This window comes from Mustela lutreola, chromosome 16, assembly GCF_030435805.1.
Source record: "Mustela lutreola isolate mMusLut2 chromosome 16, mMusLut2.pri, whole genome shotgun sequence".
Taxonomy (NCBI): Eukaryota; Metazoa; Chordata; class Mammalia; order Carnivora; family Mustelidae; genus Mustela; species Mustela lutreola.
This window is the reverse complement of record NC_081305.1, coordinates 37,795,296-37,939,055: the sequence shown is the minus strand read 5'-3', so window position 1 is coordinate 37,939,055 and position 143,760 is coordinate 37,795,296. Positions and strand designations below refer to the sequence as shown.

The window sequence follows — 143,760 nt, the reverse complement described above, 5'->3', positions numbered from 1 at the left end:
TCTATCTGGAGATGAAGGAAAGAATGATACAAACTATAAGAGTTTTAAGCCCATACTAAAAACATTAGATGACAAAATCAAGCACCTATGACTGAAGCATAGACTCTGCACCTCCTCTTGTTTCCCCACCAGTGTTTTGGAACTATTCTTGCCTTGTACTCTAATCTGGAGAGGCCTAATATAATGAAAATGGGTTTGTTTGTTTGTTTGTTTCTTGAAATACTTGAAAGAAATTCCAAAAGACTAAAATCAAACTTGTTTTTTCTAACAGCACATGACTGGCATGACAGTTAAGTGCTAATAACAGTAACAAAAACAAGTTTTTTAAAAAATAAAATATAATTCACAAGTAATTAGTTCTAAAAACTCATTTACTTAAAAAATATACCTTTGGCTATAAACAAACTTATAACCCTGCCTTTCTTAGAAGTGGAAAAAAAAAAAGCGGGGAGAGAGAGAACCTCAACATTAGAAAGATCAAACACAGTCTTCAATAAGTTACCTATAAAACTCAATTTAGAAATAGCATTCTCGGGAGGCGCCTGGGTGGCTCAGTGGGTTAAGCCGCTGCCTTCGGCTCAGGTCATGATCTCAGGGTTCTGGGATCAAGTCCCACATCCGGCTCTCTGCTCAACGAGGAGCCTGCTTCCCCTTTCTCTCTCCCTCTGCCTGCCTCTCTGCCTATTTGTGATTTCTCTCTGTCAAATAAATAAATAAAATAAAATAAAATAAAATAAAATAAAATAAATAGCATTCTCGGGCGTCTAGATGGCTCAGACGGTTAAGCAACTGTCTTCAGGTCAGGTCATGATCCCGGAGTCCTGGGATCAAGTCCCACATCGGGCTCCCAACTCCACAGGGAGTCTGCTTCTCCCTCTCACCTTCTCCTCGCTCATGCTCTCTCTCACTGTCTCTCTCTCAAATAAGTAAATAAAATCTAAAAAAAAAAAGAAAGAAAGAAAGAAAAATAGCATTCTCTAGGGGCGGCTGCATGGCTCAGTATGTTAAGCATCTGACTCTTGATTTCCACTTAGGTCATGATTTCAGGGTCATGGGACTGAGCCCTGCCAGCTCTGTGCTCAGCATGGAGTCTACTTGAAATTCTCCCTCCTCCCCCTCCCTCTTTTTATTAAAAGAAAGAAAAAAAGAAAGAAGAAAAAGCATTTCCTAAAATTCAAAACCCATTCAGAAAAACTCTTAGCTAACTCGGAATATAGGGAAATTTCCTTAACCTGATGAAAGGTAAATACTAAAAATATCCACAGTAAACATCACATTGACTGGAAATTTTGAAGGTTTACCCCTAACACCTACCACCATCATCACCATTTTTATTCAACCTTACACTAGAAATTCTAGCCAGTGCAAAAGGCAAGAAAAATAAGAAGCATAACAACTGGAAGGCTAAAATAAGGCAATCCTGAGGAATCACAACAGCACTTAAACTACCAGGTATCAAGATGACTTATAAAGCTATAATAATTAGTGTAGGTTTGCAAGAAAAGACAAACAGGCCCTTGGAACAGAGTCAAGAAATGGACCCGCACATATAGTTACCTTCTTTATGACAAAAACAATGATGCAATGGAAAAAGGACAATCTTTCCAATAAATAGTGATGGGGCAACTAGGAATGGTAAAAATGAAACCTGACCTCAATCCCCCATTATACACAAAATCAATTTCAGGTAGACTGTAGATCTAAACATGAAAGGCAAAACAATAAAGCTAGAAGATAAGAGCTTATCTTTAGAATATTAGGTAGGAAAGATTTCCTAAAAACAAGACCAAACACACACACACACACACACACACACACACACACCAATCATAAAGGATGGTTAAAATGCAGAATTTCTTCTCTTCATCAAAAGACAGCATTACAGACTGTTAGTCAAGCCACAGACTACAGCAGAAATTTACAAAGCATTCCTTAAAAAGTACTCATATCAAAAGTACATAAAGAACTGGTATGCACCAATTAGAATATGGTGAACATCCCAACTGAAAATGGAGAAGAGATGAGCAAGTTATTTCACCAGAAACAAACAAACAAAACAAAACAAAAAAAGGCCAATAACTATTTGAAAAGGTGACCAACCCTATTAGTCAATATTAAAATGTCTAGCATTTAGACTATCGAAGGTCTCTGAGAATGCGCAACAGCTGGAGCCTTCACCCTGCTTACAAGGAGTGTAAGTTGGTATAACCACTTTGGAAAACAAGCATCATAGGTAGAACTGAAAACAAAAACCCCACTAGAAGTTCAGGGCAAAAAGTACTAACCACCCAAATTGTTCACCTGAAAAACTGAGTCAAGGAAGATTCTAGTATCAGCCTAGTGCACACAGAATTTTCATGATATATGATACAACTTGCCGATCTCATTATCCCTTTCTACACACCTGAGAAATGGATGCTTATAATTTAAGATTAGTATGATTCTCAAAACACATTCCAATGGCTTCTCATCTTATAAAAATAAAAACCAAAATCCTTACAATGGCCTGGCACAGCTCTCACCATGATTCATTCTGAGCTGGCTGCCCTGACTAGAAAGCTCTTTTCAAAAATACACTCCTTTACCAAAACTTTCTTTTCTATCTAGCTTTACCTATCACAAACCACCTGACATTTTAAACGCGCCTATTCCATGCCTTTACCACCAGAATGTAATTTCCATAAAAGCAAGGACTTTGTTTTGTTCATTACTGTGTCCTTAGCAGAGGAATGTAGTAGACATGTGCCTGCGTGTGGCAGATACAAGCCTGACATGCAGCAGTGCTCAGTATTGGTTGAAAAGTTACATGCTTGGATTCTGGGTTTAGAGAGAAGAGCTGTTGTATTGGGGACAAGGCTGACAGTTTCTTAAACTATGTGCAGTTCAGTTTATCAGAAGAAATATGAAAACCCTCCATTAAGTTAAATTAGTTGTTCTGCTTTATAAAAAAAAATTTGAAATATTTAGTGTGAATCCAAGTTCTATATCAGGAAAGCAAAAATTATTCCAAATTCCAATGGACAAGTATAAGACCACTCAGCAGTAATCATAATAATATTATACTCATGAATTCTCCAAAGTTACTATCATCCTACAAATAAACCTATGAAAACAATTCTATACACCACTTTTTTCATATTAAAATAAAATGTCAATAATTCTGCTAATAAAGGTAATAGTATCTGGAAATATAAATTGCAAATATCATAGAAATATTACCCTGGCCAAGAAACCAAAATTTCAACATAATGTAACTCGAAGATAGAATTAAATTTAACAAGATCCAAGCATGAGGAAACTTCCCTAGAACAGCCCACTACAGTCCTAGATCATAACTTATATGGCACACAGGTCAGTCTAAAGAGGCTCCAAAGTAGCTCACATTTTTTCACCAAATATTTTACTGTCATTGGTAAAACTGTATTTAGTTAAAAGAAGGGGGTAAAAAAAATGAGCCAAGTTCTTGTCCCTGTAATCTCCTGACAAGAATTAAGAGCAAATAAAACCTCCAAGGAATAAAGAAAAAAGAAAATCAACTGGGGAATGGATGTTTGAATAAATTATACCTATCAATTCTGGAATAACCAAGAATTGGTGTTCCAACTAGCCAAGAGCCATTTCTCAGGCCCAGAATGTACTTAGCATTTAAAGATACAACATTCCAGTTTTCATTACAATTAATTTAAATAAGTTTTACCAACAGCCTTTATTGAAAGAGCTAAAATCCCACCCAATTGCATTCACTTTTAGCTAAAATAAGAAATGAAATTGTGTGCTTTAGGAACATGTAATGGTGTTTACCTATATAAACTGTGAATACTTACATATAAATGTAACTGTAACCACCCTACACATACTGCTCTACAGTTTTAAATGCCTGCATAAAAGCTCCTCATACTGTCATGTTCTAATCAATACCCTAATATTGGATTTTTAATTTTTCATTGTTGAATTTTTAATTTTTCATTATTATAAACAAAGCTGCAGGGAACCTTTCTGTACATGTCCTTTTGTTACATCAAAAAGGAACAAAAAGACGCTTTAACTAAAAAAAAAAAGTTTTTGAAAATGTTTCAGCTTTGATGCTATATATGAAAACAATGTTAAAATATTTGATCCTGTCCATTTAGTACAGATGTCATTTGTCAGGGCAGTGGCTCGTTTATTCCCCTCCTTTTGTCTTTTTTTTCCCTCAGTCAGTAATTTTTTGTCTTATTAATCAGTGCTTCAAACATAAACAAGGGAAAAACAGAGGAACCAACTTGTCATACTTCTTAGCTGAATTTGAAGAAAAACGAAACAAAAACAAACAAACAAACAAACAAAAAACCCTAGTGATGAGCCAACTTTTAAACCACAGTACCTGGCAGCCTTTCTCACACAAGGCTCCCAGTGAAAAATAATGCCCTAAATCTGATGTATCCATTATATGTAATGAATTAATTTCTCTCCTCTGCATCTAAAGCCTACTAGCTACGTGTACACACACACACACACACACAGTCATTCATATCATTCATACACTATCTTCAGGTGTTAATTCTCTCTCACACTGGAAAAACCACTGGAAAAACGGAAGTCCTAAAGCACATTTAACTGGATTTATATTAAAAAAACACTAAGTGTCACACAAATACAAAGCTACAATGACATTTTTCCTTTTTTCATTCTAAGAATGTCCCAACACTTCTTTTATTACTGTACTATGGCCAGGTTGGTTTCAAAGCCTAAATAAAATCCCTCACAAAAATTTTTAATTGAGTATTTACTAGGTAAAGTTTTCCTATGCTAAAAGATAATTAAAGTATAGCTATCTAACCAGTATATTTTGTGGCATTATGGGTCTCCTGTTCACAGAAACAGATCCTTTAAAATACAGTGCAGTCTATTTAGGGAAGGGCTTTATCATCAACTGGGAATGATTTACATACCCATGACACACATGCACTTGCTTACTTTATGTGCCAAAACATTAACACAACACAGAAAAGTAATTTGGTAACATAGTCAATGTCTACTGAAAATAATTATATAACTGAAAAGGCCGTCTTCAAATATAACTGAATACTATACCGGAAAGCTGTTCAGAGCACCCCAAAATGTATCCTTTGTATTTCAGCCACACTAACATCGGAATAAAACTAAGGATGTCTCTTTTTACCATGACAAACAGAAGAAAACATATCAAGTCAGCATTATGCACATTATACTATGAGACAGACAAGAGTAATCTCTCTACAGAATACACTACAGGCAATGGGAACAGCACCTTCTAAGACTCTATTTCACACTTCCTAAAAGAACAAAAAATGTAAATCGTTTTGACAAAAAAATGAATAAATTCTTCTCAGGAAGAGCGGTCTTTTTTCTCTTCCAAAAAAGAAAAATGATAATAATAAGATCCAGTAATGTCTACTAATTTAAATACAAAACACTTGTTGGATTAAAAAAAAAAAAAAAAAGCCAAGTTTAAAACCCAGCAGTTGTACAAGGCACTGGTAGGGGTGGTGGCTGTCAGAAAAGGAAATACAATGTATAAAATAATTTAGAACTAGAACAAATTAGGAAAGATTCCCACAGTCATCCTGACAGGTAGCTTCCAAGCAAGCCAGGATTTTTCAGGTTGTATCAGAAGTCCCTCATCTAGCGGAACTGAGTATATTTATATACCTATGTAAATAGTTATTTTTATACAGGAGTGTTCAACAGAAAAAGTTAGGGATTCCCACTGTTAAACTTTTGAAACAACTTCCTAAGGCTTTTAACCAAGATACTCCCAAAACGGCCTAGGGCCTTTTTAAGTAAATTAATGCTGCTTGTCAAAGAATTTCAAATTTTAAGCAAATCACCTGGACCTGAAATGCTACAGAATCCAAAGGGGGGGGGGGATCTCAAATTAAACATTAACACTGTATATCTTAAATTGGGCCAACTTTTTCATATACAATCCCATTAGCTAAATGCAAAACTTTCTTCTCTCTACACTGGCAGCTCAAAACTCACATATGATACGACTGGAGTTAAAATGTAATAAAACAGCGTCCTATTTTGACGAAAACTAAACAACAAAGCTGGAATTGCACATGAAGGGTATCCTTACAAAGCTAATAAAACTTCTAAAAGCGATCAGATAAAGAGTAACAGAGTCTACATTTTAGCAACAGTTTTTTTTTTTTTCCCAAGCTGATAAGGTGAGCACTTCCATTAACCGCCTCCCCCACCCCACAAAATTCCCACGCACTTTTGCATTCCTAACGTCTACAACCTCACTTAGATAAGCCAGTTAAACAGATTGTCACTTCCCTCTCCCCCATCCCTCCCCTCCCCTCGAAGGTCAAAGGGCTCCAGACAAAAGACAACAAAAGCACGTGACAAAAGTTTCTCCCAACAGTTTCTCTCTCCAGGCCCAAAGGCTGTGCTCCCCCGCGGCACCGGGTCAGGCTCGAGCTGCGCCCCACACCAGAGGGCTGCGGCCCACAGACGGCAGGAGGGGCCCGCCGGGGCGGGCGAGAGGGAGGGGGATCGGACCCCCGAGGAGGGTCCCAGCCCCGGGAAAGGGGTCGCGGGCGCCTCCCGAGACCACCGGCGGAAGCGCGGGGCCCGGAGCGCGGCCTGTTACCTTTTCCTGCTCCTCGCGGAGCCGCGCCACCTCCGGGGCACGCAGCGGCGCCGCGGCCGAGGCTGAGGCTGAGGCTGAGGCCGAGGCCGAGGCCTGGGGCCCGGGGTCGGACGGGGCCTCCATGGCGGGGCCGCCGGGGCCTCAGCGGGGCGAACGAGTCCTAAACAAATGTTTATGGAGGCGGCGTGGCCGGCGGCTGCCCAGAGCCCGCGTGCTCGCCCTCATGCACTGCGCGCCCGGCGCTGAGGAGGCCGCGCCCGCCTTCTCCGCTACCGCGGCTGCCGCTGCTCGCGTCCGGGCTGCCCGCGGCCGCATCTCACACGCGCATGCCGCCCGCCGCCGCCGCCGCCGCCGCCGCCGCCGCGGGCTGAAAGCAGCAGGCGGACCGGTGAGAGCAGGAGGCGCCTGTCCGGTGGCCCGGCCGAGACAGGCGTCCTGTGGCGGCCGCGCCTCCTCCGCGCCTCCCCCGTAAGCTCCGCCCCTATCCCCGCCCCGCGCGGCACGTCGGGAAGCGCGTGCGTAGCCTCCTCCCTTGGCCCCGCCCCCCGGGGCGAGTCACGTGGTGAGGGAACCTAGCGGCTGGAGTAGGCTTAGCCTGGGCTGCGCCGGGTTGCAGCCCTCTGGAAGCTTTCATTCTAGCGGCATTAAGGCTCAGAGAGTACTCCTGGAGATGAGCACTGCGCCCTCTGGAAGCTTTCATTCTAGCGGCATTAAGGCTCAGAGAGTACTCCTGGAGATGAGCACTGTCTTATTCTTGTGCCCTTTCATCCTCCATGCTCCAGTCGCTTAGCGCTGCGTCTGGAGGTAGGGACTCAGTTTATGCACCAAAGCAGTTTCGTTAGGACATTTAATTTTAGCAAAGTCAACTCTTCCCTGTGCCTGTTTAATGAATTAAAATATGCAATTATATTTTGCCGTGTATTAATTACTGTGTTTGTATTAATATAGTGCTATGTTTGCACTATTTAAGAGATTTTTCAAGGATAACTCTGCCCATTCTTTTTCTCTTATTTCAGAACTATGCCCCTTTTCTCCTAGGACCTCTGTACACAGTAGGCACCCAATTAATGCTTACTAGCTGGAACCGGCCTTGGCCTAACAACCACCTCTGCTCCAATTCCTAACAGGAATGGAGAGACCCTGTTCCTTCGGCATTGTACAGATGGGAATGGGCTTGGAGTTACCTGCAGTTTACACCTTCGTGTGCCCGCTTGCTCTATTTCTCTTCCCTCCTGGCCTGCTCCCCAGTCCAGATAGAGACCCTTTTCCCATTTGCTTCAAAGGAAGAGAGAAGGAAAACTTGGACAAATGGTCAATGTTAATTCCTCTTTTCCTCACTGCATATCCAACATCAACACCTTTGAAAGAGCCAGAATCTGACTGCTCCTATCACCTCCTTCAGCTCCACCATCATGTCTCTGTCCTCAGCCAGCACTGTAGAGTTTTCTCTGGCCTCCTCGTTTCCACTCTTGTCCCCTGAAATGGACATGGTCAGCTGCCCACCCGATCTCCCCTCCTTCAGATGTTCAGCCCCAGACCACATGACTCCTATTCCTGTGGAAAGCTGACCCTCCCCCAGCTCCAGTCTAAAGACAATGCATTTTCCCAATAAGTGGCTGATTCAGGAATGGGCATGTGACACTTCAAAAACAGAGGTTTTCTGGAGGTTTCTGAAAAAGTTCTCCCTCATTCTTTGGAAGTATTTCCATTTAGGAAAAAGAAAAATTACCCATCCCTTGGTGGGGAAGTACAAAGCATATGGCCGTGAGTATTTCAGGTCTAGTAAGAGAGCCTGGACACCTCCCAGACTCAGAATGAAGTTGAGTCTGTGGTCAGCAGAGCCAAGAGACAGAAGTTGAGTTCTCCTATGTCACAGCACTTAACTCAGGGCCGAATCTGCCAATTCTGAAATCTGCATTACTTTGGACTTCTGGTTAAAGAGACCAGTAAATTTCCTGACTGATTAAGGCAGTTTGCATCAGGTTTTCTATCACTAGCAGCCAATGTCTCTGATTCATGCGCCCCCAATCTGTTCTCAGCTCAGCAGCCTGAGGGAGCTTTTAAAAATAACCAGATCATGTCATTCTCCCTGTTTGAGCCCTCCATAACTTCCCCTGCAACCAGAATAAAATCCAGACATCCTACTAGAATTCTAGACTGCTTGACCCACCTCTCCCACTTCCTCGCCAGCCCCCTGCCCACTCATACCCACACCGTTAGTTTCCCCCTTTTCCTGACTCCAAGTCTTGGCACTGGCTGAGCTTTCTGCCCGCTGTACTCCAGATCTTTGCATGTCTACTCCTTTGTATTACACAGGCCTCAATTCAAATCAAGAGGCTTTTCTGACATCCTGTCCATAGAAGCCCCTCCCCTCTCCTCCAAGCATCCCCCAGCACCTTACTTTTTAAATTTTCATAGCACTTACCACTTTTTAGGATTCTCACTTGTATCTGATCTGCTTCCATACTGGTCACTTTCTCTTCACACTAGAACACCATCTCCATGAGAGCAGAGAGTTGGTAGACATTCTGTGAAATTTGCTGCTTCCTTCTACTAGGTCCTAGAGCCCAGAAGCGACAGCAGAAGAACTTGAACTATAAACCCAGACAGACCCAACTTGTGATCCCAGCTCTGCCACTAGTGTGCTGATAAGTGTTAGGCAAGACACTTAACCTCCTTCTGAACTTCCTTAATTTGTACAACAAGTCTTAGAGTGATACCTGCTTCAGGGTTGGCTTGAAGAATAATGGTGGTCACAATTATAAAACTTCCTGCACCCACCTAAAACCCTTCACATTATAATCACTCATCCAGGTGAATATCAGCCACCCCAAAATACCTTCAATAAAAGAAAATGAAATTTCTGCAAATATTGCTGACCCTCTTCCCTCTTCCATGTACCAGGCCCTCCACTGAGCATGGGGAAATGAGGTAAGCAAGGGCCCAGAACAGTCCATGGATCTTGGAGTCAGTGGAGGGCTGCAGACGTTGAATGAGGTTCTTACAATTCTGTGGGAAGTTTGTCCCTAACCCGCAGGTCAAAAGATCATCCCCTCCAAGAAGCTCCCCTAGTACTTCATCTGCTTATCCTTCGAGTTGATGCTGATCACTTTAATCCTTGTAGTAGGTGGAGATTTTTGTACATTTCAGCCTCCCCTCCATGGAGAGGATGAAATCTTCCTTAAATCTGAAAAATACATAGCAACAAGCATGGCAGTTGCTGCAGTTTGCTGCCATCTCTCAGCTGCCAGTGACAGAAATTCAACTTAAAGTGACTTATGAAAAAAAAAAAAAAGTGGCATTCGGGAAGACATCTGGCAAAATGGTGGAGTAGAAGGCCCAGGGAACAGTTCCTTCATCAAAACAACATCTAGTTTCTATAACTCAAAACAGGAAACAGTTCAGAGTCAACTATTTGGCAACTCTGGAACCTGAACAGATAAAAAAAAAAAAAAAAATGGGAGAGTGCATAATGTGCATAATGAAGGAAGATGTCACTAACTGTTGGTAAGAGGCTAGTGGGGGGAGGGGGCTGTGAGAGCCAGCTGCCATGCCCCGTTCCTCAGCCCCCACCCCACCATGCAGCTGTGGGATTGGCAGCCAGCATTCCCGGAATGGTCGGCTGATGCCAGGATGAGCAGTAAGATCCTTGTTATGTGTGTTATGGGGTTATGCATTTCAGTCAGTCTACCAGCTCCCTGAGAGACTGTTGGAGACAGCACCAAGGCTAGTCTGGGTTTTAGCCTTCTGGAATTGTAGCAGTCTCCCCTACCAGCATCTATGGGAAGATTTAAAGAGAAAGAACACTTTTTTTTTTTTTTTTTAAGGAAATCTTTGTCAAATCACTGAATGGCTGCAGAGCTAACAGAACAGAAATTTCAATGACGATACATACCCAGGTATACACTTCGAAAAAAAAAAAAAAAAAGTTGGAAAATCACTAAACAAATGGTGGCAAACTCCAGCAAGAAAAACTCAGCAATCCCTAGAGCAGGAAAATTGGATTTCCAGAATTACTGCATAATAATACTCAAAATGCCCAGTCCTCAACAAACATCATAAGGCATACCAAAAAATAAAGATGTAAAGCCAATTCACAGAAGAAACAATAATTAGAAACCATCCCTAAGAAAACTCAAACCTTAGAAATTTAGTCAAAGACATTAAATCAACTGTCTTAAATATACTTAATAAGCTGAAGGAAATCATAAACAAAGAACTAAAGGAAACCCGAAGAAAGGAACAAAATAGAAACACTAGAGCTGAAAAATACAATAAGTAAAAAATAAAATAATGAAATCACTAAAGGAGCCAAAAAGCAGGTTTGAGCAGACAGAAGAAATAATCAACAAACTTATCCAGTCAGGTACAGAAAGAAAAAAAAGTGAAGAGATAGGAAGAGAGCCTATGAGCCCAAGGGATACCACTGATCATACCAACATTTGTACAACAGGAGTTCCAGGAGAAGAAAGAGAAAAAGTCACCAAAAATGTTTGAAAAAATAATAGCAGAAAACTTACCCAATTTGATGACAGACTGAATACACACATCCAAAAAGACTAAGCAACTCCAAGCGGGATGAACTCTAAGAGATGTGTATAACTGAGATATATTATAGTCAGATTGTCAAAACACAAAACAAAAAGACAATCTTAAATACAACAAGTAACAAGCAACTTGTCCCTATACAAGGAATCCTCTATAAGAATAACAGCCAATTTCTAATCAGCAATCAAGGAGGCCAAAGGGCATATTCATTTCTGAAAGGGAAAAACAAACTCTCCACAACAAATTCTATATTAGACAAACTCTCTTTCAAGAATGAAAGAGAATTGGGGCACCTGGGTGGCTCAATGGGTTAAGCCTCTGCCTTCAGCTCAGGTCATGATCTCAGTGTCCTAAGATCAAGCCCCGCATGGGGCTCTCTGCCCATTGGGGATCCTGCTTCCCCCTCTCTCTCTGACTGCCTCTCTGTCTACTTGTGACTTCTCTCTCTGTCAAATAAATAAATAAAATCTTTAAAAAATAAAAGAATATAAGAGAATTAAAACATTTCCAGGTAAATAAGAACCAAAGGAGTTCATTACTAGTAGACCTGCTTCACAAAATTTGCTAACGGAAGTCTGCTGAAATAAAAGAACACTAGACAATAACAACTCAGTCATATGAGAAATAGAGAACACTAGAAAAGTAGTAGCTACATAGGTAAATATAAAAACCAGTATTATTGTAGGTTTGGTTTGTAAGGCTTTTTACACCTAGAATTTAAAAGATAAGTACATAGAACAATCATTATAAATCTATGTTCATTGGGCACACTGTGTATAGAAATGTGATCTGGGACAATAACAATGTAAAGGGAGAAGGGCAAAAACTGTAGAGGATCCCAGTGTATACCATTGAAACTAAGTTGGTTTTATTCAAACCAAGGTGTTACTAGTTTAAGATGTTAATTGTAGTTCACAAGGCAAGTACTATGACAATTACTAAAAATATATACAAGACAAGGAAAGAAGGGAATAAAAATGATATACTACAAAATAATAAATACAAAAATGTACGAAGTGAGGAACAAAAAACATAAAAGGTACACAAAAACAAATTGCTACTTGGCAGAATTAAGAATTAAGTCACACCTTATCAATAATTTCTTTAAATGTAAATGGAGAGGTTCCTGGGTAATGCAGTCACTTAAGCATCCAACTCTTTGTTTCAGCTCAGGTTGGGCTCTCAGGGTCATGAGAATTGTTATGCTCTGAATGTTTCTCCAAAACTCTTACATTGAAGTCCTAACCCTCAATGTACTGAATTTGGAGATAGATCTTTTATGAAAGTAATTAATTTTAAGTAAGATCATAAGAATGGGGCCTGATCCAATAGTATTAGTATCCTTACAAGTTGTACACCAGAAAGCTCATTCTTGCCACATACATGCTGAGGAAAGGCCATGTTAGGACACAGTGAAAAACGGTCATCTCTAAGTTAGGAAAGATCTGTCACTAGAAACTGAACTTGCTTGATCGGGAACTTCTTGCTTCCCAAATTATGAGAAAACAAATTCCTGTTGTAAAGCACCCAATCTATAGTATTATTATTATTATTTTATGTTAGTCACCATACAGTATGTCATTAATTGTTGATTTGGTGTTCCAAGATTCATCATTTATGTGTAACACCCAGTGCTCCATGCAATACGTGCCCTCAATATCCATCACCAGGCCAACCCATCCCCCCACCCCTACTCCCCTCTAAAACGCTCCATTTGTTTCTCAGAATCCACAGTCTCTCATCATTCTTCTCTCCCTCTGATTCCCCCCCTTCATTTTTCTTTTCCTTCTCCCAATGTCCTCTGTGTTATTCCTTATGCTCCACAAGTAAGTGAAACCATTTGATAATTGACTTTCTCTGCTTGACTTATTTCACTCAGCATAATCTCCTCCAGTCCATCCATATTGATGTAAAAGATGAGTATTTGTCTTTCCAATTCTACCAAACATTCAAAGAAGAAATAATATCTATTCTCCTGAAGTTCTTTAAAAAAAAATAGAAACAGAAGAAAAACTTCCAGACTCTTTCTATGAGGCCAGCATGACCTTGATCCCCAAACCAGGCAAAGACCCCATCAAAAAGGAGAATTTCAGGCCAATATCCCTGATGAATATAGATGCCAACATTCTCAACAAGATCCTAGCTAATAAGATCCAACACTATATTAAAAAGACTATCCACCATGACCATGCAGGATTTATCCCTGGGAATCAAGGGTAGTTCAACATTCGCAAATCAACCAATATGATAGAATAAATTAGTAAGAGAAGAAAGAACCATATGGTCCTCTCAATTGATGCAGAAAAAACATTTGACAAAATACAGCATCCTTTCCTGATTAAAACCCTTCAGAGTAGCCCGGCTAGCTCAGTCGGAAGAGCATGAGACTCTTAAAACCCTTCAGAGTATAGGATTAGAGGGAACATTCCTCAACTTCATAAAATCCATCTATGAAAAACCCACAGCAAATATCATTTTCAATGCAGAAAAGCTGAAAGCCTTTCCCTTAAGATCAGGAAAACGACAAGGATGCCCGCTGTCACCACTACTGTTCAACATAGTACTAGAAGTCCCAGCAACAACAAAAAGAAATAAAAGGTATCCAAATTGGCAAAGAAGAAGTTAAACTCTCTCTTGCAGATGACATGATACTTTATGTGGAAAACCCAAAAGACTCCGCCCCCAAATTACTAGAATTCATACAGCAATTCAGTAATGTGACAGGATACAAAACCAATTAACAGAAATTCATTGCTTTCCTATACACTCACAATGAAATTCTAGAAAGGGCAATTAGAGAATCAATTCCATTTACCATAGCACCAAAAACCTTAAGATTCCTTAAGATAAACCTAACCAAAGAGGTGAAGGATCTATACTCTAGGAACTACAGAACACTCATGAAAGAAATTAAAGAAGACACAAAAAGATGGAAAAACAGTCCATGCTCATGGATCAAAACACCATAAGCATTTTTCAAAGTGCTGGAACAAATAATCCTAAAATTTGTAGGGAACCAGAAAAGACCCTGAATTGCCAAGGAAATGTTGAAAAAGAAAAATAGAGCCAGGGACATCACATTGTCTGATTTCAAGCTCTATTACAAAGCTGTGATCATCAAGACAACATGGTACTGGCACAAAAACAGACACATAGACCAATGGAACAGAATAGAAAGCCCAGATATGGGCCCTCAACTCTATGGTCAAATAATCTTCAACAAAGCAGGAAAAAAATGTCCAATGGAAAAAAGACAGTCTCTTTAATAAATGGTGCTGCGAAAATTGGACACCTACATATAGAAGAATGAAACTCAACCATTCTCTTATACCATATACAATCTGTGGTATTTTTTAATAGTAACCAAAGAAGATTAATAAAATAATACTCCTCAAAGCAATCTATCGATTCAAAGCAATCCCTATCAAATCCCAATGACATGTTTTGGAGAAGTAGAAAAACCCATCCTAAATTTCACACGGATTTGCCAGGGACCCTCAATAGCCAAAAAAAAAATCTTGAGAAAGATCAAAGTTTAAAAAGACCTCACACTTGCTGATTTCAAAACTTACTGCAAATCTATAGTAATCAAAACACTGTTATTAGCATAAGGATAAACATATAGACCAATGGAATTGAATAAAGAGCCCAGAAACGAACTCTCCCATACATGGTAAATTGATTTTCGACAGGAGTTCCAAAATCATTCAGTGGGGGAAAGAAAAGTCACTTCAACGAATGGCACTAGAGAAACTGGATATCCACATGCAAAAGAATGACATTGTACTCTTACCTTGCACCATATACAAAAATTAATTCAAAATGAATAAAATGTAAACATAAGACCTAAAACTTTAAAACTCTTAGAAGAAATCATAGGGGAAAATCTTCACGATTTTGGAATTGGCACTCTCTTAAACAAGAAACCAAAACACAGACACAAAATATATAGATATATTTGACTCCATCAAAATGAAAAACTTTTATGCATCAAATGACATTATCAAGAGAATGAAAAGATAAATAGGGGGGAGATATTTGTAAATCATATCTTATAAGGGTTTAATATCAAGAATATCTACCCATACCTATATTTATCTCTATATATCTCTCTATATAATTTTATGTCTCCTACAACTCAACAAGAGAAATCAATTCAAAAATTGCCGAAGGACTTGAAGAGACATTTCTCCAAAAAAGATGTACAAACGGCCAAGAAATACATGAAAAGACACTCAATTACCCTAACCATTAGGGAAATGTACATCTAAACCACAATGAGCTACCAATTCAAGGTCACTAGGATGAATTCTGTGAAGGAGGAGGAGGAGGAGGACGATGAAGGAAAGAAGAAATAAGTGTTTGCAAGGATGTAGAGAAATTGGAACACTCTTTCATTGCTGTTGGGAATATAAAATGTTATAGCTGCTATAGGAAAGTTAGGCAATTTCTCAAAAAAATAAATGTAGCGTTACCGTATGAACCAATAATTTCACTCCTGGACGTATACCCCAAAGAAGTGAAAACAGATGCTCAAATACATCTATGTTCATAGCATTACTCACAGCAGCCAAAAGGTGAAAAAAAAAAAAATCAAGTTTCCATCCATAGATAAATGGTTAAACAAAATATGGTGTATATATTTATACTGTGTATATACATATGCATATGAACATTATTTAGCCATCATAAAGAGGAATTAAGTTCTGATACATGCTGCAACATTGATGAATCTTGAAAACATGAAATAATGTCAAATGAATGTGAAGTTCATCCGTAAATGAACTAACCCAGATGCAAAAGTACAAATACAGTATTATTCCACTTATATGAAATATCTAAAGCAGGTAAATTCATGGAGACAGAAAGTAGATGAGAGATTACCAAGGCCTGCAGGTAAGGAAAGTGGGGGTCATTGCTCAGTGGTTGCAGAGTTTCTGTTTGGAGTAATAAAAGAGTTCTGGAGCTAGTGGTGATACAGCATTGGTTAAATGTTGTTATGCAACATTACGAATGCAGTCAAAGTCACTCAACTGTATACTTAAAGATGACTAAAATCATGCATTTTATATTTTCCCACTGAAACAAAGAAAGGAAGGAAGAAAGAGAGAAAAGCTGAAAGAAAGAAAGAAAAAAAAGAAGGAAGGAAGACAGACAGACAGACAGACAAGGGGTGCGTCTGTGTGGCTCAATCCCTTAAGTGTCTGCCTTTGGCTCAGGTCATGATTCTAGAGTTCCAGGATGGAGCCCTACTTAGGGCTCCCTACTTAGCAGGGAGTCTAGTTCTCCCTCTGCCCATCCCCCACTTGTCCTCTCTCTTTGCTCTCTGTCTCTCTCCAATGAATAAATAAATCTTTAGAAAAAACAAGAAGACAAAGGAAGAAACAATGGGCTTTCTTGCCTCGTGTAACTGAAAAGTTCAGTGATAGTTGTAGATAAGGCTAGACCCAGGAGCCCAATATACAGCATCATGGATATGTCCCTCTGCTCCTCCTTGGACTTTCTTCTGCATTGCTTTATTCTGAAGCAATTTCCTTAAACATGGAGGCTCCCAACATTCTAAGTCATCAATGTACGTACTGAGCAATCTTTGCGAAGAACGTACCTTTTTCTTCCTAGATAGGCTGGCTTCACTGTCCACAGCTCCAGCCCAAGAGGAGGGGATGGTCAAGTCCATTCCAAACATAACAACTATGGCTATAAGAAGGTGTCTTCCCAAAGACAATCTGAAGACATGGGAGAAGATGTTATCAAGCAAAGCCTCAATTGCCCACCACAAGCTTTAGGACTTCAACAAGGGCTGCTGGCCCCCAGGAGCCTGGATATTTCTTCCTTTTCAAAATTTTTATTTTTTAACCTACTCTTTTCCCTGGTGTAGAAGTTAGCCAACCATAAAATGGTAAGTAATACCAGAAGAAGAAAGATGAGAGTCCTAAATGATCCACTTAGTGGATGATCAAAAGCCTGTGTCAATTAGGATTTATTAAGTTGCAAATGTGTTACAAACTGCCTTAATTTAAAAGACAATTTATTGGCTCTTAATACTGTAAAGTTCAGGAGTGGGTCAGCTTTCAGGTGTGGCTTGATTAAGTGGCTTCAACAACAACAGCTGGGCTTGCTTTCTCTTCTCTGAGCCCTGCCTTCTGCTGCATCTACATCTTTCTCAGCTGTCTGGGAGCTCCAAGCTCTCAGCCTCTAGGGTACAGGGGGTAACTCTGCCTGCTCTCAGTGAGAAAGAGAAGCTTCAGTATCCTGGTTTTCCCAGCAAAAGTCTCAGAGCATCCCACTGACTCTGAACCAGGTCACATGCCCTGTTCTGAGCCAATAAGGTGTCGGAAGGACATTGAAAGTTGAACTAGTCCCAATGCCATGTACCCCCAAAGCTCAAGCCCTGGTTCCAAAGGAAAGGGAGGGATCCTGGGTGACAGAAAAATCAAGCAAATGTCTGGGATACCTCATGTGCTCACAGGAGCTTGGTAAGGATGGTTAGTTGGGGCATTTAGTTAGCAAATTGGGACTTTAGGCTTCATGGTGGTATATCTCCCTCTCCTGCCCACCTCAGGCCCTGAGGTTTCTCTGAGTCTTTCCAACTCAGAATGGTATCAGCATGGGGAAGGAGAAAAGCCAGGGCAGGGTGAGGGAGATCTGTGGTCCAATCCAATTCTATCCTTTACCAGTATAGGATGGGGTAGAATGAACCTGTTGGTCAAGGTCTCTGCATTACTCACACCCACAGCTCCTTCTCCAAGAACCCGCTTCTGTCATACCTGTCAAGTGATCCCTGACCCTTGTTAAACCTGGTCCTCTGAGAAACAAATGCCAAAACAAGACCAAGATGTGCAAGATTTATAAGGGAAACACCTGTGAGGGCAAATGGGGAGGGAACCGGAAGAGGCCGGTCGTCAGGACGTTGGCCCACAGTGTAGGCCTTGACAACAAAGGAAGGAAAAAGGCTTCCTTCTTAATTTTTCTACCCAAAACAGAAATTTGGGCAGAAGCACTCAAGACTGCAGTGCAGTTCTAAGGACAGCTCAGCAAGGCTGTTTTGAGGAGTCCTCAAGCCAAAGAGGGCCATCAAAGGAATCCAATGCATCCCAGAAACAGGCCTAACTCAGGATCCCCAACAGGCCCAGTGATATTTGGGAGGCACAGCCTTCACAAAGGCCTTCAAACACACTGGCACCTCTGGCATTGCAAGGTCCACAGTCAGAGACCTGAAGGCTGCACTCCACTGCTCAGTTACTCTGCTTGGATGCCTGTGTCAGACAGGAACCCTGAAACCTGAGGCCAGAGGCTGCACACTCAGGGCTGCAGCGGACAGACCCTTCCTTAAATGAACAAGAGCGGAGGAGGTGGCAGACTAGAATTCCTGCTCATCTCAGGGACCTACTGCTACTTAGCCCAGCGTGATCCCATTCTCGGGGAGAAGCCAGATTTCTGAACTTCTCTGCAAATTCACCCAATTTTTTAAAATATCGGCAATGAATTCAACTTTAAGAAATAAAACTGTATGCTAGCCAAAAACACAGGTTGTGTGGGGTTTGTGAGAGGTGGGTCTGTGTTGAAGGCAGTCTGGGGCTCTGGAACCAGAGGTGCTGAGACAGGCCTGCAGAGAGTGGAGAGTGATACAAAGGCAGGGGAGGCTGTAGGGATGCTGGGCTATGAGGCTCAAAAGCAGCGCCCCCAAGAGGACCAGCTGGTGTTGACTCAGCCCAGGACCAATCTTGGGAGAGGAGGTGACCCCTCGCTACAGCCATCTGAGAAGTCCCTCGTTCCTTTCAATCAAATCTTCTTCTCTTCTTGAGCACACTTAAAGTGAGTCCCTCATCCTGACGACTATTCACACTGCTGAGTTCAAAGATACTCTACAGGAGTATACTGTTCCTTAAAGCTACAGTAATGCCAACAATGGGGAGATGGCAAAGGCATAGGCACACAGATCAGTGGGGCAGACAGAGAGTCCAGAAAGAGTTTCATACAAATACAGTCAACTGAGTTTTTACAAAGGTGCAAAGGCAATTCAGAGGAGAAAGGATAGGTGGGTTTTTTTTCCCCCAATTAATGATGCTAGAACAGCTGGGTGTCTATTTGCAAAACAAAGAAACAAAAGTATACCCACCTCGTATTTTACACAAAATTAACTCAAAAAATTAAATCATAGACTTATATCCAAAATACACAACTATAATACTTCTAAGAGGAAAACAACCCCCAAATCCATGTGATCATGATTTGGGCAATGCAAACATGGATGAATTGTGCTTTATCAAAATTAAAAACATTTGTTCTACAAAATACACTACTGAGAGAATGGGGGGAAAAAACAAGCTATAGACTAGGAGAAAAATATTTTTAAATCATGTATGTGATAAAGGACTTGTATCTAGAAGGTATCGAGAATTCCTAAAGTTCAGCAATAGGAAAACACACAATCCAGTTTAAAAATGGGCCAAAGATCTGAATGGACATTTCACCAAAGATACACAGATAACAAAGAAGTATATAAAAAGATGCTCGACACCATTTGTCCTTGGGAAAATGCAAGTTAAAATATCAAGGAGACACTACCGCACACCTATTAGAATGGCTACAATCCAAGCAAAAGACAATACCAGTTGCTGGCCAGGATATGGAGCAACAGAAAGTCTCTTTTATTGCTGATGGGGACACAAAATGGCCCAGCCACTATGGAAAACAGTTTGGCCCTTTTGTACAAAGTGAAACACAGACTTACCATACAACTCAGCAATCATGCTGCCAGGCATCGCCCAGCAGATCTGAACATTTATGTCGACATAAAAACGTGGATGCAAATGTTTATTGCAGCAAAGCAAGGACACAGAGCCAATATGTGTGGGTTTAGTTAACACTATATTGTGCAAATCAGGAACGGCCCTGTTTTGGATTTATTACTTATTACTTGGGGCCTCACCATCCCCCAACACGGGGAGTGACCTGAGGATTTCCGAGGTATAGCCTACCCTTCTGTTGAGGGACTCAGGAATCTATAGACGTCCCCAGGAGAAGCCTGAATATCACCTTGACCTGGCTTTACACTTAGGGTTGCCAGATTTCACAAATAAAAATATAGAACACTCAGTAAAATTTGAATTTCAGGTAACAATACATAATTTTCTATTACGTCCATGCACTATTTGGAACCTACGTACTAAAAATAAATTCGTTGTTTATCTAAAATTCAGCTTTAATTGGGTCTCCTGTATTTGATCTGGCAATCCCCTTCATACTACCACCTGTGGGAGCCTCCCCACTCTCCCTCCACATCCATTTACCTATGTCACTTTTAAAATAAACACCTTGGGGACGCCTGGGTGGCTCAGTTGGTTGGACAACTGCCTTCGGCTCAGGTCATGATCCCAGAATCTCGGAATCGAGCCCCGCATCGGGCTTCCAGCTCCATAGGGAGTCTGCTTCTCTCTCTGACCTCCTCCTCGCTCATACTGTCTCTCTCTCAAATAAATAAATAAAATCTTTTAAAAAATATTTTAAAAAATAAAATAAAATAAACACCTTGGGCACCGGAGACTGAAGCACTGATTTCAGATCCCTGCCGCGTAACAGCATCGGGTTTCCGTGTGCCAGGAACAGACGATGCAAACCCGGGCCCAAGGACGAAAGGAAGCTGGGGGCGGGGAAATGAGAGAAATAGGAGGGCATCTTCAGTTTGGTCTTCGGTTAGATTCTCAACTTCAGCTGAACACTGAAACACTCGAAACGTTAATACTCACAGGAGTATTAATGCTTGGATCTGGCCTGGGTGCTGGGGATTTTTAAAGCCCCCATTCAGCCACAGCCATGTCATCCCAAGTCCCTGAGGCCAGCCCATGGGAAAGAGGTGGATGATTAGACTCCCTCTCTTGGTGGGACAAATGTCAAAGAACTTGTCGTTGTATGTTAAAACCCCCAACGGTGCCATTTGAAAAAAAAAAAAAAAAGAGGTCTCTGGGATTTATTCCCTATTGTACACTCCACCAGCCGCCCTACACCAGCCCTCTACCATCACTGCTCACCTAGAAAAGTCTGGTGGCCTTTCCAGCAGCGAATCCCTGCCTCCCAGTGCCCACTCCATCTATCCCACCCCTGCAACTGGAGCTTCAAACTCACAACCATTCATGGCAACCCAAACATCCTAGGCCTCCAGCAGGGGCAGAACCACTCTTACCCACAAGCCCATGCTCCCCTGAGCCATCCATTCCTGAGCTCCCAAATTATGGGCATGTCTCTCCTTTGCAAGGGACAGCCCCGCCCTTCCCTCTTGCTCCCTCCTTCAGGACTTACTTTGGACCCTCCTCTGGGAAATCTTTTCTGAGCACCCAAAGGTGGGTCAAACACAGCACCCTATGTTTTCCTTTACTATACATAGGCCCTTTCACAGATTTTCTCTTAACTTGGTATTGAAGAGTAACATTCATGCAGAAAAATGCACAAATCTCGTGCATAGTTTGATGAATTTTCAGGAAGTCAGCATACCTACATAACCAACTTTTGGATCAAGAAATCCAAACATTTCGGGGCGCCTGGGTGGCTCAGTGGGTTAAGCCGCTGCCTTCGGCTCAGGTCATGATCTCAGAGTCCTGGGATCGAGCCCCGCATCGGGCTCTCTGCTCAGCGGGGAGCCTGCTTCTTCCCCTCTCTCTGCCTGCCTCTGCCTGCTTGTAATCTCTTGTCTGTCACATAAATAAATAAAATCTTAAAAAAAAAAATCAAAACATTTCTAGAACCCCAGAAGGTGAATTTCCTCCCTCCCACCGTGGGAACAGGGGGACGAGGCCCTCCCTCTCCCAGCCCTAGGACAGCCCAGAAGTGGGACCTTGACCTGCTCCTTTAAACAGACTCTGTCCTGGGCCTGTGAGTAGTGACCTTGACCTTGTGCTTATGTGAGCCAGGCTGGGGTCCCATTCTTCAACCTTCAGCATGCTGGCAACATCTGCCTGCCCTTAGTCTCTTGTCCCTACAGACCTCCCCAACTGATTCCTATTGTTCAGAGAGACAAGAGAGCACCTGTAGTTCTTAAAGCTACCAGGCCCCCTTGAAGGAAGAAATGTTTTGGTTAATAATTTTCCATGCATGTAAGTCCTTTGTTTTCCACTTAGATTGTAGGTTCCAGTGGGCAAGGAGGCTTTCTTCCCTTTACCTTGAGTCCAGCACTTGGCTCATAGCAGGGTTTCAAGTAGCGCTAGGCGTGACTTAATGACAAGAGGGGGCTCTGGTGTCAGAGGGAGGAAGGTCCTGAAGAAACCCTCACTTTTCTATGTTTTGTTCACAGCAGCCACACCATCCCCATTGGACCAGCTTCCGCTCCCAACGAGAGGATGCACAAGCAAATAGATAGGCCAGCTTCGGGGCATGAGGCTTAAGAGGTCCCACGGACATCAGAGGGGCCCCAGGCTTAATGTACACTCCACTGTCACCCTTCCCAAATTCTTAATTTTCAAACAAGGGATCCTGAATTTCATTTTTCCCTGGGTCCCACCAATTCTATAGCCAGCTCTGAGGAACGTACCATCTGAGGTAACGTGACACTGGACGAGAGAAGCCAGACCCAGGGGTACATCTTGTGTGGATTGATCTTGTGGAGTTTAAAAGGAGGTGACGCCCATCTAAAGAGTTAGAAGTCAGGATAGTGTTATCGGGGCTAAGTGGGATCGGGGGACTGAACAGAAGGAGTGAGTCCCCCTGGCTCACACAGGCATGGTTTGGTCCCCAGTCCAACACCATCCACTTCTTGCCCCTACAGTGTCTGAGTCATTAGCTCCCAGTTCCAGGACAAGGTCGGATTAGTGGAACTGCTCAGGAAACCAAGCCCTGGCTGTCCCAGGACTGGGAGAGGGAGGCACTGGCCCCTCTGGTTCCCACAGTGGCATGGAGGTAATTCACCAGAAGGAAATCAATGTCATTAGGACCAGGGAGTGGAAGCTGAGTGGCTAAAGTGTGGCAAATATTGCCCGCAACGCACCCCTTTTCCTACAAAGCTGGTACTCGGAATAAGAACGAGGAGCTCCTGACCTTGCATGAAACTTTGCCTCTGTCTGTGGAGAAAGGAGCGGAGCCGTGACAGAAGATGGGTGCAAACACCCCACTGTTTGGAGAAGGACTCACGTGGTCCTCTTGCCGAGGAGAAGCTGTAAGGCAGGTACGCTTCAGATCACCAACGCACAGGCTGAAACCACATCAGGGGCATGGCATCCCAGGGAGAAGGACCACATTAACATCCAGGGCTGATCTTCGAGGAGCCCAGAGAAGAACTGGACGGTCGCCTAGAAAAAACTTCCTGTGATGCAGAGAGGGCTCTAGAATCCGGCAGACGTGAGGATTCCAGTTCTCTGTCTCTTCTGTCACCCGACCTCACCTAACATTCCCAGGACACCTCACTGCCCCAGACTCTTATCCTGCCCCAGGCTTAGTCCCCACCAGTAGGACTGTCTGCCAAGAAGCAGGTGGTGAGGGACCACGGAGGTTGTGGAAGACAGCTGCCTCTTATTCCTGGGACTGAGCCAAAAGGGCTCCTTTTAGCCTCACTGTTCCCACTCACCCCCCGCTGGGCAGACTAATGCTGGCTCAGCCACAGGACACGTTTGTGAAAGTATGGACATGCTCGATTCCCTTATGGAAGCATTTCCTGCCCTAGGTCTGGGTGGAGCATGGCCACTGAAGGGGGGGCAGGGGGAGGCAGCCAGGTCCTCCGTATCCAAGAATCAGTTAGCTCGTGCTGCGTGCCAAGACACCCGAAGCTCAATGGCTTGAAAGAACAGTAATTTTAATTTCTTGTTCGTCAGGAGTTTGTGGGTGAGCAGGGGCCCTCCTATGGGTCGTGCCTGGCTGGAGCGCCTTAGGTGGGTCAGGTCGGCTCAGGTGGCTCCTGTCTCTCACTTCCTCCTGGGACCAGCGACGGCAGAAGTGCACAAGAGAGCAAGCAGACAGGCAGGACCCCTAGAGGCTTGGGCTCAGAATGGGCGCACTATGATTTCAGCCTAATTCTTTTGGCCAATACAGATCTTGTGACCCACCGAGAGGCAGCAGGAGCGGGCACTGCAGTTATGGGGCAGAAAGCATGGTAGAGAATGGGGTGATGAATGCGGTCTCCCCGCTGAGTGATCGGAGCTTGAGAGGAGACTAGGAAGAAAGCTTGATCTAAAGTGGGTTGCACAGGCTGGCTGTGGCCATGCACAGAGGAGCAGTCCCAGGCAGGAAGCAGAGACCAGGGAGGAAAGAGGCCGCCAAGCTGGCTGGCCGAAAGTGGCCTGAAGCAAGCATGGAGTGCGCATGGACCCAAATACCTTCTCATGCCGGGGTCGCGCTTGTGACAGGGGCCCCTGACTTACAGAGGAGACGACCGGGGTCAGGACTATTCCAAAAACCCAGAGCAGTCTTAGATGTATCTGTCTTTACTTAAAACCATGTTTCCTGAACTTTATTCACATTCCAGTGGGATCAGTATTTTTTTTTTTCTGCCATAACCATTTGCCACCTGTACTAATATTTACTTGATATTTTTTCAATCTAACTCAGCTCATTTTTAATGCAAAGATTTAATTTAGCAAAAATGTCCATGAAATCATGAGCTCATGTGCTAGTTATGTATATTTCTATCTAATGCCACAGTAAAGTAAGCATAGAACCTCTAGGATACAAAATGTATTACATTGTTGAAGAAGGAGAAGTCGTGGTAGAGTACCGAGAGCGGGAATCCATTTCTAGAAATCAAAACCAGCCCAAACTGAACAAGATCTCTATCTGTCCGAGGCAACGTTCAGAAAAGTCAGCCCCATGAGAGACGCACGATTCAGGAAAGCGGACACTGGACGTGGGGTCAGGGGAGTGGAGGTGGGGCGGCCACACAGCGTCGTATTCTCTCTCCTATGCAGGATGGCAGGTACACAGTTCTTCACACCCTTCAAATCTATGAGAAGGGGCAGTTTCAGATGTTCAGTATTTAGAAAGAAGGAGCAAAACATTATTGCCGCAAGAGTGGTTATTAAGCAAAAAGCAGAACAAAACAGGGACAAAACCTGCCTTTCTATAGCACACACAAAATCCTCTATCTCGCTGCACTTGGGAAGGCTCAGTCTGAAGGGCAAGACCCACCTGTGCAGACCCTCACCCAGGTGCAGAGTGTCTCGTGGGAAACTGCTGAGTTTTCTGCATGGAGACTTCCAGTGCTGGGCCCCGTGAAGCATGGGAAGGAGGCACATGCGGAGCTGTCCGGGAACGGCGGGGGACAGGCAGTCACATCTCCTGCACAGCATCGAGCTATCAGGGGAGAAGGTGTGAGCAGCTTGGGGAAGCACATGGGTTTCCAGAGGAGGCTGTTTGTTTCCCAGATCTGTGTCTCCCTTCTCTAACGGGAATTGAGGTCCCTGGGTTTCAAGCAGGTGTCGCAATTCCACGGGAACTCGCCTGTGGTTGCTAGCACGCTGAATCCTCGGGCTGGACATATTTCTTTCCAGGCCCTGCTTCCCTTACGTGGGCCTCTCCTGGGCAGCACTGCACTTAGTAGAGCTGCCTTTGGGGACTTATCACACAAACCCCAGGCCCTTTGTGAATGAGGATTGTTGCATCTTCTGCCAGGTCTGGGTAGCTCCTCTTAGAAACCCATCCCTCAGGGGACAGTGAGCCCAAGAATAAGCCAGGATCACAGATGCTAGTGTTTTGATGGCCTTCAGTTCTGATGGGGTCCTGACTTCACAATGGGGGCACTTGTAACTCCCAGAGTAGTGGAAAAGGGAGCTGGCCCAAAGGGTCCTTTCTTTTCTAGAATAATGAAGCTATCCATGTATGCCTGGGTTGGGGGTATGTCTGTGTGTGCTTGTGTCTATGTTTTATCTGAACTGTTGTGTCCAAAATGATTTAGGCTCTTTCAAGGCACAGAGGGCATACACTGATACTGAAATTTACCAAAGAAGGAAAGAATGAGTGGGAAGCCCATATGACCTTCAACTCCACGGGAGCCAGTCTCCTACTCTAAGACCAGAGCATAAGTGAAGCCCTGGAATCAGACAGACCTGGCATCTACCCCTTCCTAGCTGTGGGACCCTGCAAAAGCTACCAGACCTCTCCTGAGCCTTACTTTCCTCATATGGAAAATGGCTTGATAGCAACCACACTCATCTGCCAGAGTGATTGTGCTCCGCAGGGAGCCTGCTTCTTCCTCTTTCTCTGCCTGCCTCTTGGCCTACTTGTGATCTCTGTCAAATAAATAAAAATAAAATATTTTAAAAAAGATTTTATTCATTTCAGAGAGAGAGAGCAGTGGGAGTAACAGAGGGGGAGGTCGAGGGAGGGGAGAGGAGGGAGGAGGGGAGAGAGAAAATCCCAAGTGGACCCTGGGCTAAGCATGAAGCCTGATGCGCGGCTTGACCTCAGGATCCTAAGATCGTGACCTGAGCTAAAACCAAGAGTCGGACACTTAAAGCGACTGAACCATCCAAGCACCCCTACCTACCCTAATTACCAACAGTCCTCCCCTTAAATATTATATCATTTTACTTATAATGTAAGAACCTTACAACAATGTTCCCTCTCACATTTTGTACTATTATTATACATTTTACTTTCCCATATGCTCTAAACTTAATAAACTGGTACTACTTTTACTGAAGATGGTTAATTATCTTCTAAGTGACTACAAGTAAGAAAAAATGTCTTCTACATTTATCTTCATTTTAATCTTTCCCAGTAATGTTTATTGCTTAGTGTAGATGGGAGATTCTGTTTGGTTCTGAGCCTCTGAGGTTCTTTCTGACACTAAAAGTGTGGTATCTTTCCACACCAACTTCTCTGCCACCAACTAGGTGAATAACAATTGAATTTAATTCTGATGCTAATTCCTTAAGTCAACAAAGATCCCACAGGTTAAGGCTCAGTTTCCACTTCATAGGCCAGCTGCAAAAGCAGTACTGAGCCTACCCACACTCTACCAACTACAAATTTGGGGGTTCCCATGACCCCCAGATTCTATAATTTCCTAGGACGGGTCACGTAACTCAAGAAAATATGTACATTTGCCAATTTATGGTAAAGAATGCAACTCAAGAAGAGCCAAAGGAAGGGCTACATAGGATGGGAGATGATGGGGGGAGGGTATGAAGATTTCAAGCCCTCTTTGGTGCTGTCCCAGCATCCTGATGTGTTCAGCACCCAGGAAGCTCTCCAAATCTCACTGCGTAGGTGTGCTGTAGAGCTCAACCTCCAAACCCCCTCCCCTGTTGGAGGTCTGTGGATGGGGCGGTAAATTCCAGCCCTCTAACCACTCAGCCTTTCTGTGACCAGCTCCATCCTGAGAATTCCCACAATGAAGACATCTCATTAACATAAACTCAGATGTGATCATAAGAGGTTCAATATAAATTAAAAAAAAGAAAAAGAAAGGGTTTAGGGAGGTCTGTGCCAGGTACTGAGGATAAAGACCAAATTTTTAAAAAAAATTTTTAAGACTTTATTTATTTGAGAGAGAGAGCGAGAGAGCACAAGCAGGCAGAACAGCAGGCAGAGGGAGAGGGAGAAGCAGGCTCTCTGCTGAGCAGGGAGCCCCACACGAGGCTCGATCCCAGGACCCTGAGATCATGACCTGAGCTGAAGGCAGACGCTTAACCGACTGAGCCACCCAGGTGCTCCCAGACCAAATATATTTTTTATTACACCGTGATGCTATGTTCCTTTTGCTTAGAGAACTTTCTTTCACAAGTCTTCTGATGAAGGTCTGTGGGAATAAATTCCCTCAGCTTTTGTTTGTCGGAAAAAGCCTTTCTATTAGAATAAAATAAAAATACTGGAAGATTTTTAATGAGTAGCAAAAAGCTGATTCTGTTGATAGTTTTGTATCTTGATGGTGGGTCATTTTTCTCTGGCAGTTTTTTTTTTAAAGATTTTATTTATTTGAGAGAGCAAGAGAGAGTGTGAGCAGTAGAACTTGAGATAGAGCATGAACGGGTGGAGGGGCAGAGGGAGAGGGAGAAGCAGGATCTCCACGGAGCAGGGAGCTCAGCGTGGGGCTCTATCCTGGGAGTCTGGGACCATGACCTGAGCCAAAGGCAGATGCCTAACTGACTGAGCCACGCAGGCATCTCTCTTCTGGCATTTTTATGTCTCATAATTTTTTAAATCGATGCTGGACACCTTGTACAGGATAGGGGAGGCTGAAGAATGAGCAAGCCTGGCTGGAGATGGGTTCCCCTCTTCTGCTCGGCCGTTATGTGGACGGTTGAGGCAGTCAGGTCACAAGTCAATCTGGGTTTGGGTTTCCTTGTTAAGGTGTGTGTTCAGGTTCTGGTTCTGGTTCCTGAGCACGGACTTGTGCTTAGGGCAGGGGTGGGTTTCTCAGAATCCTGGCCTCACGCTCCATCTTTGGCCTTCCCCGTGTCCCCACACATCAGAAGGGCTCCCTGCACTCTGATCCTTCACTGCTATGATTTGTGATTTGAAACTTCCTGCATTCTCCAGTCTCCGAAGGAAAGCTTTCTCAGTGATCCTTCCCCACTCCCCCGTGGCAGCTTAGAGTTTTTGTTCCACAGGGAAGTCAGGAAGAAGGATCTGGAAGGTGTTTTATGCCTTTTCTGCAAGAGTAGCCAATGCTCTCCTCCAGGCCTGTGACACCAAGGACAGCATTCTCTGGAATGCTCAGAGCATTTGCTCTGCCCTAGACCTCATAATGACCTCCTGAAGCTCTGTAGGTACTTCCCATGGGTCTCCAGTGCCCAGGGTTCTACATTCCCAGAGTCCACACTCGGGCTCTAGCAATTTGCTAACAGTGATAGTTGAATAGTTTTTCCCTCTTGCGTGATACATGGAGCTTCAGGTGAGTTAATGTTCATGTCCCAGCTCTGGCGGTTCTTTTCTTTCCATCGATTTCAGGCTACTTTGTCGTCCTACGACCTCAGCTCTCTGACTGATCGAGAATGTTCTTGTCTGTAGTTCACCGGACTTTTTCTTATGTTAGGTTGGGAGCGATGCTATTTCTCACTTTTCTATATTCCAGGTAGAAGCAGAACTCCATAATATCCATCTTGCACTTTAAGTTGTTTTTATAACATCATGCACCGGTGATTGGGAAAATATGGGTTCATTCACTTATTCAGACCTTCCAAATTTGATGTGATTATATGATATCAAAAATCAAAAAATTTTAAAAGATTTTTTTATTTATTTGACAGAGAGAGAGGGAGAGCATAAGCAGGGAGAGCAGCAGGCTGAGTGAGAGGGAGAAGCAGGCACCATGCTGAGCAGGGAGCCCATCGAGGGGGCTCGATTCCAAGACCCTGATATTATGACCTGAGCCGAAGGCAGGTGCTTAACCAACTGAGCCTCCAGAAGGTGCCCCAGAAGTCAAATTTTTTAATATTATCACTGATCTCACCAGAAAAGCCTTTAAGTATTTAGAAGCTATCAAGCTCATGGTTTTCCCAAAATTCCAATATTTAACTTGAAATCTTGACTTTTATTCTCGGCCACACATACTGCCAGTTTTTTTTTTTTTTTCTTCGATCTGACAGGCTTATTTTATTCACTTCTGAGGAAATGTCTGCCAAACGCCCCAGTCTGAATAACCATAGTTTTTTACATGTCAGGCTCTCCACAAGAAGGAAGCAGCCAGTGCAGCTCATGATGTAAACGTTTGCAGAGTGCCTTAGCTGGAGACCGTCATCGTCATCCTGACGTGGGCAGATCGGGTCTGTAGTGTACTCTGTGTCTGTCACACAAAATCTTCAAAAGGTGAGTCCTCGATGACTGAAATTTACCAACAGTGTTCACTGCTTCCCTGGAGACTTTCTTAAGTAAAAGTGGATTATAGTTGTTGTCGTTATGAGCTAGGGGCATGAGGAACACAGTGATCGCCTGTACTTTGGGTATTGAGGGTTGGTGAGTGCCCAAGCATCCACAGCTTTATGCACTTGGCTTTTGCCCTCATCAGCACAAAGATCAAAAGACGTAAAAGGCAAAAACCATCTCAGTATTACCGTAAATCGTAAAATAGTTTTTTACCTTGTAGACCCCTTGACAATACCTCCGGGAACCCTCAGGGATCTACGGGTCACACACGGAGAACCATTTCAGTCGAGCTTGGCCCCGTGTCTGGCACAGAGTAGGCATTCAACAGATAGCTGCTGAATAGAGAGGTGAACTAGTAAGAACTTTTTATTTATTCTATTTTTCAAAATAAAACATGTCTTTCAAAATAAAACTATCATTTTATGGGAAAAGAGGCCATTTATTTAAGGAACAATGGAACATTGACCCAGAATGCCAGCCCCAGTTGAATGCAGGTCAGGTGAGAGCAAGGACCTATGTGTCTGGAAGTTTTTCCCCAGATCCTTTTCTTGTGGCAGTATCTCACGACTCCTCCTCCAGGCTCCCTCCAGCTGGGGCACGCCCAGGTCTGGCTCATTACCCTAACTCCTGCCCTACAAGGGTCAGAAAACAGTGAACCCGGAAACACATCAGCCAAGCCAGGGGTTTCCATCTCAGGCTGATCATCAGAATCACCTGGGGAGGGTTTTTTTCTTTCCTCATGGAGCATTTCAGACCAGTAAAGCAGAACAGCATAACAAACTCCACATTCCCTTTACCCAGCTTCAACCATCAGCTCATGGCTGATTTGTTTCATCTGTGCCCTCACTTACTGCCTCCCCACCTAGTTCTTTTGAAACAAACCCCCTACGTTACATCATTCCACCAGCAAATAGTTCAGCATGTATCTCTGAAAGGGAAAGACTTTGTAAAAACATGACCAGGGGGCCCCTGGGTGGCTCAGTTGTTGAGCAGCTGCCTTCGACTCAGGTCATGATCCCAGAATCCTGGGATCGAGCCCCACATTGGGCTCCCGGCTTGGCAAGGCAGCCTCACTTCCCCCCGCTGCTTGTGTTCCCTCTCTCGCTGTGTGTCTCTCTCTAAATATAAAATAAGTAAATAAAATATTTTGAAAAATAAAAAATAAGGGTGTCTGGGTGGCTCAATGGGTTAAAGCCTCTGCCCTCGGCTCAGGTCGTGATCCCAGGGTCCTGGAATCGAGCCCCTCATTGGACTCTCTGCTCAGAAGGGAACCTGCTTCCTACTCAGTGTCTCTCTACCTACTTGTGATCGCTATCAAATAAATAAATAAAACCTTAAAAAAAAAAAAACAGAATATCATCACCTCTAAGGAAACATAGTTATAATCCCTTTTAATAGTAATATTTAATAGTAACATTTATTTACAAATATAAATTTACATATTTATAAATATTATTAATTATAAATTATTATTCTTTTATTATCTATTGTTATAAATAATAATATTTAATAATAATAATAATTTCTTTTTAAAATTGTGGCAAGAACATTGAATACAAGCTCTGTCCCCCAACAGATTATTCAGTGCACAATACAGTACTGCTAAGCAGAGGCACTGTGTTACACAGGGCTCCCTAGAACATAATCCGCTTGCACAATTGAAACTTTATACCTGTTAAAGAGCAACTTCCCATTTCCTCTTCTCTCCAGCCCCTGCAACCCCCCCTTGACTTCCTGCTTCTACATGAGGTGGTTTTTTTTTTTTTAAGATTTTATTTATTTATTTATCAGAGAGAGAGACAGAGAGAGCACGCACTGCATGGAGGAGGGATGGGCAGAGGGCGAAGCAGACTCCCCAGTTGAGCAAGGAGCCTGACACAGGACTGGATCCCAGGACATCATGACCTGAGCTGAAGGCAGGTGCTTAACCAGCTGAGCCACCCAGCACCCCCCCCGCCCACCGCTGCTGTGTGTTTGGCTGTTCAGATCTCTCATATACGTGGGATCAGGCAGTATTTGTCTTTCTGTGCCAGACTTACTTCTCTCAGTACAATGCCCTGCAGGTCCATCCAGTTGTTTCAAACGGCAGGACCTCCTTCTTTTTTAAAAGCTGACTATTTGGCTGTATGAATACACCACAGTTTCTTTATTCCTTTATCATTAGATGGCCACTTAGGTTATTTATGGATCTTGGCTATCTGGAAACGTGCTGCAATGAACATGGATGGGCATTATCTCCATTCTCTCTGAGATCAGATCTCGAATTCAATTCTGTTACAATTTTTGCAGAAGCTTCATACTGTTTTCTATAGCAGCTGTACCATTTACATTTCCACCAACAGTGCACAAGGGTTCCTATTATTCCACATCTTCACTGACACTTGTTATTCTTCATTTCTTGTTTCGGGTTTTTTTTTTTTTTTTTTTTTTTTTTTTTTTGAGAGAGAGAGAGAGAGTGCAAATTGGGGCAGACGGGCGGAGGGAGAGGGAGAGCAGAGAATCTCAGGCAGGTTCCGCGCCAGCATGGAGCCCCACGTGGGGCCCCATCTCTTGACCCTGAGATCACGACCTGAGCCGAAATCGAGAGTTGGACGCTTAGCTGACTGAGCCCCGCAGGTGCCCCTGTATTTTGATAACAGCCATCCTAACAGTCCGGAGGCAACACTTCATTGTAGTTTGGATTTGCATTTCCGTGATGATTCGTGATGTTGAGCATTTTTTCATACATCTGTTGGACGTTAATAATGTCCTAATATCATCCAATATCCAATCAAGATGTAAATATTATGAAATTTTTTTTTTTAAGATTTTATTTATTTATTTGACAGAGAGATCACAAGTAGGCAGAGAGGCAGGCAGAGAGAGAGAGAGAGGAGGAAGCAGGCTCCTCGCTGAGCGGAGATCCTGATGCGGGACTCGATCTCAGGACCCTGAGATCATGACCTGAGCTGAAGGCAGCGGCTTAACCACCCAGGCGCCCCAATATTATGAAATTTTTTAAAAATGTGCTGGGCCCTCCTTCACACCTGGTAGGCCATGATTTCTGTATTTCAGTGAGCTCCCGGTGGTTTTTCCACTGTCCAGAATGGGTAATTGTGCTGTGTGCAGCAGCTCCAGCCGGACGCATCTCCAGTGAGAGAGAACTAAACTCCAGTGAGAGAGGCTAAAGTGTCCTTGGACCACAACTCCTTAGTGCTGGCCCCAGCCCCCACCCTCAGAGGTATCAGCATTTGGTGAATACCTTTCCATACTATTTTCTGTACTTTGAGCATCTTTCCTGAAGTTATGCACCAAATTTGTCTCCCTGGAGTTCCCAAGCTTTTTTTTTTTTCCTGTTCCTTAATTGTCTTGCTGAAATTTAAAGATGGCTCTTGCTGCTTCTCAGGTTTTTCTTCTCTAGCCTGGTTTCCCCTCGTTCCCTTGCTTTGACGAGTTTATTGTCCTGTCATGACTCAGGCTTGGCTCTCTGGGTTCTGGAATCTCGCACATGGTGGGATTTCTCCCCAAGACACCCAATTCCCCAGTCCGTGACCATGGAAAGAGGAAGAGGTACAAGTAGAAATGGGATGAAGCAAACTGGCCATGAAGGGAGAAGGGAATATCATACTTTCCCACCTACTCATGTATATGTTTATTGTTTCCATAATTTTTTTTAAAAAAAAGAGGAAGGTGAAGCAAGATACCACTACATAGCATTAAGATGGCCAGAATCTGAGAGCCGGACAGCACCAAATGCTAGCAAGGATGTGGAGCAACAGAAGTTCACTTTCCTTGCTGGTGGGAATGCAAATGGTAGAGCCATTCCAGAGGACGATTGGGCAATTTCTTGCAAAACTAAAGATATCCTTGCCATGCAATCCAGCAATCATGCCCCTTGGTATTTGCCCAAAGGATCTGAAAACATAATTGAAAACAAAACCCACACACAGATGTTGATAACAGCTGTATTCATAATGAACAAAATTTGGAAGTAACCAAGATGTCTTTCAGGAGGTAAATGGATAAATAAACTGTGATACATCCAGATGATGGAACTCAGAAGAGGTGAGCTATGAAACCATGCGAAAACCTGGGAACAACTTAAGGGCTTGTTACTGAGCAAAAGAAGCCAATCTGAAAAAGCCACATACCATATGATCCCAACTATATGATGTTCTGGAAAAGGTGAAACTATAGAGATGGTTAAAAGACCAGTGAGTTCCAGGGGTTTGGGGAGTGGGGGAGAGATGAACAGGGGATCACAGAGGATTTTGAGGGCAGTGGAGCTGTTTCATATGACACTGCTAACGAGGGATAAGTGTCATTATATATTCGTCTAAACCTAGAAAATGTGCAACACCAAGTGCAAAGCCTAAAAAAAAAAGACTTTGGTGTTTATATGTCATCGATTTGGTGTTCATATGTTCATCGATTGTAACAAATGTACTACTCAGTGGGGAACATTAATGATAGGGGGGATGCTGTGTGTGTGGGAGGGAGGCTCGGAGCAGGTGGGAAATCTCTGTACCTTTCCCATTTAGCTGTGGGCCTAAAACTGCTCTAAAAATTGTCAGTTAAAAAAAAAAAAATTTTAAGTGTCAGGGAAAGCATCCGTGGAGGTCGTGATCCTGCCCTGGCCCTGTGCTCTGACCTAGCATGGGAAATACAGGACCCACAAAGGGCTCTCTGTCCTTCACGTGTTTGAAAAAGCAAACCAGGAGCCTTCAGGTTCAGCCGGCCCTAGGTTGCTGCTTGTAACCAGGCTTAGAGAGAAAGCCCAACTTTGCCGAGTCACACACCCTCGGGGGCCTTCCCCAGGTGCTCCCAATGGGGTCAGATCATCCTGGGGTGACAGCTTCGTGCCAGGGTTGCAAAGCGCTCCACTGTCAAAAGCTGTAATCGATGCATCAGTCTTCCTCCTGAGGAGCTTATTATTAATTTTTCATTACTTGATAATCATCATCTCAAGAATTTTTTTTTCCCCTACCTCAGGTATAGAAACATGGGAATACTGGACTGTGTTTCTAGAGAAAGCAAAATTAAGCTGATGAATTATCCTTCTTTGCACAGATCTATAAGTGGTGCCCTCATATTTTTCTAATTTGTCTTTCTCGCTCTTGTCTCACTCTGTTCTGAACGATGCAAGCAGCCAAGTGGTACCCTGGTTCATTATTTACATGCAAACCAGGACTCCAGGGTCATAGCCCTCTATTCTCGGGAGGAAATGGGGTCAGTGTTCTCCTCTGCCGGCTGCATATATTACAGACCTGGGGGCCCTGCCGGCCCTCAGAGCTTCCTGGTCTATCCTCCCCATGAGTGCGCCCTGGGCATTGTAGCCGCATATACCATATATCATTATAATATAAAAAAACCTCAGGGACTGAAGAATTACTTTCCCTAGCTCCCCTCTGATGCTTCCTGACTGTGCTGGCCCCTGGAGCCCAGCACAGGCAAACCCAACCTCATCCAATCTGGCAGGATCAGACACAGGCAGAGGCAAGGCAAAAATAAGCCCATTTTTCAGATGGCAAGATCAAGCCTCTGAAATCGGAATGACCAGTCATCTGGAGGGGTGAACCACCTGCCTCCCTAGCCATGTTTAGAGTCTACACATTTGCTTCTTTTTTCTAAATTTACAAGTAGTGTAACAGCTCCTTCTAGGAGCTGTCATTTGTAAATATCTTCTACCATTCAATAGGTTGTCTTTGTGTTTTGTTGGTTGTTTCCTTCACTGTGCAAAAAGCTTTTTATCCTGGTGTAGTCCCAATGTTTATTTTTGCTTTTATTCCCCTTGCCTCAGAAGACATGTCTAGAAAAAATGTTGCTACGGCCAATATCAGAGATATTATGGCCTATGCTCTCCTCTAAGATTTTTATGGTTTCAGGTCTCACGTTTAGGTCTTTAATCCATTTTGAGTTTATTTTTTGTATATGATGGAAGAAAGTTGTCCAGTTTCATTCTTTTACATGTAGCTGTCCAGTTTCCCAACACCATCTGTTGAAGATTTTTTCCCATCACAAATCCTTGCCTTCTTTGTCTAAGAGAAATTGAATATACAACTATGGGTTTATATCTGGGCTCTCTGTTCTGTTCCATTGATGTATGTGTCTTTTTGTGCCAATACCATGTTGTTCTGATTGCTACAGCTTTATAGTATATCTTGAGATCTGGGGTCGTGATATCTCCAGGTCTATTCTTTCTCAAGATTACTTTGGCTATTCAGGATCTTTGGGGGTTCCACACACATTTTAGGATTATTTGTTCTCGTTCTGTGACAAATGCTGTTGGCATTTTGATAGGGATTGTGTTAAACACATAGATTGCTTTGGGTGACATGGACATTTTAGCTCAACATCATTCATCATCAGGGAAATGCAAATCAAAACCACAATGAGATGTCACTTCACACCTCTCAGAATAGCTGAAATCAAACCCATAAGAAACAAGTGTTGGCGAGGACATGGAGAAAAAGGAAACCTCCTGCACTGTTGGTGGGATTGTAAACTTGTACAGCCCCTCTAGAAAACAGTAGAGAATTTGTTCAAAAAATTAAAAATAGGGGCACCTGGGTGGCTCACTCTATTAAATGTCTTCCTTTGGCTCAGGTCATGATCTCAGGGTCCTGGGATTGAGCCCCACATTGGGGGAGTCTGCTTCTCCCTCTGCCTCTCTTCCTGCTCATGCTCTCACTCATTCTCTCACTCTCTCTCTCAAATAAATAAAAGAATATTTTTAAAAAATTAAAGATAGAATTATTATGTAGTCCAAATTCCCCCACTGGGTACTTACACAAAGAAAATGAAAACGTTAATTTAAAAAGATCTATGCACTCTTATATTTATTACAGCATTATTTACCATAGCCAAGATATGGAAGCAGCCCAAGTGTCCATCAGTAGAGGAATGGATAAAGAAGATATGGTGTATGGGGCACCTGGGTGGTTCAGTGGGTTAAATCTCTGCCTTCGGCTCAGGTCATGATCTCAGGGTTGTGGGATCAAGCCCTGCATCGGGCTCTCTGCTCAGTGAGGAGCCTGCTCCACCCCCCACTTCTCTGCCTGCCTCTCTGTCTACTTGTGATCTCTGTCTGTCAAACCAATAAATAAAATCTTAAAAAAAAAAAAAGATGCAGTGTATATATACAATGGGATATTACTCAGCCATAAAAAATGAAATCTTGCCATTTGCAACAACATGGGTGGAGCTAGAGAATATTATTAAGTGAAAGAAGTCAGTCTGAGAAAGACAAAAACCATATGATTTCATTCATATGTGGGATTTAAGAAATGAGACACACAAAGGAAAAAGAGACAAACAAGCAAACAAACAAAAAACCCCGACTGTTAACTATAGAGAACAAATGGACAGTTACCAGAGGGGAGGTGAGTGGAAGGAGGGATGATATAGGTGATGGAGATTAAGAGTACACTGACTGTGATAATCACTGAGTAATGTATGGAATTGTTGATTCACTATATTGTTAATTATACTGGAATTTTAAAAGAAATTTTAAAAAATTCCAAATGTTATAGGAGATATTCTATGGTGCTCTTTCATTACAGTTTTCTTCTTCTTCCAAGTAAAATCATCTCCTTTATTTTTTTCAAGGTACAAGAGAATACATGATCACAAGAGAAAATTCAGAAAATACAGAAAGAAGTTAAGGAAAAGATACTTATCCTTTCTATGTAGGTCATTCGATATCCCTTTATCTCATTCATTCATTCATTTTACAATGGTGCTTTGAGCTATTGATATGTTCCCAGTTCTATGTAGGTGTTACATGTAAGTCATCAAAATACGGCTTCCACTCCAGAAGAGATCGACCTAGTAGAGATAAAGAGTGAAATAAGCAATTATACTCAAAGATTTTTCTATATATACAGATATTCACATACACAGATATAGTCTTTACAAAAATGGAATCACATCATAAATGTTATTAACCTTAGTTTTGGCCTCATACATCAGAAAAAAGATTTTCATGAAATAGCTTCACTTCAGAACGACGAAAACAAACTCTAAGACTAAAGCTAACAGGAACTGTGCAAAACCTACATGGAGAAAACCAAATAATTTTCACAAATTATCATTAAAATAAGGATTTCTAAAAATCAAGGTGTAAATCATGTGTAATGACCCAAAGCTATCAGACCATGATTCTCTCCAAATTAATCTATATATTTGATGCAATCCCAAACAAAATCAACAGAGATATTGTTACAAATCTGTTAATATTATTAAGTTCATCCGGAAGTGTAAATGTCAAGAAAAAAAATGATCTGAAGAGCAATTGGAAGTATTTTGCCTGGGAATACCGAAATATGGCTTAAGAAATCAGCAATCAAACAATATTGTATTAACAGGGGTGCCTGGGTGGCTCAGTGGGTTAAGGCCGCTGCCTTCGGCTCAGGTCCTGATCCCAGCGTCCTGGGATCGAGCCCCATGTTGGGCTTCCTGCTCAGCAGGGAGCCTGCTTTCTCCTCTCTCTCTGCCTGCCTCTCTGCCTACTTGTGATCTCTGCCTGTCAAATAAATAAATAAAATCTTTAAAAAATATATTGTATTAACAGAAGACTATGAGAGATCAGCAGAACTGGATGAAAATTCTAGAAACGACTCATAAATTTAGTCTTAACTTGACATTCCAAATTAAAGAAGAAGTAGTAATGGAGTATTTGATAAAAACAATCGGAATAATTACCTGTTCTTTGGAAACGGAGCCTTGTGTGTAACTCAATATAATAACCCCAAACTAATGTCTTTATGACTTAAAGATATAAAACAATAAAAAGTATTATAAAAATAACAGAAGTAAATATGATACAATTTTTAAAGTACTTTTTGGCTGGGAAAGTCATTCCTAGGGAAATCTAGTAGATATAAAGAAAAAAACTGAGCAGATTTAACTGCTTTAAACTTCTCACCAGCAAAAGATACTATAAAATTTTTTAAAACCCTCAAATTAATGTTTCTGTAATATTTTTAACAGATAAAAGGGTAATATGAAGAATATATAAGAATATCTTTGGGGCAGCTGGGTGGCTCAGTCAGGGAAGTGTCTGCCTTTGGCTCAGGTGACCCCAAGGTCCTGGGCTCGAGCCCCACTTCCAGCTCCCGGACTAGCAGGGGAGTCTGCTTCTCTCTCCCTCAGCCCATCCCCCTGCTCATGCTCTCTTTCTCTCAAATAAATAAATGATATTAAAAAAAAAAAAAAAGAATATCGGGCGCCTGGGTGGCTCAGTGGGTTAAGCCTCTGCCTTCGGCTCAGGTCATGATCTCAGGGTCCTGGGATCGAGTCCCGCATCAGGCTCTCTGCTCAGCAGGGAGCCTGCTTCCTCCTCTCTCTCTCTCTCTGCCTGCCTCTCTGCCTATTTGTGATCTCTCTCTCTGTCAAATAAATAAATAAAATCTTTAAAAAAAATTAAAAAAAAACATTAAAAAAAAAAGAATATCTTACAATTCAGGAAAGATGAAGTATTTATTATAGAAGTGAACAAAGAACTTGAAGGGGCAATTCAGAGAAGAAATGTAAGCAGCCAATGTATACATGGAAACTATTAAGCCTTTGCAATGTTCAGGGAAATGCAAATTAAATAGATATTATATTCCATTTATTAAGGCTATGAAAATTAAGGATTTTAACCTTTAGTGTTGGAAACTATGAGGAAACACAGATGCTTATAAACTGCTGGAGGGAATGTGAATCAGCATAGCTTTGATGAGCATAATGCAAGAATATTATTTAAAATGTTTCAATGTGGGGCACCTGGGTGGCTCAGTTGGTTAAGTGTCCTACTCTTGACTTTGGCTCAGGTCATGATCTCAGGGTCATGAGAACCAGCCGCAAGTTAGGATCACGCTGAGCATGGAGACTGATTAAGATTCTCTCCCTCTTGGGGCACCTGGGTGGCTCAGTGGGTTAAGCCTCTGCCTTCAGCTCAGGTCATGATCTCAGGGTCCTGGGATCGAGTCCCGAGTCAGGCTCTCTGCTGAGCAGAGAGCCTGCTTCTCCCTCTCTCTCTGCCTGCCTCTCTGCCTACTTGTGATCTCTCTCTGTCAAATAAATAAACAAAATTAAAAAAAAAAAAAAAAAAGATTCTCTCCCTCTCCTTCTGCCCCTCTGCTGCCCCCAACTTGAGCACATGTTCTCTCTCCCTAAAAAAGTAAATAAACAAAATAAATTAAATAAAAGTTTAAATGTGCAAAACCTGTGATTCTACAGTTCCTCTACAGATAAGTCTTACAGAAGTTCTTTCTAAAGATGAGCCAAGCTTTGTTTGGAGTAGTTCACTTTGTTGAATGTCCATCAGTAGGGAACTGGTTCCATCAGTAGGGAACTGGTTAAACAAAGAGCAATACCTGTAAACTGTATCAGCCAGCCATAGCTGCTTGACAGACCACCTCCAGAATTCAGTTACTGGAAACAGTCATCACCTATTCTCACTCCTGTATCTGTAGACTGGCTGGCAATTGGCTGACCTGAGCTGAGCTCCGTTGGTTTGCTTTGCATGAAGCTCCATGGCCACTGAGCCTGGAAGAGCCTGGGCTCTTCTCTGTCGGTTGGGTTCATGTCTGCTCCATAAGAACTTCTTTTGGTTCTTCGGAAAGGTCAGCAAAATTGATAAATATTTAACAGACTGATCAAGATAAAAAGAGAAGTAGACGAACAGCTTTGAAAATAACAACTTGCCAAAATTAACACAAAGCTGTAACAAAATCTGAATAGTCCTAACCATCTATTAATGAAATGGAATTGGTAGTTAAAAACCTTCCAACAGAGAAAACTCAAGGCCCAGATGGTTCACTGGTGACTGCTACTACAATTGAAAGGAAGAAATAGCACCAATCTTACACAAACCCTTTTGCAAAATAGAGGAGGTTAACACTTCCCAACTAATCTTCTAAAATCAGCAAAATCTAATAAAGACATTTAATTTAAATTTAAATATCAATCACTGTAATTCTCCATAGTAACAGAATAAAGCAGAAAAAACTAATGATAATTTCAACAAATGTAGAAAGAGCATTTGGCAAAATTTAATATTTATACATGATTTAAAAAAAAAAAAAAAACTTTCAGCCTTCTTGCCCTCTAAGCCCCAGTTACCTGAATTATTGCAGGAGCCAGTTCTCCATTCTCCATTCACCCTGCTAGCAACTCCCCGCTAGCAACTCTCCCTCATTTCCCTGCAGAGCCACCGCAACCCTCCACCCAACCTGTACGCCCTTGGCAGGTGCCTCTCCGAAGTATCTACTACCAGGCCACCCTGGCAGCAGCCCCCATCCAGTGCCTCTCCAAAGCAACCCCTACCCTGGGGAAAGAACCCACAGTGTACCCATAATTCCTGCAGCCACAACTCTTAGCCAGCTACCCATGGAGCAAGCTCTTCCCTTTGGTGCCCTCACAGCTGTGGCATTGGCTCATTGCAGACATCCAGGAAGAGTGCCAGCTCCACCCACTACCATGCCCACGTGGCTGCAGTTCTCTCAAAGCTCAGAAGACTCTAAGACTTTGGTGAAAGAAATTGACGATGACATAAACAAATGGAAAGATATACCATGCTCATGGAGTGGAGGAATTAATATTGTTCAAAGGTCTACACTAATCAAAACAATCTACAGATTTCTGCTTTTAGATTTTATTTATTTATTTCCGAGACCAAGAGCATGAACAGGGAGAGGGAGAGGAAGAAGCAGATCAGGGCTTGATCCCAGGACCTTGAGATCACAACCTGAGCCAGAGTCAGAAGCCCAACTGACTAAGCCAACTAGGCACCCCAAAACAATCTACACATTTAGTACAATCCATATCAAAATACCAACAGCATTTTTCACAGAACTAAAACAAATAATCCTAAAATGTCTATGGTACTACAAAAGACCCTGAATAGCCAAAGCAATCTTGAGAAAAAAGAACAAAGCTGGAGGTATCACAAACTCAGACTTCAAACTATACTATAATGCTGTGGTAATCAAAACAGTTTGGCACTGACACAAAAATAGACACATAGATCAATAGAACACAATAGAGAACCCAGAAATAAACCCATGTTTAGATGGTCAATTAATCTGTGACAAGGAGCCAAGAATATACAATGGAGAAAAGACTGTCTCTTCAACAAATGGTTTTGGGAAAACTGGACATCTATGTGCAAGAGAATGAAACTGGACCACTTTCTTACACCATAAACACACCCATGCACCCACCCACCCACACACCCCTCAAAATGGATTAAAGACTTAAATATAAGACCTGAAACCATAAAAACCCTAGAAGACAGCAGAAGCAATAATGTTTATGACATCAACTATAGAAACTTCTTTCTAGATACGTCTCCTGAGGCAAGGAAGACAAAACAAAATAAACTATTGAGACTGCACCAAAATAAAAAGCTTTTGCACAGCAAAGGAAACCATCAACAAAATGAAGAGAAAACCTACTGAATGGCAGACGATATTTGCAAATGATATATCTGATAAATGGTTAATATCCAAAATATATAAAGAACTCACACAACTCAGAAAATATATAAAGAACTCACCCTTGTGTGTTTAAAAATGTAAAACAGGAATCCATCAAAATCCTTGAGGACAGGGGCACCTGGGTGGCTCAGTGGTTTGAGCCTCTGCCTTCAGCTCAGGTCATGATCTCAGGGTCCTGGGATGGAGACCCACATCAGGCTCTCTGCTCAGCAGGGAGCCTTTTCCCCCCACTCTCTCTGCCTGCCTCTCTGTCTGCTTGTGATCTCTCTCTCTCTCTGTCAAAAAAAAAAAAAAAAAAAATCCTTGGAGGAGAACCCAGGCAGCAACCTCTTTGACCTCAGGAGCAGAAACTTCTTCCTAGAAACATTGCCAAAGGCAAGGGAAGCAATGGCAAAAATCAACTATAGGTACTTCATCAAGATCTAAAGCTTTTGCATAGCTAAGGAAACAATCAACAAAACCAAAAGACAACTGACAGAATGGGAGAAGATATTTGTGAATGACATATCAGATAAAGGGCTAGTTTCCAAAAGCTATATAGAATTAATTAAACTCAACACCCAAAGAATAAATAATCCAATCAAGAAATGGGTGGAAGACGTGAACATGCAATTGACCAACAGACACATGAAAAAGTGCTCAACATACTCGACATCAGGGAAATAACAAATCAAAACCACAGTGAGATACTACCTCATACCAGTCAGAATGGCTGGTATTGAAAAGACAAGAGAAAATAAATATGGGTGAGGATGTGAAGAAAAGGGAACCCTTGTGCTCTGTTGGTAGGAATGTAGAAAACAATATGGAGTTTCCTCAAAACGTTAAACATAGAAATACCATATGATCCAATAATTCCACCACTGGGCACTTACCCAAAGTAAAGGAAAACACTAATCCAGAAAGTTATGTGCACCATATCTTTCTATGTTTATTACAGCATTTTTATAAGATATGGAAATATTCCAAATGCCCATCACTAGATGAATGAATAAAGAAGATGTGGTATGTACATACAATGGAATATTACTCAGCCATAAAAATGAGATCTTGCCATTTGTGACAATATGGATGGTCCTAGAGGTTATCATGTTAAGTGAAATAAATCAAAGACAAGTATCATATGATTTCACTTAAATGTATTATATGTGGAATCTAAAAAACAAAACAAGTAAACAAGCAACCCTCCCCCCGCCAGAAACAGACACTTAAATACAGAGAACAAATCAGTGATTGTCCAAGGGTATGTGGATGGGCAAAACAGGTGAAGGGGAAACTTCCACTTATAAAAGGTACAAACTTCCACTTATAAAATATATAAGCCACAGAAGTGAAAAGTACAGCATAGGGAATATAGTCACTAATATAACATTGTATGGTGGCAGGTGGTGACTCCAGTTCTTAAGCTGAGCCCTGAGTGATGCATAGCATTGTCATATTACTATGTTGTGTACCTGAAACTAATATAACAGTGTATGTTAACTGTACTTCAATAATAAAAAAATAATAATTAAAAAAAAACTTCCAGCAAACTAGGAATACCGGGGAACTTTTTTAAAGTTCCCTATAGAAAATCTACATTTAAAATCACCCAGGGACACCTGGGTGGTTCAGTCGGTTAAACATCTGCCTTTGTCTAGGGTCATGATCCCCGGGTCCAGGCATTGAGCCCCATGTTAGACTCCCTGCTCAGTGGGGAGTCTGCTTCTCCCTCTCCCTCTGCCCCTAACCCCACTTGTGCTCTCTCACTCTCTCTTTCTCTCAAATAAATAAATAAAAACTTTTTTAAAAATAAAACAAAATAAAAATAAAATCATTCTTAATGGTGAAACAAATAGTGAACATTTTCCCCCAAGACTGGGCAAGAATGATTTCTTCTGCCACTTTTATTCAATGACACTGGTAGTTCCTGCCATTGCAGTAAGATAATAAATAAATAAATATAAAGTAAAATAAAATACACATAAAATTAAAATAAAAATGAAATAAAATACGTAAAAGGAGGAATAAAACAATTTGTATACAAATTTATATAATTGTTTACATAAAAAATTCTAAGTAATCTACAAAACAACTGCTCAGACCAAGAAGAGAAGCTAGCAAGGTCAAAGGATAGAGGAATAATATATAAAAACCAACTATATTTTGAGAACGAATAATTAGAAAATGAAAAATTTTAAATCTCACATAAAATGGTGTTGTTTTTTTTTTTTTTTAAAGGTTTTATTTATTTATTTGACAGAGAGAAATCACAAGTAGATAGAGAGGCAGGCAGAGAGAGAGAGAGGGAAGCAGGCTCTCTGCTGAGCAGAGAGCCCGATGCGGGACTCGATCCCAGGACTCTGAGATCATGACCTGAGCCGAAGGCAGCGGCTTAACCCACTGAGCCACCCAGGCGCCCCTAAAATGGTGTTGTTAAACATAAAATACCTTGGCATAAATAGAACAAAGGACAGCAAGTCTTCTGCAATAAAGACTACAGAACATTTAATCAAGCCATATACCATTTCTGAATTGAAAGTCTGAATACAAACTTGAAATGTCAGTTGTCCCCAAACTTATCTACAGATTCAAAGCTATGCTAGTAAAAATTCCAACAGGATTTTTTTTATAGAAATTCACCAGGTAATTGTGAAACACATGTGGAACTATAAATGACCTACAATAGCTAATGCAATTTTTTAAAAGATTGTATTTATTTGCCAGAGAGAAAGAGAAAGAGAGAGAGCAAGCATAAGAAGCAGGAAGGGCAGGCAAAGGGAGAAGTAGGCTCCCTCCTGAGCAAGGAGCCCAGTGTGGATTTCCGTCTTAGGATCCTGGGATCAGGACCAGAGCCAAAGGCGGATGCTTAACTGACTGACCCACTCAGGCATCCTGAAAGCAATTTTTTTAAGGTAAACAAAATTGGAATATTTGCACATGATTTCAAATCATACTCTAATCTGCAGTAATCACACAAGGAGGTGTTGGCAAAAGAATAAACAATGAAACAGGATATACAGTCCAGAAATAGACCCACACATATATTTTCAACTGCTTTTTGACAAAGATGGCAAAGCAAATCAGTAAGAACAAAGGAAGTTCAACAAATGTAACTACTGGGCATCCATTAGAGAAAAAGAACATCAACCTTACACCATACATAAAATTCACTTGAAATGGATCATGCACCTAAATGTAAAGTTACAAATGCTAAAAATCTACATGAAAACGTAGGCGAAAAATCTTTGTAACTTTAGTGCGACCAAAGATTACTTAGAATACAAAAAATATAAATGTTAAAGAAAAAATGATAAAAAAATTTATCATAATTAAAAAGTTTAGCTCTTGGAAAGTGAGAGTTAATATAATAGAAAGGTTGAGTCATAGACTGTAATAAAATGTTCTTAATACATATATCTCCCAAACCACTTAATCCCAGAACACAGAAAGTACACTTAGAATCAGACATAAGGAGATAAAGAACCTGATTTTTAAAAATGGACAAAATATTCAAATAGTTTATAAAAGAATATATATAAATAACCAATAATCACATGAAAAGGTTCTTAACACCACATGTCATTAGGAAAATGCAAGTTAAAACTACATATTTAGAATGGCTAAAATAAAAAAGACTGACAATTCCAAGTGCTAGCAAGGGTATGGAACAAATAGAACTTTCACATACAAACTGACATATTTCTTTTTTGTAAAGTTAAATACACACCTACCTTGCAACGTAGCCATTCCACTATGGTATTTAACTCAAGATAAGTTAAAACACATATCCTGTGGTATACAGAATGGCCTACTCAATGTTCATACTCAACATACTTGAGATGTTCATACTCAAATGAACATACTTGAGATGTTCATACTCAAATCCCTTGGAATCTATGAGTACGGCAAGAAGGATTTTGCAAATGTAATTAAGGGAGATCATTCTGTATCATACAGGCCAAGAATAAGCAAATGAGCTCCTCAAAGCAGAGAATTTTCTCCAGCTGGAGAAGAGAAGTCAGAGAGATTCTGACTATAAGAAAGATTTGATGTGCCTTTGATGCTTTGAGATGTAGGTGACCATGAGTAAGAACCAGAGAGCAGTCTCTAAGCCCAAAGACTGGCCTGGGCTGGGAGCTTCCCTTAGTCCTACAGCTGAAAGGAAACAGATGAACTTGGACTCTCCCCAAAGAGCTTCCAGATGAGAGCCAAAGATGTCCAACACCTTGATTTCAACCTTATAAAACCCTAGGCAGAGGATCCTGGTGAGCAATGCTGTATATCCAGACTTCCAGCATACAGAATTGTGGGGTGATAAATGACTATTGTTTTAAGCACTGCATTTGTGGTAATTTGTTCCAGCAGCAATAGAAAACTGATGTACACCCACAAAGACTCATACACGAATGTTCATTGTTTATTGTAATAGTCAAACCCTGGAAGCAACCTAAAAGACACAACAACTGGTGAACAAAATGTGGTTTATCTGGACAATGGAAAAGTACTTGGTCATAAACATGAACAAACCACGTGGATAAGTAACAAGATAATTGTGCCAAGCAGAAGATGCCAGACACATAGAATGCATCCTGCATAATTCCACTAATGGAAAAATCTAGAAAATTCAAGTTAATCTCCAGTGACAGAAAATAGATCAGTGGCTGCTGGGGCTGGGGCAGAGTGATGGGGGACTGCAGGGGTCCATGAGGAAACATCTGGAGGTGGTAGAAATACTCTGTAAGTCAATCGTGGTGCTGTTTCCAGAGGTGCCAACATCCACCAACTTCATCAAAGTGTCTGCTTTAAGTGGATGCAGCATATATATATATATATTTTTGGAATGGAGATTATACCTCAATTAAGTAGATTAAAAATGAAATTCAAAGGCATTAAGGGGTGTCTTCTAGGAGTTTTTAAAAGAAAGGCATAACAATCCTGACAAAACAACTTTTCCTTTGATTGGGATTACATTAAATTTGAAAACTAATCCAAAGGGAATGACCATAAATTCAATAGCAAGTTTTTCTTTTTAGGAACATAGTAGGTCTATTTTTTTGTGCTCTGGGACAGTAGGCAGCATGGTTATGGTCTGGTCCTTAATGATTTAACTGAGTTCACCCACAAAATAATCTGGGCTGGATGCCAGGGAGAAGGGCTGGATGGTGGCTAGGACGAGCAGGTGTAATTTCACTTTTTTTTTTTTTCAAAGATTTTATTAAAGATATTTACAAAGCAATATCCAGACTCCATATCCAGCTGCCAAGGAGACACTATTATGCTGTGAGTACAGGTTGCAACATCGCAGGTGGCTCTAGCTTCCCCCACTTCTGTTCCAACATGGGGGTGGTGGGCAATGTCTCATCTTTGGGTTCCACAATGCTCATGTGCTCAGGCAGGGGCTTCTTGAGGCCAGTCTTGGCACTTGGGTCCCAGGGAAGCACGATCTTCGCTTTGATACCCAGCACACCCTGTCTGAGTAGCACATGGCCCACAGCATTGTCAACGGGTCCCCACTGTGAATCATCAGGCCATCCTCACACTTCCTGGATTTAGCCCTCTGGCCTTGGAATTTCCCAGACATCAGGACATTACAACACTTGGCCCTACTCTCCATGATGCACCGAACTCACTGGAGCAGGCCCTCTGCACAGCAAGGCCTTCTAAGAAGGAGCCTGTGACATGAAGACTGGGCCTGGGTGATAGCCCCCAGACCTCTCATGGCCACCTTTTCAGCATAAAGCTCTCCCCATCATCAGGGAAACCAAACCCCTTCTGAACCACAGCAGTTTCCAAATCCGCTAGCCCTTCTCACCAAGAGCATTCTGTGTACTGGTAGCCAAGATAATGATTTCTGTCCTGGCTGGTGTAACTCAGACCTCAAGTCTGGAGTAGCCATCTTCAGCCAGCTCCCCATCGGCCACAAACTTCCTCTTCCTGGAACTCTGCATTGCCATCTTGCTGCTGTGCACCGCACCAAGGAAAGCAATGCTTTCACGGGTAATAACAAGGGTAGAGTTTGGATTCGGTTATTCCCAGTCCCTGGGTGATCCACACCCTCCCGAACAGCCTCCAGGTTAGTCATGTCCAGTCAGTGTCAGCACATTTTCAGTCAGACATTTACAAACACAGACCTCCTAGCGAACATTGTAAATGGTCACCCCGCATCTCCTCAGCTCACGGCTAAGCTCAGTGACAGTAACTGTGGCTCCTTCCCACACAGGTGAGAGCTTCCGGCCACGGTATTGACTCCTCACTGCTTGCTAGATTTAAGGCTTTTTCAGTGCCTTCCAATGCCTTTCCAAAGTCCAACATTGGCTTAGCCAATGTTCAGGAGAGCCCAGAAGTGGTGGGAAGTTGACATCCCAAGGGCAACTCCCAAGCAAAAGAAGACAAGTGTCCCAGTGGAAATTTTCCTAGCTTCTCCCTCCCTCAATGGGACAATCGGAACACATTCCACGTGATGCCTCATGTACCCTCTGTGGGAGTGAGCCAGACCATTCCTAGTGTACCCCTGTCTCCCTCCCCAAGGCTTTCCACCTGCTTCCCCAAACCACCTCCCTAACCAACAACCTGCATCCAAGTCCTTGCCCACGAGTCTGCTGTATCCTACGGTATTATCTCACTGTGTCTATTATAAGACATAGACAAAACACACATTTTACAAGGAGAAGATAGAGATAAACAATATTTAAAATAACTTATTTATTAACAACATAATCTTTTTGCTCTCATCCACATATTAATTATGATATTCTTTGTGAGTGGCAATGTGATTAAATGTGCTTCATTATTTTTGAAAGTCTTGATTAACACTTTGTGAGGCAACAGTTCAGAAGCCTGGTTCTTGATCCTCGGTTTAATGACTATAAAGACACTTCAGACAGATATGTGGATCCAAATGGGGAACAGGCATTACTAAGTCACCGGCTCACTTTCCACTCTATCGACCAACTATGCAAAGGTTTTCTGTTAAAATCCAGCCAGCAGACACCGGTCTTCACTAATGTGGGTCAGTGTTCTCGCTCACTGATTAGGAAGACTTGCAGTTTTGTATTTTCAACGAATAGGATCAAAACCCATGGAAATGATGCATTTTGGAAGGTATAAGTTTGCTTAGACAAGCGTGGATGTTTGCCAAAACTCATCAGATTGTACCCTTGAAACCGATGCCTTTGAAGGTGATTTGATACTGCTTTCTGGGTAACTCAAAATTTAGGTAACTTGATGGGGACTTGATGGCTGACAAATTGCTTCATGGTGTTCCCAGGGAAATTTTCCAAGGAAATTCAGGCAGTCACTTAGATGGTTCTCTCCTGTCTTGAGTGGAACAGAGTTTTTCTGCTGTTTGGCCCGGGAGGCCTTGCAAAGCAGAGATAAGACGGGGCTTTTGGGGAACCTAAGGCAGAAATAAATCACCGTCACATGCACTTCCCACAGCAGGTGCTTCCTTTTGGTGATGTCAGCTGACCTGACCCTGGGCCCTGCCTCCTCTTCACAGGCCTGCCAAGGACCCTGAGTAGGAGAGGTCAGTTGCCTGGGCTGCATGGAGGACAGCCTGTTGCCAAGAGGCAACAGGAGTCTCTGCAGTGCAAGTTCTCCCCAGCCCCACAAAATGGAGCTCTGAAGGTGGACCTTGTGCTCCTCCTCCACCCCTACCTTCTCCCCAGCCTCCTCTGGGAGATGGCTCACTGTTCTCTGCCACCCCAGTTTACGGAGAAGCTCCGCTTGAATTGAAATGGCACTCTGGACTCACATCTTTTGGACAAAAATGAAAGCATCACCCCAGGCCTGATTGCTGAAAGAGCATGTCTGCATGGTCTAAAACTCATGAATGAGCCATTACTTGGTCCTTTCTCAGACAAGGACATGAAGGCTAAGTTGCTTACCCGAAACCCCCAATGGCTGTTGTTGCCTCCAGTAAGGACCCGATCTTGGGAGGGAGGCCAGCAACCTGATGACAGGAGGGGATGAAAAATCGCCTGAAAAGGCACATGGGGCATCTAACAATTGGGGAGATTTGCCTTAAATCAACCATGACCTACTATTCACACCCATGAGAAAAGAAAAAAAAAATCAAGTCATAATACCAAGTGTCAGAGAAGATCTGGGAAAACTCACCCGCATGATGGTGGAATGAGAATTTGGCAATGAAGAGCAAAGCTGCTTCCACATGTGCCCGAGGAGACGTGCAGAAGGACACTCAAGACACGCCGTGCCTGTCATTGGGCAATGAATACATCACATCATGTCGTCTGCTACTTTTTGTATTTCAAAAAAAAAAAAAAAAAAAAAGTCCAAGGAGGAAATGGCAAAAATGTTAACTAGTGTTTATGATTTTGCATGAGTATCTGATTTTTTAAAAAATATTCAAAATTATATGCAGTACTTTACGAAATTTCAGCTTAGCCTGGTGCAACAAGGTACCAATGGCCCATAAATGCGGGCCACATGCAGACCCAAAACTAAATGTCAATTAGAGCCTGGTCTCAGAGGTCTAGAGGGGTCTCAGAGCCTCCAGGAAGTCCTCAGAGTCCGGAATTGTCCACCAGCCAACTCTTCCTATGGTACTGGGAGGCTGAAGGAACAGGCCAGTTCCCCACTTGCCCATGGGGGCTTGTGGTCTGGTGGGGACCCAGGTCACAGCCCTGGGTCAAGGGCATCGCCCCCTCCCTGGAGATTAGAAGTGTATGGTGTGAACAGCACTCCCATGTCCTTATGAGGAGTCTCATGGCCCTGCTGCTGATTCTCCTGCTCATCTCTGGCGGAAGTATGTCAGTCTAGCCCTTAGTTTCTGCTGCTGCCCCCATCCAAATGTGGATGTAGCTTCTGCACCAAGATATCCCCTTCCCACTCCAATGCATGGAAAGCCGAGGTCATGAGAGATCCCGGGGCATCTGGGTGGCTCAGTGGGTTTGGTGTCTGCCTCTTGATCTCATCCGCTCAGGTCTTGACCTCAGAGTTCAAGCCCTGTGTTGGTCTTCACGCTGGTTTTGGAGCCTATTAAAGAAAAAAAAAAAAAAAAAAAAAAGAATGAGGAGAAATCCAGCAGACCTAGGAAGAACCAGGGCGGGCTTCATGGAGGAAGTAGCAATGAATGTGGGACTTGCGAGAGGAAATGACAAAAACTGGAGGCTTCCAGAGGCTGGGGAAGGTGCTTGAGGGCAAGCAAATTGAAGAACAGCTGGACCAGGGGAACTAAAGCCACAGGTGTAGAAGCTACCCCCAGGAGGGCCATGGTGCCAGGCAAGAGGGAGCTTGTCCGAAGGAGCTTGCATTTTCAGGACTAGTGCAGCATGGAAACTTGCTGGAAATCTATCCACCTGCGCACATCTGCAACTCCTCATTGAGCCACATGCCGGGCGTTGCACCCCACCATGATGCTCAGTGTGTCCACATCCTGACCACCTCCGGCAGGGTGACCATTGACTCCAACTGCCATCTGTCACGGGTGACAAAGGGGCAGCCGGGGGTGAAGACGCAGCCCTGCCAGTGCTTCGAGGGCCAGAGGCAGATTTCTGTCCAGCTTCCTGTCGCACAAGCCTGTAGAAGCGGCGAGGCTGTGTCCTGCTACTGACACCACCACCACCCCCCGCCCCCGTCTCCACATTGTCTCTCAGAGTCTAGACTGTATCTCTTCTGTTTCTCTCCTATTAGCCATGACTCTTTGGGTTGCAAGTGACAGGAAACACAACTCAAACTGGCTAAGGGGAAAAAAAGAGAGAAAGAGAAAGAGGGGAGATTTATCGGCTCAGGTAAGTAAAAGCTCAGGGCACAGCTGGATTCAGACTCAAGCAATGTCGTAAGGACTTTCTCCTCTGTGAACACATCTCTGTTCATGCTGCGGCCTCAACCTCTGCTCCCAGGACACCCCAGCAGAAAAGGGGTGTCTTTCCTTGCACTTCCAGAGAAGCCCTCAAGATTACCCTCCGCTCACATTCCCACCTACGAGCCGATCCCAGGGACGAAGGGATGGAGTATTGCTGCCAGGCCTGGGTCACCTGCCCCACTGTGAGTCCCGGAAGTAGAGCAGCCCCCAAGCCTCAGAGGCTGAACGTGGGGGTGGGTGCTCTTTGAAGGAAAACAGAGGTGCCATTATCTGAAGTGGGAGCTACATGATGTACAGGAAAAAGCAACATGATTTACATAATTTCTGCTCATTTCTATGCTCCCCAAGTTTAGAGCGGAAGGTCTTGCATGCGGCCTGGGATGTACACATTCTTGGTAAGTGGGTAGATGGATGGAGGGGGCGGGGGTTAGGGTTCTGGGACTCCACTTGGGACGTTTGGCCAGAGCTGGGCCCTGTGCCCTAGGACCACTCTCGCCCCAGAGCTGAGACTCCAGCATGAGAGGCAGGAGGACAGTGTTCTAGAAAGAGGATAGGAGAGGGGAAAGCAGAGGTCTGGATGGGATACTAGGATAGGGTAAGGGCCAGTAAGGTGAAGTGTGAGGCTTGACAGCCTCCTTTATGAAGGGAAGTCCTGGGAGCCAGCCCGCGGTGAAACTGTCACACAGGCATGCGTGGATGCTGGTCTGGGACCATGCAGCCTTGCTTGAAATAACACAGGATCGGGGGAGGTCTCTGCAGGGGGGATTCCCACATCCCATGCTGCCTACCTGCTTTGGCCCAGCTCCCAGGCCTGGAATCTTCCACCAAGATCCCTCACAGGCCAAGACCAGAACTGCCCTGGGCCTTTGAGCATCCTTTCCTGAAACCTCACCTATGGGAGGAGGAGGACACCCACCAGCTTCCCTGCCTCATCCTTCCTGGCTTTGCCCGGGGGATGGTGGTGAGGAGGGAGGGTCCTGCCTGGCCCCAAACGGCTGTGTCTACCTCTCCATCAGCTTCCCCAAGGCCTCAAGACTCCAGACCTACCCTTCCAGCAGGCCCTGAAAAAGTCAGAAAACAAAAGAACGAAAAAAGTCTCTGGATGCAAGAGTGAAATCTTGGGTCATGAATATGGTAAGTCATCTTATTAGAATTTGCTGATTGATTGATTATAGACTCGCTAATCCCCTGGATTCAAATGTACCTGAAGAATAGGTGAAAACTTGTGAATTCCAGTCAAATATTGTAGGACACTGCCTAACTTGTTTTCTTTAAAGGGACTTATCCGATAATTTTGGGCTTTAAATTCCACATGAATATTTCATAAATATCCCATACATTTAATATTTTAACAATTTTACATCATATCTACAGTACTTTAGTACCTGACTTGTATATTTATGTGACTATTGTTAGAAGTGACTAATTGGGTTTGATTAGCTCCATCATTAATATTCTGTCCATAATTTAACATGCTTCAATAAAATACCCTAAAGCAGTGTAATGATTAGATTTCAGGAATATGTGTTTTGCAATTAAGTCCCTCTTGATTTTGATATGCAGATGAAGAAATGGTGGTCTCATTTAAAAAAAAAAACTGCCCTTATTAACTCAGCAGTATACTCTGAAGATTAGGTAAGAAATCCAAGATTTTCTCTTTGTATATGCTAGTTAAAATGTATTTCAATCAAGCCTATGTGGGCAAATCAGATTTGATTAGTTTAAGTTCACAGTCATTCTATCTAAATGAATAATGTGTCACCTAACATTGCAAAAATTTGATTAATAGTTTATCAGTTAATTAAAAACGGGGTTTAATTTTTCTTTTTTAGGAAAATGCAAGGTAGATATTCCTTGTGTTCATCATAAATGCAAATTATTTCAGCTTGAATCTATTGTTCCTTTTTTGCTTCTTAACCAACTGGCAAGAAAAATAAAGCTCTTGGAAAGATCTCTGGGAGAGAGGAGTCACGAAACTTTCTTCGCTTCCACCGGTGGCTGTCGCTTTTGTCCCAGCTGTGAAGTTTGTTCTGGATGGAGCTGGTTCCCCGGTCTTTGCTTCTCCCAAGCACGTCAACTCCAGGTCTTGCAGACCCCAACCCCTGCAGCCTATGGCCACAAGACTTTTTTCCAAATGACAACTTTTTTCACCCTGTTTGATTTAATTTGTCCGTGGGGCAGGAGCCAGGAAACCAAAGGAGCCATTTTCCCCAGGAGCCAGAGATCTGACACCAGGTTGAAGGAAACCACCTGCTCTCTGCTGTCCTCTTTGGGGCATGATATCCACATCCAGTAATTAGAGCCTTAGGGCGCCTCCTTTGCCCCAGGTGGATTCATCACTGAGAGGCTGCTGGGCAGACTGAGCAAAGGGGGGGCTTTTCCAAACATTCTGGTGGGCTGGGGGAGGAGGCTGGCATCATGAGGCCAAGGTTTGCGGAAGGAACCCAGTCCAGCGTGGGGGAATGAGCCGGGGCCGCTGCAGGGACCCTCACCCCTGGGACCTGGGACACACATAGAGCAGTTCTCAGACCCCCGCGAAGGGCAAGGGAGCTGGGCTGTTGATCCACAACTCCTCTTGTCATCTGCAGAAGGCTAGTGCCTGAGACGCATGCAGGCCCCCTCGGCCACAGCCCGTCTCCAAGCGGAGCGCCGGGCACCCGCTCCGGGGCACCGTGGAACATGACTACCGTGTGCTGGAGTTTGGGAACCTCCACGCCATTCCAAAAGATGTCTGGGCATTCAGTTCCCTGAGAGCAAGCGGAGATGGAGAGACTCTGGAACCCCAGGCTGCTCCTGCTGGCATCACGCTCCCTGTCCCTCTGGGCCCAAGACCATGAAAAGATGTGTACCTTGTTGCAAGAAAGGAAGGGAAAGAACGCCTGAGCAGGCACTCGGTCCACAGTGGTCCACAGGCTGGCTTCGGAGCTAAGTCTTGCTCCATCCTACCCACAGCCTTCACTGTGCAAAGAATCTCCGGGCCCTGACGCCCGTTTTCCCAGGCTACCATTTCTCTCGTGGCTGCACTGGAGAGTGGCCTCTCTCCACCTTAGTCCTCTGCTCAGACTGGCTCCGGGAGCAGCGCCTAGCCTGGGCTGAAGTTCTGTAGTGGGTCAGATTCTGCAACGGAGCCACACCTGGGCCTGACTGGTTTAGCAGGTGCCGCTGCTCTGGAGTGGGGAAAGGAGCAGGTGTCCGCATTTTAAAGACCGCCCCCTCCCCAGGTGACAGTCATGCACAGCCAGGATTAAAAGACACAGGAGCTAGGTGGGGGTTCTGGGAGGAAGGTGAGAACCAAATTCTCCCTGTCCTGCCAGCCAGGTACTTCCTGGAGGAGCCCTGAGACACCCATAGGGCGGGTCACACAGAGGGAGAACTACCCGGGTCCTGTGGGGTCAAGGAGAGAGCCAGGCGGCGAGGGAAGCTGGAGCTTCCTGTCCTATTCTGAAGGCCGTGTGTCGACTCGGCTGCTACAGCTGAGCTCCAGCCACTCAGTCCCAGGGAGCGTGGGGACACACCAAGAACTGAGACTTTTCAGAGTCATTAAAGCTACAGGTCATTTTAAAACATCCTGCACGGGCTCTTGGACCACCCTGGGATCGTTGGGGAGCAAGCATGTGTCCCAAGGAGGCCGGTCCCGCAACAAGACCCTGGCTGGTCCCGTGTGGCTGTCCTGGCTGGCTCCCCATGGTCCCTGGGCGCACACCTGTGTGGGGCAGCCCGCTTGCTTCCCCTCTGTGGCCGCCCAGCATGTTAGCATGCTCCAAAGAACTCCCTTCATCTCTGCCTCTGCCTAGGCTGGGAGCCAGGCTGTTTCTGTTCTTCCTACCTCCCCCCAGAAATGCCTCCAGGCAGGCCCTGTTCTGGGCAGGCTAGGGCAAAGGGAGGGCGGGCCATTTTCCCCAGGCCACTCGTTCCTGATGAACATGGAGTGCAGACTGTTGTCACTGTGTCCACGGAGGGTTTCCAGGGAGTCTCCGTCGTGTCTGTTGAAAGCCATTAACTTGCTTTATGTAAATGTATTCAGTTTACCTTAACTTATGTAACCTTGCCGTGGCATTTTGTTATGACTTAATATACTGGAGGCTTCCACAAGGGGAAGTAAGCTTGGGCTTCTAACCCTTGGGAGGCCCGGTCTTGAGGGCAGGGGCTGTGTGCTAGAGAAGAGTCTGGGTTGAAATAGGACCCCGCTAGGAGGAGGCTGTCCTGGTGGAGCTCCGGGCCCTGGGTGTCAGTCAGTACCTCTGCGTATGAACTTGTCTCGTCCTAATCCAAACCCGATGATGTCGTATGATCCGTCCCCACTTTATAGATGAGGACACCAGGGCATGACAACTTACGGAGCTCCACCGAGGTCACCCGGCTGGCAGTGGGCAGGGCAATATTCAAGCACAGACAGCTGGTTCCGGAGGCCACGTGCTTATTCTGGCTGCTCCCCACCTCACAAGTCAGAGCCGCAACCTCTGTTTTCCCAGTCCTCTGCGGAGATTTCCACCTCTGGCCAGCAAGGGCACAAATACCATTCCCAGTTTCCTGATGGGCAAGCCAGGATGAAGAGACTCCCAGCATCCCGCCTGGGCTGTCTGTCTAGAGCCTGTCCTGGCTCCCCGTCTAGGGTTCCTGTCTCCCAGCCTTGGGCTGTGTGTCCTCTGCTCACGGCCCTCGTGGACACTGATGCCTCATTTTCCAGCATGTAGCAAAGGCCCATTCGTATTCAAGGGCCAGACCCCCCTGCTGCTGGGAAGAGGAGAAGAGACAAATTGTTAGGGGTGTGTGTGTGTGTGTGTATGTGCGTGTGTGTGTTTGAAGAAAGCTCTCTAAAACTCACCAGGAACAAACACCAACGACACCATCTCTCCCGCAAGTTCAGGAAGGGCCCTGAGCATTTTGAAAGTCAGGATTTCATGTGCGGGGCATGGGGCATGTGAGTGTCTGTGTGTAGCTGTGTTTTTCAGAGCAAGTTTTCCTGTATGAAAACAATATCAAGAAACCCCATATGTCAGTGTCTAGACACTTAGAATTTAGGCTATTTCTGCTTCCACGGGAACTATCTGGAAAGATGGCAGACTGAGCCAGCTTATCTCTGGGGAATGGGACTGGACCGACATCAGAGGGGCCAGATTTAAAGTGAGAATCTCAGCCCTCCGCCCCCGGGGCCCTGGCTGTCAGGGCTGCCCAGCTCCGCGAGTGGCAGAGACTGGTTCCCCATGGGCAGCCTTGCTAACGAAGCCATTCTCGGGCATCATGGATGCTGATCGTTGGTCCCACATGAGCAGGAGTGGGAGCTGTGCCGGTGGCTGCAAACCTCCCATCTACTGGATGGTCCGCAAGCGGAGGAGGCTGGGGGCCTCTGCAGTCTCCAGGCTTCCCCAGAGCCAGGCCGAAGGTAACTGCTCACAGGAGGGGCCCAGGGCGCCCCTGTGGGAGCATCTGGGGGTGGGTCCTGCAGCTGGGGCTCCAGGTGTGGGGCTCCCTGCCTCTCCTGGTGGGGAGTAAGGGCCCCCTCCCTGCTGAGGGAGGTGGCAGATAGTTTGGGGGAAGTTAGAAGATAGTTCAGTAACTCCACAACATCAGTTGAATTCCTGTGAGTCATTCACATGTCGTTCATTCATTGAATGCCTTGTGGGTACCAAAAAGGCACAAGGCCCAGTGCTGAGCCCTCGGCAGTGAGGAGGGAGGAAGAAGAGCAACCAGGGGTACCAGGTCCTGCCTCTCAAGACATATGACCAGACAGGGAGGCAGAGAAAGCAGCGGCTCCCTGTTGCACTAGGGGCCGGAGCTGAGGATGCTGTGGAGGGCATGAGGTGGCCATGGCCAGATGGCCTCACAGGGGCAGAGGAGGCCTCCTCCTCCCCCCAGGGGTTTCCTCAGGTGCAGGAAGTGGATGAAGTCAAGGGACTCGTCCACACCGCTCACCACTAAGTGGTAAAGTTGGATTTAAACCAAAGCCTAATGGTCTACACCTCTCCTCTAGCTAGAACCAGCCTCATGTCGGGGGACCCTGGGGCCAGCCGTGAGGTGTGACTAGTGCAGGGATGGACGGCTGAGGTGGCCCCTGCACTCCTTTGTTGGGTAGAGTCTTGCTCCATTGGGTTGCCCTGCCCACCCCTACTCACCACAGGCCTGAACGTGGGCACTGCACACGGGACACTTGGACATTATGTAGATGCTTTCTAAACACTCACAAGCCAAGTCCTGTGGGTGACGGGCATGGTTAGTTACCTGCCACACAGACCAGCCCTGAACCAAACGACACGGGATGGGCGGGGGGCATCGCAGCCGGTGTCTGTCCCTGAGAGCTGACTTTCTACTCAGGGAGACGGGACCCAGGAGCAAAGTAGCAGGTGAACACGAGCCAGGAGCAGACAGGATTCCCCCTTCTCTCGTTTCTACATGTCCCTTCAGTCCCCTGTGTTGCAGCCACAAGAGTTTGCCCAGGGAGCATTTCCACCCAGCAGGCTTCCTGTCTTCTTCTCAGAGCCCTGGGCTCTGAGTCGGGCCACACTGGCACTCCACATGCTCTGCCTCCTGCCGTGGTTCTCTGGAGGCCGGGGTCCGCCTCTCAGCCCTCACCGCTCCAGGCCCCGGATGCCCGGCCTTCCGCTCTGTTGCCCTCCAGCACCAGGCCCAGGCCCTGGCCCACTCATGCCCACCCACTCGGTCACTCCATGGATGTTTCTCGAGGGCCCACGGTGTGCCAATCCCCGACTTCGGTGCTGACACACATTAGGAGAAAAACAATAAAAGTTTCCATCTTCTGAGACCTGAACGATTACTGGAGAGACAGTGGTGAGTCTAGTAAACAGGACAACCACTGAACAATGATAAAGGGTGATCTCTGCTGTCTAGGAAAGGAGCAGGGCACCCCGCGAGAGAATACCAAGAGAGAGAGAATACTATGGGAAGTGGGATGTCAGGTGCCTACCCGGTGTGGACAAGTTGTTGTCACCTAACAACTGTCGGTGATCTCACGTCACCCCTAAGCCAGCCTGGTGAACGGGGCTCAGGCTGTGCCCACCCGGTGTCTTACAGACGCTCACAGTGACTATGGCAGAAGGTCATAAAGGAAAGGGGACGACTGCAGCTCACACCCTGGGTTCTGAGAGCACGGGGGTGGGGGGGGCGGCAGGGGACAGGACGGTCAACCCCCACCTCAGACCCGGCAGGAAGTGGAGACTCAGCCCACTGAAGCTGCTAGCTGGCTGTGCCATTTGGGGACAACCTCCGGGGGGGCGGGGGGGGGGGCGGCAAAACAGGAAATCAGGGCCTTAACCAATGCTCCTGAGCTGCAGCCCTGAGCCTGTCCCCTGGTGCCCGCTGCCTCCTCTGGCAACGGACCCACCAACCAGCTCCCTGAGCCATAGGCAGTGGCTGGGCCCAGAGAGAGGGAGGCGAGGTGGGGGGCCCTCATCCCGACTTAGCATGCCTGTTTGCTAAGTCCAGGAGCCCTGCACCCAGGGCTCACAAGGCACGCCAGATCCCAAATTCTCCTGAGAGGCCCAGCTGTCCAGCTCCCGCCCCTTCTTCTCCTTTTTCCTCTTCCTCCTCCTCCTCTTCCCCCTTCTTCTCCCTCTACCTCTCCTTCTTTTTAAGTAACCTCTACCCCCAGCATAAGACTCCAACGAAGACCCGAGATCAGAGTCGCATGCTCTCCCGACGTAGCCAGCCAGGCATCCCCGTTTGGCTTCTCTCTGAAGACAATTTCTTCCTAATGTCAAAATAGCTCGGGCCCTAGGCTGAGCTTCAGCCCAGGAGTATCTCAGGAAGCAGTTCCCGGTGAGCCCCGAGACGAGTTCTGACTGTCCAGGCTTGGCTCCCCGCTGGGGCACAGACTGGGTCCATCCAGACGACCTGGGCTTCCCGTGAAGGGTAGGTCCCCCAAAGAAAAGCAGATACCTCAGCCCCAACAGGTCAGGAAGGAGGTCGTAGAAGGGGTGACCTTGGGATGGTCCCCCAAACCGGGGAGTTCTTGTGACGAGTAACCGCTTGGCCGTTTTCTGCCCTGGGCTTTCTCTCTCCTGCAGGTGTCTCTTTCTTAATTACACCCAGAGAGCACAGGAAAGTGGATGCCAGCGATATTTATTTTCCGCTCTGAACCCAGCACAGGTAACTCACCAGGGGCATCTTTCTTAATGAGGGAAGAAAAATGTCAGAACAGCGATCAGCCGCGAAGCACCCAATGGACTTAAAAAATAAGCAAAAATAACATGAAAATTCATGTTGCATTAGCCAGCTGTCTATATCATCCTCAGATTGGGAGAGTAGAATATTCTTTGTGCCATGGTGAGATCCGTTAGTAGGGGTGCCCTCACAAGGGGACATGCCTCATAGAGGCGATATTCATTCTGGGAGTTATTTTATCCCATTTAAATCCAGAGACAGGGCTGGCCATCTGGGCCCACATCCGTTCCTCCCCTGGCTGTCTGAGGTCCCACATCCTCCGTTACTCTCTGTGTGACCCTTAGCCTCCTCCTGGGAGGTCCCACCTTTCATTTGAGGTTTATGGACAAGTTGCTGTCACCTAACAACTGCCAGTGAACTCACATCACCCCTAAGCCAGCCTGGTGACAGGGAATGTCAATCCTATTTAACAGAGAAGAAAGCTGAGGCTTCGAGGGGTTTATCCACTATGCCATGGCCTCCCTTTCTGTATCTGTCAAGAGTAGACACTAAATCCTTCCCTGCCGTGTACACAGCCGGGGTCTCACCCAGAGCCCAAGCACCGGGGCTCTGGGTCCCTTACGCCAAATGTCAGAGTGAATGCGTGGTGGGTCCAGCCTCCCCTGACCCGTGCTCCCGGAGCACAGACACCCCAGCGCCTGTGTGCAGGCCGGGTGCCCAGGAGGGGCTCTCACTGGGGGCTTTGTGGCAGCTAGAGGTTCGGCAACTCCTCCTCACTCGGTCCAAGCCAGCATGGCACGCAGGACAAGAGGAAGCAGACGGGGAAGTCCTTGCAGTGATACATGGAAGTAGTCCTGATCGGCCTCATTTAGAGCAGTTTAGAGAAGGAAGAGACGAATCCTCTGACGCCAGTGTCCAGGGTACAGAGGCTCTCCCTGCCCTGGCGGTGGGCAGTGATAGGGGGTGAGCTGCTGGGCCCACTACAACCCCATCAATCAGGAAAGGGGCATGGTGCCCACTGCCCCCCGTCCTGCCTCAGGGCACGGGCAGTGGAGGAGATATCGCTCAGGGGAACCAAAGAGAAGGGGAGTAGGAAGAGATGCAGATGGTGAGGTCACAAGAGCCATAATGACTGGGTCAAGGAGAGCCAGGAGGACTCTCGGGAGGTGGACAGGTCCCAAGAAAGGGACAGGAGGCTGAACATCTCATCCTCTGCACCCTCCCTCCCCTGCTCTGTGTACCTCCCCCTGCAGCACCCCTACCGGATACATCGACATGCTGCTCTGCCTTCTGGGTGGGTTTGAGTTTGGGGAACCATAGCACAAGACTGGGGCGTGGTTGGGTGGCCATGCTTCAGGCTTTCCCCTGCCCCCAGATCACTACTGTGGTCAGATGCCCCACCCCCCACAGCCATCTTGGCTTCCAGACTCAGGTAGCTTCTCCCCTCTGGGCCCTGTAACCTGGGGGAATGAGGGGGAGAGCCCCACTGCTGCTAGGCGCGGGGTGCTGTCCCTCCTTCCCACGACCCCTTTGAAAATAAGTCCCTTTATTAAGCTCTCCCCAGTGGCCCGGACCAGCATGCCACCTGCTTCTGGCCTGGTCCTGGCTGCTACAGGGACATCCTGGGCTTCTAATGTTTCGGAAGAAAAGGACCTGTATGTGGAGCAGAAAGGACCTTGCACTTACTTCCCTCAGGGGTCAAAAGCCAGGCTGGGTGCGGCATCCTTACATGTGGATCACAGCCTCCTTGGGAAGGCAGCGGCCAGAGCAGACATCCCGGGAGGACCCCACCTTCTGCACACACTGGCTGTCTCATGAGTGTGCCTCTGTGCTGTGGCAGCTGCCCCCAGAGGACAGCCCTCAAGATAAACAAAACAGCGCCCGCTGACGGTGCATGCCAGTGTCCGGACTCCAGGGCCTATTTTTAGAATGTAGGACAACTTTTTCCCAGAATAGACGAGCCGCGCTAATCCAGGAGGGAGGCCTGGGAGAGATGAAGACATCGAGTCTCGATATGAATTAGCCGTGAGTATATTATTTGAAGAAATGTTGAACAGCTAGGCAAATATTTGATACCTTTGAATTGGAGCGGGCGCTTTCCCAGGCCGAGTGGCGGCGGCTGGAGACGTGCCCCTCCCTGTGGCGTACCTGGCTGTCACGCCCGGTTCTGTAGGCCCCTTCTGGCTGCTTGCTGAGAAGTAATTAAAGCTGCAGCCTACTGGAATGTGTGTAAGACCCGGCGTGTACATAGCACCAAACCCAAGTCTTACGGACAGTTCCCCGTGTGTGAATGGCTCCAAACAGCCTTTTCTTTTTTTTCAAGGGAAGTTTATTTTCCTCAATTACTCCACCGTATTGTTAAAGGGGTGAGGCAGCTGCTTCAGTGAGGCCTTTGTGAAAGGGGGTCAGAGATCATGACCCCTGATTTGGACCCCCAGGTCTGTGATCTGGGAGGGAGCGAAGAAAGTCCCCCAGATGCCCTTAGCTCAGGAAATAGGCCCTGTCCTCAAGGCTCTGGACAGAGCCTGCAAGTTTAAACAGCAGCTGGGAGGGTCTTTTCTTTTTGGCGGAGAATTAACCTCTGGGAGCTTAAAAGTAGAGCCTCCAGAGACCTCTGAGGCCAGGTACACCTGTCCGCAGAGAGGCGGAGCCATTTTTATACGCCTTACCTTATTTGGGAGTGGGAGATCGGCATTGGCATCCCCAGTTTACAGATGGAGAAACCGAAAATCCATGCCATGGCCAACTTTGCGCCCTGGTGAGAGGCAGAGAGAGATCTGGGGGTAGGGAGAGAAGAAGGAGTCTGAGAAGCTGAGAATCAGTTTGGGATTTTATCAGAGTAACATCTAGGATTTACCCTGGGCAAGGGTTTTACAAGCATCTGCCCAGGCTCCTTGCAAGGCACACATTTGGCTCAGCCCCTTTTACGCAGGACAGAACGATCCAGACACTGAAGAGCCCTGCTGCACGATACCCAGCTGGGATGCCAGCCGCGGGCACCAAAGCTCCGGCGCCAACCATTCGACCACACTGCCTCCGTCCGGACACCGTTTCGCTGGGGAAATCTGGAGCAGCACTGAGGGCGGAGACGGGAGGCCTCCTGGCTGCGGGGCGCGGAGGTGCGAGGCTCCAGGGACAATGGCAGATCCGTGAACCCTGGCCCCTCGCCCCTGGCCCCGCCGCCCGGCGCTGCGCACGGCTGCCCGGGCGCCGCCACCAGATGGCAGCAGACGCTTTGTGATCGCGCCGCTGGAGGGAGCGCACGCAGGGGCCGGGACGCAGGCCCGGGGATCCCACCCGCGACGCAACTTTGGAGCAGGGCCCTCTCAGCCGGGGGCCTCTGCCCTCTGTGGCGGGTAACAGGCTGCTGAGGGGTTGGCCCCGAACCCCGTGCCCAGTCCTCGGGGCGCCCCCTCGGGCGGCTGTTCCAGGCATAGGCCGTTCCAGGGGCGGGAGCGCTGATCCGCTTGGAGGAGGCCCGGGACGCTCGACAGCAATCAGGCCTCAAGGGCAGCGGGCGCCGGGGACCCCCAGGGCTGAAGGAAGAGAGCGAGCCCTCCGGCCAGGGGGTTCACAAGCTGGCCGCTCTGTCCTGAGCGGAAGTGGGAGGGGGTTGTCACCTCTCCAAACTGACAGTTCCAGGGTCTGATGGCAAAGCTGGAGCCTGCGCGGCTCTCCCGGCTGCAAGGCCCACGCCAGACCCCACTCCCGAAGGCGTCCATCACACCCGAAGGTGCCCAGAGCCTGGTTGGAATGCTAGACATGACGCCTTTGGCAAGGAGTGGGTGCAAGGCCTCATAAGCAAGTCACGGGCGCTTTCTGAGCTTGAGCAAGGTGGGGTGCAGTGGCCAGGGGGCTGTCGACAGAGGGACAGAGGGCTGGGCTCCCCACTCAGAGCTATTGGAGAAAGCCTCAAGTCTGCCACCAAGAGCAATGCACATTTGGCGCCTAATGGGCTGTAGGGTCTGCTAGGCCACGGCCATAATGAGGAGGGAGCCAGAATCCTCTTCCCCAGGGAAGGGGCTGCAAATCGGGGTTCCCAGGGCCATCACTTCCTGCGCACTCTTCAGACAGAAAAGACCCGGGGAGAGATCGGCACCAGGGACTTGAGGAGAGGTGGGAGGAGGGTCATAGTGGAAGCCAGGAGGCCGACTCCCGCTGAAGCCTTTAAGGAGCTAGAAATAAAGTGTGTGATCAGTGTAAAAGCCACTATTAAGAATGACCTCCCTGGGCCACGCTATAAAAAGCCCACCTGGCCAGTCACACTTGTGCCCAGCCCTCACTGCCCTTTGCTGCCAGCCCCCCACCCACCCACCCCGGGCCTGCAGCCAGGATGTCCAGCTAGGGAATGTCCCGCAGGCGCCAGGGCTGGGCCAGCCAGCCAGCAGCTGCCCTGTGGCCCCCGAGGGTCTCAGCTCAGGCCCTTCCACAGGGCGGCAGGTTGGGATGGGGGCGGAATGAACAGTTTCGAAGACCTGCTGACTAGACGCCTCTGGGTCAGTCCCTGAGACAGTGATTAGGCACCTACTGTGTGCACATTGCTGAGCCACACATTTCTTGGAGAGTCCTTAAAAAACCAAAGACAAAATATAATGAAGTACAACAAAAACAATGAAGGGAAATAAGAGAACAAGTACTTCTGAGTGATGTGGAGGGCAGCCTCAAGCCCCATTCCTGGCTCTCCCATCTACTTCTCTGCAAGTCCCTGCATTTCTCCAGGCCTCTCTGGATCAACCACTCAATGGGAAAATGATTTCTCACGGAGAGGACTGCCGTGTGCATTAAAAGGAAGTGTGGGAGAGGGTGTGGGATTGGGAAGGGGTTGTGGACTGTCCCAGAGCATCACTGGCTTCTCTTCTCTTCTCCCTTTACTTGTGTTTTATTGGACCTAATGCACTGTTTTGTTTTTTGTGTTTTTGAGGTGGGGGAGGGGCAGAGGGAAAGGGAAAGAGAGAATCTTAAGCAGGCTCCGTTACATGGGGCTTCAGGTCACAAGGCTGAGATCACGACCTGAAATCAAGAGCTACGCCCTGAACCCACTGAGTCCCATGGGCGCCCCCAATTCATTATTTTTATTCTTTCTAAGGACGTTAGTGTGATGCTGGTCCAGCCCGCTCCACCCCACCCCCACCCCCGCCACCCCGTTCACTACCGTAGTCCTGTACATTCTGTGTGCATCTGGGATGCGGGCTCTGATGATGACCTGCTGCATCTTTCAGACAACCCGGTGTACCCCCTGGGGAGAACCCTGATCAACTCTATTTCCCAACCCTGCGCGACCTGAGGTTAAACAAAAGCCTCCTGCAGATGGGAGAAAAAAGCCCGATTCAATCGAAAAATGGGCAAAGGTAGGACACAGTTCACAGAAAAGGAGTTGCAGCTCTTGAAAGACTCAACATTTCTAAGTGTCGGTACATTCGGATGAGAACAGCACCCACCAGGGGGACAAAAATCCAAAAGAACAGCAGCATTTGGAGCAGGTGAGGTTGGAGGGAAATAGACAACTATGGAGGTCGCTGTTGGTGGGAGGGTGAATTGCTATATATTTTGAACAGTTCACTATTTATTACAATGTATAAATGTCTGGAACAGGAGTTTTTTTTTGTTTTGGTGGTTTTTGTTTTTGTTTTTGTTTTGTTTGTTTGTTTTTTGTTTTTTTGTTTTTTGGTTTTTTTTGGTTATTGCGTGCTTTCTTTCCACTTACTATTCCCTCCCTCCCCCAGTTCCCTCTGTCCTTCCTCCTGCACCCCCATCCTAGGCAGGCACATCACCATTCTCCCCTTATTAGCTCAGGAGAGAAGTTGGGGGTTGGGGGGAAGCCTACAAGTGTTTTTACAGCTTTGGGTTTTTAAAACTAAGCCCTTACATAAATAGGGAAGGCACAGGGCCCAGAGAGCATGTTGGAGAAATATTAGGAGGGCAAGAAGAGATTTAAGGAGAGGGAAGCTTCCCTCCAGCCCTCCACCTTCCCTTTCAGAAAAGATTGCCCTGGACTCGGGTCCAGATGGGGGGCCTGCAGGGGACAGAGAAAAAGGCAGAGGATGTGACAAAAGCCAAGCCCTGAGAAAGCAAAAAATACTGCCAGGTGTCTGTGCCTTTCTGTGGGAGGCAGGCCCTCTCCTGAGATGCTGGGCTCTGTTGGTAAGGTGGCAACAGGCCCTCGGGACTGCGGGACTGCCGTAGCCCAGCCAGAGAACTGCCTGGACTTCCCAGCTAATCCCAGTCCCCCATCCCTTTCCTCACCCTCCCCTTCCCCAACACAGAGCCAGGAGAGAGAACTACCTGGGCATTTGGGGGGACTCAAACTTAGACTCACACCCAGAAGAAGGGGAACCCCAAATTAACCAAGCTTTCTTATCTACATGACATTGAAATAAAGTTTTAGTAGAAAGATCTTTTTCTTTCTTGTGCATCCAAGGGTCTCAGACCCAGTGCAGATGTCTTCTTAACCCAGTAACCCTCCTCTCCAGACTCTGCTGAAAATATCAGCATATCTTGATATCTGGGCAAATATGTTTCCTGAATCATTACGTGTAAGGTGACAGAATTGGAAATAATTCAAATGTCCATCAGTATGGGGAAATAAATTATAGTGCTATCAAGAATTAACTTTACATGAAAATGCTAATTTTTTAAAATTTAAATGAGATATTCATAGGTTCTCAGATTCTGGATAAATAGATAAAAAACCAATGGTTTTCTCAATATCCACAATAAATGATTATAAATAGAAATGGAGGGGAGGGGAAATAAAAGTACAATGTTCACAAAATCCAGAAAATAATATGGAATAAATTTAACAAGAAAAGTTCAATATTTATAAGCAGACAGCTTTTAGATCTTATTAAAAGATTAAAAGCATTATTTGCAAAATATATCATGTTTTTAGATAAGAAGGTTTACTATAATAAGTTATATTTCAAAGTAATTGGAATTATATTTGTCTCTTCTGTGTTTTATGTATACCACTTGTTTCATTTTCTTCTCTTATTGCATTAGCTTGCATCCAAAACAATGTGGAGTAAATGGGCTACCTTCCTATGGCAGATTTTTGTTTATGCTACTTAAATCTTTTATGATTTTTGGTCAACATAGATTTCTTTTTCTATGTATAATTGAATAAACTTTGATGATCAGTCTTTTTCTAGAAATTATCCATTTTTCCTCTACATTACAAAGTTGCTGCCATAAAGTTGCATACCATGAGGTCTGTACTTGGAACTACTTGCTAATTTTTAATAATATTTTTTGCTTTTATCTTTTCTTTTCGTTTTTCTTTTTCCAAAATTTAGCTTGAAAAGAATCCATTTTCTTAAAGGCCATATTTGGGTTCATTTATCTTTATATTGTTTTCAGTTTTCTATCTTATTATTTATAAATTTACCTTTAATATTTCTTCCTACTATGTGAATGTGTGTAGTATGGTCTTTTGTATTGTTCTTTTTCTAATTTCTTAAATACTTAGGTGGGGTTTTTTCACTTCATTTTTTAATACTAAAAAAGTTTCTTTACTACAAGCATCTGATTTTAACTCAACCCCTAGGTAATGGTGTGAAATGTTCTTCTTAATTCCTTTTTGGTCCTGATAACTTGGAAAAGGTTATTTAGTTTCTAAGTATTACAGATTTGTTTTCCTTGGTGATTTTTTTGAAGGGATTATTTTAAAAAAATTTTTTTTTTCTTTTTTGAGAAAGCCAACACGGGGCTTGCACTCACAGCCCCGAGATCAAGACCTGAGCTGAGATCAAGAGTCACATGCTCAGCTGACTGAACCACCCATGCATCCTTGCTTCATTTTCAGTGGGATATAATCAGAGAATGTGACATGTAAAAATCTTGATTTCATTGAGATTGCCTAAGGTTTTGCTGGTGGCCAAGCACATAATTGATGTTCACAACTGTCTAGGAGACATGAGAGAAGAGTTCTCATGGAGAACTGTAAGTTCTCCATGTACAGAGTAAAACCTATAACAATGAACTTTATTATAAAATCTTCTACATCTTTATCTACAATTTCCTGAAAAATATACAGGACATCATCAATATTCAACAACTACTGTACTGGAGGGGGAAAAAAAACCACTTAAAGTGAATCCACTTTGGAATATGGGCAGAATTTCATACAAAAAGTAAAAAGAAGGTTTTATTGGCATTATATTGTGGGAAATAACACCAAGTATTATGAAAAGGGCATTTATGTTATGGGGTATTTACCAAAATGTAGGTTATAATTGCAATAGTAATGTCATAATTTTAGAACAAACAAATATAAATCAAGTGTACTTTCCCATATGTATATAGTACTTGGATGAAAAGTTTGCTTAAAAACAATAAATCTAATGTTGACTTTTTGGAAGTATAATGTTTCTAATAAAATTGTGTGATAGCATGACAAGACACCCTTCATTTCACATTTGACGTCTGCAATGCTATTATGTTTTGCAAAAGGTAATTGATGGCTTCAGCTATCGTCCTAAGGGTCTCTCTTAATCCTTTGCTATTTGTATCAGTCAGGATTGCATTTGACAGAAACCCAATTTAGCAACTTAAACAGGCTAAGAGCTTATTTTTCTCATATGACAAAAACTCCAAGGGCAAATAGATGTGCTAGGGTGCCACTGCTGAAAGAAAGCATTGCAGATGTGTCTCCTCTGGTTTCCTGCTCTGTCATCTTTGGGGTACTGCTTTCTTCCTTGCATTCTCAAGAAGGCTGCTGCTGCAACCCCAGGCATCATATCCATGTCGCAACTCAAAGAAGGGGGGCAGGACACAATGGAAGAATGTTCTCATTAGTTTAGGCTATCCCTTATTAATCAGGAAGACAATAACTTCCACAGAAATCCCACAAGTAGACTTTCATATCCCATTGGCCAAAATGTCACATGGCTATTCCTTGTATCATAGAAATCTGGGACGTAAAATTTTTTTTTTTAAAGATTTTATTTATTTATTTGACAGAGAGAAATCACAAGTAGGTAGAGAGGCAGGCAGAGAGAGAGAGGAGGAAGCAGGCTCCCTGCCGAGCAGAGAGCCCGATGCGGGACTCGATCCCAGGACCCTGAGATCATGACCTGAGCCGAAGGCAGCGGCTTAACCACTGAGTCACCCAGGTGCCCCTGGGACGTAAAATTTTTAACTGAGCACATTATGCTGAACAAAATTATGTTGCTGTTGATAAGAAGAGAATGGCTATTAGGTGGCCATTAACAGCTTCTGTCACAATAATCAGAACATATTCTTTCTCTCTTTTTGTTTTTTGATAAAATTTCTCTTGTCCATTGTTTACTACTCTTACTCGTTCTGCATGTGATTCTAGTAGTTCTCCAGTATCACTTTTTAAAACAAATTTTGAATGTTTTTAAAAAATTAAAATCCTATATATTCGTCCTACTGCATAATATCCTATATATTTTTTGTATATTTGTATATACAAATATATTTGTAGTTTCACTTTGCAACTGAATGGCATTGTATTCTATTATAGCATTTCTAAAACCATCTTTGGGTTGGTGCATTTGTCTAGGATAGATGGAAACTGCACACTGAGAGGTATGTTTGAGTGGGGATTAATCTTATAAAAGCTCAGTTCATTGGTGCCTAGATTCAAATCATGGCTTAACCTCATAACACCTGTGAAAATTTGGGCAAAGCACTCAACTTCTCTGTGCCTGTTGTTTCTTTACTTGCCAAATGGTTTATCAGTTATCTCTCTCTATAACATAAGCCACTCCAAAAAATTTTAAACAACTATTTTATTTTCTCATGATTCTGTGACTGAGTAATTTGTGTTAAACTGGATGGTTTCTTCTGCTACTCTTGCCTGAGGTTACTCATGCAGCTACAGCCATCTGGTAATTCATCTGAGGCTGGTTATTTGAAAAAGGGCTCCCTCAAGTGCCTGGTGACTGGTGGTTGGCCACAAGTCTTCAGAAGGCTAGTTCAGGTTTCTTCACATGATGATGGGAGTGTTCCAAAAGAGCAAGAGTGAAGCTTCAAGGCCTAGCGCTTGAGGCCTAGCTTAAGTGTCACAAAAAGTCCTTTGGCCACATTCTATTGTCAAAGCATGTCACAAAGCCAGATGAGAGTCAATGGACTTAAAAAAAAAAAAAAAATTAGACCATTCCTCTTTAAAGGGGGAATGGTAAAGTCACATTGCAAGGCTTATACGTACCAGGATGGGAGGAATTATTACAGCCATTTCAGCAAACAGTAATAATCATGGCATGTATTTTGTGGTAAGGGCCTCAAGGATTAATATATACAAAGTGCTTAGTACCTTAGCTGGCACACTGTAGGTGCTTAATGTCTGCTGCTTTATAAAAAAGCATTATTCCTGTTGTTGTTGCATTAAGTCTACTTTTGTTTGCCAAACAATCACTTAACTACAGGGATTTGAATGATGGATATTCAGAGAATTAATCTTTTGTATTATAAATGATAGTATTTGTGTATTTATCATGCTCTCTGTGTATTCCTAGGAATTTTGCCCTATGTGTTTGACTATTACATTGTTTGGTACATATGTGTTTATGAAAGTTATTTTTTCTGTGAATTGTACCTTCACATTTCATAATTTCTTTGTCCTTCAGTATTTCGCCCCTTGGATTATATGCTGATTAACGTTCATATCATCACTATGCTTTCTTTTTGTCTGCATCTATCTGATATCTCTTTGCTCAATAATTAACTTTCAACCTTCTTCCGTATCTTTGCTTCAGAGCTGTCTCATGCAAACAGTATCTATTTGGATTTTATTTCTATTCCTCACATTTGTGAGGAAAATTCATAATTTATTATGATAGATGATATATATTGGGTTTAGCTTCTTTAATCTTATTCTATGTTAACTAATTTTATTAAACGTTTTTCTAGTTTATGTTTACCTTATTAATTGTTATTTTCCCTTTCCCATTTTGTTGCCTCTGTGGATTTGCTTGGGTTTTTAATCACTCTTTCCTCCTATTAATTTGGTAATTCTGTGATGCTTTTCACTTCCACTAATGGCTACCTTCCCATCTCTAACAATTCTAGAAAGCTGTATTTCTTAACAGATTGCATTAGTTAACTATTGATAGCTAACAAATTATCCCCAAACTCAGCAGTTTACAGGGAAAGACAATCATTATTTCAGTTTCTGTGGGTCAGGCATCTAGGAGTGGCTGAGGTGGGTGGTCTGGCTTGGGGTTTCTCACAAAGCTATAATCAAGTGTCAGCCAAGGCTATGGCCATCTGAAGCTTGACTGTTTCCAGAGAATATTCTTCCAAGCTCATTTGTGTAACTACTGGCAGGGTGTTTCAGTTCTTTGTCACATAGACTGATGTCCACAGGGCTGCTCTGGATACAGACAGTCGGAGCAGGAAGTCCAGTGCCTGTGATGGCTTAGTCTTGGAGTCACACCCCATCACTGTGTTGTCTGTCGGTTAGAAGTCAGTTACTAAGTCAATTCCACACTTCCTGGAAGGGGAATTAAGCTCCATCTCTTAAGGGGAAGATGACTAAAGAATTTGTGGGTATTATTTTTTAAGCCACCACATAGCTATATCAGTTTCAAGTAACTATCCCTCTATCTAAATGTTTTCTCTCCTAGATGAAAGCCTTTGAGTCACTTTATTATGTGTTTTCTTCTCACCATTCTCCACCTTCTTCCTCAGCTCCAATGTCTGGATTTTGTTGAGATCATTCTGTATTCAATTTCCATGCCATTTTTTGCTTTCCTGATCCATCCGGTTTGGGCTGAGGCATCTCTCCAGCATTCTCCTCAGATGGAGGGCACCCTGACATGTGAATGATAAACTTGTGTGGATATGGGATTCTTGGGTCATTGTCCTTGTCCAGCAAGACTCTGAAATCACAATTGTCATTGTATAGCAAGGAGGCAGACACGAAAGCCAATACCAACCTGAGCTTTCCTTCCTTTGTCAGTAATCCTTTTTTTTTTTTGGAAGTTTATAATTCAGAAATTACACTAGGGTCTAAGTATATGTCTTTTTAATTAATCCTTCCTAGAACTCTATGAGCCCCTTTAATCAAGGCTTTCTTCAGCTCAGAAAATGTTCTTTAATTAATTGTTCAATTATTGTTTTTCCCTTTATATGTTCTTTTTTTTTTTTCCCCTTTTCTGAAACCCCTCTCCTTTGAAGATTAGATTAGATTGCCCAGATTTGTCCTCCAAATCTTTCTCTGGTTTTGCACTGCAATGAGATTTTCTTCCACTTGAACTCCCAGGGCACTGACTTACTTCTCAGCAGTGATCATTCTTTTTCTGAGCTCATTGGTTGGATTTTTACATTAAGAAATCTTTTTTTTTTTTTTTTTTTTTTTTAAAGTTCCTGATACTGATAGTCTTCTGGCACTTCAGGCTACCCCCAGTTCATCTCCTTAAGAATTTTAACTGTTTTGTTAACACACACTCTCCTCTCTCTCTCTTTTTTTCTTTTTCTTTTTTTACCTATTTTGTTAAATATAACTATTTTGTTAAATAGTTAATTTTTAACTATTTTGTTAGCTCTCTTCCTTCCTCCCTCAGTAGAGCTCGCTGTTCTTTTCAGTTTGGACCACCTCCATCATGGTCCTGAATTCTCTTGGAGAGAGTCAGTGGTCCTGGTTCTGCTTGGCTGGGTGTTCTTTGGGCACTGAGAAGGATTTTTTCCTCAACCCAACTTGACTTGGGCTCCCCTGAGAGTTTTTGTAACAAGGCTTCAACTTTTGGACTTCTGTGTTTGTCTCTGTATTGTCCGATTTTAGCAAGAATCCTACTGAGTCAGTTTAACCAGAACCAGCCCCCTCAATACCCGATCCCCCTTGAAATCTGCTTCCTCATCCTCCGCCATCTTCCAGGTGATGTCTCATCAGCCTTCAGCAAGAATCCTGTTAGGTGAGTCTAGCCAGAATCCGTGTCAACCCCCATGGTCAGTAATTTTCCATCCACTGAACCCCCCCTTGCTCTCCTCCAGGTCAAGACCCCTTTTACAGGGCTCCCTATTGTCTATTTCCATGTCCCACCTTGAATAAAATCCATCTTGCCATTTTTCACAAGTGTCATGAATAATCTCTTCTTTAACAACAAGCATCTGGGGGCCAGGCTGCTGGTCCCTTCTGGGCAGTGGCAAACCAGCCCTGTAGCTTCAGCCCTTGAGGGAGGCAGTGAAAGACTGCTATGGTGTTACCCTTCCATGGAGTGCTGGCAGTGTTCTCTCGGGCCATGAAGGAACGCAGCCTCCCAGGCCTCCAGGAGGTCAAGTTCCTGATTATGCGGGTGGAAGGGACTCAGGACAGGGGAGGGCAGAGAGGCTCCCACAGTGATGGGAAGCTGTGGGGTGCCAGCCTCCTCACTCCCCAGTGCTCCACCGCAGCCTGACTTCTCTCAAGTGCTTCTAGGTAGGGGAAGGGGATCTTGGAAGGGAAATCAAGAGGAAAGGGCTGGACCTGCCTTTAAGTGTGAGCTGGGGAGCCGAGGGGAGCCTGGGAGCCCAGGCTGGAAATCCGAACCGGAGGGCCTGAGGCATATTAGAAGAGCCTGGGGGAGCTTCTAACATAGATGAGACCCCAGGCTGTCCTTCAGGCCAATTAAATCAACTCTCTCTGGAGGCTTTAGCATCAGCATTTTAAAAACTTTGCAGGTGGATTCTGCTGGACAGCCAGGAACAGAAGAACTGGTCCCAGAATGTTATCTGAACCAATCTGACCTACATCTTGAGGGTGGTGTGTCCACCCTCCTAATACACAGGTCACATGTCCCTGTCTATGGACATGCCTGTCAAGTCCCTGACTGTGTCTTACAGAAAAATCTCTGTCCCCAGCACTTAGCACAGTGCCTGACACTCAACGTCAACTGTGAAATGAATAAGTTCATATTTGAACGTGATCATAGAACTACAGATCTAAAAGGCCCCTCAGTCCCATTTAGTCAAGAGTCCCCTGCACACACTTGAGAGAAAAACCAAGGGGTGGACCAGGGGCTCCCCGAAGCTTCAGCAGCCTAGAGCCCAGGCCAAAGGGCTGCCATGGCTGCCTCTCTCCCTGCTACTCCACTTGCCTTATTCTAGGCTTCCAGCATGTTCTTTCTACACCTGTGCACACATGAGGAGAGGCACACAGGTTGTGCCAGAAGCTGGGAAGCACAGTCCTTTCTTCTTGCATGTCAGATTCATTCTCTGCTTTATGCTGGGCCTCTGTCCCAAGAATGGATCTGGATAGAAATTCTGTATTGGCAAATTGAGTTCAATCCATTGAGCAAATATCTGTGGAGCATCTCCTATGTGCCAGGAACTGTTTGTGGCCACTTTGGGGATACATAAGTGAACAAAAGAGAAAAATCTCGGCCCTCGTGGGGTTACATTGTAGTGTGTGTGTGGTAGATGGTCTCCAAAGATGGCAGCCAATGATTCCACCATACCCACAGACACACACTCCTCCTTCAATCAAGAGGGGTCTAATTCCCCTGCCCTTGAACCTGGGCCTGCCCTGTGACTTGCTTTGACCAACAGAACATAGCAGAAGTGAACCTGTGGCCGCTCTGGGCCTAGCCATTGAGAGAATTGGCGGCTTCTGATTTTGGTCTCTTGGAGGCTCAGAGTCCAGTATAAGAAGTCCAACTACTTGCCCAGAAAGGATCCCAGTCTGCCCTTCGCCACTCCAGACACCAGACACACAAGCCATGCCATCCTGATGTTCCAGCTCCAGCCAAGCTCCCAGCTAAACGCAGCCTGAATGACCCAGCCAGCATCACCCGGGACAGAAGATCTGCCTCTGCCCACTCAGCCCGGCACCCATGTAGTCATTAGAAATAATAAACTGATGTCGCTTTAAGCCACTAATTGATGGGGTGGCTATACCGATAACCGAGGGGGGACAGATCATAATAAACAGTAAGCATACTGAGTAAACATTATTTATTATTAATGATTTTATTTATTGTCAGTTTTCAGTGCTTTGGCTTTATGTCCATGAATACCCTCCATCCTTTTCTTGGGGTTAAACAGCCTCATACGCAGAACCTTCCTCACCCGGGACACTCTCTTTTGGGGACAATTAGACGGTTGAAGAGTCCCCAGCCATGTGGCTCCAAGACGTGTCCCAAAGTTCTCTGCATATCTGGTACATAGTAGGTGCTTTCTCGATGCATTAGGCTGGCTTTGTCAGAAACCCTCCCCCATCAGCTAGGGTCCACACTGTAGCTATCCTCCCCTGGCTCTGCTCCCTCAGAGGAAGGAGACATGATGCTAACCCCAGTCTCCAGGCTGTGGATCACACTGTTTACTCATGTTCCTCCCTCCTGTGCCAGCCTCACCACCATTCCCCATAGCCCAAGAGCACTGTCCAGGGTAAGGTCTCCAGTGAGACCTTAGGGACCTTGGCAGTGAAGGTCCCCAGGCACAGCGTCACCCTAGTCTAGGGTGCCACTCCTTTCCACCCACATCCACTCACTCGTCTTGTGGTAAGAGCCCTGCAAATTTTCTTGGGGACCCACCCTCCTTCTCAGGGTCCACTTGACTTCATTCCTCCTCTGGGGCAGGCACATTACTCCACTGAGCCAAGTAGTATATTCTAACAGTGGCCACAGTGATTGGCTCAGCCATGGGCACATAACCTAAGCTCATCCAATCAGTAATCCTGGAACTTCTGTGTTTCTGGGAGGAAAGATTCCCTTTTCCACAGGGCTTTCTCTTTGTAAGGGGAATGTAAGCTTGGAGCTCCTGGGCTATTAAAGGAAGAAGGCTTGCTGGAGAATAAAATCAGCATTGTAGAATACAGAGGGAAAAGACAAGGAAGGAAAAGGAAAGAGGAGGAGAGAATTGACTGAGAAGGGGAAGACAGAGAGCAATAGAGCCCCTGGATGCAGCAGTTCCTGAAGCACGCTGATCTTTTTGGCAGATGTAACAGTTGCCAGAGGAACTCATCCTTTTAGGAGGTAGATGCTTCCCTTCATTCTGAAGAGCAGAGGCCATATTTAAGGAAACCCACATACTTTTCTGGAAGGTTTATGACCTACTAACAAATATCATTTACAATTAAACAATTAAAAGTCATTTTTATCTGGATATGAGTAACTTGATGGTATTGGTTGGGGATGTTGGTCAAGCCTCTTTTGGTTGTGGATGACAGAAAACGGATTTTAATTGCCTTAAATAAGAGCACTTACTGACTCATCTATCCTACCTGAGCGAGAACGGGTATGGTTCTATCTTCAGGAAGAACTGTGTCCAGAGACTAGAACACTGTGGGACGGTCTTCCACTTTCTCTTTTCTCCTCACATGTCAAATTCATTCTTTCAATGGTTTGACTTTCTCTGGGTGTCACGGGACATGGCTTCCAGCAGGCCCCAGCTTACTCTCTCAGAGCCTAGAGCCAGAAAGAACAAGTCTTTCCCTTCTCACTGCAGGTGGATGAATCCTGGTGAAGGATTCAGAATGGCCCAGCCTGGATCACTCATCTGGCCATGAGGCCAAGCTCAGAATCTGTAATCGCCCACAGGATTGGGGAGCCCGGGAGCAAGTCCACACTGTGTCTTCATGGAGAGGAGAGGAGAGGAGAGGAGGTAGGATGGGACCCTGGATGGTGCTGGGGAGACCCCTCTGGAGCACAGCCAGCCCCGTGCCTACTCAAACAAGTGTTCAGGGCATGGGCTGCCCGAATAGGTTTATTTCCCACCAGGCAGGGAAGGTAGCCCGGAGAGAAGGCCAGCTTGCCTCTGAATCATGCGGCGTAGAGTGTCATGGTGGCTTTGATGGTGTTTAATTAAATATCTGTCACAGTTAATTAAATATTTAAATGTTAAATACAAAATTTAGTGGACACTACATCTCCATAGCCCTTAGCCATTCGACAAACCCCTGAATGGAGCCTCTGCAGCCTGGGCCTCCCCTCCTGTGTGGGGAAGCCTCCCGGAGACCCCCGGGGAGCATCATTAGTGAGACTGCACTGGGCTTTGCTGTTTCAGAATGTTGTGTGTCGCCCAGGTGGGGGTCTCTCCTGTTGGGTGCCAGGGAGGTGGAAGTGGCAGGAGCCCATACCTGGGTGGCAAGATGCACCCCCAGTCTGCACACACACCTGCACATGCTGCCACCTCCTCTCTCTGAAAATTGTCCAGATGCCCCAAATCTACCATTAGAGACTGGCGCCTTAGTTTCAGGCTCCTTCCCTTGACCTGCCATTACCCCAGGCACTGGGAACCCCTGGACAGCTTCAAAAGGGGAAAAGAGCTCCTTTCAAATGGCCCAGCATGAAGCTTCCCTTGGTTTAGTGGCCCCCTGGCACTCCCCAACCCTGCCAGCTAGCGGGGGGTAGGGGGGTGGGGGTGGGAGAGGTTCCTGTAGACAGCTTCTTCTGGCCCAGCCCACGGGGACTGTAAGGCTGGTCATTCCCCCATTGTCCTTGGGGTTGGAGGTGTGTAGCTCTTCCCTGTCCAGGTGGAGGAGCAGGCACAGGGATGGGTGCGCCCAGGGTTGGGGGGGGGGCGGTGGCTCTAAGGACATGTCAGGCTGCAGCCACAGTGATCTTTCCACAGGACAAATCTGATGGTTTGGGTGAGCTGGGCAGTTCCCCGCAGTTCTTAAGATCAAGTCCGGACTCCTCCCTCAGGCTGCCTGCACAAGCATTATCTTAACCCTCCAGCCCTGATCCCAATATCCCAACATCCCAGCCCCACCAGCCTCCACTCGGGTTCTGAAGGCGTCAGGCTCTGTGTTCTCTCTTGAGAACTTGGCATATTCCATTCTCTCTGCCTGAAATGCTGTATTGTTCTCCAGATTTCATCTCAGGTGTCAGCTCCTCCAGGAAGGCCACTTGCCTTGAATGTGGACTCAGGATAGGCAAGGTGAGTAGGCAGAGCCAGGCCAGGGCTACTGGACAGCCCCTCAGCTGCCCTGTCTAGCTTCCCAGGCAGGGCCTGGATGCAGGGACCTCCCTCCAGGCACTAAGAAGCCTATGCTCAAAGGCTTGGAACCGGCTGGAAGAAGGTGGCCAGGAGGAAGGCTCCCAAGTGCCACCTACTGGCCACTGGAGAGAGAAGGCCTGGGGTGCTGCTAGGAAACCCTGAACTTGCAGGGTCTCTGAAAGCTCCCTCACTCCCGCTGGGGCTCCCCAGAAAGGCATGGGAAGGGGGAGTGCGGCCCACTCAGTGGCTGCTGGGACATTCTTTGGAAAAGAATGAGAAAGAAAAGCCACAAAGAACTTACAAGATCCATAGTCCATTACAATGTCTACAATGAACAAAATAACAATTTTTAACACCAAGACACATACAATGCAATGCAATTATGCTTTTCACAAGATAACTGAGGAATATATCTACAAAATCTTTGCTCGTGGAATACTCCAGGTGTTGAGTGGGTGTCCGGCTTCTCTCCCTCCTCTCTGACTCAGTGCGACCTCATTTGGAGATGGCAGTCGTTCTGGGACCCTGAGGCCTGGGCAAGCAGCCCACAGGTGCCTTGTATGGATGGCAAATGGAGGCCCAGAGTGGGGATGAGGCTGGCCCCAATCTGCCTGGCAAACCAGCCCGCCTCCCCTCACCTCAGTGCAACCCCCCCCCCCAGCAGTTCTTTTTCTCCCGGCCCCACAAATCTCTGCACCATCTCCAAGCTGCCGGCCCTGGCATAAGCCGGGGCTCTGGGGCTTCGGGGTCCAGCCAGCCCTCCCAGCTCCTGGGGACGCAGTGCCATCTAGACTCTTCTGCCTTATTTCCCTGCCCTTTATAAATATGCATGGGGCCTGAGAGATGGGGGGCCTCTTTTTGAGGGGAAATTAACCACAACGACAAACTTAGTTATTCATGCAAACCATCAGCCTGTTATCCCTGATTATGCAGGATGCAAACTGTGAGTATCTGAGTGACAGAGCAGCTCTCATCAAAGGCGCCATCGGGCAGCGGCCCAGCCCACCTTGCGGCCGCCTTTGTACTGTCTTCTCAGCCCCAGCGCAGGCCAATGGGCCGCCTCCCTCTGACAGCGCCTGTTCCTGACGCAGGGACCCCTCCGCACTGTATTTTAAAGGATTAATTAACCTTGTGAGATTGGCGGGGAAAGCTCCACCTGGCTATCTACTGCATGAAAGCATCCGCTCACCAGAGTATTTTAAGCTCACAGTGCAGACCATATGGTATTTCAAAGAACAGAAGTTGAAAGTACAGTACATATTTATTCCTTCCACAGAGAGCATTAAAGGGGTTTAAGTATTTTATTAAAGCCTATATGTGCGGGCATGTGTGTGCACGTCTGTGTGTGTGTGTGCGTGCGCGTGCGTCTCTGTGTGTGTATGTGTGTGTGAAGCGAGCGGAAATATACTCGCTGTACAGAAAAAATAAATTACACAGATTTATTTTCATCTCTCTGCCAACCCACCCCATAGCAACAGTGAAAACTTGGTCTATGTAAACTTGAGAAAACAAGAAATATTTTATCAGATCGTCTCAACTCATGGCTATTGCCAATTTCTCCTCTCTGTTTGGAAGCAAGAACTGTCTCCTTGGTGTCCAGGCTGCAGGGAGAGGGGCAGGAGTGGGGTGGCAGGTCTGAGACAATCAGGGGGCCAGGTCAGCTGGTCAGCCCCAGGTTCTGCCTTCAGGAGACAGGAAGTTCAAGCCCGGGGCCACCTCACTGGTGGGGAGGTACTTAGTCTCTCTGAACCTCACATTCCCCATCTGGGGCAACCCTGACCTCCCAAGGTGGGTGTGATAATCAAATAAGAAATATCTACGCAAGCACACCAACAACGCTCCCTTGACGAGCCCTCAATCTGGAATTTGGAGAAAAACTTACTGTAGAAGCCTTTTTAAATTTAATTTAATTTATTTATTTGACAGAGAGAGATCACAAGCAGGCAGAGAGGCAGGCAGAGAGAGAGGAAGAAGCAGGCTCCCTGCTGAGCAGAGAGCCTGACTCGGGGCTCAATCCCAGGACCCTGAGGTCATGACCTGAGCTGAAGGTAGAAGCTTAACCCACTGAGCCACCCAGGTGCCCCTGTAGAAGCTGTTTAACTATTTCCCACCCAGCATCCCATCTCCCTTCCCTTGGGAACAGCCCCCCAGCTTTTTCCTTGAGGAAGCCCTCTTTCTATCTCTCAGTCTAGGTGTTTGGGTTGGAGTTAATTTCACCCATGACTATAGGGGTGATCAGTGATCAAGGCTGGGCAACCAGACCCCTTCATCTCCCTAGCTTCAGTGCGGGTTCATGGATGGTCACATGGCCCCAGACAGACCAATGGGGCTCAGCCCTGAGATATCTGGGGAATTACTAGGTAAGTGGCTCTCTTTTCCAGACAGACTTGCTAGGCTGAGAGCTTGGAGCTCACTGTTGACCTACTCTCGGTAAAAACTTACTGACAGTAGAGTCTGAGGCAGATGTGGACTCTGTCTTAAGGATAGCTCATCTTTCCTGGGAATAGGTAGAAACTGAAATCCTAAAAATAAATAAAAAGTTTAAAGGGAAAAATAGGTAGAGTAGGCAAGCTGGTCAGGTTGAGCTGCCCAAACATCTGAGTGTTGTCTCTTGACAAAGCCACAGGTTTGATCCAATCTAGAGAGGAAATTGCTCTCCCCTATGCTGCTCCATGCTTGAACTCCTCCGCCTCTACTTGTAATCTTAAATCTTCCCTGATGGGGGCAGCAGAGAGTCAACGGAACCTGTGACCTGAGAAAGGGGAGGACCTCAACAGCAGTGAGGAGGGGCTTTCAGCTTGGGACCCTCTACTCTCGGATACATCCTTTTTGTCACAAGAAGAGACTGTCAAGAAAATAGGTCGTGGACTCAGAAATTCATAAAAACCACACTAGGCCTCCCCTCCCCCACCGTTCCACTGATGAAAACTCTGCATACTGAGAAGATAATAACCACTTTACACCCAGCTTCTCCCTCACACCATATTGACCATCTTCAGATCTTTCCCTTCATAGCTCCCTGGAAGATATTTTCCAGCTATAAGATGCAAGTGGGAAAATGCAATTTTCTCTAAGATTCTATAACTTAAAATTGAACCTCCATTTTACCGGATGGCAGAAAAGTCAGTCAAGTCAGCGCCGGGGTTTCTCAAACACTTGGTGTTCTGTTCAGCCATTTCAAATTTACACTCAATCAATTTAGACTTTCTTCTCCATCCTCCTCCTCACCTAGTCTCAGTGACTAACAGAACGATGGCACTGGGGACACTGGCAGGGAGAGAGTTTTTCTTGGTTAGCTGGTATCATTCCTCAGAGGTTCTGCTCTGCTCAGGGCAAAAAATCAAATCTCCCATCTGACCAAGTCTTCCTTGGGTGACAACCACAAATTCTACACTAACTGAAGGCACTGGAGAGGGACAAAATGGCAGATACTGAAAGACAGTCAATACCAAAGGAAGTGAAGAGCACTGGACAAGTTTTCCATTAGGGGTTTAGCCTGATGGAAGGTTCTGGTCTGCCCCATGCAGGGCACCTGAAACTTGCACAGAAAATTTTGGATAGAAAAGTACTATTGGTTTGAAGAACCAGGGGTCAGGGCAACTACAACAACTAAAAAGTTATTTAAAAAGTAACAAAAAAGAAAAAGCCATAGAAGGGGGGGTCTCAAAATTTGTGTATAAAATGCCTGAATCTGTGGCCAATGTCAGATGCACAGATGAGCAAGGCAGTCACAAGCAGCCCAGCAAATGCTGAAAGAACTTAACTGACATTTCAGCTTCTATCACCTGCGGGGAACAAGTTTATGGTTTCTGTTCCACAAAGTTAATTGCCTGCTTAAATAAAAATGAACATTCTTCAGAGGACTGTAATGAAGCCACAGTCTCTATTAACATATCATCGCAACATCCAGGATAAAATCCAAAATTATATGACATATGAAGACACAGGAAAACATGACCCACAGTCTGGAGAAAGGATAATCAATGGCTACAGATCATAAAGCGACCTTAGAAATTGAAATCAGCAATAATTTTAAGGCAGTTATTATAAGCATGCATATGAACTTAAGGAAAATATGGTAAGAACAAAAAAAAAAAGATAAATATTCTCAGGAAAGAAATAGAAACTATAAGAAACCAAAAAACTGATGTCACACCTTCCTATGTGTGGAGGAAAACCTACTGGTTATAGTCAAGACATCTACACTTGCTGGCATCAGCAGAGTAGGCCATTCATTCACTGATCCACAGTTATCCAACCATACTAGCCCCTCTTCATCCTCTTCTTCAAAAATAAGAGGCCCTATGAAATCTACAAGACCTCTTTTTGAGAAACATCTCCTGTACCCACCTCACTTGGGTACAGGAATATGTGACTGAAGCTTACAAAATCTGGGGCCAAAGAACACACACACACACACACACACACACACACACACACACACACACACATATCCCTCATGAACAAAGACCCTAAACCCATAACACTTCAGCAAATAAAATCAAGAAATACACAAAAGTAGGCTTTCTTTCAAGAAAGAAAGTAGAATTCTTTCAAGAATTCTAGGTTTGTTTAAAAATCAAAAATTGGGATGCCTACATGGCTCAGTCAGTTAAGTGTCTGCCTTTGTCTCAGGTCATGATCCTGGGGTTCTGGGGTGGAGCCCTGGGTCGGGCTCTGTGCTCCACAGGGAGTTTGTTTCTCCCTCTCCCTCTGCCTGCTGCTCTGCCTGCTTGAGTTCTCTCTTTCTCTCTGACAAATAAGTAAATAATTTTTTTTAAAAAGTCCAAAATCAATAGATTCTCTATACAATAACAAAGAAGTAGCAGAAAGAGAAATGAAGAAAATAATCCTATTTACAACTGTACCAAAAATAACGAAAGACCTCTTCTCTGAAAAAAATGAAATACTGATGAAAGAAATTGAAGATAACATAAACAAATGAAAAGACATTCCATGCTCATGGATTGAAAGAAAAAAATAGTGTCAGCATGTCCATGCTACCTAAAACAATCTACAGATTTAACACAATCCCTATCAAAATACCAATAGCATTTTTCATAGAACTAGAACAAACAATCCTAAAATTTGAACCATAAAAGATGCCAAATAGCTAAAGCAATCTTGAAAAAGAAAAACAACTGGAGGCATCACATTTCCAGAATTTGAGTTATGTACATTATTACAAAGCTGTAGTCATCAAAACAGTATGGTATGGGGTGCCTGGGTGGCTCAGTGGGTTAAGCCTCTGCCTTCAGCTCAGGTCATGATCCCAGGGTCCTGGGATTGAGCCCCACATTGAGCTCCATGCTCACCAGGGAGCCTGCTTCCTCTTCTCTCTCTCTGCTGCCTGCCTCCCTTGCCTACTTGTGATCTCTGTCTGTCAAATAAATAAATAAAATCTTAAAAAAAAAAAAAACGGTGTGGTACAAGCACAAAAAGATACACAGACGAATGAAACAGAATAGAGAAACCAGAAATAAACCCATGATCATATGGTCAACTAACCTTTGACAAAGGAGGCAAGACTATGCAATGGGAAGAAAACCATCTTCAACAAATGGTGTTGGGAAACTGGACAGCTACATACAAAAGAATGAAACTGGACCAATTTCTTACATCATACACAAAAATAGATTCAAAATGGGTTAAAGACCTAAATGTGAGACCTGAAACCATAAAAATCTTAGAAAAGAGCACCAGTAGTAACTTCTGTGACATCAGCTGTAGCAATATTTTTCCAGATATTATGTCTTCTGAGGTAAGGGAAACAAAGGCAAAAATAAGCTGTTGGGACTACATCAAGATAAAAATCTCTGCACAGCAAAGGAAACAACCAACAAAACGAAAAAGACAACTTATGGAATAGGAGAAGATATTTGCAAGTGACATATCCAATAAAGGGTTAGTATCCAAAATATATAAAGAACTTATACAACTCAACACCAAAAAAAAAATCCAATTAAAAAATAGGCAGAAGACATGAACAGACATTTCTCCAAAAAAGACAACCAGATAGCCAAGAGACACACAAAAAATGTTCAACACTATTCATCATCAGGGAAATGCATGCCAAAACTACAATGAGATATCACCTTACATCTGTCAAAATGGCTAAAATAAAAAATTCAAGGAATAACAAGTTTGGTGAAGAAGTAGAAAAAAATGAACCTCTGTGTCCTGATGGTGGGAATGCAAAATCATGCAGTTACTGTGGAAGACAGTATGGAAGTTCCTTAAAAAGTTAAAAATAGAACTACCATATCATCCAGTAATCACACTACTGGGAATTTACCCAAAGAATACAAAAATACTAATTTGAAGGGAGATATGCACTCCTCTTTACTGCAGCATTATTTGCAACAGCCAAGATATGGAAGCAGCCCAAGTATCTATCAATAGATGAATAAAAAAAGATGTGTGTGTATACACATAATGGCATATTATTAAAAATTAATTAGTAATAATATAATATTATCAATTAATTGGTAATGATTTAATATCATTAATAATTAATAATAGAATGGTCAAGATGTGGTATATACATACACAATGGAATATTATTCTGTCATAAAAAAGAATGAAATCTTGCTATTTACAACAACATGCATGGATTTAGAGACTGTAAAGCTAAGCAAAATAAGCCAGTCAGAGAAAAACAAATACCATATGGTTTCATTCATATTTAAGAAACAAAACACACAAAGAGGTAAAAAAGACAAACCTAAAAGCAGATTCTCTCTCTTTTATTTTAAGATTTTAGTTATTTATTTGTCAGAGAGAGAGAGCACAAGCAGGGGGAGCAGCAGGCAGAGGGAGAAGCAGGCTGCCCGCTGAGCAGGGAGCCCAACTCAGGACTCAATCCCAGGATGTTGGGATCATGACCAGAGCAGAAGGCAGACGCTTAACCTACTGAGCCACCCAGGTGTCCCTAAAAAGCAGACTCTTAACTACAGAGAAAAGATGGTTACTGGAGGCAAAGTAGGTCAGGGAAGGGTAAAATAGGTGACAGGGATTAAGAGTACACTTATCTGGAAGAGCACTGAGCAACGCATGGAATTGCTGAACTACTATATTGTACACCTGAAACTCCTATACCACTGTATGTTAACTGCATTGGAATTAAAATTTTAAAAATTGATGGATACATCATCATAACCAAATAAAGGAAGAATACCATATCCTCATGTCAGTGGATACAGAAAACATATTTCCAAAATTCAACACCTATTCATAATTTTAAAAGATAACTGACAATCTCAACAAGCAAGAAATAAAAGGGAATTTCTTCAATCTGATAAAAGCACATTTGAAAAGACTTTAACATAGTCCTTAATGGGAAAAGAGTGAATGCTTTCCTCTTGAGATCAGGAAAAAGGAGATGTTCCAATATTCATCATTATACTAGAAGTCCTGGTCAATGAAATAAAACAAGGAAAGAAATAAAGAAATAAAAGGTATGGGGCACTTTGGTAGCTCAGTCGTTAAGCATCTACTTTTGGCTTAGGTCATGATCCCAGGGTCCTGGGATCGAGCCCCACATCACATCGGGCTCTCTGCTCCCTGCTCAGCAGGAAGCCTACTTCTCCCTCTCCTACTCCCCCTGCTTTTGTTCTCTCTGTCACTGTGTCTCTCTCTCTGTCAAATAAATAAATAAATAAATAAACTCTTAAAAAAAAAGAAATAAAAGGTATGCAAGTTGAAAAGGAAGACCTAAATTAACTTTATTAAATTTAGGAAGATCTAAATTATCTTTATTCATGGCAGATGACTATGTAAAAAGTCACTAAAAAAATACCAAAAAAATTTAGATTAGAAACTGTATTTTATAACCAATGCCACTTAAAATGGCATTTAAAAAGTTAAACATTTAGGGATGAATCTATAAAAATATGTTTAAGGTTGGTATGCTTAAATATTAAAACCGTATTGAAAGAAATTAAAAGACCTAAGTAAATTAAGATACACAGTGTTCATGGATTGGAAGATTCAGTCCTGTTAAGATATCAGTTCTTCCCAGATTGATCTCCGTGCAATCCCAATTAATATCCCAGCAGGCTTTTCTGTAGCAAATGACAAGCTGATTTCAAATTTTATATCGAAATGTAAGAGATTTAAAATAGCTAAAGCACTTTAAAAAAGACAAGCAAGTTTGAAGGAGTTTCACTGCCTGATTCTAAGACTTATGAAAAAGACTTATTCTACAGTAATCAAGAAGTGTGGTGTTGGTATATGGATAAAGAAATAAAATTAACGGCATAGAATAGAGTCCAGAAATAAACCCACAAATACATGGTGAACTGATTTTTGATAAATATACCTAGGGAAAGGACACTCTCCACAACAAAAGATGTTGGGAAACATAGGAGATCCATATGGAAAAAAGCCTAAGCTTTGATTCCTACTTCATACCACATAAAAACTTAACTCAAAGTAGTTCGTAGACTGGAACATAAAAATAGAACTATAGAACCACTACAAGAATACATAGGAGAAAATATCTGTGACCTTGGGGTAGGCTAAGATTTTAAAATAGAATACCAAAAAAAAAAAAAAAAAGCATAAACCATTAAAGAAAAAAATGATAAACTTAGGCTTCACCAAAATTAAAACCTACTTTTCAAAATTTCTTGCTAAGGAAATGAAAGGGCAAGCCACAGACAGAGAGAAAATATTATCAGTACACATTTGTACTGATAATATGAAGGACTTTATCACAAATACAAAAAACTTTCACAACTCAATACTAAGAAGGCAAATCACCCAGGTAAAAACTAGAGAAAGACCTGAAGAGCCAGTTCACAAAAGAAGATATAGAAATGGCTGCAAAGCACTCAGAAAGATGCTTTGCTCATCCAGGAAACAGGAATGAAATCCATAAGGAGATACTACTGCAAACTCACAAGAATGGCTAGAATAAAAAGACCACCAGTGCCAAAAGTTGATGAGGATATGGGATAAAAGATTAAATAGAGACTCACCATACAACCCAGCAGTCTTATTCAAGGAATTTCTAAGAGAAATGAAAACATGTGTCCACACAAAGCCTTCTACATGAATGTACATAGCTGCTTAGTCACAATAGCCCCAAACTGGAAACAACCCAAATGTTCATCAACAGGGGACCAGATAAGCAAATTGTAGCAGAACCATACAATGGCATAAGACAAGAAAAGGCAGAGAACCACTGCTACGTGCAACAGTGTGGACAGATCTCAGACTTCACGCTGAGTGAAAGAAACCAGACACAAAGTGGTAGTGTAGGTGGTTCAGGAAAGACAAATTTAATTTATGACAAGACAAAAAGAATCAGTGATTGCTTGGGGCTGACAGTGGAGGGTGTGGACCCTGACTGCAAAGTAGCCTGAGAAAAATTGTTGGGGCAACATAGAGGTTCTGTACCCTGATCACAGTAGTGGTTACACTGATACGACCCTTTAGAAAACTTACTTGAAATGGATATAACTCATTGTAAATTATGCCTTGATTTTATCTTATTTTATTTTATTTTTATTTTTTTAATTTTTAAAAAACATTTTATTTATTTGACAGACAGAGATCACAAGTAGGCAGAGAGGCAGGCAGATAGAGATGAGGAAGCAGGCTCCCTGCTAAGCAGAGAGCCCAATGCGGGGCTTGATCCCAGGACCCTGAGATCATGACCTGAGCCAAAGGCAGAGGCTTTAACCCACTGAGCCACCCAGGCGCCCCTGCCTTGATTTATTTTTAAATATACCTATGTTACTTTAATCTTTAAAATAAATAGACTTGGGGCACCTGGGTGGCTCAGTGGGTTAAAGCCTCTGCCTTTGTGTGTGGTGTAAGGAAATGGTCCAATTTCATTTTTCTGCATGTGGCTGTCCAATTTTCCCAGCACCATTTGTTGAAGAGGCTGTCTTTTTTACATTGGACATTCCTTCCTGCTCTGTCGAAGATTAGTTGACCATAGAGTTGAGGGTCTATTTCTGGGCTCTCTATTCTGTTCCATTGATCTATGTGTCAAAATGGATGAAGGAGTGCAATATGAGAAAGGAATCCATCAAAATCCTTGAGGAGAACACAAAGCAATCTCTTTGACTTCAGCTGCAGCAACTTCTTCCTAGGAATATCGCCAAAGGCAACAGAAGCAAGGGCAAAATGAACTACTGGGATTTCATCAAGATCAAAAGCTTTTGCACAGCAAAGGAAACAGTTAAAAAAAAAAAGACAACTGACAGAATGGGACAAGATATTTGCAAACGACATATCAGATAAAGCGCTAGTATCCAAAATCTATAAAGAGCATAGCAAACTCCACACCCAAAGAACAAATAATCCAATCAAGAAATGGGCAGGGGACATGAACAGACATTTCTGCAAAGAAGACATCCAGATGGCCAACAGACACATGAAAAAATGCTCCACATCACTTGGCATTAGGGAAATACAAATCAAAACCACAATGAGATATCACCTCACACCAGTCGGAATGGCTAAAATTAACAAATCAGGGAATGACAGATGCTGGCAAGGATACGGAGAATGGGGAACCCTCCTACACTGCTGGTAGGAATGCAAGCTGGTGCAACCACTCTGGAAAACAGTGTGGATGTTCCTTAAAAAACTGAAAATAGAGCCACCCTATGACCCAGCGATTGCACTACTGGGTATATATCCTAAAGACACAAAAGTGGTGCTCCGAAGGGGCATGTGTTCCCGAATGTTTATAGCAGGAATGTCCACAATAGCCAAATGATGGAAAGAACCTAGATATCCATCAACAGATGAATAGATAAAGATGAATGGAGTACTATGCAGCCATCAAAAGAAATGAAATCTTGTCATTTGCGACAACGTGGATGGAACTAGAGGGTATTATGCTTAGCAAAATAAGTCAATCAGAGAAAGACAACTATCATATGATCTTCCTGATATGAGGAAGTGGAGATGCAACATGGGGGGCTTGGGGGGTAGGAAAAGAAAAAAATGAAGGAAGATGGGATCGTGAGGGAGACAAACCATAAAAGACTCGATCTCAAAAAACAGACTGAGGGTTGCTGGGGGGAGTGGGGACAGGAGAGGGTGGTGGGGATATGGACATTGGGAAGGGTATGTGCTATGTGAAATGTGTAGACCTGGCGAGTCACAGACCTGTACCCCTGGGGATAAAAACACATTATATGTTTATTAAAAAATTTAAAAATTAAGATTAATTTTCCTGACAGTCCAGGAATGGGGGGAGCCTTCGGCTCGGGTCATGATCCCAGGGTCCTGGGATTGAGCCCCGAGTCGGGCTTTCTGTTCAGCGGGGAGCCTCCTTCCTCCTCTCTCTCTGCCTGCCTCTCTGCCTACTTGTGATCTCTGTCTGTCAAGTAAATAAATAAAATCTTTAAAAAAAATAAATAAAATAAATAGACATGAAAATTGCAAGAGAAAAATTAAACAACAATGCAACAGCCCATTATTGTGTAAATCTGATGCCTTTTCCATACATGTGTATCAGAGATCTCTTTGCAGAAGTGCTAAAGGCTAACTAGAAGTGTGGCTGGCCAGTAAGGAAGGGGGATCCTTGTACGAAACATTCTTTTTCCGGGCAGCTATGAAGGGAGCAGAACCGGGCCACTGAAGCTTGAGGGGGATGGGGGTGTTGGTTTGCAACATTTAAAGGCTTCAGGGCTCAGATACTGTGCAGAGAGATACTAGCAATTTGCAATCCCGTCAGAAATCGGATTGTAATTTATCTGGTGTCAAGAAGGTTCACAAGTGCTTGTCCAAGGCTGCCTTAAATGAGCATCCAAATACTGAAGACAGGCTTCCAGGCCCCAACTCTGCACTAACGTGCTGACTTCCCTTCTCTGGGTTTTCATTCCCCATTTGTGCCATAAGGGGGGTAGGCCTAGATGGAAGTCTCCTACGGTGGCGACACATTCCAGATGTCTGCCCCTTCACTTGTAGCTCCAGGGCTGTACTCACTCACACATTGTCACACCCCCCCCCCCTCAGCTGGAGCACCGCCCCCGCCCAGGAGTTTGTGTTCAAGCTAGGAAAGTGGTGGGTTTGTCCTTGTCCTGCACACAGCCGGGGCCACTCCTGGACTGTCAGGAAAGCCCCATGCCCTGAGAAAACCTCATTTCACACCAAAAAAGTTCTCCCAAATCATACACTTTGGGTGGTTTATCACAGAAGTATTTTTAAAAGCACCAACTTGTGGGCGCCTGGGTGGCTCAGTGGGTTAAGCCGCTGCCTTCGGCTCAGGTCATGATCTCAGAGTCCTGGACTCAAGTCCCACATCGGGCTCTCTGCTCAGCGGAGAGCCTGCTTCCCTCTCTCTCTCTCTGCCTGCCTCTCCATCTACTTGTGATTTCTCTCTGTCAAATAAATAAATAAAATCTTTTAAAAAAAAATAAAAGCACCAACTTGTAAATAACTTAATGACCGTCACTTGGGGATGGAATATATAGCCTTTGAAGACTATAATAACAGCAGGAAATCTCATGGTATAATGTTACTTTATAAAAGCAGGATAACCACAGCTAGATTATGGAAAGAGCCATGTCCACTGACCGATGATTAGATAAAGAAGATGTGATATATATAGATATAGAGATATATATCTCTATATCTCTATCTATATACATACATACAGTGGAATAGTACTCAGCCACAAAAAAGAATGACATCTCACCATTTGCAACGACATGGATAGAACTAGAGGGTATTATGCTGAGTGAAATAAGTCAGTGAGAGGAAGACAAGTATCATATGGTTTCACTCATTTGTGGAATTTAAGAAATAAAACAGATGAACATGGCGGGGGGAGGGGTAAGAGAGACGAACCAAGAAACAGACTCTTAACTGTAGAGAACAAACTGATGATGAGCAGAGGGGAGGCGGTGGGGGCTGGGGGAAAGTGGTCATGGAGATTAGGGAGGACACTTGTGATGAGCACTGGCTCTTGTATGTAAGTGTCGGGTCACGAATGTCTACACCCGAAACAAATACTGCACTGTATGTTAACTAATTGGAATTTAAATAAAAATTTGGGGGGAGAAAAGAGGAACATTTCTTAAGCAGGATTTAACATTGTGAGCCTTTTGCCTACAACTTAGTGAATATGCATAGAAAGACAGAAGGAAATGCTCCAGGAGTCCTGATTCTTGACTGTATCCAGTACATTTGAAGCTTAGGAAGGAATGCAATGGCTTGCTGCCTCTGAAAGCAGTAGCTCAAGGGTCTCATTTTACCAGAGGCCCACCTCCTTCTAGACTAGGTTTTCCCATCAAGGGCTCTCCTCCCCAGGGAGACAAAGAGGGCAGTCGGCAGCTCCAGGTTTCTACTTTCACTGACCTAGCAATCTTAGCAAAAATGGAGAGTCTATCTGGCAAAAGTTTTGATTCTTACTGGTGAAGCCTTGGTCACACATCCTGAATTAGGATTAATGCTCTGCTGTCCCTCTACCTTGCAGTTCCTAGTAATTTTTGAATGAAGGTCCTTGCATTTCCATTTTGCACGGAGCCCTGCAAATTACTGGTCCTGGTAAATTAGCTGGTCCTGGGTTCAAACCCAGTACAAACCCATAGTCCAAGAATAGGAGGGTTGATCCCCAGTGGAAAATAGGAAACTTTTATTAGGCAGAAGGGACAGAGAGGCAGCAGATGTGCACCATAGAAGCGAATGGCGGTGGGGCGAGGGTCATTGAATTTACTATGAGGTCTACTATTATTACCAACACTATGATTGTTATAGGATTTTTTTTTCTCTATCAGTGCCCACCAGTCTTGGTCACGCTGCTTCGAAGAATGAAGAGGTAGACCCAACCCGACAGAGCAGTGGGCCGCAAAGCCACGTTCACTGACTGACAGCAAAGCAAGAGCATAAAGCTCCCAAGGAGAGAAGGGACCCAAAGGGGTTGCCACCTGAGTTTCTAAGTCTAGGGGTTTTCTAAGTCTAGGGCTTGTTGGCAGACTGTTTTAATCTGATTAACCCTTCCCGTGCCTGTCATCTGATCAGATTTTGAAATCTATCTATCATATGGGAAAGGGTGGAGGGCTCCTTCCAGTGTGGTGTAAAATTCTTCCAAGGGTGATTTCCTCTTAGGGTGGGGCCCCCCTGCCCCTGCCTGCCTGCCTGCCTTTCAACTACCCATCATTATTATTTTGCAGTGTGGTACTATTTCTCATTTAAATACAAAATAACCCTAAATAAAAGAAATGTAGTCCTCTCTCTTGGAACCGGAGTGAGAGCTGTCAGAACCATGGTCTGGGGTCTGGGGTCTCCATCCCAGCTCACCTCCACAGAGTGCAGCTCCACTGTTTCCAGAGCTGGCTCAAAGCACCCCCTAGTGTCTGCAGCTAGGAGGGGTCCAGACTTGAATTATCCGGATCTGATGGAAGACTTCCTTTGCAGCTCATGAGGTGCATTCCCCGGAGGTTGGGGGAGGAGTGGTCTCAGATATCATCTCTCTTTTGCCAAGTCTCTGAGTTAGGCCTCATTTTTATTTCCATCTCACTGGGAGGAAAATCAGGGTTCACCGTGGCTGGGTTTCCCATCCAAGTTCACAACTCCAGAAGGTAGGAAGGGGATTAGAACCTACATGTATAAACTCAGAAGTCCAGGATCCGCCCTGTGAATCCTTTCTGCCTTGACACCGGGACAAAACCTTGAAGCCTCTAATCACGGCTTCCTTAATATGAAAGTGAAAATACACCCAGTCCTTCATGAGGGATCTTAGGGCACCTTCCAACTTTCTCCCCTGCCTAACCCAAGTGCCCGTCCCGGTGGGGGAGGCAGAGGGTTCATCACAAAGGCTCAGAAACCTACCAAGCCCTCCCTGACACAGATCTCACGCCTGGTCTCCACTCACTCCCAGGAAGGGGACAGAAGTCCTTCTGGCTTGCCCAGAGCTCTCTTCACCAGGTTTCTACCCTTCTTTCCAGAGGCCCAATGCTGGACAATTCTCGTCTGCCGTGAAAGTCCCTGTCATTATCTTCATTTTCCAAATACTAATCTAGTTTCTCGTGGGAGATACCTCCAACTTTGCTTCCCTGAGCAATACCAGAATGCATGTCCTGTAGGCCTCTGAGGCAGTTTCCCTAGGCGCACACCCAGAGTGCTACTGTTGGCTCCACAGGTACAGGGCAGGGACTAAGGGGAGGCAAGGGCCTCCCGACATTTGTTCCCTAGGGCTTTGCTTGCTTGGCCTCATCAGAGCCTTGCAAAGGTATGGATGCATTGCATTCCTCTGCACCTGTCATGTGCTCTGCCATCCCTTAATACCACCTGACCCGCTCATGATCCCAGGGTCCTGGGATCAAGCCCCATGTGAGGCTCCCTGCTCCGAGGGAAGCCTGCTTCTCCCTCTCCTCCTCCCCCTGCTGTGTTCCCTCTTTCTCTCTCTCTCTCTTTCTCTAATAAATAAATAATATCACCTGACCTGCTCAACTGTGTCAGTTCAAGGGTACTGTGGCTCTCGCTCCTTTACTCCACCTTCCTCTGATCCCCTGTGGGGATGAGCCTTGTTTGTCCGTCTTAGCCATTCTGAGTCTCCCTCTGGGAAAGGCCTATACATACCCTTTGCCTTTGTTTTGCCTTTTTTAGATTTCTTTTCTATTTTGGATTGGTTTTCAGAAGTTCGTTGATTATTCTAGCTAGAGCCTTCCGTTGGGTTAAGCCATGGAGAACATATCCTCCTAGCTTATCACCCATATGTTGATTTTGTTTGTAAGTTAAGCAACATTTTCTATTTTGCTGCAGTCAAATCCATCATATTTCTCCTCATGGATTGAGCTTTAGAAGTAATGATAAATCCTTTCCTATTACAGAGATATTTCCTACATTCTAACTTATTAGCTTTATATTTTTACCTGTAATAACTAGATAGTTAATCTCTTTGGAGTTTATGTATATGGTATGAGGTAGGAATCCAATTTTTTTCTCCATTATGGAAAGTCAATATTTCCAGTGCCATTTACAAAATAATCTAGCCTTCCTCTAATAATTTGTGATGGCCTCTATTACATGCCAAGTTATCATGTTTAAACGAATTTATTCTGGACCCTCCAAACTATTCCACTTACTATCTGTTTCTGTACCAGTATCACATTATTTCAATACTATGGTTTTATAATCTATTTTCATGTCTATAAAGTAAGACCTTCCTTTCATTTTTCTTTTTCAAAATTATCTTAGCAGATCATGGGCCTTTATTTTTCCATATATATCATGGAGTCAGTTTCCCCAGTTTCAACACCATCAGGCTAGAATTTTTACTGGAACTCATTGAATACCCTGATCACTTATGTTCTTTTAAAGTTAAGGCATTATACCACTATGTATCTGCACATTTAGGTCTTTAAAAAACATCCATATATTTGAGTTTTAGATTAAACTCCTTAAAGGTCTTGTGGATTTTTTTGTTAGGTCCCTAACAAATTTCTAAATACTTCAGTATTGTGCAAGGTATCTTATTTTTATTACATTTTCAAGAAATGTATTCTTATTGCAGAGAAATCAATTATTGACTTTACATTCTGATCTTATATAAGCTACTCTTATTCAATGTTATTAGGTTCATTGATTCATCTGTTGATTCTCTTGTGTTCTATGTTGATGATCATTTGACCAAAAAACAAAAACAATGTTCCATAACATCGGTGGACCTTGAGAGCATTATGCTAAGTGAGATAAGTCAGACAGAGAAAAACAAATACTATATGATATCCCTTATACATGGAATCTAAGAAATCAAAACGAACAACAAAACCTTGGAAAACAGTGTGGAATGGGAGTTACTAAAAGCTGCAGGCAGGGGAATGAGAGTTTAAGAGTATATACAAAATGGGACAAGGGAGGGAGACAAATTATAAGAGACTCATAATCTCAGGAAACAGACAGGGTTGCTGGGGGGTGAGGGGAAGGGGTGGGGTGGTGGGGTATTGGACCCTGGGAAGGGTATGTGTTCTGGTGAGTGCTGTGAATTGTGTAAGACTGATGATTCACAGACCTGCACCCGTGAAGCAAATAATACATTACATGTTAATAAAATAAAATAAAAATAAATAAATAAATAAGTAAACACACAATACCTTAAAAAAAAAAAGTACATACTTATCAATAGTAGATAAATAAGTCCTGGGGATTTGATACACACTGTAGGAATTAGGCAACAAAACTGTATTATAAACACTGAACTTGCTAAAAGACCAAAATAAGAAGCAGGAGAAGCAGCAGAAACCGCTGCTTTTTTGCTTCCCATCCTTTATCTGCGTGTTCTCACTTTACTGCACTGCCCAGTACCATCAAGGACCATGTTCTGGCCCTGCCAGAAAAACATCCTTGTCTTCTTTCTGACTTTTTTTTGATTGATTGATTGACTTTAAGTAATCTCTACACCCAAGGAGGGGCTTGAACTCACACCCGGAGATCTAGATTGCATATCCCACTTACTAGGCAATTCTCCTTCTGATTTTTAAAAGTCTAAGAAGATTCGGATTTTCGTCTAGTATTTCGTCTAGTTTTCGTCTAGTATTTGAAGGCAGCCATTAGAAATTTGCTCTTGAGAAGGAAGGCTGGATGGAGGAGAGCGAGACAGGAGGCAGAAGGATGGATCCCCTAGAAATCCTTGAAGCTGAAGCCGGGCAGGCAAGTGTAGCAGAGAGAGGTGGGGATAGAACTGATGGGATTCTGGGACAGATTACATTCCTGAGTGAGGATCCAAAATTGAAGCCCTATTTGGGGGTTGGCTGCCCCCAAACAGGGCTGGAAGAGATGGTGATGCTCTTCACTGAGGGGAGCTTAGGGGAGAAGCAGATTTGGGGAAGGAAGCTGGGTTCCACTTCTGACGCGTTCGCCCACTTGGGGCTGTGGAACATCCAGTGAGGGGTCTACCAGACGTGTGACCAGAAGTATATAGAACCAAGGGCAATGGTCTGGGAGAGGACAAAGATTTAGGGTTCTAGGCTTAACAACTCCAAGCGGTATTAGTGAATTTCACAAAGCGCCGGGCACACAGGGGTCAGCCACTAGTAGAACTGCCAGGATTACGCTCACAGCGGTGGGAGTTCAAACCAGGGATGGACAGACATCCTAGGGCCAGCCCAGAAGCCAAGGGGGCTGAGGCAGGAGCCCTGGGCGACACCAGAACCGGAGGGTCTGAGGACGCCGAGGAGAGACAGCAGGAAGGGCGCACTGGGGAAGCCTAGGGGAGAAGGACCGAGAAGGGAGTGACTGCAGAGTTTATCGGGGAGTGAACGCGCCCTCTCGCGAATGGCCAAGCTTTACCCGGGCTTGCCTCTGGAGAGCCCGGGCTAGCACACTGTGACGCACGCACCTCCCCTCCCACCGCCCTGGGGTCCAGTAGTCTCCAACCCCGCGGCGCTCAACAGCGGCCACGCCCCCGGCCCGCCCCGCCCCCGGCCCCGCGGAGCGCCGGCGCGGAAACGGCTACGCCCCCATCCCCGCCCACAGCTGCTCCGGCCCCGCCCCTGCCGCGGGGCGCACCCCGCGGAGCACCGGAGCCCGAACTGACCCAAGGTTCGCCCCCTCGCTTCGCGCGCGCCCGACTGGCCTGGACAGGGAGCGGCCCGCTCAGTCTTCACGGCCGGCGTCGGGACGGCGCGAGGCCGCGCTCGGGGACCTCAGCGCCTGGCGGCCGCCGCCGTCACCACCAAGGTTCCAACCGCGCTCCCGCGGCCGCGGCGGGGCGGGGCGAGGCAGGGGCGGGGCCCGGGGGACGGCGGGCGGGGCGGTGTCACGTGGGTAAACACGCTGCACGTGGAGCAGAGCCTGAGCGCTGTGGGCGGTGCGGGCTGCCGGCTGGCTCCGCGGGGCCAGCAGTCTGCCGCGCGCGGCGGGTGCCGGTCCTGGAGGCCGCGGCTTGGAAGGGCCGCGCGAGCTAGGCTGAGGTGCAGGTCCCCCCATTCTGCTCCTGGGCGGCACTGAGGTCGGGCTTAGCCGCGCCAGGCCCTGCCCCCTAAAGGACGTAGCAAACCTGTGATAGCCAGATGGGGTGGGCACGGTCCCATCTCACAGATGGAAGAAGCGGCACCGGAGCGCCTAAGAAACTTTTCCAAAGCCACGAGGCCAGAAAGTGGTGCGCCCTAGGTCCTGAGCCTCCTGGCTCCTTCGTGCGTCTTGTGAGGTCTTGTTCCTCACGTCCTGTTCCCACCCGAGGAGTTGGGAGTTGGCAGGGACACTCGGGGAAGGCCTAAGGTTCCCCGTTTGTGCAGCAGGGTAGCAGCGGTGCCCGCCTCCACCGGAGGCTCAGAAGCCGCGTTCGCCAAATGGGGGCGGTAGCTTCCGCCCAAGCGTGGGGGGGGGGTGGATCTTGTGGGGGAGGGTTCTGGCCCAGCGTCGCCGCAAGACCCTTCTTCTGGGACCCACCTGTTTCTTCAGGGAGCTGGGGGTCGTCAGCGACCCTTGCATTGGGCAGCGTCCAAGACACTCGTGGGCTCATTCCCGGAGCCGCCTCCTACCCTGGCCGCCCGTTCTCTTCTCTCCTCCTCTTCCTCCTCCCCTTCCTCTCCATCCTTCCCCTCCTGCGCCCGCCCCGCGCGACCCCGAGGCGCCGCATCAGCACTGGGCCGCCGCCTGGAGTCAGGACTGGCGGAGGCCTGGGAGGGGTGGACAGAGTGTTCAGGATTCAGAGGAGAGCGTGTCCTGGCCCAAAGGCGGATCTACCTCGCTCTACGGGCAGTACCCAGCGCTCTGGCAAGTGCACGCGCGACTCGGGCTCCCTAGGTCCGGTGGTCCCTGAGGGAGTACTGGGGCCTCCCTCAGGGTTGGGACCCTGGGTTGGCTTTGGGGGTTCACCTAAGCTGGTTAATAGGATTAACCAACCCCAGGCTTCTTATGCAGTATAGACACCTGAAACAGCCCCCTACCTCCTTCCATTTGACCTTGGGCGAGAGGCTGAACCTGAACCGTCCTGTCTCAATTTCTTATTCTCTAAAACGGGGTGGTGGGAGACTTAAGTGACTAAATAAAACCTTGGGGACAGTGCTATGCACGCCGTGGTGCGCACCCATACTCTGGCTGGGAACTGTGTTTTCCTGCTGCTGGAATCCAAGCCCAACCCCTGTTCTTTCCTCAAGATCTGTTTCGTGGAAGGCTCCTGGCAAGCACCTTCGAACAGTGACTTGCCCTGATGCATTCGCTGACAGGTCAAGACAGTGACACAGGCCTGTGTGGTGCCCCAGCAGCTGAACCCTCCTTGTTGCCTCCTTCCTACTCACCTACCTACTGACCAGCCTCAGCTTGTCTCCCTCTGATAATGCCGCTTCCTCTGCCCCACCCCCATGGGAAGACCAGAGGTCTAGCATGTTTGGCCACACCCGTTCTGAGCCTCCCTGAACTGCAGTGTGAAGCTGGATAGGGCACCTTTATTCTACTGAAGAGGGAAAGTCTAACCACAATGGTTTTCTGGGTAGCAAACAGGCTTTGTGCATGAGAGGCCCAGGACTGGGGCTTTGGCTAGTGAGGACCCTCCGGATCTCTGTCTTTTTCCTCCTGGCTAAACTAGGGGATCACAGGTGTTGGTTTAAGGAAGGAAATAGAAAACAGGGAGACCTAGGAAAAGCCAGAGGGAAAATTGGGGGAGGGAGCGGAAGGTAGACCTCAGTGGGGTGTTGCTGCCACCCCTGAGGCAGGGTGTTGGGGCAGGCATCCTTATATGAGTGTCTGGAACCTTCCCTGCATGCTGGGCTGGCACAGGCCGTGGCCACACACCTGCAGCAAAAAGGATCCTGAAGTGGGATTTTTGCAGCAGCTTCAGATCTTTGCTGTTTCAGAGGGTTTCTGGTGTTTGTTTCTGTATTTGCTGCTTTCTCAGAACAGTATCCCTTTGCTTCCTCCATGGAGTCAGGTAGTTGGGATGGGACTGACTCCAACCCTGCCCCAGGGCCTGGCTACAGCCCACATTTGGCCAGTCAGAGCACTGCCTCCCTCTGGCCACAGTGATGAGAGAAAATATGGTCACGTGACCCATGCTGGACCAATGAGTGTCATCCTCAGGACTCTGGCTAGAGGTTCTGGGAAGGAGGTGCTTGCTGGTAGGAATATTACCCTGGAGATAATGGCAGGTGCCATCTGGAGGAGGAGCTCAACACAGAACAAAGCAGAGCTAAGCAAGGGAGAGAGACAGATTCCTGATGATAGCATATGAACACCCAGATCCAGCCATTCCTGAAGCTATGTGTGCCCCTGGGCTATCTAGTTAAAAGTAGCCGTGAATTCCTTGTTTCTCCTGTTTGAATTGTGTTTCACTTGCAGCTAAACATCTTTATGTCATCTGGCCATCTCATTTCTTGATGAGAAGGCTGAGACTTGGGGGCTCCAGGCCACATGGCTTATCAGAGGTTGATCTGAGCTACAGTTATCTGGAGAGTGTCTCTGGCAGGAGGCTCCTGCCTCCTACAATCTCTCTCAGTCTCCTACTCTGGCCTTCCTGACCAGTGAATCTGTAGCCTCCCAGCCCACAGAGAGTCTTGACTGAATATTCTCTGGCCAGTGCTCCCTGAGTGTGTCTTGTCCATAACCGTACCTCAGGGCCAGCCATAGAAGCTTTGGGCAAACACTGGGGGAGAGAATTAATGAGTCATCAAAACCCCTGTGCCTATTTGGGGTTTGGAGGAGTTCAGAAAATCAGGAACTCCCAGAGTTTCCTCTCTTCACTCTGCCCCCTGCCCTGGGCATGCATGACATCCCCTTGTCCCTCTTTCACTGATGACTTTACCCGAGTCCTTGCTCTAGTCCCTCAGTTCTTCCTTGGACCATCTTGTGGACGGCCGTATGGCCCGTCTTGGGCAGTGGAGTGAGGGATGGGCTTTCACTCTAATTTCCTTGCCCCATACCCCTTTGCACCACTCCAAAGGCTCAGGAACCCCAGAATTGTATCCAGGAACACCCCCGGAGTGGCCATGGCTGCTCCCCCTACTCCTCATCACTCCAGAAGGGGCGAGCGAGAATACACAGGAGGAGAGGGCTTGTTGCCGGGCCACAGGCTGTGCGCCTCCCGAAATGTGCCACGGCACATCTACCCAGAGAAAAAGGGAGGCCTGGAATCGCAAGCTTTGTTATTTTTACTTTTCGGTGTGAGGGGCCATCTGTGCAGGTTTGAGCTTGTCTGGAGGAATGAGGATTTGCAGATGAAATTCAAATGTAGGATTACTTTGCAGGCTGTCACGCTGAGACTTTCTGCCCAAGCTGGGGTGGCCGTGATAAGACTTCCAGCAGCAGAGTGTGCCAGGGTCCAGCACCTGTTCAAGATGAGCGAGTAAGTGGGGCCCTCTACCAGGGCATCATCAGCCCCCATGGTGACAATGGGTTTTCTCAGCACTGGTGCCACCAAGGCTGCCCGGAGGGGCCTGGTGCACTGGCTGAACACACTGGTCCCCGTCGCCTGCCAGGAGGCCATCCGGAGGTTAGGAAGCCAGGTGGAGGAGGAGATGGGCAATGCCAGCGTGAAGAGTTGCCTGTTCCTCCCAAACAACCTCCATGAACTTGCAGCAGCACACCCACCCTCTACTATGCCCACGGCCCCCATCGTCAGCTGTAGGACACCATAATTCCCCTGCATGGAAACCAGAACTTTGCCATCCAAGCGGCAGGGGGAGCTGGCCACTTGGGCCCCCGCTCTAGGACCTTCCCACAAACCAGGGCTATGGTGGGGAAGGGTGGGCAGGAGGGTCATCCCAACCCCATTCTAGAAGCTCTTTCTGAGCCATTGCAGCCGAGAGTCCTCACACGGGGCTCTCATTTTAGCTCCCGGCTGCTCACAGGTCGTGCACCAGCCCACCTCTCCTGCGAGGGAAGTTAATCTCCACACAGCAGCCTAAGTGCCAGGTAAGCATATTTGTCTGTTTAATTTGTGATAGGAAACATTGTTTCTGCGCTAGATGCTTTCCTCGGACCTGTCCGGAGAGGACCGTGAGGTTCAGCACTTCTCCACTTGGAAACTTCGATGCCATTCGAGACCACTCCTCCCAGGCTTGGGGGAGCGGGGGAGGTGGTGACAGACAGGGGCAAATGCTCTGGGGCCCTTTCAATCATCTCTGTGTTCCAGCACACACACCCTTGCCCAATTTATGCCAAATAGTGAAATGCAATACCAGTAGCCGGGGATTGCGGGAAGAAAGCAATCTATAACCTCTATTTTTTGTTCTTCAAAAAGAACCCTTGGGTGAGGAATGTGATTCGAGGTGCACCAAGAAGGGTTCTTGGCCCTGAGATGCTACTCCAAACATGCACACTCCTACCCACCCAGCCACCCACGTCAGCAAGGGTACCTGTCCACTGGATTATGGCAAAGCAGGAGGCTGGCAGGGCCTGGGGACAGGACAAATGGCCACTGCCAGTGCCGTTACCATTGCCCCGGTACCAAAAGGACAGGGGGAGGGGCCCAGAGGAGAGCTTCCTGGGTCCTGCTGGGCTCCAGACTCACTCTGGGCCTGACTTGCTGGGGCAAACAGACCTTTTTTTTTTTTTTTTTTTAGACACAGAAACAAAAGGATGAAATCATTAGCATCAATTGGGCACATTCAGTGAAGATTAGTGACATGCCATTGTTAGGAGGATAAAAGAAATATAATTAATAAAACCCGCCCAGCCCGCCTTTTGTGCTCCCATGAATTCTTTATTGGCACCTGCATCTATCTCGTCCACAGACGAGCCCTCTCCTTCCACTGCCCTGGACGTCGCTAAAATGAACGGTGCAGAAAATCACTCCCGGGATCTGAAAACTCATCTTTTTCTGCTGCAATGTGTCTTCTGGTGCCTCCGTGCTCTCCCTCCCAGGGCAGAAGTAGAAAGAGCATTTTGTAGCCTGACAGCACAGGTTCTATTCAAGGAAGAACAAAGCTGGACCCCAGCTGCCCCCACCCCCACCCTCGGGGACCCTGTCCAGGGCCACCCTGCACAGCCAGGCCCCTTTCAGGCACCAGCCTTTGGGTGGGGGTGGGAGCATTTTCTGGAAGCAGCCCCAGAATCACACTTATCCCCTGTCTGGCCTTGACATGCCTGAGATGGGCCGAGTGTCAGAGGTCACCCTGAGGGTCATCAGGCCTCCTGGAGGACCTGGGGGAGGTGGGGCAGCCCTCTGCCCCTGGCCAGCTTCCGGCCCACCTGCTTGCCAGCCTGTCCTCTGCCCTGTGCGCTGTCGCCCTCGTCCCCCACCCACCCTTGATGTCAAGAGAAATGAAACCTCCTTTGCATGACAGGAAGCAGGGAAGTTCCCTGAAGTGTACTGCAAACCTAAAAACACCCCAACCCCGGCTTTCATCACCACCTGGAAGACCAGCCTTTGAAGAGAAACAGAAACCCACTCTTAACCCCTGAGAGCCTGGGCTTCCACTGAGAGAACATGCTGTGGCCTCCCACTCACTGGTCCCTTGAGGGGTCTGAAGCCCAAAATGGGTCAGTGATGAGCCGGAAGCCCCACAGCATCGCGCGGGGAGCCGAGACTCTCCCGGAAGTCCAGGAATCTGAAACTCCAACGCCTGTGGGAGGCAGACAGGTAAAGATGTCTTTGGACACCACAATGCTGATCGTGAACATGCTCAAATAGTCTGGTCTCTCTGTCACTTTCCTTGAACCTTTCTGCTCTCTTTCTTTGTACTCTTTGCTTGCTTTTCACAGTTCGGGGCACAAGCATTTGTCTTCTCTGGGAGGTCGGCAGCGTGTGGATGAGAATCAGAGGCAGGGACTCCCGAGCCAGGGGCAGGGGGCCGTGGGCACTCTGACGGTCTGCACATTATGGGCCTTGCCGGCCAGGCTGTCAGAGCCTGGGGGGTGGGCACAAGCCTATGTGAGCTCTCCCACCTTTCACACATCGGCTCAAATGTTTCAAAACCTCTTAGCAGCCCAAACACAGAGCTCCCCACGGCGGCAGCAGCCCCGCAGCCCAGATGGGCAGCCTCTTCTTCTCCCCCCGAGAGCCCCAGGGACCCTGAACAGAGTCGGGGAGGGATGGAAGACACCGAAGTTCAGGGGGAGGGCTTCAGACCGAGTCATCATCTCACACGATGACGGATTGCTCGTTGCTCCTCTACAACAAGGTAATCACTTGGTTAGCTTGGCAAGAGGGACACAACGAACCATCTGGAGGACTCAGAGAATGGCTTTGCCTCTCTGCTCTCTGTGTGATGATGCACTGGAGTCCGGGCTTTTGTGTGTCACTCCACTCTTGTGACCCTTCCAGGAACTGGAATTCAATGGTGTGGGGCTCCTTTGCCCAGAAGAAACACTAGAACAGCAGCAGCATCTCTGTTCGGGTCTTGCTTCTTGCTTCTCAGTTTGCATGTGGTCTTTGCCAAGTGGAAGATAGCATGTATTCTTCTGGGCATGGAAGAGTAAGAAATTTAATGAAAACGACTACATATCTAAAAACCAATCCATCTCCCTGCTCATCCAGGGAGTGAATATTTAATAAGCGCCTATCATGTGCCAGGCCCTGAAATGATGTGCTAAGCAATGAAATCAATTGCCAAGCAATCACTGAAAAAGAAAAATGGGAGGGGGTGGGTGTGTATGGGTATGTGCGTTTTTAAGCAACTTAAGAGATATAATTAGATGAAACAGCTCTGTATAAAACCCAGCAAATGTTTTGTCCATGCATATGTTCGTGTCTGCATAGAAAAGGTTCTGGAGCCACAAACCCTATTTTAACATACAAACTGTTAAGGATGGCACCTCAGGGATTTTTACTTTCTCTGTTGTACATGTCCATAGAAGTCTAATTTATCATATCACACATGTTCTGCATCCACAATCAGAGAAAAGCCAAGGAACTTAAATAATAGCAATTTTCACAGGATGAAAAGATGGCCTTCGCAAGTCCTGGAGCCACCGCGGGAAGGCAGGCTCTCTCCTGCTCCCTGGCTGGGAGGATTGATCGGCATAATTTGGGGAATTAGCTGACCACACCTAGTAAAGCCACAGGAGCACACGCCCTTTGACGTGGTGGTTTTCAGGTCTGGGGACATGCCCAGGAGAAACCCACACACATGGCCCACGCGTGTGCGAGATGTTCATGGCAGCGTCGTCGGTGACGGTGACGGCATTGCTGACCTACTCATGGGCTGGCCTGGGAGGAACTTTATACCTCGTGGGACAGTCACAGAAGAGAAAACTTGACCACAGTTAAAAATAAATAAATCCAACCCTCTATATGTTCACGCAGGTAAATGTTGAAAATAACTTTGAAAGAGAATAGGAAGTGGTATTATTATTTTTTTTTAAATATTCATTTATTTGACAGAGAGAGATCACAAGTAGACAGAGAGGCAGGCAGAGGGGGAGGGGGAAGCAGGCTCCCTGCTGAGCAGAGAGCCTGATGCGGGGGGGCTCCATCCCAGGACCCTGAGATTATGACCTGAGCCAAAGACAGAGGCTTAACCCACTGAGCCACCCAGGTGCCCCAGGAAGTGGTATTATTATAGGTAAGGATGGATGCCACTCTTGCCGATTTTTAAAACACCCAGAGAGGTGTTTTTCTAAGTCTATTGCTTATGGAGCCAAATATAAAAGATAAAAGTCTAAAAATATGTGTGGGAATCATTCACACTGATCCCGGGGTGATTATTTCCTCTGAGGAGGAAAGACAATGGAACAGGGGAGGGAGACAAGGGGGCCCTTTGGTGGCATCCTTAATGTTGTAGTCCTTTAAAAAAAAAGTGATGAGAAATTGGGGATGGGTCTTCATGTAAGTTACTGTATTGCTTTCTGCACTTAAACGTGTTTGCCTGTCTGATGCGTGGGAGCTGATCTCACTGATGACTTGGGAATTGAGTGGTTTTCCTATGTGTATTGTGTATCGCTAGTTTCCATTGTATTAACAACGGGAAGTGGTGTAAGCAGTTTCTCTGGAGGATGCAAAGTTTCCCTAGAAGATGCAAAGTGCATTGCTAGGAGGAGATGCGCAGGTGGAGGAACCCTTCAGAGGGGAGGTTCTGGGGACAGCAGTGTGGGACAGGCGAGGCTGGTCTCCTATGGGAGCTGAGGGTCTAAGCGCCTGTGGATGAGCAGACAGGCCGAGATGCAGGTGCAGAAGTCACTGTGGCCTGGAAGGACAGGTGGGGTAGTCACAGAGGCAGGGCCATTTAGAAATCACTGATGCATGAAGCACACGGTCCTTTTCCCAGGACGCTAAGAGGCAGAACTCTGGGCTTGTTTCTTCAACTTCTGCCTCCAGACGCAGGTCTGAGCCCATCACCGTCCCCTTCACAAATACCAGCTCCCTGCTGCCAGGGACACTGGGCCCATGTGCAGCCTGACGTGTAAAAGCCCATTATGACGTGGCCTCTGTCACCTGCATTGCCTCATCTCCTATTTCCTCTACTGAGTCATGACCGTGACTCCTCTTTACTGCTGCAGACACAGCAGCACCCTCTCAAACAGACACACCGGCTCTGCTCCAGGCCCTTCCCATGCCCCCGTGCTCCTTCCCGGCTCCAGACAGGCTCACCTGAGCTCTAGGATTGCATCCCGTGTGCTTTCATCTCTAGGACTGGTGGTGCCCAGTGCACAGCAGGGGCTCAGGACTGAGGCCACCTCACATACCACAATGAGGAAGCCAGCATCAGACCAGAACTGACTGCAGTCAGATGCTACGTGAGTTTGGGAATTGGCATTGATCAGGAAAAATGATTTAAGAGACAGGCGGGGGGTTAGGGTGTAAAGGGAGTCGTTATTCAATACAGGACAGCATTGGCCTCCCGTCTGAGGCTCCTGGGAAATGGTACCTGGTAAGCCTGTGAAACTGAGCACATCAGCGTCTTCGGGAGTTAAATTTGGAATTGGGATGAGGTAGGGAAAAGTCTATGCTCATTGAATACAAAATGCAATTGTCTGTCAGTGCGGGAACTGAAGTATCTGCAGCAAATTATATTTAAGACTCTATTGTCACAGGCAGATTAGCTAATGCTTGATTTTAAGTATAGGCTTCTAATGCTATTACTCCTGGTTCGCTCTGCCTGGCAGGTAACCTTGTGGAACAAATGACTGCATTGCTTGAATAACATATTTGATCAAACAGGACAATTCTTTCAAAAATTGAGTTCTCTGTGGCAATTTGAGACCTGTAATCAGCAAATTAGATGATTACAGCAGGGATAAAAATAGTCTTCTAACAATGTCCAAGGTATAAATGTGATTTGAATTTCAAAATGTTGAACATGTGGTAGGGAAATGCACGGTTGGGTAAATATGACTAGACATTATCAGATTTGATTTCTCTTTCCAACCCTGCTCTGAGCTAGAGCCTAATTTTGCCCGAATAAACGCCAATCTCGTTTGCATCTGAGTTAGAGGCTAGAAGTCTATCTTGCTCTGTGCTCCAAATCTTAAAGGGCTCACCAGCTTTACTTATCTGCCTTTAGGAACTTCAAGTCCCTGTGAACCTCAACATCATTTATCCACTTGGTGTGAAATCCTTGCAGTAAGAAGGTGAGTTCCATGAGGAGAAGATGGCATTGGAAGGCCTTGCATACCCACTACCTGAAGACCATGGTTTTCTTTCTTCCGCACGGGGGACAGAGACACCAGAGCAACTCTGGGGAGGTCTAGCGAGTGAACTGTGAGCTAGGGCGTGACATGAGGATGTGGTTTGCTCTGCCACAATCCAATCAGCCCTTATGGTTGGTCAATAAGTTACTCTCTTAGCTTCTCCTCTAGCACAAGGAAGTCAGACTAAGGGACCACGTCACCACCTCCTCTGGGTCCTCCTGCTCACCACCTCTGCCTCAGAGTATTTACTCATCCAAGGTGGACCAGAGCTGGCATTTTCCCCTCCGATGTCTTGTTTGGCATCCCCTGGCCTCTGCTGGGTTTAGCTGAATGGCAAAACAAAAATGATTTGGCAAATGAGTATGCAGAGCCAACCAGCGAGGCAGCAAAGTTGGTGTCGACTACTAGAAAGGGAGGAGCTCCTTAGAGCTGGGAAACTTGGATGTTACTTACTAGTGGCTCTTAGTGTTTCTGGCAAAGTCACAGAAAATATGGGTTCCTATGAATTTCACTTTCCCACCTAGGATCCACCCGGGACACATCCTTCATTAGAGCTGCCTGTGGTTAACACTGCTATTTGATAAAAACAAAAAGCACCGAGGTCCAGAAATGCAGAACTCTTGAATTTGCATATAAGGCATTTGCATTTCAGCACGTGGGCTAGACTGGCCATGAAGTAGTGTTTGCCTCAAAGGTGTGTTCAGACCAGTGTTACCTCACCGGTCAAGCCCTAAGACTTATCCATAGCTTTGAAAATAGTAATGTTTCTGGTGCCCAAAAATGCATAGAAAATGCCAAATGTGAATTAACCACTTTTAGGATTTTTCCAACAAGTCACTTATGAATGATCGCTGTTAAAAATCCACTGCTTTTTAAGCTGGGAGCATCTCTGCCTGAGATGAAGAAACAATTAGCTCGGAGTACCATTTGACTACCAGCACATGTAAATTTATAATGCATTCATTCAGAATGCTGTATTAAAACGTGCCAGAACTATAGCGTCACAACAGGAAGGAGTAGGGTCTCTCTCCAACTTCATATAAATAGGATACAGATTTTTAAATGGCTGTTTTTCCACTTCTGACAGGGTTTTGCAAAGTGAGATAAAATACCAAGTTAAAAATAAGTGGGTTTGTTTGCTCATTTGCCCTTCCTTTTTCTGAACCCATTCACCAAAGCATTGCAAGGAAGTGAGACACACAAGACCACCACGATGAGGGACACCTGGGTGGCTCAGTTGTTAAGCACCTATGGTCAGCTCAGCTCATGATCCCAGGGTCCTGGGATCCAGGCCTGCATTGGGCTGGCTCCCTGCTTAGCAGGAAGCCTGCTTCTTCCTGTCCCACCCCCTCTGCTTGTGTTCCCTCTCCTGCTGTGCCTCTGTCATATAAATAATTAAAATCTTAAAGAAAAAAAAAAAAAAAGACCACCACGATGAGAATGCTCCACAAAATGTGGGGTGACCTCTACATGTTAGGCCTTAAAATGGGCAGGGACTTCCTCCATTAGCATGGCACTTGGGGACTCCATCAACGGTCAGGGAACAGACTGTGCACTTGAGCTCTATTATCACTTTATTATACATTTTCTTTCTCAAAGTATAGTTTTAGGCTATGACATTTTGTTACCAAGCTCTACCAATGAAAGCTCTTCAGGTTAAGATGTGGGTAAGGATGAAAAGGGTGTGGAGGAACACTTACTAGAGATGCTTTATGACCTCTGGCGTGTCGTAGCGCAGACACCATCCCTAAGAATCCTCTTGCAGACTCGAGTTCCCCAGTCCTGCCACAGCCAGCCCGTGAGCCCCACCTGAGCAGCCGCTGTGCAGGGCTGGGACAATGTGGGAGAAATGCCAAATCGAGGCATTTGTGGCTATCCCTAATGCTCACTTCCGAAGTCTTCTTTTAAATATATTTGCTTGAAAGGTGGGAGCTTTAAGAGGTATGAAGCGAAAAAGGAGAACTTGATACAGCCACACTCAAAGAAGACTTCTAACTCAAATGATCACACAGAGCTCATAAAACCAGCTGTCTCAAAGACAGTGTTATCTTTATTAAAAAAACGGATAGACGTAGCAGCACTTACAAAATAACAGTTCATAAAAGGCATTGTACATTGTCAACTGATAGTGTGAAAAGGGCAGGCCCCCAGCACAGTTGGTTGTGGGCTCCACATCACAATGCTCACAACCACCTGTTCCCCTCAACGCGACACAGCCCAGCACACCCGAGAGGAGCCCTCGGCAACGTGGCACTCCGCGACTTCAAGCCTTTGTTCCGTGTGTGAACAGTCAATCAAGTCAAGTATCACCCTCCTTAGCAGCATCTGGAGCACTCATTGGTGTTCTGGAGGTGGCTGGTGTACTTGACCCACTTATTTCAAAAACTCTAAGCATTCAATAAAAAACACTTGTCCCTGTCCAATGCCATCCACAGAAACACTTCGGTTGCAGAAGAGACATGCTCTTCCATTTAAATATCTGTAAAAGCTAACGCACGCCTCCGCGCCGGTGCGCAGCCAAGAACCTGGGGCGGGCGCTTCCGCACGACTGTCTTGGGTGGAGGAGGCTGGTGTGCTCACGCGGTCCCCTGCTCACTGCTCTGCTTCTTACTGCTCTGTGGGGGGGTGAGGACCCCAGTGGGGAGGGGAGAAATCCTATTTTGTTCAGACAATATGGCTTTCTTTGCTTGGGCTTTGTCCTGGTAAAAATAAAAGCGAGAAATGGTAAAAATGGAAGAGTGCATCCTTTAGGCTTCGTGTCCTGTGTGCTCCTCTCTGCGGAGGGGAGGGCAACAGAACAGCAGAGAACAATCTGAAGTCGCTGGTCTGCGGTGCTATCTAGACATCACATCTATTAAACACAGTTTTTCTTTCTCAAAGGAATTAGAGGAATTGGAGGCTTTCGAGGATAGCTGGAGGCTGCCCAAAGAGGAGTGGAGAAGCTGCTCAGGTGGTTTCAGGAGTTTATCTGGGGAACAAAGAACGCGACTCACCAGCAAATCCAAGCTGTTTATATGGGTCTGGATGTTGTGTGCATCTTCAGCAGGAACTCCCCTGAAGTGCTTAAGCTTGGAACTTCCTGTCTCCCTTATAACCATGGCAAATGGAACCATCCACTTGACACACTTCTCTATATCACACCACTGATACCCTGCAACCAAAGTAAATGTTAGGCTCCGTCGATTTGTAAGTTCAATACTTCTTGTGAGTGAACTGGAAAGCCAACATACCTGAAACCTTTTGCATCAATTCCGATGAGGAGAAATGATACAAGGCAGAAGCAGCAAGTACGCCGTAGGGAAATTCTAAGCAGCCAACATCCAGGACACAAAGATCTAAAAGCTGCGGAGCAGAAAAGAACACTGAAGCAGGCAGCCAGCCCCTATCCCGAGTTCCTCCGTCTCCTGGTGGGGTAGGAACCCCCAGAGGTAACAAAGCCACTCACCTCTGCAATCTGTATGAAGATGTGCTGGGGATACTGAGGCAGGAGCACTTCATATAAGTCATTTAGATACGCAACCTGCATATACACATTCAGCCAGGACACAATGGTCAGGGGACTTAAGTGCCACTTAAGGGCCTAGGGGAAAACAGAGAGAAAGGTCAGATCAATGGTTGAGGGGGGCAGAAAAATAAACATTTCTGCTCCCTTTGGGCCTCTAAAGGAGTTCAAAATCCAGCCACACTCCATGCCACAATGTGTCCAGCTGGAGAACACCTAGTCAGAGGCACTTCCACTGAACGTAGAAAAGATATTATGTATGCATTTAAAGAAAAGGACTGAAAAATCAACTTGTAACCTACCTTCATAATGATTAATTCCATGCTAAGAATTTCCTCTCCTGAACAAGCCCCATCTGTAACGTAAGCAAACTGGTGCAGCTTTGGAGGGTAGATTTCCTAGAAGGAAATAAAAGGGAGAAATGACTAGCAAATTTCTCTAATAGTTTCAGTTTACAGTATACATCCACATTCACTGTTTTTAGTATACAAGCATAGAAAGAGAGAGGGAACATCATGGATTAAATACAGGAGCTACTCCACTGGTCAAAAAGTTCAATTTTTTGGCTTCAAGTAACTACATTCCCCTAAGCATTTTACATACTCACTACTTCCCTCACTTCTTGGTTAATTTCTAGCCCTTTCTGCATGTATCTTCACTTTAGATGACCTCAAATTAGAAAAATGTAGACAAACAGTTGGCCTCTTCCAGTAATCTCGGGGGATCTCAAGAAACAGTATGTGTTACATAACAAATATTTGAAAATAATTTACCTCAAGTTTGGCAGCAATAAATAAAGATGAAATCCCAATAAGCTGTAAAAGTGTTTTTACAATATTTTGTTGTGTTGCCATATACCGATCAAAGAAATCCTGGGCCAAGTAAAATGTCTCCCTGTGAAGTTTATAGACTTCGCACACCTGAAAAAAATATTTATTACATTTTAGAATAGTTACTTGAGGAAAAAAGAAAGACAAAAAAACTTGTCATGAGTTTTGGTGAAGGACAATACAACCAAATCAAGAGAGAGAACTTTGTTTTTCTGAAAGGACTGTTACCTGGCTTGTCCCTAAGTACAAGGACAGTACAAAGCTGGGACTCAGAAAGATTTAAGTGTTCTTAAGTGTAATAGTAAGAGCAAACGTGCATAGGCTGGTAAAGCAGCATTTTCATGGAAAAACCGTGAATGATAATCTCTAACTCTAAAATTAGGATCCTCACAGGATTGCTGAGAGATTGGGTAAAATGGTGCACATGGGCGAGCTGAAGAGGAAAGGACCACGGAAATAGTAGACCTCCACTCATCACCACAATCTATCATGTCTGATTATGCATATAGACCTGCCATTCCTACACAGGCCTTCTCATGTGTGAGTGCAATTTATGGGGTTAAAAAGTAGAAAAAGCACGGGAGAAACAACAGAACATTGAGAGAAAATTCCATCAATCACTAAAGAGTATTTCTAAAGTCCAGGTTGAGGCATATTTGAAGTCTGTTTTTATAAAGTAATACTATTATGATCTGATCAGAAGTGAAACTAGAGCTTCTGTCCTCTCAGGAACAAACTCTCCAACCTGTCACCCAGCTCACAATTAGGCACATGGCGTGAGCACTGCCTTTCCCATATGCACGCAGACTTTCTGGCTGGGCTCAGGGCTGAGAAACAGCATCACTGCAGACAAGCCTACAGTCTCATTCCACTGAAGACAAAAAGGTTACCATTCTTTTCTATCCTTTCAATGGTATTATATGACTTTTTTGATTTACTTTCAGAGAGAAACCTTCCCTAACATATTTAGCATCACCTGCATTATACAAAATAGAAGTTCTCCATCACAACATCTTATGAGGTGAAGCTGACAGTAAAGTATACTACATCTAATGTTTCGAGGCATGTCTTCTAGAAGATTTAAGAATCTTCATTCTAGAAGATTCTAGAATGTCTCCAAGGGCCCAGAAGGGCTATGTGACATTAGTGGGACTGCAGTGGGCAACGGCAAGGCCAAGAACTCAGTACAGAAAATGTAAACGTTTTCAGAGACCAATAAAGAAAAGCAAATCAAGGATGTTAAAAACAACTATCTTTTCTTGCCTACGATTTCTAATCCCTATAAACTCTGAAAGGAAAGTACTGGTAGAAAATGTGACAGATGAGAAAACCAAGATTCTAAGTTCAGTGACTTGCCTGACCAAGAAGGATATGTGGTGAGGCGGCAGCAAGGGATCAGATTCTAGGCTGAGCGTAAGAGGGGGCCGCATACCCCTCGATTATAGGCTTTCCAAAGAGTACACAGCAGAGTTTGTTTTTAGGGAATAGACACTTAGCTTCCCCATGTCCTTCTTCATAAATATGATATCTTCAACATTACAAAGAGAGCCCATTTCTCATCACCCAAGGCTTCCAGGTGTCCAGGAAGCACCCCTTCATCGAGGCACCACTGAGTTACCCACACTGCCTCTCAGAGGGAGGTGCAGGCCCACACAGTATCATTTTTTATGTTTAACAATTACCCATCACAATTTGTAATACTCGTTCTTTTGATCAATTGTTGCAGAGAAGTCTGACAGTGCGACCAATAAAAGATTTGAACAATATATTCTGTTAGGATGATATTCTGTGGGGAAGGAGAAATGGATTCCAAGGTGTTAAAAAGGAACAATGCAAGCTTTCTAGCTGTTAAAGATTAAGCCTGCTCATATATTTTTAAAATTTATGATAGTGGCTATCGAATAGCTGTTATCTGCATTCCACTGGATAGTTTAAAAAGCAATTTAATTAACAAAGACCAAATATCAATATTTATAGTTAAGTGGAAAATAGAACTTTGGTAATTATTTGAACTTTGGAGAAAAAAACTAGAGGCCAACTTAAAAATATCTTCATGGTAAAGAGACTTCAGAAATTCTTCTAAGGAAGCATGCAAGCAAAATGGCAAAATACATACCACAGCTTCAGAGACACAGAATGTGTCAAGGGGATCAAACACAGGAAGGATCATAATAGCATAGAAGATTCTAGAAGTGGTCAATGCTTCCAGTCAGCAGGAAGACTCAAGCTCACCTCCATTAACCAATCCAGAAGAATTGCTCGCATCTTAGGCTGCAAGAGAGGGTGCCGCTGCATAAAGTGCTTATCCCTTAAGTATGTCTTCTCCTTGTTTAGCATAATTTTCCACACCTCGTCTCTATTTGCCCAGCTACAAAATACAAAAGAAGTGAAAGACGAAAGGTAGGTGTCAGTATGTGTCCACACTAACTTGGTGAGATTGTGCACAAGGAGTAAAAGATCTGGAAGGCACATGGTATGTGACTCACTTCAATATAGGCAGTGGTGAGGCTCTGGAGGGCATGAAACTCTGCAGTCCACACGTGGAACTTGGGGATGCTGGCTCACCCTCTTCCTTGTCAGGTGTGGGAATGAAGGAGCAGGGGTTTTCACACACAGAATTATCGTTCCATGGCTGTAAAAGAAAAAAGACATTTCTAAATATTTGATATGAACCAGCTATTTTTACACCCACTGATTTGTAGAACAGCCAGTAAAACAGAAAATGTCTTCATACTGAGAGCAATCCCCAGGCCTAAATACATGTTCTGTACTAAATTCAGATGACGATGGAACATGAAGTAAAAGCCACAGTAATGCCTCCAAGCTTTCATTTCACTTGTCATTGGCTTAGGAGTCTATGCAGTAAACATCTAAGACAACTAGAAGGTCAGTAGCATTTTGTCCTCCACGTTGTCACCCTCGTGTTTGTACCGGAGCAGTAAGATGGACCCAAGAGGGGTCAAGACAAAATGCAAACAGCTCTTATATTACAAAAAATGACACTACCACCACCAATACAAATCCATCTGCAGCTCAGTGAGATACTAGGCATAACTTCTAAGGTATGCTGTGGGATTGCTTGGTCACAATTGAAGACTTGTTTTTTTTAACAAGTACAACTAATCTACTAAAATTTCTTAAAAGTGAAAGGATTTCCAGTAAAAGTATTTACATAAGCACTCCACATTCACAGACCTAAAAGATCAAAATGTAAACTGATTGCCATCTATATTTAAAGTCTCCCCATCTTAAAAACCCATCAAATGTGACATCTTTTGGTTCTAAGACTAGCCTAATATATTACATAATTGGGACCTTTTGTTTTCCTTAACTCAAAACAAAACAAAAAGAATATCTGCCTAGTTAAAACCAAATCCAAGAATGGTTATAGGCTATACCAAGAAGTCTGTGGAGATAGAAGCCAGATACCCCTGAAGACCTTTGAATCCTTTCCCAAAAGTCTTGCACAGAAGGATTCAAATAACTGATAAGTGAATAAACCATCGTTAAAAACCCAAATATGCTTTTCCTTGAAAAATTCCAGATAGTTAATTTTATTCAATTTTCAATATTTGGAGAATACTAAGGTCATTTTGCCTTTTAGAAAAGTGTCTTTTTAAAGCTACTCTGTTTATCATCCTACTCAGAAAAGAAGCCTATGATGGATTTTTTTGAATTAGATGAGTGATTCTGGTGACAATGTGGCAGATAAATCCTGCCAGTATGGAAACCCTGTGGAAGTCTGAGACTCTTGGCACTTTTTTTTTTTTTAAAGCAGACAGCTTATTAAAGTTGCCTAGAGAAGAAAAGGAACAATGGGGCAACTAGAAATGAGCATGGAGACATGGGCTCCAGGTGCTGTCTGGAGAATAGGGTAGAGCAAGGCTCTCATGACACACCGGTCACTTTCAGAGGCAGCCAGAGCACTTTCAGTATGCTGAGAAGAGCAAAGCAGGATAAAGTTCTTCTCCACCCAGGGTGCGAAGAATTGGGCATGCAAATTAACCATGACAACTCCTGCCAACAGCTGTTCCAGAAGGGCAACCTCTCCTTCCAGCTCTAGTATCATGTGCTGGTAGCATTTCCTTGACGCAGAAAGGGTCACATAACTGCTTCAAGTTGTTCTTCATTCAAGAATGAATTCTAGCTGTGAAGGCAGGAGCTGGGTGCCACCCTCCGCAGCCAGATGGCTGAAAGAGCTGAAAGCAGTTTTGAGGAGAAAATGGCAGCAGTTTCCAACTCGGAGTTCACAGACAAACTGGATGACCCACAAGCAGACATGTGGTTCAGAAAGTTTTAGGACCCAGGGGGTGAAGCACAATTTGAAGTCTCTGTCCTTTCTCTTGAGCAGATACTGGGTTTTAAAGAAGCCCAAATCCATCTGACTTTAAGAAGGAAAAGGGTAAGAGTAAGATACCAATTTCGACTATTTCTAACCACCCCAACTCTTTATGTCATTTTTAATTAATAGGATGACCTATGCAAAATCAGGGGCTAAGAAGTAACAACAAAAAAAGGCCAGGATTCACTTCAGTAAAAAAGGTGGGTCTCATGCAAAAAGTTAAACAACAGAACAAATTATGTTGAATGGATTTTAGATAAAAGGGTAGTCTTATTGGTAAGAAAGGCCTAAAGAAAGAATTCAAGGTTCTCTGTGGTCCTAATGAAGCAGTTATAAGGATTTAGGATAAAGCCCACAGGTAGCTCAAGGGTGTTGTACTGGGTTGAATTATAACTCCTCTGAGAAATTTCTGTGTAATTAATAGGCAAGAAGGTTGTGTTACCCCAAAAATCTAGGTTTATGAATCTACACAGAGAAATAACAAGACAACAACTACCCCCATAAGTAGATGGGACAATTTTCAAGCTATCTGCTCTATGAAATGTGCAGAAACCTGTTGTTGTTAATCTCGGAACAACCATGAAAATTCCTTCTAATTAGTGGGAAATGATACGGCTATTCATATACCAGAGCGATCAACTAACTGTCCACAGTTTAGGGATAGGACCACAGCCCCATTTTAGGCACCTGAGCACTGCGCGGATCCTCCTGGAGAACAGAAACTACTCTGCAACTCTAAGAAGTCAATATGGATGCCTTTGTTTCATTTTCACTTGGAAATTTCAATTCAGAAACAGTTGGCAAAATAATCTTGAGTTTCACAAAGCAGAGATCCATTTTTATCATGTCCCACACAAATCACCCTGCTTAAAGTTTGTTCTTTATTTTTTTAAAGAAGAGGAAAAGGAAAGAAAGTGTTGTCTTATATCCTTCCCTTAAGTGAAATATTTCTTCATCTAATGAGAAGGAAATCATCAACCCCTTGTTCAATATTCAGTGGACCTCCCCAGAAATGCTATTTACTAAGGTCTATGTACAATGACAACTGTTACTGCAAACCCACTGCCTTAAAGCCCCTCACTCTTCCAGAACCAACTGCTATGGCTGTTGCTCACTGCCCAACAAAGTGATGTGCCGCCCATCGTTAACCTAGTTGGGACCATTGCCCTCAAGCTCAAATTCTCCTCCTGCTCAGCTCAGCTTTTCTCTGTGATAGGGTCAGAAGGCCTGACCCACTAGTTTGGAGATAGGCTGCTTCCCCTATTAGAGCCGTAACTACCGTCTCCAGCCATTTCTGGAAGTACAGAGATAACACAAGCTTTCTCTGTTAGAACTTCTGATATTGTAATGATATCATGAGCATGCGGGAAATTTGGCAGTAACTCCATTCCACAGCGACAAGAGAAATGGACTAGTCGGTTAAAAAACTGGGTTGAGACACATGTATCGTCACAAAGAATATTCCACTAATACTCTGGCTGAGGCCAGGTCAAGCCCCAGCCAGCAGAAGTCACTGTAGGTTAACTGCTGGATGGGCTCAGAACCCCCAGAGCAGGATTCTAAAGGGGGTGACCTAAAGGGAGTGGGAGGTCCTTAAGCACCATGACATGATGGAAAAATAGAAGAATAGAGAGGGAGAATTCGTGGTTGCTTGCAAACACACACAAACCCTCATCATCACAGTTACCCAGAGATCTCTGTGTTAGGAGCCCTCCCCCACAGTTCAACAGCCCAGAAACAGGGTTCTAGGATGGACTCCGCCCCTGGATTGCACAGGACTCTGGGTTACTTTCTTCCTCTGAGTCTGGGTTTCCTCAAGGGCAAAAGGAGAGAACTGAGTTATTTGATGTCCATTCTGGTGTTTTCAGACATCAAAGATGTCTCAAAGGTGCTGGTGAGGAACCCAAGACCTTTCTGGAATCCCATGGCTGGCGGAGGTCAGTGCCACTAATGGGTACAGAGCTCAGCCATATGTACTGTGGTCATAGGTACAGAACAAGCCTTCAGCAGGAGGCAAGGGGGCTTAAGATTCAATCTAACCCACAAAGAGCAGGAGGCCCTCCACCTAGGCCCAATCAGCAAGTGTACCTACCTGACTGCCGCACTGACTTCTCACCGTCCTGTCCATTTTTGCAATCTCTTCATCTGGATCCTGCAAAAACTAAAATAAAGCAAACCCACCCCCAGGGAAACACACCAAACAGTTCAAAGACAAAAACAGAAAGAGAGAAGAAAGAAAAAGTTGGTTAGGTTGTGGGCACCACTTCTCCCAAATGCACTCCCATTAACCCCCTACAATAAACATGTGGCAGAGCCCAGTCTGGTTCTCAGGTAAGATTTTGGGGGGGGGGGGTCCTCCTCCCCCACCTGTCTCCTTTGTACTCACAACAGCCACATTTGCCTTCCTTTTCCTGGAACGAACAGAGACATCAGTGCCACTTTCCTCCTTCATGGTGTCCCGTTCCTTTGCATCCCTGCAAAGTCAGGGTGGCACAGAGGTCAGGGTGAGTTCTCCCCAAATCTGGGTTCACCCTTCCCCCACGACTGAACACCCTTCCTGTCCCCACCGCGATAGGGCCACTCACCTCTCCCTCCTCTCCCTCGGCATGGCTTGGGGCGTGGGATCAGGTCTCAGGCCTTGAGGGTACAAAACGGGCAGTGGGGTGAAGACGACCGGCGGTAGGGGGCCAGGGCCGGCCAGCCCACCCCGGGCACCCCTCCCCCTCCCGCGCGGGCGGCGGCGGCGGGAGCCTCCCGGGCCGGTCAGGAAAATGGCCGATGGGCCCCGGTGGCCTGTCACCCGCGGCGCCGCCAACAGTCTGCGATGCCGGGTCCGAACCCGGGGTTGGGGGGTACCCAGACGGCCCCCCAAATCCCCGCCGGCCCACCGCCTCCCTTGCGGCCCGGGCTGCCTCAGTCTCCCCCTCAACACCTCCTCCTAGTCCGTCTCTGAGCCACCCTACCGGGGCACCCCGCGCTGACGCCTCAGGGACCCGGTGACCCGGCCTCGCCCCACCCCCACCCCGGCCCGGCCTGGCCCTACCCGGGAGCTGTGGGAGTCCTCGCTGCCGCGCCGTCCCGCAGCTCGCAACAGGGCCCTTACCCGAAGCCGTCTCCGCGGCAGGCAGGCGGCACGAGCCGAGGCCGGAGGCAGGAGGCCGAGGCGAGCGGGAAGCCGGGAGGCGGGAGGCAGCGGCGGGCAGAGCGCGCGGCGGTGGCGGGATCCGCGCCTGCCCCCTACACCGCGCTGGCGGCCGAGCCGGCTGCTCCTGCGCCCGGCTAAGAGCGGGACATTTAAAAATCCCTGCGCGCGGAACCGGCCCCCGGCCCGCCCTCGCACCCTCCCGCCACCCTCCGCCCCGCCCCGACCGGCTCCGAGCCCCTCAGCGGCAGCTCTTGGGCCGGGGCCCGCCCAACTACAGCTTTCAGGACCGCCCCGGCCGCCGCGCAAGCCAGCCCAGGCGCTCCGGACCGCCTGGGGGGCGGAGCCTTCGCGGGGCGGAGCCTTATCGGGGGCGGGGCTAAGTGACAGGGCCTGCGCGCTGGAGGGGCGGGGCTGGGGCCGTGGCGGGGCCTGCGCGGCGCGAGCTGCGGCGCCGCGCGGAGCCGGACGCGGGAGGCCGGCTGGCGCGCGCGGTGGAGGGCGGGGCCGCGCCGGGCTGGCAGAACGCGGGGGAGGTCTGGCGCGAGCGCCGCGGAGGGGCGGGCGGAGGGGCTCTGTGGGCGGAGTCGAGCGGCGCCGGGGAGCCAGAAGGCCGCGTGGCCGGCGCGGGTGGAATGTAAACACCGCAGACGGCGAGAGTTCGGGCTTGGGCAGGGGTCTAGCAGGGGTCGCGCAGGAGCAAGCGGTAGGACCCGCCGTCTGTCGGTCTGTCGCGCGCGCGCCCTGTCCTTCCTTGCACGTCCACCCCGCCCCTGAGACGCAGGGTTCCGGGCTGTGTGAATTGGGGCGGAGATGTGCCCAAGGTCACAGCGCCTCCTCGCTGGCCTACAACCGGTGCCACTGGCAGCCCCAGCCGGTCTGAGACGCCGGTGGCATGGTGGTTGCTCCTGGACGTGCGTCTGCCCATCCTTCCAAGGGTGTATTCATTCATTCAATGAACAGCCTAGCACCTTCCCTCTCTGCCCCTCCCCCACAGACTCTTCGGGGGGCCTTAGAAGAAGCTGATTTGGACCTTGGGATTCCAGGCAGCTCCCTCTAGCCGAAAGCCTTCAGAGTAATTCTTGTGGGGCTCAGGGTCAAATTCGCACTCTCTGTCCTGGTGTCTGGGGTTCCACTGGAACTGGCCTTCATATCATCACAGACCTCCCTTCAACCCTCTTCATGCTCAGCTTCTCACCACCATCTGCCCTTTCTCACCTCAGGTCCTTGGAGCTTGTGCCCTGCGAGGACCCCCATCCGGCTGTTCTTCCTTCCCTAGAACTTCAAGGTCTTCAGTGACCACTTAATCTGCAGCACCCCACTAACTAGGACTTTCTCTCCACCTCATTTGTCCTGCTGTGTTTCCTTCACAGAACTTGCCACCAGAAGACTCTTGCTTTTCATTTCCTTGTTCAGTGTCCCTTCCCTACCTTGTCTGTCTTGGTCACTGCTGTATCCCCCCAGCTCTTGGCATAGTGCCTGGGTGAAGGGAGACACTTGTTCCTATTTGTGGGTGAATTCCAGAAAAACATACGCCGACCAAGCCCTTGTGGTCCTGACAGGCTTATGAGACAGATACGGAGCAATTGTCACTTGAAAGTGCCTTCTCTACTAAACTTGTACAAGAAGCATGTAGTAGAGGGCTCCCAAAACTCCCAAGACCTTTCCTGATGCACAGTCTCAGTCTTGTTCCCTCTTACTTCTTCTTGAAGTGAGAGCTGGGTCTTACTGAACAGTATGCCTTGTATCCTCCCCAGAGGTCCTTGCTAGCAGAGGTGACCTTCCAGGGTCTCTGAGGTCAAGGCTGCTGAGATGACTCACTCAGGTTGTCAGGGAGGCATGGATCCCAGGGTCCTGAACTCCCAGCCCTGTGTCCTTTGGTAATAACAATAAGAGGTACCATGAACAGCATTTCCAAAATGGCAGCTTTAGGCTAAGTCCTTCAGAGTGTTAGTTCAACTTCATGATAATCCTATCATGTTGATACTATGATGGTCTTATTTCAAAGATGGCAACTATCTACTTTTTAGGTTGATTGGGAGGATTAAGTGAGGTAATGCAGACTTAGTACAGTGCTTGGCACATACTAAGCACTCAATGAGTGCTTATGATTATATGACAAGGATAGATGATATATATGTCAATATAGAGATATCAAATATATCAATGTTATCGATGGTAGACAAGACAAAGTTTTCCTTAGTGGTGGTAGCAACTTAAACTGCAGCCAGCAAAGAGTGAGAGTTCCAGGTGTTCTGTATCCTAGCTGACACGTTCATCAACAGTCAGGGGATACAGAAATTTGGTATGTTCATTCAGTAGAATACTGCACAGCAGTACAAAGGCCAGACCATTGAAACCTGCAGCAAGAGGAATCATGGGGAGCACAAGAAGTCAGACAGAAAGTATTACTGTGTGATTCCATTTATTTGAAGTTTCAGAAAACGCAGAACTGTAGTGACTGGTCACAAGACTTCTGGAGTGGGGTTAAAAACTAGGAGGGCACCAAGGGAGCTTCTAGGCACTACCTATGTTTTATATCTTGATCTGAGTACACGGTTGTGTACATAAAAATACCCAGTTATGATGTATGCACTTTATTGAACATATATTTTAAAAAATAAGAATTATTTTTCAAAAAACATCATTTAAAACAAACTCAGACTTTAATAATCCCTGCCCACTTAGAAATTTCCAGTTTGGAAGGGAGGCAGCTAAATGGGCAGTTGTGATACAGAGTGGTAGGGCTGGGATGGGAAACTTCTAGGGTCTAGAAACACATGGAGTGGTGGCAGGAGAGAGTATCCAACCTATACTTGGATGCCGGGAAGGTTGCATGGAGGAAGCATCAGCTAGGCCAGAAGGATGAATGGGTTTGGCAGAGATGATAGAAAGGATACGTCAGTAGAAACAGCCTGCCACAAAGCTTGGAGTCTCTGGAAGGTACTAATGGCCACTTGTCTGGGGTAGCTCCCCTTTGGCTGTTTGGTTTCATTTCATTTTATGCCAGCCTGCATCAGGGTCAGAGTTTGCAAGCATTGGCTCAACCTTGAGGAAGACCGTAGATGGAACTAGGAAACCAGCTGCTGGGTAGGGAGGGTAGCACCTTGCTTCCACAATGATACTTTGGGAAAGTTCCTTGACTTGTTTGTACCTCAATTTCCTCATCTGTAAATGGGGGTGATTCTACTTATCCTAACCTCCATGGTTGGTGTGAGGCACAAATGTAGTAATAACCATAATGCATTTACTGTAGTATCCAGTACATAGTAAGTGTTCAGCATGTGTTCACAGTCATTATGATTCATAAAGTAGTTTGGGGGCATTAGTGTAGCTTCGTACATGGTAAGAACAGCAGCCAGGATGGAAGGATTAAGAAGAAGTAAGTCCTTCTGTGAAGTCCTTCTGAGATAAGATTCCTTAACCTGAGGCCCCCAGATAGCCTTCAGTGGCCCCGGGAAACTGCCTGCTGACAGTGTTGGCTCATTGTTTGCACTTGGGCCCCTGGTGCAGAACGTTCAGCAGTTCCTTAAAGGCTCCTGTAGGAAGTTAAGGAGTGCTGGAGTGTGTTGATCAGGGAAGGGGTGGGCTGTGCCCAGAAGCAGAGCTGGCCCAGGCCTTGCTATCAGGCAGAGCTGGGCACATGTGGCTATTTGGCTGAGCTATAGGAGGTGGGGAGGGGCATCTCGGAACACACATCTCAGCTACACATAGGAACCCCAGAAAAAGGGGGGTCAAACTGGCTGCACCAGTGTGAGCTGTGAGGTAGGGCCCAGGCAGGATGAGCAGGACCCAGTGCCAGGGAACCTGAGTGTGGGAAGGCCCCGGGGGCTTGGCTCCTGCCCTCTCTCAGGTGTGGAAATCTGTCTGCACAGGCTTGCCAGGTCAGCCCAAGTCCAGGGCCCCAGCGCATGCTCCCCAAACATAGGGGTCGTGGTTCAGAACAAGCTCACGCTGTTAGGGACTCCAGGGGGGAGAGTGGCAAACCAGTGAGTGGTCCCATAACCCTCTTTTACTCTGGGGATTAAGTGCAGTCACACTTCTTCAGACAGAGGTTGTAATCAGTTTAGAAGTCCCAGTGAAAAGGAAAATTGACCTTTAAACTTAGTACACGATAAAGCCATGGTGGCAGCTGACATTTATGTATTCTGTGCTAAGCTCAGGGTTCCCAAGGACAGAAACTAATTAGAAGATACTTCGGGGACCGGGAGTGTCTGATCAGGTTGGGGGTGTGGGGGTCAGTTAAGCAACAACAAGCCCCTGTCCCCCTTCAGCATGGGCTAAGACACAAGCGTTCTTTGTTCTCGGTCAGACCACCATATTCCCAGATTTCACTCAAACCTCCCCATCTCCGCTTCTCCCTTGTGGGATATTTTCCTCCAAGCACTGTACTCCACTCTTTGATGGGGGGGGAGGCTTGGCCAATCAGAGAACCACAGTCCTGACCGTGTGATTGGTTCAGGGGTGGGCACATGACCTAAGCTGGACCACTAAAAATCTCCTGGAGTTGCTAAACTGCCCGGAAGTGGGTCTGGAACCAGGAAGTCCTCTTGCCACTCAGGGTGACCTTCCTTAGAAGGGGGTGTCTTAGGAGTAGAGGGAATCAGAGCCAGAGGTAAGGGGAGGCAGCCTTCTGGTTCATCGAGCTCCTGGGTCCAGTCCAGCCCAAGACCAGGCCACTAGGAACTTTACAGATGCTGGAGCCAACAATTTTCATGTACTCACGTAGCCTGTTGAGGTTGGGTCCCCCATCCTTGGCAACCAGGAGAGTCTTGGGTGTTAAAGTGTGCATGAAAGGGTGATAGACGGTCCTACTATGTCCATTTGTGGCCACCAGAGAGTCTCCCAGTGCTCGCCTGGACCCACCAGGACTGCTCTGTAATATCGTAATTCCATACTGGCATGGCTGGTGGGCTCATGGCCCTGGGAGTGCCAGGCCTGGCTCTCTGTCTCAATTCCCCAGGAATCCTGACTTCCCAGGCAACATCCCTCAACCACTAGCTTACGTCAACCACATAAGAATCCACTTTTTAATCAGCCTGGCAGCCTCGGGATCCCCTGGGGCCTGCCCCCCACCAAGTGCCAGTGGGCCTGGGGTGCACTGCCTTGACCCTGGCCTCCAAGAGCTCCCAAGAACACTTCACACCTTCTGGGGGCCAGGAGTCATTAAGTGAGCAGGACTCAGTCCAAATGTGAGTGAACAGAGGTCACAAACCCATAGACTCGCCTGTAGGATATTAGCAAAGAAGTTGAATTCCTGTACATAGGAGGGCTCCTGACTCGCTGAGCAGTAGGATGGCTTGGCAAACTGGGCTTACATCTGCTCAGGGCAACAGCAGGCAGCTGACCTGGGGGATGGAGGTGAAGGGGGAGACAAGGGGGTCAGCTTCGCCCTATGCCTTTATTCCTTTATGTGTCAACCTGGCCGCATTAGTTCTCTGACCTTGGGACCTCCACCACCCAGGAATTCAGAGTTGAGTAGTGGGGTCTTGGATGAGGGAGGGTGTCAGGTGAGGGAGGGTCAGCATTACATAAACAAGAAGAAAAGAAAAAGGTCCTAAGGAGGGGGTGGACCGGAAGTAACGCAGGCCCAGAGCCTGAAGATTCCCCAGAGCCAGCACAGGGTCTGGACTGAAAATTTTGCAGAATAAATAAGTGGGTGAATGGATAGGGGCAAAGGTGAGAGGCACAGAAAGTGTTTCCCAGATGGTGACGGGAAGCTGAGGAGGATGGGCGCACGGAATGGGGCGCATTCTTGTGCTGAGGCCCTTGCGGCTGGCTGGGACTGCGCCGTCCCCCGCCCCCACCCCACCGTCTCTCTCCTGCTCTGTTTGAGAGCCTCTCCTCCCTCAACCTTCCACTACACATTATATTTCCTTATCTGTTTGAAAAGAAAAACCTCCTCTAAGTGGAAAGCCAGCATCCCCAGCCCCCAATTGAAAGGAAGCCATTAAGGGTGTGAAACTATAGAACAGAGGCAGGCCAGGGCCCCGAGGCCCGAGCTCCTTCTCTTTAAAAGAAGAGATGATGGTCTAATTCCACTTCTGTGAGGAACGGGGGGGGGGCAGCTGGATTTGTAGAGACGGAAAGCAGAAGGGTGGTTGCCGGGGCAGGAGAGAGGGGAACGGGGAGTTTTGAATGGGTACAGAGTTTCAGTTTTGCAAGATGGAAAATTTCTGAAGATGGATAGTAGTAAAGGGTACGACAGCGTGAGAGTACGTAATGCCACGGAATGGAACTCTTAAGTGAAGATGGTACCTTTTATGGCATGTGTGTTTTGCCACAATTTTTAGGAAAGGAGACTGAGAAACAGCAGCCAGGTGTCCGCCATCTCAGCTTCAAAAGGAGCCTTTCTCCTCGATGAAGCAGAACACGTGAGAGTAAGTTGAAAAGGGAATGACTCACTCCCGGTATGATGTGTGTGGGCTATTATTTAAAACAAACGCAGCCCACTGTGGTCAGAGTAAGAAAGGGGCTGACTACGGGGCAGAGGTGTAAGCAGGCTGGAAGAGGGACAGCCCCCCTGCCATAAGGGCTTGTGGCCCACATCCTACAGAGCTGGAGCAGTTGGGGCTGGTGCCCGGGCCACGCTGGGAGGCATGGGTCTCGGCTGCTGGGTTCCAGCTCAGTGTGGTCTCAGAGAAGACATCTCCCCTCCCTGTGGGTCAGCTTTCTCCCCTGGCCCAGAGGGGGATGAAGAGGGTGTGTGTGGTGGGCCTGGCTGGCTCAGTCAGTTAAGCCTCTGCTTCGGGCTCAGATCTCAGGGTCCTGGAATCGAGGTCTACGTTGGGTTCTTATCTAGCACAGAGTCTGCTTCTCCTTCTGCCTCTCCCCTTACTCATGCTCACACACTGTCTCTCAAATAAATAAATAAATAAATAAATAAAATCTTAAAAGAAAACAAAAACAACAACAAAAAAAGGTGCATGTGAGGCTCAACTGAGTTTGGCCATGGCAGAGTACTTGGGTCGGCTCAGTGCCCATGGACTAGCCGTCCTGGATGGCTGTCTTCCCAGGGTTTCCTGGATCTCATAAAGAGTCCCCTAGCTTGATTCAGATCGGGGAGGGGGGGCGGGGGGTCAGTGAACTCAGTGTCCCGTGGGACATTTGACCCAGTTCCCTGTTTTCACATCCTTCAAGACGTCAGATAAGAGAATTGGTGATTGTACCGTTCTGCTGAGCCCACAAGGTATGGGCGTACAGCTGGTGCTCATTAAGTGTCTGTTAAATGGTTACAGGGATGAATTCTGTTCTAGGGGTATGAAGGTTGAACCAAGCATCTTGTCTTCAAGATGCTCAGGTCCGGTGGAAGAGAAGAGAAGCCCGTCCTTCGTTACCAAGCAGCGAGAGCAATGCAGGCAGAGGAAGCACCTGGCGGCAGACGTCCTCATCCAGCCCAGGGAGAGGAGAGGGTGGGGAAGAGAAGGGTCACCGAAACTGCCTTTGCCAAGGACACCAGTGCCCCCCATCTCACCAGCTCCCCTGGGCTCTCTTCAGGGTTCTTTTCCTGGCCCTGTCAGGAGTGCTGGCCATGGTGGCCCCGTCCCTGTTCCCGAGGACACCACTGCAGTCTCCTGGTTGGTCCTCTTCCTCCTTCACCTCCACTTCAGTGATGGACTGGTTTGTCCACACGCCCTCCTCCCTTAAGTGGTCTTTTCTTTCTACTTTCTGCCCACTTGATATATCTATTTGCCCGTCTTTTGGACCTCTCGGCATAAGACGCCCACCGGTGGATTGTGGGTTGCCCAGCCTGTCCCACTGTCCTCTCCATCTGGGCCGCCATTCACTCAGTTGCTCAAGGCACAAACCTGGTTTTTGTTGCTTTCTCCCTCTCCTCATCCTCTGTACTGCGTGCATCAGCAAGGCCCAGACTCTCTGCCCTCCAGATAGCTCCAGTCTGTCTCTTCTCCCTTTTCTGTCCTGCCCTGGAGGGAGCCACAGTCTGCTGCCTGCACAGGTGTATCCCGTCCTGAACTGCTTTCCCAGGCTCTTCCCCACCAGAATGTCTTTGTCACCAAACAGCCAGAATCATCTCTTTTCCCTAAAAGATAATTGACTTGCGTGAGTCCAATCAAACCTGCCCCTTCTGGAAACCATATGACAGTTTCGCGCTGATTGCAAATAGTCACATTGCACGAGTGCCAGGACCTGCCCGACTTAACTTCTGCCGCAGCCCTCTGGTCCTGGGGTCCTGGGCACGTACCCTCCACTCTCTGGGCTCCAGCCTTTCTCTGACACGCTGTGGGCTCGGCTTCTGGGGTGTGTTTGCACCTGTTCACCGGCTCCCTGCTCCCCCCTCCTTCTCAGGGGCCAACTCAGGCTGCAGCCGCTTCTCCCAGAGGAGGCCTTGCCGGCCACCTGCCTACATCAGGGTCTCTCTGGTGGGGCTCGCTGCTTTCTCTCGGCAGCCTGATTTGTTTTTGTTTTTGTCTTTGTTTTTTAACTATAAACATGACAAACATACACTGGAGAAATGATAGTACACCTCATATACTTATCCTACAGATTTAATACTAAAGATTTTGTCCTATTTGTTTCGTGGACCTTGTGGCTCTTTTTTTTTTTTTTTTCTTTGCTAAAAGATTTTAAGGCAGATTCCAAACATTGTCATTTCATTTTTACATGTCTGAGTATGCATCTCTAAAAGTGTGGCCATATTCTTCCATAACTACAATGCTAGTAGGACACCTAACAGAATGAACAATTCTTGGTAGCATTTAATACTCAATCTACAGCCTCTTCGGTTCTACATTTGCTGCAGAAGGCAGCTCAGTCTCCTGCAGAATCACGTTGCTTCCTGCATTTGTCCCTTTTGCTTCTCCACAGAGTCGTTTGACTTGTTCCTCTCTCCCCTGTAGTCCTGTCTGAGGAAGCCAGCTCTCCTAGCTGATTAGGTTCATGTCCATCAGTGATGCTGTGTGCGAGGTTGTGTGCTCCAGACCCCATGTGCCTGGCCGTCCACTCTTGTAAGGCTGGGACTGATCAGTGGGGTCAGGTGGTGACAGCCTTCTCTGTCCATAATACCATCTCAGCTCTCATCTCTTAGTTTCATCCATTCATATTGTTTCCTGAATCAGTTATTTGATTAGGGTCTGCAAAATGGCGATTTTGTATTTCCTTCATTTCTTCCAAATTAGAGGCATGCATAACCAGGGGGATGGTGTGTGAGAGCCCTCGGCCCTGATGCAAGCGATAGGGGAATGCATTGTCTGTAAAGAACTTAAAAAAAAGAGAAATGGACTAAGAGTCATCTTAGTCACATCATTCCCACAGCCTTGCCATTCCAAACAATGTCTGGGATGGAATACTGCTCCTCCCCAGGCCCCAGGACCCCTGCTTCACCCTGGCCTCGACGCACCTCTATTCAGTCTACTCACTGGAATCTTCTTTAAAGTAATATTCTATATCAATTAGGGTTATTTGGTTGCCCTGCAATGTGGCTACTATGGTGGCATGAACGCTTAATTCTGTCTTTTTAATTAAGCCCCATATTTTTATTCTTCATTGCATGTCCTGGAAGTGACAGTCGTCAGGTCTGTCTGGGGCTGAGTGGAGGTAGAAAGGAAAGCACAGAGGCCGAAGTAGACTCGGGCAGGAGCGCAGGGAGCACACTCTGTGTCATGCTTCATGAGGAGCTGGACCCTATCCTGGAGGCTGTGGGGCCGTAAGATCTCTGTGCTCGGCCCTACTTGGCCATGACCTCCTGGAGAGAGCCCGCCCTCCACGGGAGGCACACATAATTCTGGAGACTTGGCCATGGTCTCAGGCAGCACCCGCCTCCTCCCTCCCTCTCTAATTGCTCTGTTTTCCTCCCACTTCACAAGTGGGTTGGCTAGTAACACCGACGTCTGTTTTATACACATATAGATAGTCAGCAAACACAAAATGTGTGGTAAGCTATGTTCCATCTTTATGTTATTAACACACAAAAGCAAGAAAGCTCCAAGTTAGAGCATCTGCAATTCAGCCCAATGTGCAGCAAGCCATATGGCGAAAACATGGGACGGAAGGCAACAGAAGTGCATTATCTCTGCCTTCGTCTGAAGAGCTGCCTCTTCAGCCCAAGCCAGGGCCATGGACTCCTCCAGCCTGCATGTCCCGGTTGAGGCCAGCTCGCTTCCATCCATCCATCTATCCATCCATTCCATTCATTCATTCATCAAATATTCTTTGAATTCCTATCATGGACCAGGAAGTGTTCCCTCACCATGACAGAGGAACCAAGACAGGCAGAGGTCTGTCCTCAGGGAGGGAGAAGGAGTCAGGACATAGGTAAGCAAAACACATGAGAAAGACACGATGATCACCTCCAGTTATGAGAACTCCTGAAAAGTAACAGGGCAATGGGATAGGAAGTGGAGCAGAGGCTTGTCACTAAGGATAAGGTGACTGCAGGAAGACGTTTCTCAGGAGGAGGCAATAGAGCCAAGCTCTGAAGCATGATGAAAATCCAGCAAGAATTGCTGTGAAGAAAGTATCCCAGGCAGAGGGAACAGTATGTGCAAAGGCCCTGAGGTGGGAATGAACTAGCGCTTTAGTGGAACTGCTAGAAGGCTGGAGTAGAGTGAGTGAGGGAGAGTGGGACAAGACAACAAGATAGCTGGGAGATGGGCAGTAGGGAGTTACAGGCTTGTAGGGAGTTTTGAGTTTTACTCTGGTGCTATTAGAAGACCTTGAAGGGTTTGAAGCAGGAGAGTAACTCCTCTGATTTACCTGTTTATGGATCACTCTGCAGCTGAGAGGCGTGTGGATGGGGAAGCAGTCATATCCTAGTGTCTAAGAGGCTGGTCACTCAAGCCAGGGAAGATGGCATCTTGGCCAAAGTGGGGACAAGGTGGAGGTGGACACAGAGGTCAGATGTGTTTGCAAATAGAGTGAGGGAGGGCTGCCCATGGCCTGTTAAGAATGCAGACCTGTGACCTTTGGTCCATGGTGGCTGACAGCACAGCTTCCCTGCTCTCTGCAGGTGAGGAGCCCCATGTGTGTCACTCCCCATGGAAGGCCTGGCTTTTCTTTCCTGTCCCTTCACCTCCATGGTCATAAGCATTGTGACACGTCACTGGCATTCTCCTGCCAGGTGGAAGTGTAGAGAGAGGAAGTCACTGCCTAGGATCACACAGGACAAGAGGCACCTCAGGAGGACTCTTCTCCATAGACTGCATGAAGCTTTGGGGTGTTAGTCAGCATCCACCTGAGTATCCCTCATCCCGGCTGGCAGAGGAGGGTAGTTCCACCCATACCAGCAACAACACACATTCCCTCGTAGCCCACAGCAAGTGGCAGGGCTTTCCAACTTCGTTGTGAGAGCACCCTGTTGGCTTCTCCTAGAATAGTGGGAAACTGCACATGGCAGTGTGCAGACCCCAGAAGCAGAGTGGAGCATGTGGGAGGCAAGGAAGGACTGCCAAGAAGCCATGACTAAGGACAGGGGAGTGTAGAAGTAGGAGTGGGAAGAGGGCCCTGGAGTGGATGTGGCCCAAGGGCTGTCCTGCTTTGGCCAGAGTGACCAGGCCTTTCTATCTCTGCCTCCATCAGCCACTGTGTGGCAGCATGTGGCCCTGGCAAGGCTGAGGCAGTCCAGGAAGGCTGGCAGCTGGAGGCTGAGTGCTGGTGGCACCCCAGCAGCCGGGGCACTAGCACCTCCTACAGGGGGCCTTGGGGGCTGCGTCTCCATGTCCACCGCAGTCCATCCTACTAACTCAGCCATGACCCATTTATACACCAGCAGTTGGGGTTGTGCTAACGTGACATAGGGTTCTCCGAAAGCAGGAATAGCCAAAGGCCCAAGGCCATGAGCTGACAGCTCTGAAACTCGGAAGGGGCTCCCTTTATAGGCCACCAGCCCCTGGAGAAAGACACATGTCCTATCCTCTCCATCTAGACAGGTTAGTATCACACAGCCCTGTGTTCATCCAATCTGTTCCTTAATGTCCTTTAGAAACATGCACTGTGTGTCTCTCCAGTGCTCAGGCTGGGAGGAGCAGAGACTCCCAACTGTCCTTCCCTGTGGAGTCCACAGGTTTGGGGGACACCAATCGAATGCCCACACAGAGGAGCTCATCATGAGTACTGGCAACAGCAGACGCTTCCTGTTTTCACGTGTTAAATCATGTCTCAGCAAGGTTGAGGACTAAGGCCATGCTGTCCCCAAACGCCCGATTCTGGGTTAGGGTTAGCTTCACTTCTAGTCATGACACAGCCATGGAGAGGTCATGGGCAGCCCTCAAGGTCACCAGCAAGGACACAGTAGAGTGCACAGGTGTGCTCTGAGATCAGGACCTGTTCTTTGGAACCTGATCTGGACTGGGGAGGGGGCGTGGGGAGGAGGTCACGAATGGTGCCCCTTGAGGAGTAGATGCTAGTGCGGATGGGGGAAGGGATGAGAAGGAGTGACAGAGACGGGAGGCGTTGGAGTGGAAGGAAGGTCTTGGAAGAGGCCCTGGGATTGCCGAGACCGAGGCTCATCTGGGGAACTGGGAAGCGGCTGGGGTGCTGGGACTTGCAGGCTGGGGGCACAGCCCACAATGAGCCCCTCCTTCTTCATCCTGAGAGCCACAGAGGCCACCTTGTTGCTTTCCACCTTGGAAAGACTCCTCAAGCTGCCTCGTGGAGCACGGGCTCCTGGGCGGCCAGGTGCTGGAGACTGCCCCAGACATGGGGAGAGCCATAGGGCAGGCGCAGCGGGAAGCGGCTGGATTCAGAGTTATTTGGAGTAAGATCAATGTGGCTAGAGTGGATTTGCAGTGGGGAGCAAGGGTCTGGGCAGGGTCCAGAGACCCAGAGTTTCTGGCCTGCAGAACTGGACTGGCATGAGACCTTTCACTAGAGTGAAAAGGGACATTCGGGTCCTGAGCGGTAACACAAAGGCAAAAGCAACATTTAGAAATTTTTTGTACCTCAAACATCAAAACACTGAAGGGATAGTAGCATCAGAAATATCTGTTGACTTCATCTAAACAAGCAGTTGTTAATACTTTGCTGTATTTGCTTTTCCGGATCCGGGAGGCCAAGTCTGCTGGGGAGAGGCTGCGGGAGCAGAATGCCAGCCCGACTTAGAGCAAAACCTCCCCTGAGGAGCACTGAGAAGGTCTGTATCAGAAAGTCAGAGAGTAGCAAGCACTGGTCAGGCTGCAGAGAAGTCAGCCTCATATGCCGCCAACAGGAATAGAAAATGTTTCAGTGGCTTTGAGAAGCCGTCTGGCAGTTCCTCCAACAGTTAAACATGAAGTCGCCCAGAGGGCACCTGGGTGGCTAAGCTGCCTTCTCGGGGTGGCTGCAGGGTGTGTCTGCTCCCCATGACTGGGTGAGGCTAGGGCAGGCAGCTGTTCACCTAGGCAGGGAAGGCCTCCCCTAAGGTTCAAGTCTCCCAGCCCACCTGCCCCAACCCTGTGCTTCTGGGACTCTAACCTCTTCTTCTGTTCACCTGTTTTCTTTCTGGCCCATCTTCAATTGTCAACATCAGATTCAAGGCCTGGCCAGATATCACCTCCTCTTTGGAGCAGTCCTGCTCTGCCCTTGTCTGAAGGTCTGTGTAGTAGAACATCTGTGCCTCCTTCACACACTGACACAGCGTCCTATGGTTCTGTGTTCTTGGTATCAGGGCTGTGACCTCTGGTCTTAAGAGATACTCTGGGGTTTCCTTGAGGGCAGGGCCCGAGTCTGGCTCTCCTTTTCTTTCTTTATTGATTTGGTCAGGATTATTTTGGCCACCAGTAACAGACTGTTAGCTCAGATTGACCTAAGGAAAAGGATCCACTGGTGCATGTTACTGAAAATCCAGGAGCATCAGGTACAGCTGGGTCCAGGGCGCATTTGTTTTGGCTGTGCCCATCTCCTGGTCCTGCTGTCGGCAGGCTCTTCTTGGGTGCTGGCAAAGGTGGCTAACTCAGCTATCCTGGCGGGATCCCAGACTGAAGGTCCATTGGTCTGGCTTGGGTCATATGCTCACTCCTGCGTCAGTGGCTGCCCAAGGAGAAGCCAGCTCTGATTGGCCAGGTTTGTGTCATAGTCCCATTTTAGGATTAGGGGTGTTGTCATGGACCAGTTGTTGGGCGCGGGGGAGAGGGGTGCTTTCCAAGGCAAATCCTGGCCACTAGGTGGGCAAAACAACTCCCTGGAGATGATTTTCTTGGACTCCCCCGTCCCTCTCATCTGTAGGTCTTATTTACCTTCCTCCTGGATATTTCTCACCCCTGTTCCTTGTTCTCATCAGTAACTCGCCCCCGTTCCTCTCCTTCTCCTGGCCTATCACTGTTCACTTTCCCTGCAACAGCAAAGAAGGGTCTTCCTAAAACAAACGCTGATCATATCCTAATTAAAAACCTTGATGGTGCCCCATTGCCCCTTGGATGAAGTCCATTCTTCTGAGAAAAGCATGTCCATCGTTGATGATCTGGCCCTCCAGCCCTCTCTCTCTCTGCTTCTTCCTCCCTCTGGGGCTTATGTTCCATGTTCTTCAAACCATCTCGAATTCCCCCATGCTTCTGCCTAGGATGCCCTTTCCCAGCTGGTCTGACTGGCAGACTCTTCCTTTCTAATACACAGCTCAGGTATCCCCTTATCCAGGAAGGCCTCCAGGACTTCCCTGAACACATAAGAGCACCTTCTGCTTGGTGCCCATATCTGTTCACCTCTCTGAACTAGGCTGATTCTGAGGATCATGCTCTCTGGCCCTTGCTTTCCCTTTAGGTACTTCTTCCCATCTATCTTCCTAGGGCTGATCCTGGTGCTAGGCCCAGTGATGTATTCTGAGCAGTGACTAAAGACAGGTCAGAGAACCCAAGGGAATGAGGATCCTGGGTGGGCCCTGCCTACCCTTGGCAAAACAGAGTTGCAAGGTTCCTGCCTAGACATATTCAGCCCTGGTCTTATATGCCCCTCCTCTACCTGCCCCGCCCCCATGATGGGCTCCCTCCTGCTACCTTACTGTATTGTAGGACTGCTTTCACTTTCTTCCTAACCTTTAGCTTGGCTATTGTTCTTCTGTGTGTTTACTTACCATCTCTCTTCCAACCACCATGTCTATGACCTGTCAGCTCCACCAGAGCAAATTTTAGTACTGGCCATATCCTGGTACTGGGCACAGTACTCCACACTAAAAGGACCCAATAAATATTCACTAAATGAATGAACTCCCTGGCTGGGGCATTTGACCTATCTTTGGGGAGAATATTTATGGTTCCCAGGTTCAAGGGGCTGATGCCAAACCACCAATGTGGTTGGTGATTCTCCCCGCCAGAGACCCCTGTCTACTCCAAGCCTTTGGCTGAAGAGGCTATTCCATTGAAAGAAGAAATGATTCATTCCAGGTTCTTAATTCTTAAGTCTTAATCTTAAGACTTAATTCTCAGCAAAACCATCAATAATGACAAAGAAGATGAATCTGCAGGTGGGAGTGGGAAGGGTGAGCTTTCTCAGATCTGTCCTCCTTTTTGCTGAACTGCTAGGCTTGCTCAGTCATCCCCAACCTTACCATCCTGTCCTTGCAGACTTGGGGCTTGCCGTCTCTTTCCTGTCCTCTCTCCTTGTTCTTCTCTCTTTCCTTATCTTTTCCCCTTACTCCTTTCATCTTCCTCATCCACTGCACAGCAGGTGGCATACAGCATGTGCACCAATTATCTGCTGACTGATTCCACTTACAACATTTTCCTTTTCTTGGGAATGAAAAGGAAATGCAAACCCAAACCCTTACTGATTATTTTCTTCTAGCCCTGAGGTTCCTAATGCAGAGTATGTAGGTGTCCATGTACTCTTTCTGTTTCATTTGGTTCATCTATGCAACCACTAATCAGTCCATCCACCCATTCATCCATGCACCCACCTATTCATGCATCTGCTTATCCACCCATTCATCCATCCATCCATCCATCCTTCTGTATGTCCATCCATTCATCCATTCATCTATCGGTCCACCCATCCATGTAGTCATCCACCATTTGTCCATCCAACTGTCCATCCATCCGTTCATCCATCCATCGTCCCCATTCTTCTATCCACCCACCCAACCACCCACTCATCCAACCATCTGTCTACCCACTCCTTTGTCCATCAATTCATCCATGCATCATGCATCCATTCAGCTATCCATCCATCCATCCATCCATCCATCCACTCATCCACCCATCCATCCATTCATTCATCTATCTCCATCCATCTGTCTACCCATCCATCTGTTCATCCATCCATCCCTTCATTCATTCATCTGTCTCCATCCTTCTGTCTACTCATCCATCCATTCATCCATCCATCTATCCATACATTCATCTTTCCCATCCATCCATCCATTCATCCATTCAATTATCTCTATCCATTTGTCTGCCCATCCATCTATCGACCCATTTCTCCATCTATCTGTCTATACATCCATCATTCATCCATTCATCTGCTTCCATTCATCTGCCCATCCATCCATCCATCTATGCATTCATCCTTTCATCTGTCCATATATCCATCTAACCATCTCTCTATCATCCATCTCCCCATCTGTCTCTCTGTTCATTTATTCATTCATTCATCTATTTCCATCCATCAGCCCATCCATCCATCCATCCATCCATCCGTGCATACTTTTATCTGTCCATCCATCCACCCATCCATCCATCTCTTCATCCATCTACCCATCCATCCATCCATCCCTCCATCCACCCATCTTTCCATCCTGTAGTCCATCCATCTATCCATCCATCCACTAGGCATGGACTGGCCCTGGATCAATGTCACACAACAGGTGGGTGGTGGGTGGAGGAATAAGAAAAATGCACTCACAGATATAGTGTTAATTGGAGACTACAGGGTCAGGTGCTGGCAGAAAGAGACACCAGGCATGGTGCCTATAGTATATGGATCCTCTTAACCCACCAGGCTGATATCACAAAATATCCCCCTCTGCCTGCTGGCTGCCAGTTAGTGAATTTGACGTGGAGCTACTGCAGGAATCTTAGTGGAGGGAGAAATCCCATGTGGCTGGGGGCAAGAATGAGGGTGCTAGGCAGGGCTTCTGAGAAGAGGGACATTTGAACTCAGCCTGAAAGCTGAGTACAGTCCATAAACCCAGGACTTATGGAAGGGGCTTTGTAAGGAGAGGGAATGACCATATGTCATCCCATTTCCTGCATCTCTGGGACAGCCTACTTACTATTCTCCTTCTTTCCCCATCCTTCAACTCAAGGGTGAGGGACAACAACTGCCATTGTCCCTCAGACTATGATCAGGAAAGTGAGGGCGGAAACCAGCTTATTTTACATTTCATTCCTTTTTAAATGATTATTAACTTTAATTATAGAAGCATGCATGAATACATCCTTGTCATAATGGGAGTAATGCAAATATTGCAGATAAGGCCAACGTACTCCTTTCTCACCAGTTCCCCTCTCACCCCAAAAGTGGGCATGGTTGATGGTGTAGAATGTTCCCTTCCACAGCTTTCTCTGTGCATTTCACATATTTATATGTGCACGTGTGTGCGAGTGTGTGGAAGCACTGATTGCAGTATATGGCATAGTACTAGGAAAAGCCATTGAGGTCCCTGGATGGCTCCGTGAGTTAAGCATCGGACTCTCGATTTTAGCTCAGGTTATGATCTCAGGGTTGTGAGCTCGAGCCCCACTTTGGACTCCATGCGGGGTGTCTGCTTCTCTCCCTCTGCCCTCCCCCCAGACTCTCTCTCTGTGTCATGAATAAATAAATAAATAAATCTTTTTTTAAAAAAGATTAACAAAGAAGTGGAATTACATTCCAAGTATTGTTTGCATCTTACTTTATTTTAAACTTATTTTCTTTTCCTGGAGTAACATTTCCTGGAGCTTCCTCTATAGAAGAACACATCTCATTCTTCTCCTTGCTGCTGTTGTGGACTGAGGTTCTGTAGTTCTTTTAGCCTCTCCCGTTTTGCTGTCAATTTGGGATGTTCTGAAATATTTGTTCACAAAGAGAGTGCTTCAGTGAGTGTTCTTGGAACCAGCTTCTCACGTCCTCTTGACATTGCCCCGTCATAGATTGGCATGACTATCCCTTTCCTGATGATTGCAGTGGAAAGAAGGCCCCCTCCCTGCCTACAGCTTGCAGCACTGGAGACCCAGGAGACCACACAGCCTGAATGTCAGCAGGAAGGGCCCACTCCCCATAGAAGGAGTCTTCTGACCTGGCCTTAATTCAGATTTGAGGTACTTCCCCAGTACCCACGATGTGCCAGACCCAGGGTGAGGAACAGAGCATGTTAGTGGCTCCATTCCTACCTCATGAGCTCTCAGTCCACCATGTGTTTGTATCAGTCTTGTGCTGGAGGTTTGAGGGAAGGATGAGGTGGGGTGGCTGCCCACGGGTCCTGGAATGAGTGGCTTCTACAGGAGCACAGAGACCTAGGGCAGGAGGGTACTGGTATCACCTGGCCCCTCCTGTGTAGCATCACTACAGCCCATGGCCAGCTCTAATGAGCTCACCTCTGCATGGCTTGGAGGCAGCCCTGCTTGGCCCTCCATGCCTCTGCTCTCCTCCGCCCCTCCTCTCCTCCAGGGCCGGAAAGCATCTCTAATTCCGGTGGGCACCACAGTCTGCAGCTCCTCCGCGGGCAAACTCGGCACAGGTGCCAACTGTTAGTGCACTCTCCCAGCTTCCATTTCCGCAGCTCAGCACCTGCAAGGCCCCCCATCAGAGTCGTGCCAACAAGAGGGGGCTGCGGCTGTGTGTGTGTGCGTGCCCGTGTGTGAGCCCACGTGCCCGGCTGCTGGAGCCTGTGGGAAGCCACGAGGGAAATTTCCAGCACAAAGACCGTATGCCTGAGAGCGAGGGGAATTGCTCAGCAAACTTCAGAAGCGATCAAAATGTCCTTTCCGTAAAGTCCCGGCTTAAAAAATGTTAGCAGGTGCGTATACAATAGCGAGTCAGTTGGGATGGATTACTATAGAATACCATTTCCGCTCATTCCGAATTATGAATTCAGGGCATAATTTTCTGTAAATTGTCATTCTTGTCTGGTAAGGAAGGCTAATTTTTTCCTCATATGGAAAAAAACCCACCACTATCCTGGGCCACTGCTCTTTAGATCAGGCTCTGCCAGCTTACCTCCCATGGGGACGGCAGGATGGGTGAAGCTGTGTCCCAGAGTGACTGTGGCCAGAGACACGGCAGGAGGCCTTTTCCTCCCCGGGTGACCAGGTTGCTGCCATGGGTTACTGAGACAGCTTGGGGGAAAGAAGAAAGACTCCTGATTATGGACGCTGGGCCTGCTTTGGAAGGAGGATGGGTAAAGAGGTTGGGCTGCTCTGGATGTGTGGCGTGAAGATGAGATGTAGGAAACCAGGAGAGAGGTTGCTGGCAAGGCACTGGAGGCATTCATTCATTCATTCATTAACTCATTCATTCATTCATTCATTCAACAAGGGTTTACTGAGTGCCTAAGGGCTGGGGGAGGGGCCCTCTTCCAAGCCATGTGGTCACAGCAATGCTAAGATTTTCTATTCCGGTGGAGAGAAGCAGCCAATCAACAAGGACAAAGACAAGCATCCATCTTAGCTGCAAAGGAGTGAAGGCAGAGGGACTGGTGGGGGCCCATCAGAGAAGGCTCTGGGATGAGGGTGACTGTGGGATTGAGCAACACAAAGAGGAGGAACCAGACATGACAGGTGAGTGGCCTTCCCACTGTGCTAAGCCACTGCGAGTATGAGGCCTGGAGGTCAAGAAAGCTGGGCTTGAGAGAATAGGGCAGGAAGCCTGGAACCCAGGGAGGAAGGGCGAGTGGAGAGGCTGGCCTGGGTTGGGGACAATTGAAGTGCATGAGAACTGGATAGTTTTGAGTGAGGGAGAGACGTGCCTGGTTGTTGCTAGAAGCTTCCTCAGACTGCCATGTAGTGGACTCTCAACAGAGATGCCATGGTAGGAGAGGGAGCCTCTGGGAGTCACTGCACTTCTGGTCCTTCATCCCGGCGCCCAAGGCCTCGGGGAGTGTGGGTGGCTCTGTGCCAGCTGCCACTTCTTCTCCTGATGGAACACAAGGAAGGACAGTCCTTCCAGAATAGCTAAGGCTGTTCGCTCTGTGTGATGGCTGGAGAATCCCGAGGGCGGGGGAAAGCAGGGGACTTACTCTAGTGTGGACCCGTATTTGTCCAGATTCATTCACATGAAAATGGTGGAAACCCAAGTCACCAGGCTCAAGTGAAACTTGAAAGAGTATCAACAAATTACTGGCCCTGGCTGTCAGAAAGTCTAGGGGTTTCAGTCATAGCTAGATCCAGGGGCTTAAACAATATCGACAGGAATCTTTTTTGCTTTGTCTCTACTTTCGTCTGTGCTGACTTCATTCTCAGGCAGAAGGTCCCCATGTGGTGGAAGAGATGCCGTTGGCACTTTCAGACTGAACCTCCTGTCAGCTGAGGAACAGTCTTTGCCCAAATGAGACTCCTTGTGGGAGTCCCAGAGGTAAGCCAGACCAAGAAGGAGGTGCCGTGGCTGAAGTTGGGGAAGTCCCTTCTGCTCACTGTCCTCTTTCCTTGAGACTTGGCAGTAGCTTCTGACAGAGCTCTGGCGACCACAGCTGTGCTCCCTGCCTCAGTGGTCACCCCCGCCCCCCCCCACTGTCTGTACTGGCTCCCTCTGGTGATGACCCTACAGTCCACACTGAGGGCTGGGCCAGAGTAGCTTTTGTCATCACACACACACCCTGCCTGGGGAACCGGCCTAAGCTACATGACATCCTCCTTCTTTGTGGGGGACCAAGATTGTGCAAAGGCCCTCATAGTCCCATGGTAGAGGAGGTGTAATAGGGGGAAGTCACTTTATCCGCCTCCCCTTGCCTCTGTCCTACTTCTGCCTGCGAGACGCCAAGAAGCCACTGTGCTCTTTTGAGTCAGACCAACGTGCTCATCTAGAATGCAGGCTCTGGGGACAGATGGCCTGAGGTGTTCGCTGTGTGACCTTGGATGGGCTCCTTAACCTTTCTGTGCTTCAGAATCCTCATCAGTGAGGTGGGGCTGCTGCTAGCGCTGCTGGAAAGCCCAACCGAAGTAACTCAGCAGGTGCCTGGGACGTAGCAGGTGCTCCCCACACACTAGCTCTGGTCTTCATCAGGTGTGATGGAGCGTGGGGCATGCCGGGCCGAGGTTTGGTGCCAGCTGATAGTAACCGACTCCAGCCATCTCAAACAACAAGGGCACCCGTGGAGATATCTGACTTCCCAAAGGACACTCCCTTCCTCACCGTAGCTCCTGCTTCAGACTCCCAGGCCCTGGGAACAGGTTTGTGATCAGCTATGCCTAGCACAGGCCCTGCCGTCTGGGTCCACCCAGGGTGGGTGCAATTAGGCCAGAGCCCACTCTCATCTCTGTGGTGTGAAAGGGCAGGAAGGGGCCCTCTTGACAAGATCCCTTGTCGAGACTATACCCATGAGGAAATTCTCCTAAAGGGACAGATTTCTGAAATAAGGGGGACACTGGAAACCTAGTTCCACACCTGTGCACTCTGGCTGTTAGGTTCACAAGTCATTTTTCATCCACTGCTCAGCTCCTGCTGGCACTGGCACACACACACGGTGGCCTGCAGGGAGGAGCGTCGTGGATGGGGCAGCCTGGGGCTTGGTTCCTCCGGGCACCGACCCTGAGAGTCTCATCTGTGCAACCTGGGGCTTGGGCCCAGGCTTTGGAGCCGTGAGACTGTCTGAGGTCCTGGGGTCCAATCAGCATCACACCTGGGGTCCCGGATCCACCTCCTCACCCTTCACTGAGCTCCAGGCTCCAGGCTGAGCGGCTCATCCTTGCCCTTGATGAAGGCACACCGCTTAAGGAGTATGCCCGCACGAGGAAGGGGAGAATACCCATCTTTCTCCTGGAGCGTTTAGCCTCTGGGGGACATGGCACTTAGGGTGACCCCCCCCTTTCCACCCACACACTGAGAATGTGACAGCAGCTGGATGCTGTGGGGGGCCCACACCATGTGCTCCAAGCATCGTTGGAAAAGGCCCCAGAGACACTGAAGGTGTTATTACTATTATTACTGACCATAAAATACTCGACAAATGATTGCGGATCTGAGGTGGAGAAGGAGTCTTCCTTCCTGGGGAGAGATTTGAGGGCTGGTTTAAGAGCCTTTTGGAGCCACTAGGCCCAGCAGAGGGAGCAGGCTCTGCAGAAGCCTTCAGGAGCAGAGCTGTTGGGGCTGGGAAGTCTTTGATTACCTACATCTGTTTTTATGGAAACTTCTGGGAGCTGCGGAGGGGAGAGGGAAGTGTAAACAGCCGGAGTCGGTGGCCTCCTCGCCAGATTGTTGGTGGGGCATGGGCCACACAGACCTGGCCTGGGCTCTGCAGCAGGGGCTGCTAAGTGTTCCGAGAGCAGAGAACAGAGTGCAGGATGGAACCCAGGAGAGGAATCAGGGCTTCATGCCCTTGCTTGTGCACAGCAAGAGAAAATAACCCTGGGAAGTGTGAATTCATTGGCTTGGTCATTGGTGCATGGTACTGCCCTAGCCTCCTAGTGGGCTGGGGGAATCCAAGGCCTGTCCATGGCAACAGAGGCCATACGGCCCATGAGCAGGGTGGGGGTCTACGCAGGCCCACTCCGCTGACGGAAGCCCTTCCTGCTGTTCTGCACCCAGGCTGCCCTGAACAGCACTCACTTCTGGCAGGTTTTGTCTGCAGCTGGCTGGGGAGCTGCCTGCCTGGCTCTGGGCTTCTCGCCCTCTGCGGTGGGGGCAGGGTGGTGGGTGGTGGGATGTTCTTATTTCTATTGCATCTTGTTGCTGCAGGAGAATGGGTCCTAGCCAGGGCTGTAGAACATACACACACACACACACACCACACACTGTTCAGCTCCAGAAAGGAAGTCTCAGGTGGATTGCTGAGGTCCAGCCAGTATAGTCCTGACATTCTCGTCAGGGTTGTTACACACAGTTGTGCATGTTGTGCACTGCACAACCAGGCCCAAAACCATGCTGCTTTCCATTTGCCATGCCATGAACCCTGGGATTGTACTAGATCAGAAGGGCACCTTTTGCAAAGGGCACCATGCCAGCTCTCAGAGACGTGGTTCTGGTGTTGTGGCTCCAACCGTACCCCAACACTGCAGTCACACCCGGTTATAGCCCCTGCCCCCACATACCAGCTCCTTCAGCTGGTTTTCCTCACCTCTCTGTGCTGTGGACTGCTGCCCACCCTTTGAAGCCCAAGCAAAAGACACTTTCCGCCAAGTCCTTTGTGTTTTTTTCTGGAAACAGTACCTCCTCCCCTCACTCCACCTCTGCTCACACACTTGCTCTTTTTGGGAAATGGCTTGTCCTCAGTCCATTCCCGTGGTCTGGCAGAGGCCACAGTCACCTTCCCTGCCCCCGCCCCCCATGATCCCTGAAGCAGTTGATTGGCCCCAGTTGGGCCCAGGACCCCAGCCAGGCCCCAGGAAGCTGTTCCCTGGGCTGTCCTGAACCCGCAGCTGGAAGGACAGATTGGTCCTTGTGTGAGCGGTAATGATAGAAGAGCCTCCAGGAGACTTGCTTCCTTCCCTGGTAGGGAGGTCAGCCTTAGAAAATATGAGAAATGCAAAGGCAGGCAGTCCTGACCCCTCAGGCTGTACCCTGGCCCAGAAATGTCTACTCTGCTCAGGGCCTGTCCCTGGACATTGCCCTCTCAGGCTCCGGAAATCATGCCTATCTACAGACTGGGGACAACTCAGGAGCCTGCAAGGGGTGTGGAGGGAAGGTGGGTCAAAGAGAAGAGCCCCACTTCTCCCACCCTGACAGCCTACTGTACCCCAACTCTCCTCCTTCCCTTTCAGATGGGCACAGACAAAAACAAACCATTGACAAGACCACACGGAATCTTCTTGCGAATTCCCAGGGCTATTGTCAGCCTTTCTCAGCCTATATCCAAGGGCTGGGCTGGAGCGTTCAGGAGTAGTGCTCCGGGTCCCGTGGACACGGGTGAGGCCTGTGCTGTAGGTGTCCAGGAGTGGGCGAGAAGCCTGAGGTGCCGGGGCTCAGGCCTCTAGAGCTGGGCCCAGGTGGGGTCAGGTGACGGTTCTGCCACCTGTGGCTGTGTGAGCTCATGCAGATCGCTTACCTCTCCCAGGCTCCGGGTCCCCTGACAAATGGGCAGGGGCAGGACTGGGTCGGGAGGAGGCAGACTAGTGTGGGAAAACACCAGGCACTCAGGCACACTGTCCTCTCCTTCTGGAGACAGGCACTGTTCTTTTGGCCCTCGGCTCGTTCCTGACCATATGCACCCTCCTCTTGCCTGCCACGATGCCTCGACCCTCCTGGGAGTAGTCCTCCTGTGCACCCGCCTCTTACCTAGGAGCCATAGGAGGACAAGGGGACGTCTCCCCTCTCTCAGCCCCCCGCGACACCCCACCCCTGCCCTGTGCAGGCGGAATTAGATGCAGCCTGCGGAAATTATAGGCTAAGCAATATGTTGAAAAGTGTCCAATTGTGTCTACAATGTAGCAGATGTCTGCACCGCCTCACACAGAAGAAGTGTCAGAACTTTGCTCAGTGGCAGCGGGAGCCTGTGAGGAGTCCCATGTGTTTTCAAAGGCTGCAAACCGGGGGGCTTCCCACCAGACACCCACTCTCCCACTGCAGAAGCTTGGCACCTCAGAGCCTAAAGGGCCTTCTCCTCCACTGACCACCCCCCCACCCCGATTCTCACAGCTCTTGGCATACAATCCAGCTCCTTCCCAGGGCTCCCGCACGGCCAGGGTCTGGCCACTCCAAACCTCTGCCTTCCAGAACTTGCTACACTCATTTTTACCAAAGGGTCTTTGCGTTGGCTGTTTCCCGTCGGGAGAGCTTGTCCCCAGGCGTTGCTATGACTGCCTCTTTCTCCTGGTCAGAACCCTTTCTGATTGAAACGAACTGCCCTCACCCCAGTCAGTCTGTCGCGCCCCCGCTCCCCGCTATGCTTTGGTTTCAGCAGCACCCTTCTTTCCACCTGCTTTCCGGGGTTCATCTGTGTATTGGCCATCGGTACCCTTGCAGCCAGATGTGGCCTCTCTGACAGCAAGGGCTGGCGCGCCCTTAGCACCCCCAGCTCAATAGTTGTCCACTGAGTGGAAGGGACCAAGACGCAAGCACCGCCACCCTCAGACAGGGAATCGGCTCTGGCACGGTGGGGGTGCAGCCTGGGCCCTCCACAGTTTCCTTCCTGTGCCTCTTGATCGCTGCCTCTTGGCAGAGGCCCAGGTGTCATTTAGCAACTCTGACCTGAGCAGGAACTGGGCTCTCTCTGTCCCTCCTGGCAGCTGGCCCACGGATACCTGTTTTCTACCCTAA

At 46.6% G+C, this 143,760-nt stretch overlaps 2 protein-coding genes, 2 long non-coding RNA genes and 1 pseudogene across 12 annotated transcripts in view; 1 reads left to right on the top strand and 4 right to left on the bottom strand.

Moving 5' to 3' along the window:
- URI1 (URI1 prefoldin like chaperone) overlaps positions 1-23,431 on the bottom strand; it is a 94,149-nt gene extending 70,718 nt beyond the window's left edge. Inside the window, exons 1-2 of one of the 3 annotated variants that reach the window (XM_059151435.1) lie at positions 23,288-23,431; positions 20,699-20,810 (exon numbers count right to left, since the gene is read on the bottom strand). In XM_059151435.1, the coding sequence (XP_059007418.1) occupies positions 20,699-20,752 (54 nt within the window). In that variant the 5' untranslated portion in view covers positions 20,753-20,810; positions 23,288-23,431. The other 2 variants (XM_059151434.1, XM_059151433.1) reach the window with 2 other exon arrangements.
- A 24,241-nt stretch (positions 23,432-47,672) lies between these two features.
- LOC131818623 (small ribosomal subunit protein uS3-like) lies at positions 47,673-48,353 on the bottom strand (annotated as a pseudogene).
- A 733-nt stretch (positions 48,354-49,086) lies between these two features.
- Positions 49,087-96,807, bottom strand: LOC131818274 (uncharacterized). 2 transcript variants are annotated; one of them, XR_009348761.1, is made up of 3 exons: positions 96,726-96,807; positions 50,518-51,396; positions 49,087-49,795 (listed from the first exon to the last, which is right to left on the bottom strand). It is a non-coding gene; the product is annotated as an uncharacterized LOC131818274 (long non-coding RNA). The 2 variants fall into 2 exon arrangements; XR_009348762.1 differs by lacking the exon at positions 96,726-96,807 and adding an exon at positions 63,013-63,193.
- On the top strand, positions 96,607-109,879 carry LOC131818273 (uncharacterized). Of its 5 annotated transcripts, XR_009348757.1 has the most exons (9): positions 96,740-96,868; positions 100,372-100,469; positions 100,958-101,038; positions 101,860-102,029; positions 102,412-102,707; positions 104,164-104,372; positions 105,697-105,802; positions 106,570-106,636; positions 109,577-109,879. It is a non-coding gene; the product is annotated as an uncharacterized LOC131818273 (long non-coding RNA). The 5 variants fall into 5 exon arrangements; XR_009348758.1 differs by lacking the exons at positions 96,740-96,868; positions 104,164-104,372 and adding an exon at positions 96,607-96,730; XR_009348756.1 differs by lacking the exon at positions 104,164-104,372.
- CCNE1 (cyclin E1) lies at positions 108,715-118,714 on the bottom strand. 2 transcript variants are annotated; one of them, XM_059152574.1, is made up of 12 exons: positions 118,474-118,709; positions 117,956-118,007; positions 117,757-117,844; positions 117,463-117,531; positions 113,515-113,660; positions 113,261-113,396; positions 110,972-111,118; positions 110,501-110,596; positions 110,142-110,276; positions 109,927-110,038; positions 109,690-109,847; positions 108,715-109,395 (listed from the first exon to the last, which is right to left on the bottom strand). In XM_059152574.1, the coding sequence occupies exons 2-12, from the start codon at positions 117,976-117,978 to the stop codon at positions 109,273-109,275; spliced, it is 1,233 nt and encodes a 410-aa protein (XP_059008557.1). In that variant the 5' UTR covers positions 117,979-118,007; positions 118,474-118,709; the 3' UTR covers positions 108,715-109,272. The 2 variants fall into 2 exon arrangements, with proteins under 2 accessions (XP_059008557.1, XP_059008556.1); XM_059152573.1 differs by lacking the exon at positions 108,715-109,395 and having other exon boundaries at positions 109,435-109,847; positions 118,474-118,714.
- Between the last annotated feature and the right edge of the window lie 25,046 nt (positions 118,715-143,760).

Excerpts from the sequence above, each read along its gene's own strand:
- CCNE1 (XM_059152573.1), bottom strand. The coding sequence starts at position 117,978 with ATGCCGAGGGAGAGGAGGGAGAG. Across the intron at positions 117,532-117,756 it reads GGAAGGCAAATGTGGCTGTT|TTTTTGCAGGATCCAGATGA; the intron begins GTGAGTACAAAG and ends GCTTTATTTTAG. Across the intron at positions 113,661-117,462 it reads GAAGTCAGTGCGGCAGTCAG|CCATGGAACGATAATTCTGT; the intron begins GTAGGTACACTT and ends TTTCTTTTACAG.